Source organism: Triturus cristatus, chromosome 4_1, assembly GCF_964204655.1.
Source record: "Triturus cristatus chromosome 4_1, aTriCri1.1, whole genome shotgun sequence".
NCBI lineage: Eukaryota > Metazoa > Chordata > Amphibia > Caudata > Salamandridae > Triturus > Triturus cristatus.
Window position 1 is genome coordinate 1,358,463,251 of NC_140585.1, and position 142,267 is coordinate 1,358,605,517.

Here is a 142,267-nt window from a genome sequence, read left to right on the forward strand (position 1 = left end):
AGACCTTAGCTATTAGGCCAGAGTAAGAGTTAAGACCTTAGATATTAGGCCAGAGTAAGAGTTAAGACCTTAACCAGTAGGCCAGAGTAAGAGTTAAGACCTTAACCATTAGGCCAGAGTACGAGTCTAAGACCTTAGCTATTAGGCCAGAGTAAGAGTTAAGACCTTAACCAGTAGGCCAGAGTAAGAGTTAAGACCTTAGCCTGTAGGCCAGAGTAAGAGTTAATACCTTAACCAGTAGGCCAGAGTAAGAGTTAAGACCTTAACCAGTAGGCCAGAGTAAGAGTTAAGACCTTAATCATTAGGCCAGAGTACGAGTCTAAGACCTTAGCTATTAGGCCAGAGTAAGAGTTAAGACATTAACCATTAGGCCAGAGTACGAGTCTAAGACCTTAGCTATTAGGCCAGAGTAAGAGTTAAGACCTTAGCTATTAGGCCAGAGTAAGAGTTAAGACCTTAACCAGTAGGCCAGAATACGAGTTAAGACCTTAGCTATTAGGCCAGAGTAAGAGTTAAGACCTTAGCTATTAGGCCAGAGTACGAGTCTAAGACCTTAGCTATTAGGCCAGAATAAGAGTTAAGACCTTAACCAGTAGGCCAGAGTAAGAGTTAAGACCTTAACCTGTAGGCCAAAGTACAAGTCTAAGACCTTAGCTATTAGCCCAGAGTAGGAGTTAAGACCTTAACCAGTAGGCCAGAGTAAGAGTTAAGACCTTAGCTATTAGGCAAGAGTGAGAGTTAAGACCTTAACCATTAGGCCAGAGTACAAGTCTAAGACCTTAGCTATTAGGCCAGAGTAAGAGTTAAGACATTAGCTATTAGGCCAGAGTAAGAGTAAAGACCATAACCTGTAGGCCATAGTAAGAGTTAAGACCTTAACCAGTAGGCCAGAGTACGAGTCTAAGGCTTTAGCTATTACGCCAGTTTGAGAGTTAAGACCTTAACCAGTAGGCCAAAAAAAGAGTTAAGACCTTAACCAGTAGGCCATAGTACGATTCTAAGACCTTAGCTATTATGCCAGAGTAAGTGTTAAGACCTTAACCAGTAGGCCAGAGTAAGAGTTAAGACCTTAACCAGTAGGCCATAGTACGATTCTAAGACCTTAGCTATTATGCCAGAGTAAGAGTTAAGACCTTAACCAGTAGGCCAGAGTAAGAGTTAAGACCTTAACCAGTAGGCCATAGTAAGAGTCTAAGACCTTAGCTATTAGGCCAGAGTAAGAGTTAAGACCTTAGCTATTAGGCCAGAGTAAGAGTTAAGACCTTAACCATTAGGCCAGAGTACGAGTCTAAGACCTTAGCTATTAGGCCAGAATAAGAGTTAAGACCTTAACCATTAGCTCAGAGTACGAGTCTAAGACCTTAGCTATTAGGCCAGAATAAGAGTTAAGACCTTAACCAGTAGGCCAGAGTAAGAGTTAAGACCTTAACCTGTAGGCCCGAGTAAGAGTTAATACCTTAATCAGTAGGCCAGAGTAAGAGTTAACACCTTAACCATTAGGCCAGAGTACGAGTCTAAGACCTTAGCTATTAGGCCAGAGTAAGAGTTAAGACTTTAACCAGTAGGCCAGAGTACGAGTCTAAGACCTTAGCTATTAGGTCAGAGTAAGTGTTAAGACATTAACCAGTAGGCCAGAGTAAGAGTTAAGACCTTAACCATTAGGCCAGAGGACGAGTCTAAGACCTTAGCTATTAGGCCAGAGTAAGAGTTAAGACCTTAACGAGTAGGCCAGAGTAAGAGTTAAGACCTTAATCAGTAGGCCAGAGTACGAGTCTAAGACCTTAGCTATTAGGCCAGAGTAAGCGTTAAGACCTTAGCTTTTAGGCCAGAGTAAGAGTTAAGACCTTAGCTATTAGGCCAGAGTAGGAGTTAAGACCTTAACCTGTAGGCCAGAGTAAGAGATAAGACCTTAACCATAAGGCCAGAGTACGAATCTAAGACCTTAGCTATTAGGCCAGAGTGAGAGTTAAGACCTTAACCATTAGGCCCGATTAAGAGTTAAGACCTTAACCAGTAGGCCAGAGTAAGAGATAAGACCTTAAACATTAGGCCAGAGTAAGAGTTAAGACCTTAACCATAAGGCCAGAGTACGAGTCTAAGACATTAGCTATTAGGCCAGAGTACGAATCTCAGACCTTAGCTATTAGGCCAGAGAAAGAGTTAAGACCTTAACCATTAGGCCAGAGTACGAGTCTAAGACCTTAGCATTTAGGCCAGAGTATTAGTTAATACCTTAACCAGTAGGCCAGAGTAAGAGTTAAGACCTTTACCATTAGGCCGGAATACGAGTCTAAGACCTTAGCTATTAGGCCAGAGTAAGAGTTAAGACCTTAGCTATTAGGCCAGAGTAAGAGTTAAGACCTTAACCAGTAGGCCAGAGTACGTGTCTAAGACCTTAGCTATTAGGCCAGAGTACGAATCTAAGACCTTAGCTATTAGGCCAGAGAAAGAGTTAAGACCTTAACCATTAGGCCAGAGTACGAGTCTAAGACCTTAGCTTTTAGGCCAGAGTCAGAGTTAAGACCTTAACCAGTAGGCCAGAGTAAGAGTCTAAGATCTTAGTTATTAGGCCAGAGTAGGAGTTAAGACCTTAGCTATTAGGCCAGAGTAAGAGTTAAGACCTTAGCTATTAGGCCAGAGTACGAGTCTAAGACCGTAGCTATTAGGCCAGAGTAAGAGTTAAGACCTTAGCTATTAGGCCAGAGTAAGAGTTAAGACCTTAACCATTAGGCCAGAGTAAGAGTTAAGACCTTAACCAGTAGGCCAGAGTACGAGTCTAAGACCTTATCTATTGGGCCAGAGTAAGAGTGAAGACCTTAACCACCAGTAGGCCAGAGTAAGAGTTAAGACCTTAACCATTAGGCCAGAGTAAGAGTTAAGACCTTAACCATTTGGCCAGAGTACGAGTCTAAGACTTTAGCTATTAGGCCAGAGTAAGAGTTAAGACCATAGCTATTAGGCCAGAGTAAGAGTTAAGACCTTAACCATTAGGCCAAAGTACGAGTCTAAGACCTTAGCTATTAGGCCAGAGTAAGAGTTAAAACCTTAGATATTAGGCCAGAGTAAGAGTTAAGACCTTAACCAGTAGGCCAGAGTAAGAGTTAAGACCTTAACCATTAGGCCAGAGTACGAGTCTAAGACCTTAGCTATTAGGCCAGAGTAAGAGTTAAGACCTTAACCAGTAGGCCAGAGTAAGAGTTAAGACCTTAGCCTGTAGGCCAGAGTAAGAGTTAATACCTTAACCAGTAGGCCAGAGTAAGAGTTAAGACCTTAACCAGTAGGCCAGAGTAAGAGTTAAGACCTTAATCATTAGGCCAGAGTACGAGTCTAAGACCTTAGCTATTAGGCCAGAGTAAGAGTTAAGACATTAACCAGTAGGCCAGAGTAAGAGTTAAGACCTTAACCATTAGGCCAGAGTACGAGTCTAAGACCTTAGCTATTAGGCCAGAGTAAGAGTTAAGACCTTAGCTATTAGGCCAGAGTAAGAGTTAAGACCCTAACCAGTAGGCCAGAATACGAGTTAAGACCTTAGCTATTAGGCCAGAGTAAGAGTTAAGACCTTAGCTATTAGGCCAGAGTACGAGTCTAAGACCTTAGCTATTAGGCCAGAATAAGAGTTAAGACCTTAACCAGTAGGCCAGAGTAAGAGTTAAGACCTTAACCTGTAGGCCAAAGTACAAGTCTAAGACCTTAGCTAATAGGCCAGAGTAGGAGTTAAGACCTTAACCAGTAGGCCAGAGTAAGAGTTAAGACCTTAGCTATTAGGCAAGAGTGAGAGTTAAGACCTTAACCATTAGGCCAGAGTACAAGTCTAAGACCTTAGCTATTAGGCCAGAGTAAGAGTTAAGACATTAGCTATTAGGCCAGAGTAAGAGTAAAGACCTTAACCAGTAGGCCAGAGTACGTGTCTAAGACCTTAGCTATTAGGCCAGAGTACGAATCTAAGACCTTAGCTATTAGGCCAGAGAAAGAGTTAAGACCTTAACCATTAGGCCAGAGTACGAGTCTAAGACCTTAGCTTTTAGGCCAGAGTCAGAGTTAAGACCTTAACCAGTAGGCCAGAGTAAGAGTCTAAGATCTTAGTTATTAGGCCAGAGTAGGAGTTAAGACCTTAGCTATTAGGCCAGAGTAAGAGTTAAGACCTTAGCTATTAGGCCAGAGTACGAGTCTAAGACCGTAGCTATTAGGCCAGAGTAAGAGTTAAGACCTTAGCTATTAGGCCAGAGTAAGAGTTAAGACCTTAACCATTAGGCCAGAGTAAGAGTTAAGACCTTAACCAGTAGGCCAGAGTACGAGTCTAAGACCTTATCTATTGGGCCAGAGTAAGAGTGAAGACCTTAACCACCAGTAGGCCAGAGTAAGAGTTAAGACCTTAACCATTAGGCCAGAGTAAGAGTTAAGACCTTAACCATTTGGCCAGAGTACGAGTCTAAGACTTTAGCTATTAGGCCAGAGTAAGAGTTAAGACCATAGCTATTAGGCCAGAGTAAGAGTTAAGACCTTAACCATTAGGCCAAAGTACGAGTCTAAGACCTTAGCTATTAGGCCAGAGTAAGAGTTAAGACCTTAGATATTAGGCCAGAGTAAGAGTTAAGACCTTAACCAGTAGGCCAGAGTAAGAGTTAAGACCTTAACCATTAGGCCAGAGTACGAGTCTAAGACCTTAGCTATTAGGCCAGAGTAAGAGTTAAGACCTTAACCAGTAGGCCAGAGTAAGAGTTAAGACCTTAGCCTGTAGGCCAGAGTAAGAGTTAATACCTTAACCAGTAGGCCAGAGTAAGAGTTAAGACCTTAACCAGTAGGCCAGAGTAAGAGTTAAGACCTTAATCATTAGGCCAGAGTACGAGTCTAAGACCTTAGCTATTAGGCCAGAGTAAGAGTTAAGACATTAACCAGTAGGCCAGAGTAAGAGTTAAGACCTTAACCATTAGGCCAGAGTACGAGTCTAAGACCTTAGCTATTAGGCCAGAGTAAGAGTTAAGACCTTAGCTATTAGGCCAGAGTAAGAGTTAAGACCCTAACCAGTAGGCCAGAATACGAGTTAAGACCTTAGCTATTAGACCAGAGTAAGAGTTAAGACCTTAGCTATTAGGCCAGAGTACGAGTCTAAGACCTTAGCTATTAGGCCAGAATAAGAGTTAAGACCTTAACCAGTAGGCCAGAGTAAGAGTTAAGACCTTAACCTGTAGGCCAAAGTACAAGTCTAAGACCTTAGCTAATAGGCCAGAGTAGGAGTTAAGACCTTAACCAGTAGGCCAGAGTAAGAGTTAAGACCTTAGCTATTAGGCAAGAGTGAGAGTTAAGACCTTAACCATTAGGCCAGAGTACAAGTCTAAGACCTTAGCTATTAGGCCAGAGTAAGAGTTAAGACATTAGCTATTAGGCCAGAGTAAGAGTAAAGACCATAACCTGTAGGCCATAGTAAGAGTTAAGACCTTAACCAGTAGGCCAGAGTACGAGTCTAAGGCTTTAGCTATTACGCCAGTTTAAGAGTTAAGACCTTAACCAGTAGGCCAAAAAAAGAGTTAAGACCTTAACCAGTAGGCCATAGTACGATTCTAAGACCTTAGCTATTATGCCAGAGTAAGTGTTAAGACCTTAACCAGTAGGCCAGAGTAAGAGTTAAGACCTTAACCAGTAGGCCATAGTACGATTCTAAGACCTTAGCTATTATGCCAGAGTAAGAGTTAAGACCTTAACCAGTAGGCCAGAGTAAGAGTTAAGACCTTAACCAGTAGGCCATAGTAAGAGTCTAAGACCTTAGCTATTAGGCCAGAGTAAGAGTTAAGACCTTAGCTATTAGGCCAGAGTAAGAGTTAAGACCTTAACCATTAGGCCAGAGTACGAGTCTAAGACCTTAGCTATTAGCCAGAATAAGAGTTAAGACCTTAACCATTAGCTCAGAGTACGAGTCTAAGACCTTAGCTATTAGGCCAGAATAAGAGTTAAGACCTTAACCAGTAGGCCAGAGTAAGAGTTAAGACCTTAACCTGTAGGCCCGAGTAAGAGTTAATACCTTAATCAGTAGGCCAGAGTAAGAGTTAACACCTTAACCATTAGGCCAGAGTACGAGTCTAAGACCTTAGCTATTAGGCCAGAGTAAGAGTTAAGACTTTAACCAGTAGGCCAGAGTACGAGTCTAAGACCTTAGCTATTAGGTCAGAGGAAGTGTTAAGACATTAACCAGTAGGCCAGAGTAAGAGTTAAGACCTTAACCATTAGGCCAGAGGACGAGTCTAAGACCTTAGCTATTAGGCCAGAGTAAGAGTTAAGACCTTAACGAGTAGGCCAGAGTAAGAGTTAAGACCTTAACCAGTAGGCCAGAGTACGTGTCTAAGACCTTAGCTATTAGGCCAGAGTAAGAGTTAAGACCTTAGCTATTAGGCCAGAGTAAGAGTTAAGACCTTAACCATTAGGCCAGCGTACGAGTCTAAGACGATAGCTATTAGGCCAGAGTAAGAGTTAAGACCTGAACCAGTAGGCTAGAGTAAGAGTTATTTTCTTAACCATTAGGCCAGAGTACGAGTCTAAGACCTTAACCATTAGGCCAGAGTAAGAGTTAAGACCTTAACCATTAGGCCAGAGTACGAGTCTATGACCTTAGCTATTAGGCCAGAGTAAGAGTTAAGACCTTAGCTATTAGGCCAGAGTAAGAGTTAATACCTTAACCAGTAGGCCAGAGTAAGAGTTAAGACCTTAACCAGTAGGCCAGAGTAAGAGTTAAGACCTTAATCATTAGGCCAGAGTACGAGTCTAAGACCTTAGCTATTAGGCCAGAGTACGAGTCTAAGACCTTAGCTATTAGGCCAGAGTAAGAGTTAAGACCTTAACCAGTAGGCCAGAGTACGAGTCTAAGACCTTAGCTATTGGGCCAGAGTAAGAGTTAAGACCTTAACCACCAGTAGGCAAGAGTAAGAGTTAAGACCTTAACCATAAGGCCAAAGTACGAGTCTAAGACCTTAGCTATTAGGCCAGAGTACGAGTCTAAGACCTTAGCTATTAGGCCAGAGAAAGAGTTAAGACCTTAACCATTAGGCCAGAGTACGAGTCTAAGACATTAGCTTTTAGGCCAGAGTAAGAGTTAAGACCTTAACCTATAGGCCAGAGTAAGAGTTAAGACCTTAGCTATTAGGCCAGAGTAAGAGTTAAGACCTTAACCAGTAGGCCAGAGTACGAGTCTAAGACCTTAGCTATTAGGCCAGAGTAAGAGTTACGACCTTAACCAGTAGGCCAGAGTAAGAGTTAAGACCTTAACCAGTCGGCCAGAGTAAGAGTTAAGACCTTAGCTATTAGGCCAGAGTAAGAGTTACGACCTTAACCAGTAGGCCAGAGTAAGAGACTAAGACCTTAGCTATGAGTCCAGAGTAAGAGTTAAGACCTTAACCAGTAGGCCAGAGTAAGAGTTGAGACCTTAACCAGTAGGCCAGAGTACAAGTCTAAGACCTTAGCTATTAGGCCAGAGTAAGAGTTAAGACCTTAACCAGTAGGCCAGAGTAAGAGTTAATACCTTAACCAGTAGGCCAGAGTAAGAGTTAAGACCTTAACCAGTAGGCCAGAGTAAGAGTTAAGACCTTAATCATTAGGCCAGAGTACGAGTCTAAGACCTTAGCTATTAGGCCAGAGTAAGAGTTAAGACATTAACCAGTAGGCCAGAGTAAGAGTTAAGACCTTAACCATTAGGCCAGAGTACGAGTCTAAGACCTTAGCTATTAGGCCAGAGTAAGAGTTAAGATCTTAGCTATTAGGCCAGAGTAAGAGTTAAGACCTTAACCAGTAGGCCAGAATACGAGTTAAGGCCTTAGCTATTAGGCCTGAGTAAGAGTTAAAACCTTAGATATTAGGCCAGAGTACGAGTCTAAGTCCTTAGCTATTAGGCCAGAATAAGAGTTAAGACCTTAACCAGTAGGCCAGAGTAAGAGTTAAGACCTTAACCTGTAGGCCAAAGTACAAGTCTAAGACCTTAGCTATTAGGCCAGAGTAAGAGTTAAGACCTTAACCATTAGGCCAGAGTACGAGTCTAAGACCTTAGCTATTAGGCCAGGGTAAGAGTTAAGACCTTAGCTATTAGGCCAGAGTAAGAGTTAAGACCTTAACCAGTAGGCCAGAATACGAGTTAAGACCTTAGCTATTAGGCCAGAGTAAGAGTTAAGACCTTAGCTATTAGGCCAGAGTACGAGTCTAAGACCTTAGCTATTAGGCCAGAATAAGAGTTAAGACCTTAACCAGTAGGCCAGAGTAAGAGTTAAGACCTTAACCTGTAGAACAAAGTACAAGTCTAAGACCTTAGCTATTAGGCCAGAGTAAGAGTTAAGACCTTAACCAGTAGGCCAGAGTAAGAGTTAAGACCTTAGCTATTAGGCCAGAGTGAGAGTTAAGACCTTAACCATTAGGCCAGAGTACAAGTCTAAGACCTTAGCTATTAGGCCAGAGTAAGAGTTAAGACATTAGCTATTAGGCCAGAGTAAGAGTAAAGACCATAACCTGTAGGCCATAGTAAGAGTTAAGACCTTAACCAGTAGGCCAGAGTACGAGTCTAAGACCTTAGCTATTACGCCAGTTTAAGAGTTAAGACCTTAACCAGTCGGCCAGAGTAAGAGTTAAGACCTTAACCAGTAGGCCATAGTACGATTCTAAGACCTTAGCTATTATGCCAGAGTAAGTGTTAAGACCTTAACCAGTAGGCCAGGGTAAGAGTTAAGACCTTAACCAGTAGGCCATAGTACGATTCTAAGACCTTAGCTATTATGCCAGAGTAAGAGTTAAGACCTTAACCAGTAGGCCAGAGTAAGAGTTAAGACCTTAACCAGTAGGCCACAGTAAGAGTTAAGACCTTAACCAGTAGGCCATAGTAAGAGTCTAAGACCTTAGCTATTAGGCCAGAGTAAGAGTTAAGACCTTAGGTATTAGGCCAGAGTAAGAGTTAAGACCTTAACCATTAGGCCAGAGTACGAGTCTAAGACCTTAGCTATTAGGCCAGAATAAGAGTTAAGACCTTAACCATTAGTTCAGAGTACGAGTCTAAGACCTTAGCTATTAGGCCAGAGTGAGAGTTAAGACCTTAACCAGTAGGCCAGAGTAAGAGTTAAGACCTTAACCTGTAGGCCAGAGTAAGAGTTAATACCTTAATCAGTAGGCCAGAGTAAGAGTTAACACCTTAACCATTAGGCCAGAGTACGAGTCTAAGACCTTAGCTATTAGGCCAGAGTAAGAGTTAAGACTTTAACCATTAGGCCAGAGTACGAGTCTAAGACCTTAGCTATTAGGTCAGAGTAAGTGTTAAGACATTAACCAGTAGGCCAGAGTAAGAGTTAAGACCTTAACCATTAGGCCAGAGGACGAGTCTAAGACCTTAGCTATTAGGCCAGAGTAAGAGTTAAGACCTTAACGAGTAGGCCAGAGTAAGAGTTAAGACCTTAACCAGTAGGCCAGAGTACGAGTCTAAGACCTTAGCTATTAGGCCAGAGTAAGAGTTAAGACCTTAGCTATTAGGCCAGAGTAAGAGTTAAGACCTTAACCATTAGGCCAGCGTACGAGTCTAAGACGATAGCTATTAGGCCAGAGTAAGAGTTAAGACCTTAACCAGTAGGCTAGAGTAAGAGTTATTTTCTTAACCATTAGGCCAGAGTACGAGTCTAAGACCTTAACCATTAGGCCAGAGTAAGAGTTAAGACCTTAACCATTAGGCCAGAGTACGAGTCTATGACCTTAGCTATTAGGCCAGAGTAAGAGTTACGACCTTAGCTATTAGGCCAGAGTAAGAGTTAAGACCTTAACCAGTAGGCCAGAGTAAGAGTCAAGACCTTAACCAGTAGGCCAGAGTAAGAGTTAAGACCTTAATCATTAGGCCAGAGTACGAGTCTAAGACCTTAGCTATTAGGCCAGAGTAAGAGTTAAGACCTTAACCAGTAGGCCAGAGTACGAGTCTAAGACCTTAGCTATTGGGCCAGAGTAAGAGTTAAGACCTTAACCACCAGTAGGCCAGAGTAAGAGTTAAGACCTTAACCATAAGGCCAAAGTACGAGTCTAAGACCTTAGCTATTAGGCCAGAGTACGAGTCTAAGACCTTAGCTATTAGGCCAGAGTAAGAGTTAAGACCTTAACCAATAGGCCAGAGTAAGAGTTAAGACCTTAGCTATTAGGCCAGAGTAAGAGTTAAGACCTTAACCAGTAGGCCAGAGTACGAGTCTAAGACCTTAGCTATTAGGCCAGAGTAAGAGTTACGACCTTAACCAGTAGGCCAGAATAAGAGTTAAGACCTTAACCAGTCGGCGAGAGTAAGAGTTAAGACCTTAGCTATTAGGCCAGAGTAAGAGTTACGACCTTAACCAGTAGGCCAGAGTAAGAGACTAAGACCTTAGCTATTAGTCCAGAGTAAGAGTTAAGACCTTAACCAGTAGGCCAGAGTAAGAGTTAAGACCTTAACCAGTAGGCCAGAGTACAAGTCTAAGACCTTAGCTATTAGGCCAGAGTAAGAGTTAAGACCTTAACCAGTCGGCCAGAGAAAGAGTTAAGACCTTAGCTATTAGGCCACAGTAAGAGTTACGACCTTAACCAGTAGGCCAGAGTAAGAGTTAAGACCTTAACCAGTAGGCCAGAGTACGAGTCTAAGACCTTAGCTATTAGGCCAGAGTAAGCGTTAAGACCTTAGCTATTAGGCCAGAATAAGAGTTAGGACCTTAACCAGTAGGCCAGAGTATGAGTCTAAGACCTTAGCTATTAGGCCAGATTAAGAGTTAAGACCTTTACCAGTAGGCCAGAGTACGTGTCTAAGACCTTAGCTATTAGGCCAGAGTACGAATCTAAGACCTTAGCTTTTAAGCCAGAGTCAGAGTTAAGACCTTAACCAGTAGGCCAGAGTAAGAGTCTAAGACCTTAGTTATTAGGCCAGAGTAGGAGTTAAGACCTTAGCTATTAGGCCAGAGTAAAAGTTAAGACCTTAGCTATTAGGCCAGAGTACGAGTCTAAGACCGTAGCTATTAGGCCAGAGTAAGAGTTAAGACCTTAGCTATTAGGCCAGAGTAAGAGTTAAGACCTTAACCATTAGGCCAGAGTAAGAGTTAAGACCTTAACCAGTAGGCCAGAGTACGAGTCTAAGACCTTAGCTATTGGGCCAGAGTAAGAGTTAAGACCTTAACCACCAGTAGGCCAGAGTAAGAGTTAAGACCTTAACCATTAGGCCAGAGTGAGAGTTAAGACCTTAACCATTAGGCCAGAGTATGAGTCTAAGACTTTAGCTATTAGGCCAGAGTAAGAGTTAAGACCATAGCTATTAGGCCAGAGTAAGAGTTAAGACCATAAACATTAGGCCAAAGTACGAGTCTAAGACCTTAGCTATTAGGCCAGTGTAAGAGTTAAGACCTTAGATATTAGGCCAGAGTAAGAGTTAAGACCTTAACCAGTAGGCCAGAGTAAGAGTTAAGACCTTAACCATTAGGCCAGAGTACGAGTCTAAGACCTTAGCTATTAGGCCAGAGTAAGAGTTAAGACCTTAATCAGTAGGCCAGAGTAAGAGTTAAGACCTTAACCTGTAGGCCAGAGTAAGAGTTAATACCTTAACCTGTAGGCCAGAGTAAGAGTTAAGACCTTAACCAGTAGGCCAGAGTAAGAGTTAAGACCTTAATCATTAGGCCAGAGTACGAGTCTAAGACCTTAGCTATTAGGCCAGAGTAAGAGTTAAGACATTAACCAGTAGGCCAGAGTAAGAGTTAAGACCTTAACCATTAGGCCAGAGTACGAGTCTAAGACCTTAGCTATTAGGCCAGAGTAAGAGTTAAGACCTTAACCAGTAGGCCAGAGTAAGAGTTAAGACCTTAACCATTAGGCCAGAGTACGAGTCTAAGACCTTAGCTATTAGGCCAGAGTAAGAGTTAAGACCTTAACCAGTAGGCCAGAGTGAGAGTTAAGATCTTAACCATTAGGCCAGAGTACAAGTCTAAGACCATAGCTATTAGGCCAGAGTAAGAGTTAAGACATTAGCTATTAGGCCAGAGTAAGAGTAAAGACCATAACCTGTAGGCCATAGTAAGAGTTAAGACCTTAACCAGTAGGCCAGAGTACGAGTCTAAGACCTTAGCTATTACGCCAGTTTAAGAGTTAAGACCTTAACCAGTAGGCCAGAGTAAGAGTTAAGACCTTAACCAGTAGGCCATAGTATGATTTTAAGACCTTAGCTATTATGCCAGAGTAAGAGTTAAGACCTTAACCAGTAGGCCAGAGTAAGAGTTAAGACCTTAACCAGTAGGCCATTGTACGATTCTAAGACCTTAGCTATTATGCCAGAGTAAGAGTTAAGACCTTAACCAGTAGGCCAGAGTAAGAGTTAAGACCTTAACCAGTAGGCCATAGTAAGAGTCTAAGACCTTAGCTATTAGGCCAGAGTAAGAGTTAAGTCCTTAGCTATTAGGCCAGACTAAGAGTTAAGACCTTAACCATTGGCCAGATTACGAGTCTAAGACCTTAGCTATTAGGCCAGAATAAGAGTTAAGACCTTAACCATTAGTTCAGAGTACGAGTCTAAGACCTTAGCTATTAGGCCAGAGTGAGAGTTAAGACCTTAACCAGTAGGCCAGAGTAAGAGTTAAGACCTTAACCATTAGGCCAGAGTACGAGTCTAAGACCTTAGCTATTAGGCCAGAGTAAGAGTTAAGACTTTAACCAGTAGGCCAGAGTACGAGTCTAAGACCTTAGCTATTAGGTCAGAGTAAGTGTTAAGACATTAACCAGTAGGCCAGAGTAAGAGTTAAGACCTTAACCATTAGGCCAGAGGACGAGTCTAAGACCTTAGCTATTAGGCCAGAGTAAGAGTTAAGACCTTAACGAGTAGGCCAGAGTAAGAGTTAAGACCTTAACCAGTAGGCCAGAGTACGAGTCTAAGACCTTAGCTATTAGGCCAGAGTAAGAGTTAAGATCTTAGCTATTAGGCCAGAGTAAGAGTTAAGACCTTAACCAGTAGGCCAGAATATGAGTTAAGACCTTAGCTATTAGGCCTGAGTAAGAGTTAAAACCTTAGATATTAGGCCAGAGTACGAGTCTAAGTCCTTAGCTATTAGGCCAGAATAAGAGTTAAGACCTTAACCAGTAGGCCAGAGTAAGAGTTAAGACCTTAACCTGTAGGCCAAAGTACAAGTCTAAGACCTTAGCTATTAGGCCAGAGTAAGAGTTAAGACCTTAACCATTAGGCCAGAGTACGAGTCTAAGACCTTAGCTATTAGGCCAGGGTAAGAGTTAAGACCTTAGCTATTAGGCCAGAGTAAGAGTTAAGACCTTAACCAGTAGGCCAGAATACGAGTTAAGACCTTAGCTATTAGGCCAGAGTAAGAGTTAAGACCTTAGCTATTAGGCCAGAGTACGAGTCTAAGACCTTAGCTATTAGGCCAGAATAAGAGTTAAGACCTTAACCAGTAGGCCAGAGTAAGAGTTAAGACCTTAACCTGTAGAACAAAGTACAAGTCTAAGACCTTAGCTATTAGGCCAGAGTAAGAGTTAAGACCTTAACCAGTAGGCCAGAGTAAGAGTTAAGACCTTAGCTATTAGGCCAGAGTGAGAGTTAAGACCTTAACCATTAGGCCAGAGTACAAGTCTAAGACCTTAGCTATTAGGCCAGAGTAAGAGTTAAGACATTAGCTATTAGGCCAGAGTAAGAGTAAAGACCATAACCTGTAGGCCATAGTAAGAGTTAAGACCTTAACCAGTAGGCCAGAGTACGAGTCTAAGACCTTAGCTATTACGCCAGTTTAAGAGTTAAGACCTTAACCAGTCGGCCAGAGTAAGAGTTAAGACCTTAACCAGTAGGCCATAGTACGATTCTAAGACCTTAGCTATTATGCCAGAGTAAGTGTTAAGACCTTAACCAGTAGGCCAGGGTAAGAGTTAAGACCTTAACCAGTAGGCCATAGTACGATTCTAAGACCTTAGCTATTATGCCAGAGTAAGAGTTAAGACCTTAACCAGTAGGCCAGAGTAAGAGTTAAGACCTTAACCAGTAGGCCACAGTAAGAGTTAAGACCTTAACCAGTAGGCCATAGTAAGAGTCTAAGACCTTAGCTATTAGGCCAGAGTAAGAGTTAAGACCTTAGCTATTAGGCCAGAGTAAGAGTTAAGACCTTAACCATTAGGCCAGAGTACGAGTCTAAGACCTTACCTATTAGGCCAGAATAAGAGTTAAGACCTTAACCATTAGTTCAGAGTACGAGTCTAAGACCTTAAATATTAGGCCAGAGTGAGAGTTAAGACCTTAACCAGTAGGCCAGAGTAAGAGTTAAGACCTTAACCTGTAGGCCAGAGTAAGAGTTAATACCTTAATCAGTAGGCCAGAGTAAGAGTTAACACCTTAACCATTAGGCCAGAGTACGAGTCTAAGACCTTAGCTATTAGGCCAGAGTAAGAGTTAAGACTTTAACCAGTAGGCCAGAGTACGAGTCTAAGACCTTAGCTATTAGGTCAGAGTAAGTGTTAAGACATTAACCAGTAGGCCAGAGTAAGAGTTAAGACCTTAACCATTAGGCCAGAGGACGAGTCTAAGACCTTAGCTATTAGGCCAGAGTAAGAGTTAAGACCTTAACGAGTAGGCCAGAGTAAGAGTTAAGACCTTAACCAGTAGGCCAGAGTACGAGTCTAAGACCTTAGCTATTAGGCCAGAGTAAGAGTTAAGACCTTAACCATTAGGCCAGCGTACGAGTCTAAGACGATAGCTATTAGGCCAGAGTAAGAGTTAAGACCTTAACCAGTAGGCTAGAGTAAGAGTTATTTTCTTAACCATTAGGCCAGAGTACGAGTCTAAGACCTTAACCATTAGGCCAGAGTAAGAGTTAAGACCTTAACCATTAGGCCAGAGTACGAGTCTATGACCTTAGCTATTAGGCCAGAGTAAGAGTTACGACCTTAGCTATTAGGCCAGAGTAAGAGTTAAGACCTTAACCAGTAGGCCAGAGTAAGAGTCAAGACCTTAACCAGTAGGCCAGAGTAAGAGTTAAGACCTTAATCATTAGGCCAGAGTACGAGTCTAAGACCTTAGCTATTAGGCCAGAGTACGAGTCTAAGACCTTAGCTATTAGGCCAGAGTAAGAGTTAAGACCTTAACCAGTAGGCCAGAGTACGAGTCTAAGACCTTAGCTATTGGGCCAGAGTAAGAGTTAAGACCTTAACCACCAGTAGGCCAGAGTAAGAGTTAAGACCTTAACCATAAGGCCAAAGTACGAGTCTAAGACCTTAGCTATTAGGCCAGAGTACGAGTCTAAGACCTTAGCTATTAGGCCAGAGTAAGAGTTAAGACCTTAACCAATAGGCCAGAGTAAGAGTTAAGACCTTAGCTATTAGGCCAGAGTAAGAGTTAAGACCTTAACCAGTAGGCCAGAGTACGAGTCTAAGACCTTAGCTATTAGGCCAGAGTAAGAGTTACGACCTTAACCAGTAGGCCAGAGTAAGAGTTAAGACCTTAACCAGTCGGCCAGAGTAAGAGTTAAGACCTTAGCTATTAGGCCAGAGTAAGAGTTACGACCTTAACCAGTAGGCCAGAGTAAGAGACTAAGACCTTAGCTATTAGTCCAGAGTAAGAGTTAAGACCTTAACCAGTAGGCCAGAGTAGGAGTTAAGACCTTAACCAGTAGGCCAGAGTACAAGTCTAAGACCTTAGCTATTAGGCCAGAGTAAGAGTTAAGACCTTAACCAGTCGGCCAGAGAAAGAGTTAAGACCTTAGCTATTAGGCCACAGTAAGAGTTACGACCTTAACCAGTAGGCCAGAGTAAGAGTTAAGACCTTAACCAGTAGGCCAGAGTACGAGTCTAAGACCTTAGCTATTAGGCCAGAGTAAGCGTTAAGACCTTAGCTATTAGGCCAGAATAAGAGTTAGGACCTTAACCAGTAGGCCAGAGTATGAGTCTAAGACCTTAGCTATTAGGCCAGAGTAAGAGTTAAGACCTTTACCAGTAGGCCAGAGTACGTATCTAAGACCTTAACCAGTAGGCCAGAGTAAGAGTTAAGACCTTAACCAGTCGGCCAGAGTAAGAGTTAAGACCTTAGCTATTAGGCCAGAGTAAGAGTTACGACCTTAACCAGTAGGCCAGAGTAAGAGACTAAGACCTTAGCTATTAGTCCAGAGTAAGAGTTAAGACCTTAACCAGTAGGCCAGAGTAAGAGTTAAGACCTTAACCAGTAGGCCAGAGTACGTATCTAAGACCTTAGCTATTAGGCCAGAGAAAGAGTTAAGACCTTAACCATTAGGCCAGAGTACGAGTCTAAGACCTTAGCTTTTAGGCCAGAGTCAGAGTTAAGACCTTAACCATTAGGCCAGAGTACGAGTCTAAGACCTTAGCTATTAGGCCAGAGTACGAGTCTAAGACCTTAACTATTAGGCCAGAGTAAGAGTTAAGACCTTAACCAGTAGGCCAGAGTAAGAGTTAAGACCTTAACCAGTAGGCCAGAGTACGAGTCTAAGACCTTAGCTATTGGGCCAGAGTAAGAGTTAAGACCTTAACCACCAGTAGGCCAGAGTAAGAGTTAAGACCTTAACCATTAGGCCAGAGTAAGAGTTAAGACCTTAACCATTAGGCCAGAGTACGAGTCTAAGACTTTAGCTATTAGGCCAGAGTAAGAGTTAAGACCATAGCTATTAGGCCAGAGTAAGAGTTAAGACCATAAACATTAGGCCAAAGTACGAGTCTAAGACCTTAGCTATTAGGCCAGTGTAAGAGTTAAGACCTTAGATATTAGGCCAGAGTAAGAGTTAAGACCTTAACCAGTAGGCCAGAGTAAGAGTTAAGACCTTAACCATTAGGCCAGAGTACGAGTCTAAGACCTTAGCTATTAGGCCAGAGTAAGAGTTAAGACCTTAATCAGTAGGCCAGAGTAAGAGTTAAGACCTTAACCTGTAGGCCAAAGTAAGAGTTAATACCTTAACCTGTAGGCCAGAGTAAGAGTTAAGACCTTAACCAGTAGGCCAGAGTAAGAGTTAAGACCTTAACCAGTAGGCCATAGTATGATTTTAAGACCTTAGCTATTATGCCAGAGTAAGAGTTAAGACCTTAACCAGTAGGCCAGAGTAAGAGTTAAGACCTTAACCAGTAGGCCATAGTACGATTCTAAGACCTTAGCTATTATGCCAGAGTAAGAGTTAAGACCTTAACCAGTAGGCCAGAGTAAGAGTTAAGACCTTAACAAGTAGGCCATAGTAAGAGTCTAAGACCTTAGCTATTAGGCCAGAGTAAGAGTTAAGACCTTAGCTATTAGGCCAGACTAAGAGTTAAGACCTTAACCATTAGGCCAGAGTACGAGTCTAAGACCTTAGCTATTAGGCCAGAATAAGAGTTAGGACCTTAACCATTAGTTCAGAGTACGAGTCTAAGACCTTAGCTATTAGGCCAGAGTGAGAGTTAAGACCTTAACCAGTAGGCCAGAGTAAGAGTTAAGACCTTAACCATTAGGCCAGAGTACGAGTCTAAGACCTTAGGTATTAGGCCAGAGTAAGAGTTAAGACTTTAACCAGTAGGCCAGAGTACGAGTCTAAGACCTTAGCTATTAGGTCAGAGTAAGTGTTAAGACATTAACCAGTAGGCCAGAGTAAGAGTTAAGACCTTAACCATTAGGCCAGAGGACGAGTCTAAGACCTTAGCTATTAGGCCAGAGTAAGAGTTAAGACCTTAACGAGTAGGCCAGAGTAAGAGTTAAGACCTTAACCAGTAGGCCAGAGTACGAGTCTAAGACCTTAGCTATTAGGCCAGAGTAAGAGTTAAGACCTTAACCATTAGGCCAGCATACGAGTCTAAGACGATAGCTATTAGGCCAGAGTAAGAGTTAAGACCTTAACCAGTAGGCTAGAGTAAGAGTTAGGATCTTAACCATTAGGCCAGAGTACAAATCTAAGACCTTCACCATTAGGCCAGAGTAAGAGTTAAGACCTTAACCATTATCCAGAGTACGAGTCTATGACCTTAGCTATTAGGCCAGAGTAAGAGTTAAGACTTTAGCTATTAGGCCAGAGTAAGAGTTAATACCTTAATCAGTAGGCCAGAGTATGAGTCTAAGACCTCAGCTATTGGGCCAGAGTAAGAGTTAAGACCTTAACCACCAGTAGGCCAGAGTAAGAGTTAAGACCTTAACCATTAGGCCAGAGTAAGAGTTAAGACCTTAACCATTAGGCCATAGTACGAGTCTAAGACTTTAGCTATTAGGCCAGAGTAAGAGTTAAGACCATAGCTATTAGGCCAGAGTAAGAGTTAAGACCATAAACATTAGGCCAAAGTACGAGTCTAAGACCTTAGCTATTAGGCCAGTGTAAGAGTTAAGACCTTAGATATTAGGCCAGAGTAAGAGTTAAGACCTTAACCAGTAGGCCAGAGTAAGAGTTAAGACCTTAACCATTAGGCCAGAGTACGACTCTAAGACCTTAGCTATTAGGCCAGAGTAAGAGTTAAGACCTTAATCAGTAGGCCAGAGTAAGAGTTAAGACCTTAACCTGTAGGCCAGAGTAAGAGTTAATACCTTAACCAGTAGGCCAGAGTAAGAGTTAAGACCTTAACCAGTAGGCCAGAGTAAGAGTTAAGACCTTAATCATTAGGCCAGAGTACGAGTCTAAGACCTTAGCTATTAGGCCAGAGTAAGAGTTAAGACATTAACCAGTAGGCCAGAGTAAGAGTTAAGACCTTAACCATTAGGCCAGAGTACGAGTCTAAGACCTTAGCTATTAGGCCAGAGTAAGAGTTAAGACCTTAACCAGTAGGCCAGAGTAAGAGTTAAGACCTTAACCATTAGGCCAGAGTACGAGTCTAAGACCTTAGCTATTAGGCCAGAGTAAGAGTTAAGACCTTAACCAGTAGGCCAGAGTGAGAGTTAAGATCTTAACCATTAGGCCAGAGTACAAGTCTAAGACCTTAGCTATTAGGCCAGAGTAAGAGTTAAGACATTAGCTATTAGGCCAGAGTAAAAGTAAAGACCATAACCTGTAGGCCATAGTAAGAGTTAAGACCTTAACCAGTAGGCCAGAGTACGAGTCTAAGACCTTAGCTATTACGCCAGTTTAAGAGTTAAGACCTTAACCAGTAGGCCAGAGTAAGAGTTAAGACCTTAACCAGTAGGCCATAGTATGATTTTAAGACCTTAGCTATTATGCCAGAGTAAGAGTTAAGACCTTAACCAGTAGGCCAGAGTAAGAGTTAAGACCTTAACCAGTAGGCCATAGTACGATTCTAAGACCTTAGCTATTATGCCAGAGTAAGAGTTAAGACCTTAACCAGTAGGCCAGAGTAAGAGTTAAGACCTTAACCAGTAGGCCATAGTAAGAGTCTAAGACCTTAGCTATTAGGCCAGAGTAAGAGTTAAGACCTTAGCTATTAGGCCAGAGTAAGAGTTAAGACCTTAACCATTAGGCCAGAGTACGAGTCTAAGACCTTAGCTATTAGGCCAGAATAAGAGTTAAGACCTTAACCATTAGTTCAGAGTACGAGTCTAAGACCTTAGCTATTAGGCCAGAGTGAGAGTTAAGACCTTAACCAGTAGGCCAGAGTAAGAGTTAAGACCTTAACCTGTAGGCCAGAGTAAGAATTAATACCTTAATCAGTAGGCCAGAGTAAGAGTTAACACCTTAACCATTAGGCCAGAGTACGAGTCTAAGACCTTAGCTATTAGGCCAGAGTAAGAGTTAAGACTTTAACCAGTAGGCCAGAGTACGAGTCTAAGACCTTAGCTATTAGGTCAGAGTAAGTGTTAAGACATTAACCAGTAGGCCAGAGTAAGAGTTAAGACCTTAACCATTAGGCCAGAGGACGAGTTTAAGACTTTAGCTATTAGGCAAGAGTAAGAGTTAAGACCTTAACGAGTAGGCCAGAGTAAGAGTTAAGACCTTAACCAGTAGGCCAGAGTACGAGTCTAAGACCTTAGCTATTAGGCCAGAGTAATAGTTAAGACCTTAGCTATTAGGCCAGAGTAAGAGTTAAGACCTTAACCATTAGGCCAGCGTACGAGTCTAAGACGATAGCTATTAGGCCAGAGTAAGAGTTAAGACCTTAACCAGTAGGCTAGAGTAAGAGTTAGGATCTTAACCATTAGGCCAGAGTACAAATCTAAGACCTTAACCATGAGGCCAGAGTAAGAGATAAGACCTTAACCATTATCCAGAGTACGAGTCTATGACCTTAGCTATTAGGCCAGAGTAAGAGTTAAGACCTTAGCTATTAGGCCAGAGTACGAGTCTATGACCTTAGCTATTAGGCCAGAGTAAGAGTTACGACCTTAGCTATTAGGCCAGAGTAAGAGTTAAGACCTTAACCAGTAGGCCAGAGTAAGAGTCAAGACCTTAACCAGTAGGCCAGAGTAAGAGTTAAGACCTTAATCATTAGGCCAGAGTACGAGTCTAAGACCTTAGCTATTAGGCCAGAGTACGAGTCTAAGACCTTAGCTATTAGGCCAGAGTAAGAGTTAAGACCTTAACCAGTAGGCCAGAGTACGAGTCTAAGACCTTAGCTATTGGGCCAGAGTAAGAGTTAAGACCTTAACCACCAGTAGGCCAGAGTAAGAGTTAAGACCTTAACCATAAGGCCAAAGTACGAGTCTAAGACCTTAGCTATTAGGCCAGAGTACGAGTCTAAGACCTTAGCTATTAGGCCAGAGTAAGAGTTAAGACCTTAACCAATAGGCCAGAGTAAGAGTTAAGACCTTAGCTATTAGGCCAGAGTAAGAGTTAAGACCTTAACCAGTAGGCCAGAGTACGAGTCTAAGACCTTAGCTATTAGGCCAGAGTAAGAGTTACGACCTTAACCAGTAGGCCAGAGTAAGAGTTAAGACCTTAACCAGTCGGCCAGAGTAAGAGTTAAGACCTTAGCTATTAGGCCAGAGTAAGAGTTACGACCTTAACCAGTAGGCCAGAGTAAGAGACTAAGACCTTAGCTATTAGTCCAGAGTAAGAGTTAAGACCTTAACCAGTAGGCCAGAGTAAGAGTTAAGACCTTAACCAGTAGGCCAGAGTACAAGTCTAAGACCTTAGCTATTAGGCCAGAGTAAGAGTTAAGACCTTAACCAGTCGGCCAGAGAAAGAGTTAAGACCTTAGCTATTAGGCCACAGTAAGAGTTACGACCTTAACCAGTAGGCCAGAGTAAGAGTTAAGACCTTAACCAGTAGGCCAGAGTACGAGTCTAAGACCTTAGCTATTAGGCCAGAGTAAGCGTTAAGACCTTAGCTATTAGGCCAGAATAAGAGTTAGGACCTTAACCAGTAGGCCAGAGTATGAGTCTAAGACCTTAGCTATTAGGCCAGAGTAAGAGTTAAGACCTTTACCAGTAGGCCAGAGTACGTGTCTAAGACCTTAGCTATTAGGCCAGAGTACGAATCTAAGACCTTAGCTATTAGGCCAGAGAAAGAGTTAAGACCTTAACCATTAGGCCAGAGTACGAGTCTAAGACCTTAGCTTTTAGGCCAGAGTCAGAGTTAAGACCTTAACCAGTAGGCCAGAGTAAGAGTCTAAGACCTTAGTTATTAGGCCAGAGTAGGAGTTAAGACCTTAGCTATTAGGCCAGAGAAAAAGTTAAGACCTTAGCTATTAGGCCAGAGTACGAGTCTAAGACCGTAGCTATTAGGCCAGAGTAAGAGTTAAGACCTTAGCTATTAGGCCAGAGTAAGAGTTAAGACCTTAACCATTAGGCCAGAGTAAGAGTTAAGACCTTAACCAGTAGGCCAGAGTACGAGTCTAAGACCTTAGCTATTGGGCCAGAGTAAGAGTTAAGACCTTAACCACGAGTAGGCCAGAGTAAGAGTTAAGACCTTAACCATTAGGCCAGAGTGAGAGTTAAGACCTTAACCATTAGGCCAGAGTACGAGTCTAAGACTTTAGCTATTAGGCCAGAGTAAGAGTTAAGACCATAGCTATTAGGCCAGAGTAAGAGTTAAGACCATAAACATTAGGCCAAAGTACGAGTCTAAGACCTTAGCTATTAGGCCAGTGTAAGAGTTAAAACCTTAGATATTAGGCCAGAGTAAGAGTTAAGACCTTAACCAGTAGGCCAGAGTAAGAGTTAAGACCTTAACCATTAGGCCAGAGTACGAGTCTAAGACCTTAGCTATTAGGCCAGAGTAAGAGTTAAGACCTTAATCAGTAGGCCAGAGTAAGAGTTAAGACCTTAACCTGTAGGCCAGAGTAAGAGTTAATACCTTAACCTGTAGGCCAGAGTAAGAGTTAAGACCTTAACCAGTAGGCCAGAGTAAGAGTTAAGACCTTAATCATTAGGCCAGAGTACGAGTCTAAGACCTTAGCTATTAGGCCAGAGTAAGAGTTAAGACATTAACCAGTAGGCCAGAGTAAGAGTTAAGACCTTAACCATTAGGCCAGAGTACGAGTCTAAGACCTTAGCTATTAGGCCAGAGTAAGAGTTAAGACCTTAACCAGTAGGCCAGAGTAAGAGTTAAGACCTTAACCATTAGGCCAGAGTATGAGTCTAAGACCTTAGCTATTAGGCCAGAGTAAGAGTTAAGACCTTAACCAGTAGGCCAGAGTGAGAGTTAAGATCTTAACCATTAGGCCAGAGTACAAGTCTAAGACCTTAGCTATTAGGCCAGAGTAAGAGTTAAGACATTAGCTATTAGGCCAGAGTAAGAGTAAAGACCATAACCTGTAGGCCATAGTAAGAGTTAAGACCTTAACCAGTAGGCCAGAGTACGAGTCTAAGACCTTAGCTATTACGCCAGTTTAAGAGTTAAGACCTTAACCAGTAGGCCAGAGTAAGAGTTAAGACCTTAACCAGTAGGCCATAGTATGATTTTAAGACCTTAGCTATTATGCCAGAGTAAGAGTTAAGACCTTAACCAGTAGGCCAGAGTAAGAGTTAAGACCTTAACCAGTAGGCCATAGTACGATTCTAAGACCTTAGCTATTATGCCAGAGTAAGAGTTAAGACCTTAACCAGTAGGCCAGAGTAAGAGTTAAGACCTTAACCAGTAGGCCATAGTAAGAGTCTAAGACCTTAGCTATTAGGCCAGAGTAAGAGTTAAGACCTTAGCTATTAGGCCAGACTAAGAGTTAAGACCTTAACCATTAGGCCAGAGTACGAGTCTAAGACCTTAGCTATTAGGCCAGAATAAGAGTTAAGACCTTAACCATTAGTTCAGAGTACGAGTCTAAGACCTTAGCTATTAGGCCAGAGTGAGAGTTAAGACCTTAACCAGTAGGCCAGAGTAAGAGTTAAGACCTTAACCATTAGGCCAGAGTACGAGTCTAAGACCTTAGCTATTAGGCCAGAGTAAGAGTTAAGACTTTAACCAGTAGGCCAGAGTACGAGTCTAAGACCTTAGCTATTAGGTCAGAGTAAGTGTTAAGACATTAACCAGTAGGCCAGAGGACGAGTCTAAGACCTTAGCTATTAGGCCAGAGTAAGAGTTAAGACCTTAACGAGTAGGCCAGAGTAAGAGTTAAGACCTTAACCAGTAGGCCAGAGTACGAGTCTAAGACCTTAGCTATTAGGCCAGAGTAAGAGTTAAGACCTTAGCTATTTGGCCAGAGTAAGAGTTCAGACCTTAACCATTAGGCCAGCATACGAGTCTAAGACGATAGCTATTAGGCCAGAGTAAGAGTTAAGACCTTAACCAGTAGGCTAGAGTAAGAGTTAGGATCTTAACCATTAGGCCAGAGTACAAATCTAAGACCTTCACCATTAGGCCAGAGTAAGAGTTAAGACCTTAACCATTATCCAGAGTACGAGTCTATGACCTTAGCTATTAGGCCAGAGTAAGAGTTAAGACATTAGCTATTAGGCCAGAGTAAGAGTTAATACCTTAATCAGTAGGCCAGAGTACGAGTCTAAGACCTCAGCTATTGGGCCAGAGTAAGAGTTAAGACCTTAACCACCAGTAGGCCAGAGTAAGAGTTAAGACCTTAACCATTAGGCCAGAGTAAGAGTTAAGACCTTAACCATTAGGCCAGAGTACGAGTCTAAGACTTTAGCTATTAGGCCAGAGTAAGAGTTAAGACCATAGCTATTAGGCCAGAGTAAGAGGTAAGACCATAAACATTAGGCCAAAGTACGAGTCTAAGACCTTAGCTATTAGGCCAGTGTAAGAGTTAAGACCTTAGATATTAGGCCAGAGTAAGAGTTAAGACCTTAACCAGTAGGCCAGAGTAAGAGTTAAGACCTTAACCATTAGGCCAGAGTACGAGTCTAAGACCTTAGCTATTAGGCCAGAGTAAGAGTTAAGACCTTAACCATTAGGCCAGCGTACGAGTCTAAGACGATAGCTATTAGGCCAGAGTAAGAGTTAAGACCTGAACCAGTAGGCTAGAGTAAGAGTTATTTTCTTAACCATTAGGCCAGAGTACGAGTCTAAGACCTTAACCATTAGGCCAGAGTAAGAGTTAAGACCTTAACCATTAGGCCAGAGTACGAGTCTATGACCTTAGCTATTAGGCCAGAGTAAGAGTTAAGACCTTAGCTATTAGGCCAGAGTAAGAGTTAATACCTTAACCAGTAGGCCAGAGTAAGAGTTAAGACCTTAACCAGTAGGCCCGAGTAAGAGTTAAGACCTTAATCATTAGGCCAGAGTACGAGTCTAAGACCTTAGCTATTAGGCCAGAGTACGAGTCTAAGACCTTAGCTATTAGGCCAGAGAAAGAGTTAAGACCTTAACCATTAGGCCAGAGTACGAGTCTAAGACATTAGCTTTTAGGCCAGAGTAAGAGTTAAGACCTTAACCTATAGGCCAGAGTAAGAGTTAAGACCTTAGCTATTAGGCCAGAGTAAGAGTTAAGACCTTAACCAGTAGGCCAGAGTACGAGTCTAAGACCTTAGCTATTAGGCCAGAGTAAGAGTTACGACCTTAACCAGTAGGCCAGAGTAAGAGTTAAGACCTTAACCAGTCGGCCAGAGTAAGAGTTAAGACCTTAGCTATTAGGCCAGAGTAAGAGTTACGACCTTAACCAGTAGGCCAGAGTAAGAGACTAAGACCTTAGCTATGAGTCCAGAGTAAGAGTTAAGACCTTAACCAGTAGGCCAGAGTAAGAGTTGAGACCTTAACCAGTAGGCCAGAGTACAAGTCTAAGACCTTAGCTATTAGGCCAGAGTAAGAGTTAAGACCTTAACCAGTAGGCCAGAGTAAGAGTTAAGACCTTAACCTGTAGGCCAGAGTAAGAGTTAATACCTTAACCAGTAGGCCAGAGTAAGAGTTAAGACCTTAACCAGTAGGCCAGAGTAAGAGTTAAGACCTTAATCATTAGGCCAGAGTACGAGTCTAAGACCTTAGCTATTAGGCCAGAGTAAGAGTTAAGACATTAACCAGTAGGCCAGAGTAAGAGTTAAGACCTTAACCATTAGGCCAGAGTACGAGTCTAAGACCTTAGCTATTAGGCCAGAGTAAGAGTTAAGATCTTAGCTATTAGGCCAGAGTAAGAGTTAAGACCTTAACCAGTAGGCCAGAATACGAGTTAAGACCTTAGCTATTAGGCCTGAGTAAGAGTTAAAACCTTAGATATTAGGCCAGAGTACGAGTCTAAGTCCTTAGCTATTAGGCCAGAATAAGAGTTAAGACCTTAACCAGTAGGCCAGAGTAAGAGTTAAGACCTTAACCTGTAGGCCAAAGTACAAGTCTAAGACCTTAGCTATTAGGCCAGAGTAAGAGTTAAGACCTTAACCATTAGGCCAGAGTACGAGTCTAAGACCTTAGCTATTAGGCCAGGGTAAGAGTTAAGACCTTAGCTATTAGGCCAGAGTAAGAGTTAAGACCTTAACCAGTAGGCCAGAATACGAGTTAAGACCTTAGCTATTAGGCCAGAGTAAGAGTTAAGACCTTAGCTATTAGGCCAGAGTACGAGTCTAAGACCTTAACTATTAGGCCAGAATAAGAGTTAAGACCTTAACCAGTAGGCCAGAGTAAGAGTTAAGACCTTAACCTGTAGAACAAAGTACAAGTCTAAGACCTTAGCTATTAGGCCAGAGTAAGTGTTAAGACCTTAACCAGTAGGCCAGAGTAAGAGTTAAGACCTTAGCTATTAGGCCAGAGTGAGAGTTAAGACCTTAACCATTAGGCCAGAGTACAAGTCTAAGACCTTAGCTATTAGGCCAGAGTAAGAGTTAAGACATTAGCTATTAGGCCAGAGTAAGAGTAAAGACCATAACCTGTAGGCCATAGTAAGAGTTAAGACCTTAACCAGTAGGCCAGAGTACGAGTCTAAGACCTTAGCTATTACGCCAGTTTAAGAGTTAAGACCTTAACCAGTCGGCCAGAGTAAGAGTTAAGACCTTAACCAGTAGGCCATAGTACGATTCTAAGACCTTAGCTATTATGCCAGAGTAAGTGTTAAGACCTTAACCAGTAGGCCAGGGTAAGAGTTAAGACCTTAACCAGTAGGCCATAGTACGATTCTAAGACCTTAGCTATTATGCCAGAGTAAGAGTTAAGACCTTAACCAGTAGGCCAGAGTAAGAGTTAAGACCTTAACCAGTAGGCCACAGTAAGAGTTAAGACCTTAACCAGTAGGCCATAGTAAGAGTCTAAGACCTTAGCTATTAGGCCAGAGTAAGAGTTAAGACCTTAGCTATTAGGCCAGAGTAAGAGTTAAGACCTTAACCATTAGGCCAGAGTACGAGTCTAAGACCTTAGCTATTAGGCCAGAATAAGAGTTAAGACCTTAACCATTAGTTCAGAGTACGAGTCTAAGACCTTAGCTATTAGGCCAGAGTGAGAGTTAAGACCTTAACCAGTAGGCCAGAGTAAGAGTTAAGACCTTAACCTGTAGGCCAGAGTAAGAGTTAATACCTTAATCAGTAGGCCAGAGTAAGAGTTAACACCTTAACCATTAGGCCAGAGTACGAGTCTAAGACCTTAGCTATTAGGCCAGAGTAAGAGTTAAGACTTTAACCAGTAGGCCAGAGTACGAGTCTAAGACCTTAGCTATTAGGTCAGAGTAAGTGTTAAGACATTAACCAGTAGGCCAGAGTAAGAGTTAAGACCTTAACCATTAGGCCAGAGGACGAGTCTAAGACCTTAGCTATTAGGCCAGAGTAAGAGTTAAGACCTTAACGAGTAGGCCAGAGTAAGAGTTAAGACCTTAACCAGTAGGCCAGAGTACGAGTCTAAGACCTTAGCTATTAGGCCAGAGTAAGAGTTAAGACCTTAGCTATTAGGCCAGAGTAAGAGTTAAGACCTTAACCATTAGGCCAGCGTACGAGTCTAAGACGATAGCTATTAGGCCACAGTAAGAGTTAAGACCTTAACCAGTAGGCTAGAGTAAGAGTTATTTTCTTAACCATTAGGCCAGAGTACGAGTCTAAGACCTTAACCATTAGGCCAGAGTAAGAGTTAAGACCTTAACCATTAGGCCAGAGTACGAGTCTATGACCTTAGCTATTAGGCCAGAGTAAGAGTTACGACCTTAGCTATTAGGCCAGAGTAAGAGTTAAGACCTTAACCAGTAGGCCAGAGTAAGAGTCAAGACCTTAACCAGTAGGCCAGAGTAAGAGTTAAGACCTTAATCATTAGGCCAGAGTACGAGTCTAAGACCTTAGCTATTAGGCCAGAGTACGAGTCTAAGACCTTAGCTATTAGGCCAGAGTAAGAGTTAAGACCTTAACCAGTAGGCCAGAGTACGAGTCTAAGACCTTAGCTATTGGGCCAGAGTAAGAGTTAAGACCTTAACCACCAGTAGGCCAGAGTAAGAGTTAAGACCTTAACCATAAGGCCAAAGTACGAGTCTAAGACCTTAGCTATTAGGCCAGAGTACGAGTCTAAGACCTTAGCTATTAGGCCAGAGTAAGAGTTAAGACCTTAACGAATAGGCCAGAGTAAGAGTTAAGACCTTAGCTATTAGGCCAGAGTAAGAGTTAAGACCTTAACCAGTAGGCCAGAGTACGAGTCTAAGACCTTAGCTATTAGGCCAGAGTAAGAGTTACGACCTTAACCAGTAGGCCAGAGTAAGAGTTAAGACCTTAACCAGTCGGCCAGAGTAAGAGTTAAGACCTTAGCTATTAGGCCAGAGTAAGAGTTACGACCTTAACCAGTAGGCCAGAGTAAGAGACTAAGACCTTAGCTATTAGTCCAGAGTAAGAGTTAAGACCTTAACCAGTAGGCCAGAGTAAGAGTTAAGACCTTAACCAGTAGGCCAGAGTACAAGTCTAAGACCTTAGCTATTAGGCCAGAGTAAGAGTTAAGACCTTAACCAGTCGGCCAGAGAAAGAGTTAAGACCTTAGCTATTAGGCCACAGTAAGAGTTACGACCTTAACCAGTAGGCCAGAGTAAGAGTTAAGACCTTAACCAGTAGGCCAGAGTACGAGTCTAAGACCTTAGCTATTAGGCCAGAGTTAGCGTTAAGACCTTAGCTATTAGGCCAGAATAAGAGTTAGGACCTTAACCAGTAGGCCAGAGTATGAGTCCAAGACCTTAGCTATTAGGCCAGAGTAAGAGTTAAGACCTTTACCAGTAGGCCAGAGTACGTGTCTAAGACCTTAGCTATTAGGCCAGAGTACGAATCTAAGACCTTAGCTATTAGGCCAGAGAAAGAGTTAAGACCTTAACCATTAGGCCAGAGTACGAGTCTAAGACCTTAGCTTTTAGGCCAGAGTCAGAGTTAAGACCTTAACCAGTAGGCCAGAGTAAGAGTCTAAGACCTTAGTTATTAGGCCAGAGTAGGAGTTAAGACCTTAGCTATTAGGCCAGAGTAAGAGTTAAGACCTTAGCTATTAGGCCAGAGTACGAGTCTAAGACCGTAGCTATTAGGCCAGAGTAAGAGTTAAGACCTTAGCTATTAGGCCAGAGTAAGAGTTAAGACCTTAACCATTAGGCCAGAGTAAGAGTTAAGACCTTAACCAGTAGGCCAGAGTACGAGTCTAAGACCTTAGCTATTGGGCCAGAGTAAGAGTTAAGACCTTAACCACCAGTAGGCCAGAGTAAGAGTTAAGACCTTAACCATTAGGCCAGAGTAAGAGTTAAGACCTTAACCATTAGGCCAGAGTACGAGTCTAAGACTTTAGCTATTAGGCCAGAGTAAGAGTTAAGACCATAGCTATTAGGCCAGAGTAAGAGTTAAGACCATAAACATTAGGCCAAAGTATGAGTCTAAGACCTTAGCTATTGGGCCAGTGTAAGAGTTAAGACCTTAGATATTAGGCCAGAGTAAGAGTTAAGACCTTAACCAGTAGGCCAGAGTAAGAGTTAAGACCTTAACCATTAGGCCAGAGTACGAGTCTAAGACCTTAGCTATTAGGCCAGAGTAAGAGTTAAGACCTTAATCAGTAGGCCAGAGTAAGAGTTAAGACCTTAACCTGTAGGCCAGAGTAAGAGTTAATACCTTAACCTGTAGGCCAGAGTAAGAGTTAAGACCTTAACCAGTAGGCCAGAGTAAGAGTTAAGACCTTAATCATTAGGCCAGAGTACGAGTCTAAGACCTTAGCTATTAGGCCAGAGTAAGAGTTAAGACATTAACCAGTAGGCCAGAGTAAGAGTTAAGACCTTAACCATTAGGCCAGAGTACGAGTCTAAGACCTTAGCTATTAGGCCAGAGTAAGAGTTAAGACCTTAACCAGTAGGCCAGAGTAAGTGTTAAGACCTTAACCATTAGGCCAGAGTACGAGTCTAAGACCTTAGCTATTAGGCCAGAGTAAGAGTTAAGACCTTAACCAGTAGGCCAGAGTGAGAGTTAAGATCTTAACCATTAGGCCAGAGTACAAGTCTAAGACCTTAGCTATTAGGCCAGAGTAAGAGTTAAGACATTAGCTATTAGGCCAGAGTAAGAGTAAAGACCATAACCTGTAGGCCATAGTAAGAGTTAAGACCTTAACCAGTAGGCCAGAGTACGAGTCTAAGACCTTAGCTATTACGCCAGTTTAAGAGTTAAGACCTTAACCAGTAGGCCAGAGTAAGAGTTAAGACCTTAACCAGTAGGCCATAGTATGATTTTAAGACCTTAGCTATTATGCCAGAGTAAGAGTTAAGACCTTAACCAGTAGGCCAGAGTAAGAGTTAAGACCTTAACCAGTAGGCCATAGTACGATTCTAAGACCTTAGCTATTATGCCAGAGTAAGAGTTAAGACCTTAACCAGTAGGCCAGAGTAAGAGTTAAGACCTTAACCAGTAGGCCATAGTAAGAGTCTAAGACCTTAGCTATTAGGCCAGAGTAAGAGTTAAGACCTTAGCTATTAGGCCAGACTAAGAGTTAAGACCTTAACCATTAGGCCAGAGTACGAGTCTAAGACCTTAGCTATTAGGCCAGAATAAGAGTTAAGACCTTAACCATTAGTTCAGAGTACGAGTCTAAGACCTTAGCTATTAGGCCAGAGAGAGAGTTAAGACCTTAACCAGTAGGCCAGAGTAAGAGTTAAGACCTTAACCATTAGGCCAGAGTACGAGTCTAAGACCTTAGCTATTAGGCCAGAGTAAGAGTTAAGACTTTAACCAGTAGGCCAGAGTACGAGTCTAAGACCTTAGCTATTAGGTCAGAGTAAGTGTTAAGACATTAACCAGTAGGCCAGAGTAAGAGTTAAGACCTTAACCATTAGGCCAGAGGACGAGTCTAAGACCTTAGCTATTAGGCCAGAGTAAGAGTTAAGACCTTAACGAGTAGGCCAGAGTAAGAGTTAAGACCTTAACCAGTAGGCCAGAGTACGAGTCTAAGACCTTAGCTATTAGGCCAGAGTAAGAGTTAAGACCTTAGCTATTTGGCCAGAGTAAGAGTTAAGACCTTAACCATTAGGCCAGCATACGAGTCTAAGACGATAGCTATTAGGCCAGAGTAAGAGTTAAGACCTTAACCAGTAGGCTAGAGTAAGAGTTAGGATCTTAACCATTAGGCCAGAGTACAAATCTAAGACCTTCACCATTAGGCCAGAGTAAGAGTTAAGACCATAACCATTATCCAGAGTACGAGTCTATGACCTTAGCTATTAGGCCAGAGTAAGAGTTAAGACTTTAGCTATTAGGCCACAGTAAGAGTTAAGACCTTAACCAGTAGGCCATAGTAAGAGTCTAAGACCTTAGCTATTAGGCCAGAGTAAGAGTTAAGACCTTAGCTATTAGGCCAGAGTAAGAGTTAAGACCTTAACCATTAGGCCAGAGTACGAGTCTAAGACCTTAGCTATTAGGCCAGAATAAGAGTTAAGACCTTAACCATTAGTTCAGAGTACGAGTCTAAGACCTTAGCTATTAGGCCAGAGTGAGAGTTAAGACCTTAACCAGTAGGCCAGAGTAAGAGTTAAGACCTTAACCTGTAGGCCAGAGTAAGAGTTAATACCTTAATCAGTAGGCCAGAGTAAGAGTTAACACCTTAACCATTAGGCCAGAGTACGAGTCTAAGACCTTAGCTATTAGGCCAGAGTAAGAGTTAAGACTTTAACCAGTAGGCCAGAGTACGAGTCTAAGACCTTAGCTATTAGGTCAGAGTAAGTGTTAAGACATTAACCAGTAGGCCAGAGTAAGAGTTAAGACCTTAACCATTAGGCCAGAGGACGAGTCTAAGACCTTAGCTATTAGGCCAGAGTAAGAGTTAAGACCTTAACGAGTAGGCCAGAGTAAGAGTTAAGACCTTAACCAGTAGGCCAGAGTACGAGTCTAAGACCTTAGCTATTAGGCCAGAGTAAGAGTTAAGACCTTAGCTATTAGGCCAGAGTAAGAGTTAAGACCTTAACCATTAGGCCAGCGTACGAGTCTAAGACGATAGCTATTAGGCCACAGTAAGAGTTAAGACCTTAACCAGTAGGCTAGAGTAAGAGTTATTTTCTTAACCATTAGGCCAGAGTACGAGTCTAAGACCTTAACCATTAGGCCAGAGTAAGAGTTAAGACCTTAACCATTAGGCCAGAGTACGAGTCTATGACCTTAGCTATTAGGCCAGAGTAAGAGTTACGACCTTAGCTATTAGGCCAGAGTAAGAGTTAAGACCTTAACCAGTAGGCCAGAGTAAGAGTCAAGACCTTAACCAGTAGGCCAGAGTAAGAGTTAAGACCTTAATCATTAGGCCAGAGTACGAGTCTAAGACCTTAGCTATTAGGCCAGAGTAAGAGTTAAGACCTTAACCAGTAGGCCAGAGTACGAGTCTAAGACCTTAGCTATTGGGCCAGAGTAAGAGTTAAGACCTTAACCACCAGTAGGCCAGAGTAAGAGTTAAGACCTTAACCATAAGGCCAAAGTACGAGTCTAAGACCTTAGCTATTAGGCCAGAGTACGAGTCTAAGACCTTAGCTATTAGGCCAGAGTAAGAGTTAAGACCTTAACGAATAGGCCAGAGTAAGAGTTAAGACCTTAGCTATTAGGCCAGAGTAAGAGTTAAGACCTTAACCAGTAGGCCAGAGTACGAGTCTAAGACCTTAGCTATTAGGCCAGAGTAAGAGTTACGACCTTAACCAGTAGGCCAGAGTAAGAGTTAAGACCTTAACCAGTCGGCCAGAGTAAGAGTTAAGACCTTAGCTATTAGGCCAGAGTAAGAGTTACGACCTTAACCAGTAGGCCAGAGTAAGAGACTAAGACCTTAGCTATTAGTCCAGAGTAAGAGTTAAGACCTTAACCAGTAGGCCAGAGTAAGAGTTAAGACCTTAACCAGTAGGCCAGAGTACAAGTCTAAGACCTTAGCTATTAGGCCAGAGTAAGAGTTAAGACCTTAACCAGTCGGCCAGAGAAAGAGTTAAGACCTTAGCTATTAGGCCACAGTAAGAGTTACGACCTTAACCAGTAGGCCAGAGTAAGAGTTAAGACCTTAACCAGTAGGCCAGAGTACGAGTCTAAGACCTTAGCTATTAGGCCAGAGTTAGCGTTAAGACCTTAGCTATTAGGCCAGAATAAGAGTTAGGACCTTAACCAGTAGGCCAGAGTATGAGTCCAAGACCTTAGCTATTAGGCCAGAGTAAGAGTTAAGACCTTTACCAGTAGGCCAGAGTACGTGTCTAAGACCTTAGCTATTAGGCCAGAGTACGAATCTAAGACCTTAGCTATTAGGCCAGAGAAAGAGTTAAGACCTTAACCATTAGGCCAGAGTACGAGTCTAAGACCTTAGCTTTTAGGCCAGAGTCAGAGTTAAGACCTTAACCAGTAGGCCAGAGTAAGAGTCTAAGACCTTAGTTATTAGGCCAGAGTAGGAGTTAAGACCTTAGCTATTAGGCCAGAGTAAGAGTTAAGACCTTAGCTATTAGGCCAGAGTACGAGTCTAAGACCGTAGCTATTAGGCCAGAGTAAGAGTTAAGACCTTAGCTATTAGGCCAGAGTAAGAGTTAAGACCTTAACCATTAGGCCAGAGTAAGAGTTAAGACCTTAACCAGTAGGCCAGAGTACGAGTCTAAGACCTTAGCTATTGGGCCAGAGTAAGAGTTAAGACCTTAACCACCAGTAGGCCAGAGTAAGAGTTAAGACCTTAACCATTAGGCCAGAGTAAGAGTTAAGACCTTAACCATTAGGCCAGAGTACGAGTCTAAGACTTTAGCTATTAGGACAGAGTAAGAGTTAAGACCATAGCTATTAGGCCAGAGTAAGAGTTAAGACCATAAACATTAGGCCAAAGTATGAGTCTAAGACCTTAGCTATTGGGCCAGTGTAAGAGTTAAGACCTTAGATATTAGGCCAGAGTAAGAGTTAAGACCTTAACCAGTAGGCCAGAGTAAGAGTTAAGACCTTAACCATTAGGCCAGAGTACGAGTCTAAGACCTTAGCTATTAGGCCAGAGTAAGAGTTAAGACCTTAATCAGTAGGCCAGAGTAAGAGTTAAGACCTTAACCTGTAGGCCAGAGTAAGAGTTAATACCTTAACCTGTAGGCCAGAGTAAGAGTTAAGACCTTAACCAGTAGGCCAGAGTAAGAGTTAAGACCTTAATCATTAGGCCAGAGTACGAGTCTAAGACCTTAGCTATTAGGCCAGAGTAAGAGTTAAGACATTAACCAGTAGGCCAGAGTAAGAGTTAAGACCTTAACCATTAGGCCAGAGTACGAGTCTAAGACCTTAGCTATTAGGCCAGAGTAAGAGTTAAGACCTTAACCAGTAGGCCAGAGTAAGTGTTAAGACCTTAACCATTAGGCCAGAGTACGAGTCTAAGACCTTAGCTATTAGGCCAGAGTAAGAGTTAAGACCTTAACCAGTAGGCCAGAGTGAGAGTTAAGATCTTAACCATTAGGCCAGAGTACAAGTCTAAGACCTTAGCTATTAGGCCAGAGTAAGAGTTAAGACATTAGCTATTAGGCCAGAGTAAGAGTAAAGACCATAACCTGTAGGCCATAGTAAGAGTTAAGACCTTAACCAGTAGGCCAGAGTACGAGTCTAAGACCTTAGCTATTACGCCAGTTTAAGAGTTAAGACCTTAACCAGTAGGCCAGAGTAAGAGTTAAGACCTTAACCAGTAGGCCATAGTATGATTTTAAGACCTTAGCTATTATGCCAGAGTAAGAGTTAAGACCTTAACCAGTAGGCCAGAGTAAGAGTTAAGACCTTAACCAGTAGGCCATAGTACGATTCTAAGACCTTAGCTATTATGCCAGAGTAAGAGTTAAGACCTTAACCAGTAGGCCAGAGTAAGAGTTAAGACCTTAACCAGTAGGCCATAGTAAGAGTCTAAGACCTTAGCTATTAGGCCAGAGTAAGAGTTAAGACCTTAGCTATTAGGCCAGACTAAGAGTTAAGACCTTAACCATTAGGCCAGAGTACGAGTCTAAGACCTTAGCTATTAGGCCAGAATAAGAGTTAAGACCTTAACCATTAGTTCAGAGTACGAGTCTAAGACCTTAGCTATTAGGCCAGAGAGAGAGTTAAGACCTTAACCAGTAGGCCAGAGTAAGAGTTAAGACCTTAACCATTAGGCCAGAGTACGAGTCTAAGACCTTAGCTATTAGGCCAGAGTAAGAGTTAAGACTTTAACCAGTAGGCCAGAGTACGAGTCTAAGACCTTAGCTATTAGGTCAGAGTAAGTGTTAAGACATTAACCAGTAGGCCAGAGTAAGAGTTAAGACCTTAACCATTAGGCCAGAGGACGAGTCTAAGACCTTAGCTATTAGGCCAGAGTAAGAGTTAAGACCTTAACGAGTAGGCCAGAGTAAGAGTTAAGACCTTAACCAGTAGGCCAGAGTACGAGTCTAAGACCTTAGCTATTAGGCCAGAGTAAGAGTTAAGACCTTAGCTATTTGGCCAGAGTAAGAGTTAAGACCTTAACCATTAGGCCAGCATACGAGTCTAAGACGATAGCTATTAGGCCAGAGTAAGAGTTAAGACCTTAACCAGTAGGCTAGAGTAAGAGTTAGGATCTTAACCATTAGGCCAGAGTACAAATCTAAGACCTTCACCATTAGGCCAGAGTAAGAGTTAAGACCATAACCATTATCCAGAGTACGAGTCTATGACCTTAGCTATTAGGCCAGAGTAAGAGTTAAGACTTTAGCTATTAGGCCAGAGTAAGAGTTAATACCTTAATCAGTAGGCCAGAGTACGAGTCTAAGACCTCAGCTATTGGGCCAGAGTAAGAGTTAAGACCTTAACCACCAGTAGGCCAGAGTAAGAGTTAAGACCTTAACCATTAGGCCAGAGTAAGAGTTAAGACCTTAACCATTAGGCCAGAGTACGAGTCTAAGACTTTAGCTATTAGGCCAGAGTAAGAGTTAAGACCATAGCTATTAGGCCAGAGTAAGAGTTAAGACCATAAACATTAGGCCAAAGTACGAGTCTAAGACCTTAGCTATTAGGCCAGTGTAAGAGTTAAGACCTTAGATATTAGGCCAGAGTAAGAGTTAAGACCTTAACCAGTAGGCCAGAGTAAGAGTTAAGACCTTAACCATTAGGCCAGAGTACGAGTCTAAGACCTTAGCTATTAGGCCAGAGTAAGAGTTAAGACCTTAATCAGTAGGCCAGAGTAAGAGTTAAGACCTTAACCTGTAGGCCAGAGTAAGAGTTAATACCTTAACCAGTAGGCCAGAGTAAGAGTTAAGACCTTAACCAGTAGGCCAGAGTAAGAGTTAAGACCTTAATCATTAGGCCAGAGTACGAGTCTAAGACCTTAGCTATTACGCCAGAGTAAGAGTTAAGACATTAACCAGTAGGCCAGAGTAAGAGTTAAGACCTTAACCATTAGGCCAGAGTACGAGTCTAAGACCTTAGCTATTAGGCCAGAGTAAGAGTTAAGACCTTAACCAGTAGGCCAGAGTAAGAGTTAAGACCTTAACCATTAGGCCAAACTACGAGTCTAAGACCTTAGCTATTAGGCCAGAGTAAGAGTTAAGACCTTAACCAGTAGGCCAGAGTGAGAGTTAAGATCTTAACCATTAGGCCAGAGTACAAGTCTAAGACCTTAGCTATTAGGCCAGAGTAAGAGTTAAGACATTAGCTATTAGGCCAGAGTAAGAGTAAAGACCATAACCTGTAGGCCATAGTAAGAGTTAAGACCTTAACCAGTAGGCCAGAGTACGAGTCTAAGACCTTAGCTATTACGCCAGTTTAAGAGTTAAGACCTTAACCAGTAGGCCAGAGTAAGAGTTAAGACCTTAACCAGTAGGCCATAGTATGATTTTAAGACCTTAGCTATTATCCCAGAGTAAGAGTTAAGACCTTAACCAGTAGGCCAGAGTAAGAGTTAAGACCTTAACCAGTAGGCCATAGTACGATTCTAAGACCTTAGCTATTATGCCAGAGTAAGAGTTAAGACCTTAACCAGTAGGCCAGAGTAAGAGTTAAGACCTTAACCAGTAGGCCATAGTAAGAGTCTAAGACCTTAGCTATTAGGCCAGAGTAAGAGTTAAGACCTTAGCTATTAGGCCAGAGTAAGAGTTAAGACCTTAACCATTAGGCCAGAGTACGAGTCTAAGACCTTAGCTATTAGGCCAGAATAAGAGTTAAGACCTTAACCATTAGTTCAGAGTACGAGTCTAAGACCTTAGCTATTAGGCCAGAGTGAGAGTTAAGACCTTAACCAGTAGGCCAGAGTAAGAGTTAAGACCTTAACCTGTAGGCCAGAGTAAGAATTAATACCTTAATCAGTAGGCCAGAGTAAGAGTTAACACCTTAACCATTAGGCCAGAGTACGAGTCTAAGACCTTAGCTATTAGGCCAGAGTAAGAGTTAAGACTTTAACCAGTAGGCCAGAGTACGAGTCTAAGACCTTAGCTATTAGGTCAGAGTAAGAGTTAAGACATTAACCAGTAGGCCAGAGTAAGAGTTAAGACCTTAACCATTAGGCCAGAGGACGAGTTTAAGACTTTAGCTATTAGGCCAGAGTAAGAGTTAAGACCTTAACGAGTAGGCCAGAGTACGAGTCTAAGACCTTAGCTATTAGGCCAGAGTAAGAGTTAAGACCTTAGCTATTAGGCCAGAGTAAGAGTTAAGACCTTAACCATTAGGCCAGCGTACGAGTCTAAGACGATAGCTATTAGGCCAGAGTAAGAGTTAAGACCTTAACCAGTAGGCTAGAGTAAGAGTTAGGATCTTAACCATTAGGCCAGAGTACAAATCTAAGACCTTAACCATGAGGCCAGAGTAAGAGATAAGACCTTAACCATTATCCAGAGTACGAGTCTATGACCTTAGCTATTAGGCCAGAGTAAGAGTTAAGACCTTAGCTATTAGGCCAGAGTAAGAGTTATTACCTTAATCAGTAGGCCAGAGTAAGAGTTAAGACCTTAACCAGTAGGCCAGAGTTAGAGTTAAGACCTTAATCATTAGGCCAGAGTACGAGTCTAAGACCTTAGCTATTAGGCCAGAGTACGAGTCTAAGACCTTAGCTATTAGGCCAGAGTAAGAGTTAAGACCTTAACCAGTAGGCCAGAGTACGAGTCTAAGACCTTAGCTATTGGGCCAGAGTAAGAGTTAAGACCTTAACCACCAGTAGGCCAGAGTAAGAGTTAAGACCTTAACCATAAGGCCAAAGTACGAGTCTAAGACCTTAGCTATTAGGCCAGAGTAAGAGTTAAGACCTTAGCTATTAGGCCAGAGTAAGAGTTAAGATCTTAACCAGTAGGCCAGAGTCCGAGTCTAAGACCTTAGTTATTAGGCCAGAGTAAGAGTTAAGACCTTAACCAGTAGGCCAGAGTACGAGTTAAGACCTTAACCTCTAGGCCATAGTACGAGTCTAAGACCTTAGCTATTAGGCCAGAGAAAGAGTTAAGACCTTAACCATTAGGCCAGAGCACGAGTCTAAGACCTTAGCTTTTAGGACAGAGTAAGAGTTAAGACCTTAACCAATAGGCCAGAGTAAGAGTTAAGACCTTAGCTATTAGGCCAGAGTAAGAGTTAAGACCTTAACCAGTAGGCCAGAGTACGAGTCTAAGACCTTAGCTATTAGGCCAGAGTAAGAGTTACGACCTTAACCAGTAGGCCAGAGTAAGAGTTAAGACCTTAACCAGTCGGCCAGAGTAAGAGTTAAGACCTTAGCTATTAGGCCAGAGTAAGAGTTACGACCTTAACCAGTAGGCCAGAGTAAAAGTTAAGACCTTAACCAGTAGGCCAGAGTAAGAGTCTAAGACCTTAGCTATTAGGCCAGAGTAAGAGTTAAGACCTTAACCAGTAGGCCAGAGTAAGAGTTAAGACCTTAACCATTAGGCCAGAGTAAGAGTTAAGACCTTAACCAGTAGGCCAGAGTAAGAGATAAGACCTTAAATATTAGGCCAGAGTAAGAGTTAAGACCTTAGCTATTAGGCCAGAGTACGAGTCTAAGACCTTAGCTATTAGGCCAGAGAAAGAGTTAAGACCTTAACCATTAGGCCAGAGTACGAGTCTAAGACCTTAGATTTTAGGCCAGAGTAAGAGTTAAGACCTTAACCAATAGGCCAGAGTAAGAGTTAAGACCTTAGCTATTAGGCCAGAGTAAGAGTTAAGACCTTAACCAGTAGGCCAGAGTAAGAGTTAAGACCTTAACCATTAGGCCAGAGTACGAGTCTAAGACCTTAGCTATTAGGCCAGAGTAAGAGTTACGACCTTAACCAGTATGCCAGAGTAAGAGTTAAAACCTTAACCAGTCGGCCAGAGTAAGAGTTAAGACCTTAGCTATTAGGCCAGAGTAAGAGTTACGACCTTAACCAGTAGGCCAGAGTAAGAGTTAAGACCTTAACCAGTAGGCCAGAGTATGAGTCTATGACCTTAGCTATTAGGCCAGAGTAAGTGTTAAGACCTTAGCTATTAGGCCAGAGTAAGAGTTAGGACCTTAACCAGTAGGCCAGAGTATGAGTCTAAGACCTTAGCTATTAGGCCAGAGTAAGAGTTAAAACCTTAACCAGTAGGCCAGAGTACGAGTCTAAGACCTTAGCTATTAGGCCAGAGTAAGAGTTAAGACCTTAACCATTAGGCCAGAGTAAGAGTTAAGACCTTAACCATTAGGCCAGAGTACGAGTCTAAGACCTTAGCTATTAGGCCAGAGTAAGCGTTAAGACCTTAGCTATTAGGCCAGAGTAAGAGTTAAGACCTTAGCTATTAGGCCAGAGTAGGAGTTAAGACCTTAACCTGTAGGCCAGAGTTAGAGATAAGACCTTAACCATAAGGCCAGAGTACGAGTCTAAGACCTTAGCTATTAGGCCAGAGTGAGAGTTAAGACCTTAACCATTAGGCCCGATTAAGAGTTATGACCTTAACCAGTAGGCCAGAGTAAGAGATAAGACCTTAAACATTAGGCCAGAGTAAGAGTTAAGACCTTAACCATAAGGCCAGAGTACGAGTCTAAGACCTTAGCTATTAGGCCAGAGTACGAATCTCAGACCTTAGCTATTAGGCCAGAGAAAGAGTTAAGACCTTAACCATTAGGCCAGAGTACGAGTCTAAGACCTTAGCATTTAGGCCAGAGTATTAGTTAATACCTTAACCAGTAGGCCAGAGTAAGAGTTAAGACCTTTACCATTAGGCCGGAAAACGAGTCTAAGACCTTAGCTATTAGGCCAGAGTAAGAGTTAAGACCTTAGCTATTAGGCCAGAGTAAGAGTTAAGACCTTAACCAGTAGGCCAGAGTAAGAGTTAAGACCTTAATCATTAGGCCAGAGTACGAGTCTAAGACCTTAGCTATTAGGCCAGAGTACGAGTCTAAGACCTTAGCTATTAGGCCAGAGTAAGAGTTAAGACCTTAACCAGTAGGCCAGAGTACGAGTCTAAGACCTTAGCTATTGGGCCAGAGTAAGAGTTAAGACCTTAACCACCAGTAGGCAAGAGTAAGAGTTAAGACCTTAACCATAAGGCCAAAGTACGAGTCTAAGACCTTAGCTATTAGGCCAGAGTACGAGTCTAAGACCTTAGCTATTAGGCCAGAGAAAGAGTTAAGACCTTAACCATTAGGCCAGAGTACGAGTCTAAGACATTAGCTTTTAGGCCAGAGTAAGAGTTAAGACCTTAACCTATAGGCCAGAGTAAGAGTTAAGACCTTAGCTATTAGGCCAGAGTAAGAGTTAAGACCTTAACCAGTAGGCCAGAGTACGAGTCTAAGACCTTAGCTATTAGGCCAGAGTAAGAGTTACGACCTTAACCAGTAGGCCAGAGTAAGAGTTAAGACCTTAACCAGTCAGCCAGAGTAAGAGTTAAGACCTTAGCTATTAGGCCAGAGTAAGAGTTACGACCTTAACCAGTAGGCCAGAGTAAGAGACTAAGACCTTAGCTATGAGTCCAGAGTAAGAGTTAAGACCTTAACCAGTAGGCCAGAGTAAGAGTTGAGACCTTAACCAGTAGGCCAGAGTACAAGTCTAAGACCTAAGCTATTAGGCCAGAGTAAGAGTTAAGACCTTAACCAGTAGGCCAGAGTAAGAGTTAAGACCTTAACCTGTAGGCCAGAGTAAGAGTTAATACCTTAACCAGTAGGCCAGAGTAAGAGTTAAGACCTTAACCAGTAGGCCAGAGTAAGAGTTAGGACCTTAATCATTAGGCCAGAGTACGAGTCTAAGACCTTAGCTATTAGGCCAGAGTAAGAGTTAAGACATTAACCAGTAGGCCAGAGTAAGAGTTAAGACCTTAACCATTAGGCCAGAGTACGAGTCTAAGACCTTAGCTATTAGGCCAGAGTAAGAGTTAAGATCTTAGCTATTAGGCCAGAGTAAGAGTTAAGACCTTAACCAGTAGGCCAGAATACGAGTTAAGACCTTAGCTATTAGGCCAGAGTAAGAGTTAAAACCTTAGCTATTAGGCCAGAGTACGAGTCTAAGTCCTTAGCTATTAGGCCAGAATAAGAGTTAAGACCTTAACCAGTAGGCCAGAGTAAGAGTTAAGACCTTAACCTGTAGGCCAAAGTACAAGTCTAAGACCTTAGCTATTAGGCCAGAGTAAGAGTTAAGACCTTAACCATTAGGCCAGAGTACGAGTCTCAGACCTTAGCTATTAGGCCAGGGTAAGAGTTAAGACCTTAGCTTTTAGGCCAGAGTAAGAGTTAAGACCTTAACCAGTAGGCCAGAATACGAGTTAAGACCTTAGCTATTAGGCCAGAGTAAGAGTTAAGACCTTAGCTATTAGGCCAGAGTACGAGTCTAAGACCTTAGCTATTAGGCCAGAATAAGAGTTAAGACCTTAACCAGTAGGCCAGAGTAAGAGTTAAGACCTTAACCTGTAGAACAAAGTACAAGTCTAAGACCTTAGCTATTAGGCCAGAGTAAGAGTTAAGACCTTAACCAGTAGGCCAGAGTAAGAGTTAAGACCTTAGCTATTAGGCCAGAGTGAGAGTTAAGACCTTAACCATTAGGCCAGAGTACAAGTCTAAGACCTTAGCTATTAGGCCAGAGTAAGAGTTAAGACATTAGCTATTAGGCCAGAGTAAAAGTAAAGACCATAACCTGTAGGCCATAGTAAGAGTTAAGACCTTAACCAGTAGGCCAGAGTACGAGTCTAAGACCTTAGCTATTACGCCAGTTTAAGAGTTAAGACCTTAACCAGTCGGCCAGAGTAAGAGTTAAGACCTTAACCAGTAGGCCATAGTACGATTCTAAGACCTTAGCTATTAAGCCAGAGTAAGTGTTAAGACCTTAACCAGTAGGCCAGGGTAAGAGTTAAGACCTTAACCAGTAGGCCATAGTACGATTCTAAGACCTTAGCTATTATGCCAGAGTAAGAGTTAAGACCTTAACCAGTAGGCCAGAGTAAGAGTTAAGACCTTAACCAGTAGGCCACAGTAAGAGTTAAGACCTTAACCAGTAGGCCATAGTAAGAGTCTAAGACCTTAGCTATTAGGCCAGAGTAAGAGTTAAGACCTTAGCTATTAGGCCAGAGTAAGAGTTAAGACCTTAACCATTAGGCCAGAGTACGAGTCTAAGACCTTAGCTATTAGGCCAGAATAAGAGTTAAGACCTTAACCATTAGTTCAGAGTACGAGTCTAAGACCTTAGCTATTAGGCCAGAGTGAGAGTTAAGACCTTAACCAGTAGGCCAGAGTAAGAGTTAAGACCTTAACCTGTAAGCCAGAGTAAGAGTTAATACCTTAATCAGTAGGCCAGAGTAAGAGTTAACACCTTAAACATTAGGCCAGAGTACGAGTCTAAGACCTTAGCTATTAGGCCAGAGTAAGAGTTAAGACTTTAACCAGTAGGCCAGAGTACGAGTCTAAGACCTTAGCTATTAGGTCAGAGTAAGTGTTAAGACATTAACCAGTAGGCCAGAGTAAGAGTTAAGACCTTAACCATTAGGCCAGAGGACGAGTCTAAGACCTTAGCTATTAGGCCAGAGTAAGAGTTAAGACCTTAACGAGTAGGCCAGAGTAAGAGTTAAGACCTTAACCAGTAGGCCAGAGTACGAGTCTAAGACCTTAGCTATTAGGCCAGAGTAAGAGTTAAGACCTTAGCTATTATGCCAGAGTAAGAGTTAAGACCTTAACCATTAGGCCAGCGTACGAGTCTAAGACGACAGCTATTAGGCCAGAGTAAGAGTTAAGACCTTAACCAGTAGGCTAGAGTAAGAGTTATTTTCTTAACCATTAGGCCAGAGTACGAGTCTAAGACCTTAACCATTAGGCCAGAGTAAGAGTTAATACCTTAACCAGTAGGCCAGAGTAAGAGTTAAGACCTTAACCAGTAGGCCAGAGTAAGAGTTAGGACCTTAATCATTAGGCCAGAGTACGAGTCTAAGACCTTAGCTATTAGGCCAGAGTAAGAGTTAAGACATTAACCAGTAGGCCAGAGTAAGAGTTAAGACCTTAACCATTAGGCCAGAGTACGAGTCTAAGACCTTAGCTATTAGGCCAGAGTAAGAGTTAAGATCTTAGCTATTAGGCCAGAGTAAGAGTTAAGACCTTAACCAGTAGGCCAGAATACGAGTTAAGACCTTAGCTATTAGGCCAGAGTAAGAGTTAAAACCTTAGCTATTAGGCCAGAGTACGAGTCTAAGTCCTTAGCTATTAGGCCAGAATAAGAGTTAAGACCTTAACCAGTAGGCCAGAGTAAGAGTTAAGACCTTAACCTGTAGGCCAAAGTACAAGTCTAAGACCTTAGCTATTAGGCCAGAGTAAGAGTTAAGACCTTAACCATTAGGCCAGATAACGAGTCTAAGACCTTAGCTATTAGGCCAGGGTAAGAGTTAAGACCTTAGCTTTTAGGCCAGAGTAAGAGTTAAGACCTTAACCAGTAGGCCAGAATACGAGTTAAGACCTTAGCTACTAGGCCAGAGTAAGAGTTAAGACCTTAGCTATTAGGCCAGAGTACGAGTCTAAGACCTTAGCTATTAGGCCAGAATAAGAGTTAAGACCTTAACCAGTAGGCCAGAGTAAGAGTTAAGACCTTAACCTGTAGAACAAAGTACAAGTCTAAGACCTTAGCTATTAGGCCAGAGTAAGAGTTGAGACCTTAACCAGTAGGCCAGAGTAAGAGTTAAGACCTTAGCTATTAGGCCAGAGTGAGAGTTAAGACCTTAACCATTAGGCCAGAGTACAAGTCTAAGACCTTAGCTATTAGGCCAGAGTAAGAGTTAAGACATTAGCTATTAGGCCAGAGTAAGAGTAAAGAAGACCATAACCTGTAGGCCATAGTAAGAGTTAAGACCTTAACCAGTAGGCCAGAGTACGAGTCTAAGACCTTAGCTATTACGCCAGTTTAAGAGTTAAGACCTTAACCAGTCGGCCAGAGTAAGAGTTAAGACCTTAACCAGTAGGCCATAGTACGATTCTAAGACCTTAGCTATTATGCCAGAGTAAGTGTTAAGACCTTAACCAGTAGGCCAGGGTAAGAGTTAAGACCTTAACCAGTAGGCCATAGTACGATTCTAAGACCTTAGCTATTATGCCAGAGTAATAGTTAAGACCTTAACCAGTAGGCCAGAGTAAGAGTTAAGACCTTAACCAGTAGGCCACAGTAAGAGTTAAGACCTTAACCAGTAGGCCATAGTAAGAGTCTAAGACCTTAGCTATTAGGCCAGAGTAAGAGTTAAGACCTTAGCTATTAGGCCAGAGTAAGAGTTAAGACCTTAACCATTAGGCCAGAGTACGAGTCTAAGACCTTAGCTATTAGGCCAGAATAAGAGTTAAGACCTTAACCATTAGTTCAGAGTACGAGTCTAAGACCTTAGCTATTAGGCCAGAGTGAGAGTTAAGACCTTAACCAGTAGGCCAGAGTAAGAGTTAAGACCTTAACCTGTAAGCCAGAGTAAGAGTTAATACCTTAATCAGTAGGCCAGAGTAAGAGTTAACACCTTAAACATTAGGCCAGAGTACGAGTCTAAGACCTTAGCTATTAGGCCAGAGTAAGAGTTAAGACTTTAACCAGTAGGCCAGAGTACGAGTCTAAGACCTTAGCTATTAGGTCAGAGTAAGTGTTAAGACATTAACCAGTAGGCCAGAGTAAGAGTTAAGACCTTAACCATTAGGCCAGAGGACGAGTCTAAGACCTTAGCTATTAGGCCAGAGTAAGAGTTAAGACCTTAACGAGTAGGCCAGAGTAAGAGTTAAGACCTTAACCAGTAGGCCAGAGTACGAGTCTAAGACCTTAGCTATTAGGCCAGAGTAAGAGTTAAGACCTTAGCTATTAGGCCAGAGTAAGAGTTAAGACCTTAACCATTAGGCCAGCGTACGAGTCTAAGACGATAGCTATTAGGCCAGAGTAAGAGTTAAGACCTTAACCAGTAGGCTAGAGTAAGAGTTATTTTCTTAACCATTAGGCCAGAGTACGAGTCTAAGACCTTAACCATTAGGCCAGAGTAAGAGTTAAGACCTTAATCATTAGGCCAGAGTACGAGTCTATGACCTTAGCTATTAGGCCAGAGTAAGAGTTACGACCTTAGCTATTAGGCCAGAGTAAGAGTTAAGACCTTAACCAGTAGGCCAGAGTAAGAGTCAAGACCTTAACCAGTAGGCCAGAGTAAGAGTTAAGACCTTAATCATTAGGCCAGAGTATGAGTCTAAGACCTTAGCTATTAGGCCAGAGTACGAGTCTAAGACCTTAGCTATTAGGCCAGAGTAAGAGTTAAGACCTTAACCAGTAGGCCAGAGTACGAGTCTAAGACCTTAGCTATTGGGCCAGAGGAAGAGTTAAGACCTTAACCACCAGTAGGCCAGAGTAAGAGTTAAGACCTTAACCATAAGGCCAAAGTACTGTGGTAAATAATTTAATTACCGGTACTTAATTTGATGCGGAAAATTAATAAGAATAGCTCAATAAAATAAGAGGCAGAATCCGTGGTATTAGAGGTTCAGAACGGGCTTTATTTCAAAACACAATTCGAATTTGTGGGCTTCATATTCCATCACCACGAAGGTTCAGGAAGTGAAGGACAATACTTTATTGACAGGTAATCATTTTTATAGAAGAGGCATTACAGTGAAACAGATGCAGGAGGCGTAACAGTTGATAACAGAGATAAAGGCATACATGCGTAACTAAAATGGGTGTAACTAGGCGTAACTAAAGAACGTCATTAGGTATGATATCACAAATGGGTGGTTTCATGAAAGAATTTCGCAATGTCAGCAAAATACTTGGCAGAGATGCGCGCGCAGCAGCATGACGTGTGATTGACGTGCAACTAGGGGGAGAATGGGACTTGACATTTAGCTCTACATGTGGAGACAGAAGTCTGGGGTTATGTCAACCTAATCCCAAATCATATCTAATATCCTATGTTTAAAGAACTGTGTTATCCAAAAAGAGAGGTCTCTTAGGATAGAATCTTATTCTATACTGACTATACTGACTGTTAGTGCGTGTACAAGCGTCTAAGTGTCTACACTAGATGCGAGGGCAGAAATCTTCCATAGTAACAGGGCTATGAATTACTTGCATAAAGACAGAGAAGCCGGGCCCATTTGCACGGTAGCTAGAGGAATGTTTACTTAAACTGCTAGACAGGAATGCATTGGATGAGGAGCGGAGCAGAGCAGATAATCTTGAAGGTGAAATACAGTTTTTGGCAGGCAGATAGGCCGACAGGCCGAGTCAGGCACCGTTAGCCGCGCAGGGAGTAGGACAAAGTTCATGGATACAGATGCGAGCTCAGACTGGAGCTTTCAGAGGCAGAAGGCAGGAAAAGGCTTAATGGCAGAATCAGGGCCTACTCGCCTGGACTGTAAAATGGGATAAATGAACCATATAAAGCCGGTGGCCTTTCATACTTAGGAATAGAATATCCGGCCCATTCATGGCGGGTCTGAAAGAGGACATGTTGACGGTGGACGCACATGTGTTTGCGTCTTCAAAACTGAAACTGGAGGGAACATACATGTACTTGTGATTTATACATGAAACCGTTGGGGTCCAAGATAGGGGACATAACTGATCATAAAAATCCATATTTCCACATTCCCTCCTTGTCCCCTACTTGCCCTTAAGAGATATCAATCTTCATCAATCCGTTGATCTGTTCATATAACATCATTTGTTCTTCTTTCTTCTTCCGGGATCTCGAACGAAAACTTGGATGTGGGATACACGAGGTGGCACACAGACCACAAATCGCTGGCCCACATTGTAGACATAAGCAGCAACTGAATAGTATGAGAAAGCCAATACCTAGGAAGGAGAGCATTCTCCATCCCCAGGCTGACAACACGCCCCAGAACCAACCGGACCAAGTCCAGGTGCCTGGACTCTGGTGTATCTGGCTTACAATCTTATGAAGGCGGGTTATGGCTTTATATACAGACGGCGAATTTTCTGGTATGAAAATGCAACAACTTGATCCGATGACCCTACAAGCTCCGCCCCTATCGGCCAGGATGACGTCAAGGACAAGACGATTTTGAAGCACAACAATCCGCATAGCAGACTGCTCTTCTGTTAAATTGCCTAAGGCGGAAATAGTTTCGTTCACTACTGCTTCAAGGGTTCTGGTTAATCTACGTATCAGCTTACTATTAGTGACTGTACCTATATAAGGAAAGAAACCTTTATTGAAATCTGTGTATTTTTCCCATGCTGTTTCAGTGTAATCGACGATTGGGAGATCTCTCTGCTGTCTATTGTGTACTAAATGAGTATTTCTATGATAATCAGGAGGAGCTAGGAAAACAGGTGGCAAAAGGAATCCGATGTAACAGGTACCATCCCAATCTAGAGGCAAACATATATATGCAGTCTGACCACATATAAAGTAGGAATGGCGAGAAGCTCTAAATGTAGACTTGCCTTGATCACTGAATTCTATTACAGTGGTGCACTTACTATGGCCCATATGTATGGAACCATTCTTTCTTACACACAATTCACCTTTAACTGGAAATACTGACATAGCAGGCAAAATTGGTGCAGCTTCGGATTCAACATTCAGGATCATGAGATTAAGCGTGAAATTACCTAATCCGTATACTTCATTTTCTAGATCAGTTCCTGTTCTTTTGGGAAGTCCCTCCTTGTTAGGGTAGCAGACTTTAAGCAAAACTAAGTTCAGATTTCCCCATACCCAGTTATCTTGATAAACTGCAGAATTCGAATCTAGGGAATTAATTAAACTAAACCATGCTCCACAGGAACCATTGTGTGTGAACGGATATGGAAAGAGAGGCAGAATTCCCTTATAGTTCTGATAGGGGGGGAGTCGGCCACATATCCAACAATTTGTAGCATTGCTAGTCTGATGGGAATGATGTAACATACTAATAAAAGTGTTATTGCGCAGCGCAAATCTATAGGACAACTCATGCGGGGGTAATTCACTAAAAGAATGTTCAGCAGTAACATTGTAAACATGTTTAGAAATAGGATAATATATGTGCAACAATATACTTGCAGCGATTATTAAAAGACTTAAGAAAAACAAAATTAATAACGTCACTGTGCAATGACTACGCAGTGATTTACAGTACGCATGCTTTTTCAACTGCATTTTTCCGTTTCTTTCTCTATTCAGGTCTAGGGGATACATGTCAGAGACAAATTCGACCGATTCACCTTGGAGAGGACTTAAACAATCAAATTGTCTGACTTATTAGACCGTAGTTTTAGTTTGTATAGTTCCTTATCGCTTAGTTCAACCAAAGGAAGCTTTGAGTCAATCGGTGAAGACACGCGAGGTGTATCATTTACATCAGACGGTAGTCCATGAAATTTCTTGATATGACTTGAATGTATCCAACCTTTGCGACCTTCGATCTTCACGGCTGTCCTCGTGGTGAGTAGTACAAGTTGAGGCGATTTCCACCTAGGATCCAGCTGAGTCTTCCGGTCGAAATTCCGCACTAACACCAGGTCCCCGGGAACTACGTCATGGGGTTTTCTCCTCGGTGTTGTCGAGAAAGGCTGCAGCTACCTGTGAACGACAAGATTGTAGTGCAGACATCAAGGAAGCCAGGTAATCTGTCAGCATATTACAGTCAACATCAGTTATTTTGCGTGGTATAGGCGTCCCCCACATATTTGGTGGTCTACCGAAGATCACCTCATAAGGGGATAGCCCTGTTCGAGAGTGTGCTACCATTCTCATGTAAAAGAGTGCAACTGGTAAGGCTACTACCCAATCGACACCTTTCTCCCTACATATTTTGGACAATCTAATTTTCAGAGTTTGATTATGTCGTTCCACGAGACCTGCTGCCTCGGGGTGTCGGACACAGTGAAAACTCCATTGATAGCCTAACAAAAGTGAAACGTGTTTCATTAGTTCGGATGAGAACGGCTGGCCGTTATCTGAGTAGACAACACGTGGTAAACCGTACCGTGGGAAGAATTCTCGAACCAACTGTTTGGCAGTAGTCGGGGCAGTGTAATCTGAGACCGGGTATGCTTCTGTCCAACGGGAAAGAGCACAGACAACTACAAGAACATATTTGAATCCTCGACATCGTTCCATCTGGATATAATCCATCTGGAGGACTTCAAAAGGGTGCTCAGGAGGCTGAAATCCACCCTGTTCTACGGGAATGCTTTTACCTGGGTTAAACTGACAACAGATCATACAGGTACGAACTTTTTGTTTAGATGCTGCTCGTAAATGTTTGTTAAACCAAATGTGTTGAATGCTGTCTAGCATAGCTTTTTCTCCTAGGTGTGCTGGACTATGTATTGTATTAATGATAACTTGAACCATAGAATCAGGAAGGAACCATACAGAGTTTTCCTTCGTCATCCATCCTTGATCCGTTTGGATCCCTCCTAATTCAGTCCATTTCTTTATTTCATCTGGTGTAGCATGTGTCTGTATGTCAATTACGTCAAGAGCGGGATCCTTAACCATCATGCAATGTGTTGGTGTTGGAACTATTGTCTTTGTCATGTCAGATGTGTGAGTTTGAGCAGTCTGTTTAGCTGTTCTGTCAGCTAGATCATTGCCTTGGGAAATGATATCAGTAACTTTCGTATGAGCTTTACATTTCATAATTGATATTGCAGTGGGTAGATGTATTGCATCTAATAAGGCATGAATGAGGGGTCCGTGCTGAATGTGAGCACCGTGAGAAGTTAAATAACCTCTCTCTCGCCACAGCACGCCGAAGTCATGTACAACTCCGAATGCATAACGTGAATCAGTGTATATGTTGACTTTCTTATTCGTAGCTTGAATACAGGCTTGTGTCAGAGCGATGAGCTCTGCTGCTTGAGCTGACAAGGTATTTATGCAATTTGTTTCAATGACTTCAGTGTCTGTTGTGACTGCATACGCGGCCACTAACTCTCCTGTACTTGTTCTCATACATGAACCATCTACATACAACGTCAGGTCTGGGTCTGACAATGGGACGTCTGTCAAGTCTTGTCTAGGTTTCGTCGTGATAGTAATAACTTCAATACAATCATGAGCTAGTGGGTCTGTTCCGTTTACTGGTAACAGTGTGGCAGGATTTAATGTACTACAACGTCTGATTTCTATGTGTGGCTGAAACAATGTTAATTCGTAACCGGTGAGTCTTGCTATAGTCAAGTGTTGTGTTTGCGTTCGGTTCAAGAGAACCTCTACTGCGTGTGGTACTTGTACTGTCAATGGATGTCCTAACACTATGGCATCGCTTTGTCTGATTGCTAAAGCTGTCGCTGCCACTGATTTCAGGCACGCAGGCAGAGCCTGAGCTACGGGATCTAATGTACTAGAAAAATAAGCACATGGTTTGTGTGATCCTGCTTGTTCCTGAGTGAGTACTGACAAGGCAGTACCTTCGCGTTCTGTAACAAAGAGTGTAAACTGTTTATTGTAACATGGTGTTGCTAAAACAGGTGCTTGACATAAAGCTTTCTTTAGGCTTTCAAAAGCTTGTGTATGTTCCTGAGTCCAAGGGAGGACAGTCGATGTGGCTGCCTCCTGTGTTGTCAACTGAATGAGTGGTTTTGCTAGAAATGCATACTGAGGGATCCACTGCCTACAATATGAAGTGAGGCCTATAAAAGCCCGCACCTCCTTTTGTGTCTTGGGTATTGGCATGTTAGCAATTAACTGGATGCGATCGGGTGTAAGCTGCCTTCCCTCCTTGGACAGCGAGTGACCAAGGTAAACAACTCGCTGAACACAGAATTGCAGCTTAGAAGGGGACACCTTGTGCCCCTTTTCGGCCAAAAATTGTAAAACCGTCAGTGAGGCTTTTTCACATTCAGGTTCGCTTCTAGCGGTGATCAGCAGATCATCGACATATTGAAGCAGGGCAGTGTTGACTGGCATGTGGATACTGTCAAGTTCTCGTTTCAGTGCTTGGCTATAGATGCTGGGGCTTTCTGTGAATCCTTGAGGTGCGCGTGTGAATTTAAAGCTTCGTCCATTTAAACTAAATCCGAACAAGTATTGGCTTTCCGGATCTATTGGGACGCTGAAAAAGGCATTCTTGAGATCAATTACAGTAAAGAATGTTGCTTCGGAATCAATGGCTGTCAGTAATGAAGAAATGTCTGGGACTACGGGGTATTGTGGTACAATACATTTATTTAATTCGCGCAGATCAATAACCAATCGATATACTGGCGGGGCCTTTGGATCAGTTCGTTTAAGAATCGGAATTATCGGGGAATTACATACATTGGAGTCGGTTTCCACAACCACTCCTTGGGTAATAAGCTCGTCAATGATTTGCAGTAAAGCCACTACAGCATCTGGGGGTAACTTGTATTGTCGCATTCGTGGTAGTACCACTCCTGTCTTTAGTGTGACTCGATATGGTGTAATGTTCATGCAACCAACATCTGTAGGGCCTTGTGCCCATAAATGTGTGGGTAAAGTCTGCAGTCGGTGATCCATGTCTCGGGACACGTAGTGCCCTTTGAAATCACGTAAAAACAATCTTACTCCTTTCGGAGAACAACATATTATAGCTCCTAGAGCTTTCAATGTTTTTATACCTAACAGGTTTTCTGGACATGATTTAGTAAGCAATAAATCTGTAGTTCGTGTCAAAGGACCAATCGTAAGGGGAAGAGGCTGTGATACTTCGTTAATGATAGGTTTTCCTGAAAAACCAAGGGAAATATTCTGTGAGCCTGAGAGGGGTGCCCCTGGAACTTCACTACGTTTTATGGTTGTTCGGCTTGCCCCTGTATCAAGTAAACATTTTCTATCTTGGCCTAATAATTCACTGTGTACATAAGGTCCTTCTTGATCTACAGGGACCTCGATAAGGGGTAAGCCAACTTCCCTCTCTAGGCTGTTTCATGAGTATCGTTGATAATCAGGATAGTCATACTGTGCGGTCTGGTACATCTGTTGTGTCGTTGTCTGTGTGGCAGCAAAAGGCTGCGGTGGTGGAGCTGGCATAGATTGTTGCGGAGCCGGCATGGACTGTGCATGCTGCGGGGCTCCTTGTTGGTTCTGATCCTGTCTAAGTGGCCGTGGTCTTTCTTTTGTATTACCTATGGCGATATTATGTTTTAAAACTGGACAATCGTGTACATAATGACCTGGCTGTTTACAATAGTTGCATGTCCCTTTTACAGGACCTGCTGAAACACTGGACTGTGTCATACCCTTTTTATGACCGTCAGCTGGAACTGTCTGGGAAACTAGCATTTTCATTTTCGTGTCTTTCATGCGTCTTTGTTCATGTTCTTGTTCCTCTCTAATTCTATTGTGATGGTACTGTAACATTTGTAACATTTGTGACGGAGTGTTACCTTGCCAGGTACTCTCGAATTTCAATACTCTATTCTTAACTTGGGGCAAGGCATTTTCAACTAATTTTGTCACAAACAGATGTGGATACGATTCGCTACTTGCTTTTATTCCACTATTTATACCAAAACATTTTTCGAATCGGGAATAGAAATCACTAGTGTCTTCATCTTGCTTTTGTTTACAGGCTGAGATTGCACCCCAGTCTTCCTTTTTCGTAGTTAATAAACGTGGCAGTACCTGTACTAATAAACCTGGTAGTATTCTGGTCTTTTCCCCGAGCCCTAAACCTGGACCTCGAGCTGTTTCTTCGTTTTCTAATGCTGTCCAATCTATTTTTTGGTCTCCCACCTCCCAATCCTTTTCTTTGAGTTTTTCGTAAATGCCCGCAGGCATTAATACCTTTAATATTTTCATAATGTCGGGATAGGTATACTCTCCCATGAGCAACATGTCTTTAATTTCACGGTGGAAACCCGCTGGGTCTTTGTCATGACTGGGTACCACTTTCTTCATTTCTAATAGTTCCATTTTAGATATGGGTGTGTATACAAACACACGTTTAAACTGATTGTCATCACCTTTTATCGGGTGGACTTCGCGTAAGGGATTCTGTCTATCCATATAATACGTCGTTCTTTCCTTGATGGGCAGTGAGACATGTTCGGGGCATACAAAAAGAATGTACTGCTTTCTGGATTCCAGTATTTCTCTATTTAACTCAGTACCTGAACCTCTCCATTTATTCGTGAGTAATTCAGTCAATATATCAGGTAAGGGACCAGGATCGGAGTGTTGGCTTTTATATAATATAAGGAGTTGTTGAATCATATAGATACCAGCTAAACGCTGTTCATCTGGGGTGAGGTTCAAAAACGTATGTGCTAGTGTATCATCACTATATTTTCCGGGACTGTCAACCCAGTGAACGGCTGACCTTGCTAATTCTTGTTCGTCTATAGAATCGAGTATATGATAACCCCTTCGTTCTCGGAGTAATTTGTCAGCGGCTTGGAACGAATGTTCGGGGGACCTTATATTTATTATAGGGGTTTGGAAATTTCTGTTATTATCTGGACGTATAGGACGTATCGGATCAGTAAAGCATCTAGTATTGTTACAAGATCTCCCTCTACCTACATAGGCCATGGTTTCTAACTGTCCTGTGGGCAGTTCTAATTCTTCCTCCTCCTCGTTTTGTTCAGGCTGGTCTACCGCTAATCTTTCTTCGTGTATGCGTTCTACTTCTTTGCGGATCTTTCGGCACATAGCTACTATACTTAATAGTTTATTATGTCTCCCCTCTGATATATTCCGACTCCATGTGGTAAGAATTCGCATTTCTTCTGGATTTACCCCTGGTCGGTCTTGATTTCTGATCACACAATTTATGAGGAAACGTAACAGTTCCCCCTGTATCTCCACTTTCTGGTACTCCATGGCTCTATTAATACTCTCAGAATCTCGCCCTGACTGGACAAAGTGATATATATTTTCTAAATGTGTAGTCATTCCTGGTAGCCTCCCTAAATATATTGCAGCTCGTCGGATACGTAATGATGCCAGCAGCATTTCGTCCTCCTTGCCGGGCACAGGATCATATCTACAATCTACTAGAAGTTCCTTAAGCATGTCGGGAGTTACTAGTTTGGGCGTACGTTGGTGGGCTAATTCTTGAAAGGAAAGTTTATTTACTCTGGGTGGCGTGGAAAAAATGTTTGCTGTACCTCCTGTAGCACCGCCTGGGGTGCTGGATGTGAAAGGATTCGTTGAACGTGATATAGCAACCATAGGTGTGGGTACAGCTGTAGAAACAGGTGTGCTTGCCGGAACTTGTGTCGGAGTTTGTTGTTGCGGAGGTACAGACGGAGGGTCTTGGCGTTGAACCCCCTCGGCAGGCGGTCTATGTGGTGCAGTATTAGCATACTCGGGAGCTGCGTCGTCTAAATAAGAGGAAAGGAAAACATCTTCTGCGGTTCTGGGATGCCCTTTGGGATGTGCTTTTATCGGAAACAATGGAGGTGGCAAGTCTTTTGGTATCTTCGGAGTAGCCTTAGGTAACCCTTCGGCCAGAAGAGGATACATACCATTCATAAGGGCATTTCTTTGTCTGTCTGCTTGTTCTGATTTTGCTCGGGTACCTTCTTCAATTAATAGATTTTCTCGGACTTTATTTGAATTCTCCTTACTTTTCTCTTCCTGTCTGAGTGCTTTTTCTGTACGTCTATATGATTCTTTACGCCATAATTCAATGGCATCTTTCTGTGATTGTCTAGCTTTCTTTTTCCATAATTCTTCCTCTACTTTCATGATGCAATCTGCATCCCAGGTCCCAGCTGCGGGCCACCTCTGACTTTCTGGTAATTCCTTGGTGTAGTCTACCCATAAATCAAGAAATAATATGGCGTCTAGGCCATGTTTATGATACATGAAGTACCCTGGAGTGTCCCTAGGAGGAATGGGAACAGCTTCTTCGAGTACCCCTTTTCTAGTTTTGATCTGTCTTAATCTCGAAAAGAGCGACATATTGAGAACTGATCTGATACCTAATTTTGAACACGTTTAATACAACAAAACACAATAATGAACAGTCATTCACACCACAATATGCAGAACGTATTTAAAACATTTTAACATTTAACATTTAATGAAGAACAATGATGGCCATTTAGGGAACTAGTCACTAAGCATAATACTCGGCACTAACTAGGTAATTCTGAATTATATACTAGACATACTTGATATACTGCTAAACAGTACAGATACACTGCTGAAACAGTGCAGACCGGATTTGTGTACCCAAACCCGTCTTGACCGGCACAACCTATGTGCACGTCAGAACGCCTCCCCGGCAATGGTACTCACCGGGTAGCTCGGAACGGAAGGCCTCGGATCTGAACTGAACTGGACTTGGACCAGACTGGACTCGACTCGAAACTTCGGAACTTCGGAACCTGGTGGGCCTCTGTATACCTCGGATCTTGCTCTCTCAGCTAGGCTCTGGTCGGGATACTTCGCACTTCTCACCGCCTCGTCTGGGTGTTGATCGCAGCCTCAGTTACCCCCGCTCGGCAGGAGGGAGATACAGGAAATCCTGTGGGTACGCGTTGTTGTCCGTCCAGCTGTGGCAGGAGACCGGGCCTGCAACGCACCTCCGGCGCGTGAGATGAGAAAGTGTCCCTATTCGGGCGCCATATATGTGGTAAATAATTTAAATACCGGTACTTAATTTGATGCGGAAAATGAATAAGAATAGCTCAATAAAATAAGAGGCAGAATCCGTGGTATTAGAGGTTCAGAACGGGCTTTATTCCAAAACACAATTCGAATTTGTGGGCTTCATATTCCATCACCACGAAGGTTCAGGAAGTGAAGGACAATACTTTATTGACAGGTAATCATTTTTATAGAAGAGGCATTACAGTGAAACAGATGCAGGAGGCGTAACAGTTGATAACAGAGATAAAGGCATACATGCGTAACTAAAATGGGTGTAACTAGGCGTAACTAAAGAACGTCATTAGGTATGATATCACAAATGGGTGGTTTCATGAAAGAATTTCGCAATGTCAGCAAAATACTTGGCAGAGATGCGCGCGCAGGAGCATGACGTGTGATTGACGTGCAACTAGGGGGAGAATGGGACTTGACATTTAGCTCTACATGTGGAGACAGAAGTCTGGGGTTATGTCAACCTAATCCCAAATCATATCTAATATCCTATGTTTAAAGAACTGTGTTATCCAAAAAGAGAGGTCTCTTAGGATAGAATCTTATTCTATACTGACTATACTGACTGTTAGTGCGTGTACAAGCGTCTAAGTGTCTACACTAGATGCGAGGGCAGAAATCTTCCATAGTAACAGGGCTATGAATTACTTGCATAAAGACAGAGAAGCCGGGCCCATTTGCACGGTAGCTAGAGGAATGTTTACTTAAACTGCTAGACAGGAATGCATTGGATGAGGAGCGGAGCAGAGCAGATAATCTTGAAGGTGAAATACAGTTTTTGGCAGGCAGATAGGCCGACAGGCCGAGTCAGGCACCGTTAGCCGCGCAGGGAGTAGGACAAAGTTCATGGATACAGATGCGAGCTCAGACTGGAGCTTTCAGAGGCAGAAGGCAGGAAAAGGCTTAATGGCAGAATCAGGGCCTACTCGCCTGGACTGTAAAATGGGATAAATGAACCATATAAAGCCGGTGGCCTTTCATACTTAGGAATAGAATATCCGGCCCATTCATGGCGGGTCTGAAAGAGGACATGTTGACGGTGGACGCACATGTGTTTGCGTCTTCAAAACTGAAACTGGAGGGAACATACATGTACTTGTGATTTATACATGAAACCGTTGGGGTCCAAGATAGGGGACATAACTGATCATAAAAATCCATATTTCCACAGTACGAGTCTAAGACCTTAGCTATTAGGCCAGAGTAAGAGTTACGACCTTAACCAGTAGGCCAGAGTACGAGTCTAAGACCTTAGCTATTAGGCCAGAGTAAGAGTTACGACCTTAACCAGTAGGCCAGAGTAAGAGTTAAGACCTTAACCAGTCGGCCAGAGTAAGAGTTAAGACCTTAGCTATTAGGCCAGAGTAAGAGTTACGACCTTAACCAGTAGGCCAGAGTAAGAGACTAAGACCTTAGCTATGAGTCCAGAGTAAGAGTTAAGACCTTAACCAGTAGGCCAGAGTAAGAGTTAAGACCTTAACCAGTAGGCCAGAGTACAAGTCTAAGACCTTAGCTATTAGGCCAGAGTAAGAGTTAAGACCTTAACCAGTCGGCCAGAGAAAGAGTTAAGACCTTAGCTATTAGGCCACAGTAAGAGTTACGACCTTAACCAGTAGGCCAGAGTAAGAGTTAAGACCTTAACCAGTAGGCCAGAGTACGAGTCCAAGACCTTAGCTATTAGGCCAGAGTAAGCGTTAAGACCTTAGCTATTAGGCCAGAATAAGAGTTAGGACCTTAACCAGTAGGCCAGAGTATGAGTCTAAGACCTTAGCTATTAGGCCAGAGTAAGAGTTAAGACCTTTACCAGTAGGCCAGAGTACGTGTCTAAGACCTTAGCTATTAGGCCAGAGTACGAATCTAAGACCTTAGCTATTAGGCCAGAGAAAGAGTTAAGACCTTAACCATTAGGCCAGAGTACGAGTCTAAGACCTTAGCTTTTAGGCCAGAGTCAGAGTTAAGACCTTAACCAGTAGGAAAGAGTAAGAGTCTAAGACCTTAGTTATTAGGCCAGAGTAGGAGTTAAGACCATAGCTATTAGGCCAGAGTAAGAGTTAAGACCTTAGCTATTAGGCCAGAGTACGAGTCTAAGACCGTAGCTATTAGGCCAGAGTAAGAGTTAAGACCTTAGCTATTAGGCCAGAGTAAGAGTTAAGACCTTAACCATTAGGCCAGAGTAAGAGTTAAGACCTTAACCAGTAGGCCAGAGTACGAGTCTAAGACCTTAGCTATTGGGCCAGAGTAAGAGTTAAGACCTTAACCACCAGTAGGCCAGAGTAAGAGTTAAGACCTTAACCATTAGGCCAGAGTAAGAGTTAAGACCTTAACCATTAGGCCAGAGTATGAGTCTAAGACTTTAGCTATTAGGCCAGAGTAAGAGTTAAGACCATAGCTATTAGGCCAGAGTAAGAGTTAAGACCATAAACATTAGGCCAAAGTACGAGTCTAAGACCTTAGCTATTAGGCCAGTGTAAGAGTTAAGACCTTAGATATTAGGCCAGAGTAAGAGTTAAGACCTTATCCAGTAGGCCAGAGTAAGAGTTAAGACCTTAACCATTAGGCCAGAGTACGAGTCTAAGACCTTAGCTATTAGGCCAGAGTAAGAGTTAAGACCTTAATCAGTAGGCCAGAGTAAGAGTTAAGACCTTAACCTGTAGGCCAGAGTAAGAGTTAATACCTTAACCTGTAGGCCAGAGTAAGAGTTAAGACCTTAACCAGTAGGCCAGAGTAAGAGTTAAGACCTTAATCATTAGGCCAGAGTACGAGTCTAAGACCTTAGCTATTAGGTCAGAGTAAGTGTCAAGACCTTAACCATTAGGCCAGATGACGAGTCTAAGACCTTAGCTATTAGGCCAGAGTAAGAGTTAAGACATTAACCAGTAGGCCAGAGTAAGAGTTAAGACCTTAATCATTAGGCCAGAGTACGAGTCTAAGACCTTAGCTATTAGGCCAGAATAAGAGTTACGACCTTAACCAGTAGGCCAGAGTAAGAGTTAAGACCTTAACCAGTAGGCCAGAGTACGAGTCTAAGACCTTATCTATTAGGCCAGAGTAAGAGTTAAGACATTAACCAGTAGGCCAGAGTAAGAGTTAAGACCTTAGCTATTAGGCCAGAGTAAGAGTTAATACCTTAATCAGTAGGCCAGAGTACGAGTCTAAGACCTTAGCTATTAGGCCAGAGTAAGAGTTAAGACCTTAACCAGTAGGCCAGAGTAAGAGTTAAGACCTTAACCATTAGGCCAGAGTACGAGTCTAAGACCTTAGCTATTAGGCCAGAGTAAGAGTTAAGACCTTAACCAGTAGGCCAGAGTGAGAGTTAAGATCTTAACCATTAGGCCAGAGTACAAGTCTAAGACCTTAGCTATTAGGCCAGAGTAAGAGTTAAGACATTAGCTATTAGGCCAGAGTAAGAGTAAAGACCATAACCTGTAGGCCATAGTAAGAGTTAAGACCTTAACCAGTAGGCCAGAGTACGAGTCTAAGACCTTAGCTATTACGCCAGTTTAAGAGTTAAGACCTTAACCAGTAGGCCAGAGTAAGAGTTAAGACCTTAACCAGTAGGCCATAGTATGATTTTAAGACCTTAGCTATTATGCCAGAGTAAGAGTTAAGACCTTAACCAGTAGGCCAGAGTAAGAGTTAAGACCTTAACCAGTAGGCCATAGTACGATTCTAAGACCTTAGCTATTATGCCAGAGTAAGAGTTAAGACCTTAACCAGTAGGCCAGAGTAAGAGTTAAGACCTTAACCAGTAGGCCATAGTAAGAGTCTAAGACCTTAGCTATTAGGCCAGAGTAAGAGTTAAGACCTTAGCTATTAGGCCACAGTAAGAGTTAAGACCTTAACCATTAGGCCAGAGTACGAGTCTAAGACCTTAGCTATTAGGCCAGAATAAGAGTTAAGACCTTAACCATTAGTTCAGAGTACGAGTCTAAGACATTAGCTATTAGGCCAGAGTGAGAGTTAAGACCTTAACCAGTAGGCCAGAGTAAGAGTTAAGACCTTAACCTGTAGGCCAGAGTAAGAATTAATACCTTAATCAGTAGGCCAGAGTAAGAGTTAACACCTTAACCATTAGGCCAGAGTATGAGTCTAAGACCTTAGCTATTAGGCCAGAGTAAGAGTTAAGACTTTAACCAGTAGGCCAGAGTACGAGTCTAAGACCTTAGCTATTAGGTCAGAGTAAGTGTTAAGACATTAACCAGTAGGCCAGAGTAAGAGTTAAGACCTTAACCATTAGGCCAGAGGACGAGTCTAAGACCTTAGCTATTAGGCCAGAGTAAGAGTTAAGACCTTAACGAGTAGGCCAGAGTAAGAGTTAAGACCTTAACCAGTAGGCCAGAGTACGAGTCTAAGACCTTAGCTATTAGGCCAGAGTAAGTGTTAAGACCTTAGCTATTTGGCCAGAGTAAGAGTTAAGACCTTAACTATTAGGCCAGCGTACGAGTCTAAGACGATAGCTATTAGGCCAGAGTAAGAGTTAAGACCTTAACCAGTAGGCTAGAGTAAGAGTTAGGATCTTAACCATTAGGCCAGAGTACAAATCTAAGACATTAACCATTAGGCCAGAGTAAGAGTTAAGACCTTAACCATTATCCAGAGTACGAGTCTATGACCTTAGCTATTAGGCCAGAGTAAGAGTTAAGACCTTAGCTATTAGGCCAGAGTAAGAGTTAATACCTTAATCAGTAGGCCAGAGTACGAGTCTAAGACCTTAGCTATTGGGCCAGAGTAAGAGTTAAGACCTTAACCACCAGTAGGCCAGAGTAAGAGTTAAGACCTTAACCATTAGGCCAGAGTAAGAGTTAAGACCTTAACCATTAGGCCAGAGTACGAGTCTAAGACTTTAGCTATTAGGCCAGAGTAAGAGTTAAGACCATAGCTATTAGGCCAGAGTAAGAGTTAAGACCATAAACATTAGGCCAAAGTACGAGTCTAAGACCTTAGCTATTAGGCCAGTGTAAGAGTTAAGACCTTAGATATTAGGCCAGAGTAAGAGTTAAGACCTTAACCAGTAGGCCAGAGTAAGAGTTAAGACCTTAACCATTAGGCCAGAGTACGAGTCTAAGACCTTAGCTATTAGGCCAGAGTAAGAGTTAAGACCTTAATCAGTAGGCCAGAGTAAGAGTTAAGACCTTAACCTGTAGGCCAGAGTAAGAGTTAATACCTTAACCAGTAGGCCAGAGTAAGAGTTAAGACCTTAACCAGTAGGCCAGAGTAAGAGTTAAGACCTTAATCATTAGGCCAGAGTACGAGTCTAAGACCTTAGCTATTAGGCCAGAGTAAGAGTTAAGACATTAACCAGTAGGCCAGAGTAAGAGTTAAGACCTTAACCATTAGGCCAGAGTACGAGTCTAAGACCTTAGCTATTAGGCCAGAGTAAGAGTTAAGACCTTAACCAGTAGGCCAGAGTAAGAGTTAAGACCTTAACCATTAGGCCAGAGTACGAGTCTAAGACCTTAGCTATTAGGCCAGAGTAAGAGTTAAGACCTTAACCAGTAGGCCAGAGTGAGAGTTAAGATCTTAACCATTAGGCCAGAGTACAAGTCTAAGACCTTAGCTATTAGGCCAGAGTAAGAGTTAAGACATTAGCTATTAGGCCAGAGTAAGAGTAAAGACCATAACCTGTAGGCCATAGTAAGAGTTAAGACCTTAACCAGTAGGCCAGAGTACGAGTCCAAGACCTTAGCTATTACGCCACTTTAAGAGTTAAGACCTTAACCAGTAGGCCAGAGTAAGAGTTAAGACCTTAACCAGTAGGCCATAGTATGATTTTAAGACCTTAGCTATTATGCCAGAGTAAGAGTTAAGACCTTAACCAGTAGGCCAGAGTAAGAGTTAAGACCTTAACCAGTAGGCCATAGTACGATTCTAAGACCTTAGCTATTATGCCAGAGTAAGAGTTAAGACCTTAACCAGTAGGCCAGAGTAAGAGTTAAGACCTTAACCAGTAGGCCATAGTAAGAGTCTAAGACCTTAGCTATTAGGCCAGAGTAAGAGTTAAGACCTTAGCTATTAGGCCAGAGTAAGAGTTAAGACCTTAACCATTAGGCCAGAGTACGAGTCTAAGACCTTAGCTATTAGGCCAGAATAAGAGTTAAGACCTTAACCATTAGTTCAGAGTACGAGTCTAAGACCTTAGCTATTAGGCCAGAGTGAGAGTTAAGACCTTAACCAGTAGGCCAGAGTAAGAGTTAAGACCTTAACCTGTAGGCCAGAGTAAGAATTAATACCTTAATCAGTAGGCCAGAGTAAGAGTTAACACCTTAACCATTAGGCCAGAGTATGAGTCTAAGACCTTAGCTATTAGGCCAGAGTAAGAGTTAAGACTTTAACCAGTAGGCCAGAGTACGAGTCTAAGACCTTAACCATTAGGCCAGAGGACGAGTCTAAGACTTTAGCTATTAGGCCAGAGTAAGAGTTAAGACCTTAACGAGTAGGCCAGAGTAAGAGTTAAGACCTTAACCAGTAGGCCAGAGTACGAGTCTAAGACCTTAGCTATTAGGCCAGAGTAAGAGTTAAAACCTTAGCTATTAGGCCAGAGTAAGAGTTAAGACCTTAACCATTAGGCCAGCGTACGAGTCTAAGACGATAGCTATTAGGCCAGAGTAAGAGTTAAGACCTTAACCAGTAGGCTAGAGTAAGAGTTAGGATCTTAACCATTAGGCCAGAGTACAAATCTAAGACCTTAACCATAAGGCCAGAGTAAGAGTTAAGACCTTAACCATTATCCAGAGTACGAGTCTATGACCTTAGCTATTAGGCCAGAGTAAGAGTTAAGACCTTAGCTATTAGGCCAGAGTAAGAGTTAATACCTTAATCAGTAGGCCAGAGTAAGAGTTAAGACCTTAACCAGTAGGCCAGAGTAAGAGTTAAGACCTTAATCATTAGGCCAGAGTACGAGTCTAAGACCTTAGCTATTAGGCCAGAGTACGAGTCTAAGACCTTAGCTATTAGGCCAGAGTAAGAGTTAAGACCTTAACCAGTAGGCCAGAGTACGAGTCTAAGACCTTAGCTATTAGGCCAGAGTAAGAGTTAAGACCTTAACCACCAGTAGGCCAGAGTAAGAGTTAAGACCTTAACCATAAGGCCAAAGTACGAGTCTAAGACCTTAGCTATTAGGCCAGAGTAAGTGTTAAGACCTTAGCTATTAGGCCAGAGTAAGAGTTAAGATCTTAACCAGTAGGCCAGAGTACGAGTCTAAGACCTTAGTTATTAGGCCAGAGTAAGAGTTAAGACCTTAACCAGTAGGCCAGAGTACGAGTTAAGACCTTAACCTCTAGGCCATAGTACGAGTCTAAGACCTTAGCTATTAGGCCAGAGAAAGAGTTAAGACCTTAACCATTAGGCCAGAGTACGAGTCTAAGACCTTAGCTTTTAGGACAGAGTAAGAGTTAAGACCTTAACCAATAGGCCAGAGTAAGAGTTAAGACCTTAGCTATTAGGCCAGAGTAAGAGTTAAGACCTTAACCAGTAGGCCAGAGTACGAGTCTAAGACCTTAGCTATTAGGCCAGAGTAAGAGTTACGACCTTAACCAGTAGGCCAGAGTAAGAGTTAAGACCTTAACCAGTCGGCCAGAGTAAGAGTTAAGACCTTAGCTATTAGGCCAGAGTAAGAGTTACGACCTTAACCAGTAGGCCAGAGTAAGAGTTAAGACCTTAACCAGTAGGCCAGAGTAAGAGTCTAAGACCTTAGCTATGAGTCCAGAGTAAGAGTTAAGACCTTAACCAGTAGGCCAGAGTAAGAGTTAAGACCTTAACCATTAGGCCAGAGTACAAGTCTAAGACCTTAGCTATTAGGCCAGAGTAAGAGTTAAGACCTTAACCAGTAGGCCAGAGTAAGAGTTAAGACCTTAACCATTAGGCCAGAGTAAGAGTTAAGACCTTAACCAGTAGGCCAGAGTAAGAGATAAGACCTTAAATATTAGGCCAGAGTAAGAGTTAAGACCTTAGCTATTAGGCCAGAGTACGAGTCTAAGACCTTAGCTATTAGGCCAGAGAAAGAGTTAAGACCTTAACCATTAGGCCAGAGTACAAGTCTAAGACCTTAGATTTTAGGCCAGAGTAAGAGTTAAGACCTTAACCAATAGGCCAGAGTAAGAGTTAAGACCATAGCTATTAGGCCAGAGTAAGAGTTAAGACCTTAACCAGTAGGCCAGAGTAAGAGTTAAGACCTTAACCATTAGGCCAGAGTACGAGTCTAAGACCTTAGCTATTAGGCCAGAGTAAGAGTTACGACCTTAACCAGTATGCCAGAGTAAGAGTTAAGACCTTAACCAGTCGGCCAGAGTAAAAGTTAAGACCTTAGCTATTAGGCCAGAGTAAGAGTTACGACCTTAACCAGTAGGCCAGAGTAAGAGTTAAGACCTTAACCAGTAGGCCAGAGTACGAGTCTAAGACCTTAGCTATTAGGCCAGAGTAAGTGTTAAGACCTTAGCTATTAGGCCAGAGTAAGAGTTAGGGCCTTAACCAGTAGGCCAGAGTATGAGTCTAAGACCTTAGCTATTAGGCCAGAGTAAGAGTTAAGACCTTAACCAGTAGGCCAGAGTACGAGTCTAAGACCTTAGCTATTAGGCCAGAGTAAGAGTTAAGACCTTAACCATTAGGCCAGAGTAAGAGTTAAGACCTTAACCATTAGGCCAGAGTACGAGTCTAAGACCTTAGCTATTAGGCCAGAGTAAGCGTTAAGACCTTAGCTATTAGGCCAGAGTAAGAGTTAAGACCTTAGCTATTAGGCCAGAGTAGGAGTTAAGACCTTAACCTGTAGGCCAGAGTAAGAGATAAGACCTTAACCATAAGGCCAGAGTACGAGTCTAAGACCTTAGCTATTAGGCCAGAGTGAGAGTTAAGACCTTAACCATTAGGCCCGATTAAGAGTTAAGACCTTAACCAGTAGGCCAGAGTAAGAGATAAGACCTTAAACATTAGGCCAGAGTAAGAGTTAAGACCTTAACCATAAGGCCAGAGTACGAGTCTAAGACCTTAGCTATTAGGCCAGAGTACGAATCTAAGACCTTAGCTATTAGGCCAGAGAAAGAGTTAAGACCTTAACCATTAGGCCAGAGTACGAGTCTAAGACCTTAGCATTTAGGCCAGAGTCAGAGTTAAGACCTTAACCAGTAGGCCAGAGTAAGAGTCTAAGACCTTAGCTATTAGGCCAGAGTAGGAGTTAAGACCTTAACCATTAGGCCAGAGTACAAGTCTAAGACCTTAGCTATTAGGCCAGAGTAAGAGTTAAGACCTTAACCAGTAGGCCAGAGTAAGAGTTAAGACCTTAACCATTAGGCCAGAGTAAGAGTTAAGACCTTAACCAGTAGGCCAGAGTAAGAGTTAAGACCTTAGCTATTAGGCCAGAGTACGAGTCTAAGACCTTAGCTATTAGGCCAGAGAAAGAGTTAAGACCTTAACCATTAGGCCAGAGTACGAGTCTAAGACCTTAGCTTTTAGGCCAGAGTAAGAGTTAAGACCTTAACCAATAGGCCAGAGTAAGAGTTAAGACCTTAGCTATTAGGCCAGAGTAAGAGTTAAGACCTTAACCAGTAGGCCAGAGTAAGAGTTAAGACCTTAACCATTAGGCCAGAGTACGAGTCTAAGACCTTAGCTATTAGGCCAGAGTAAGAGTTACGACCTTAACCAGTATGCCAGAGTAAGAGTTAAGACCTTAACCAGACAGCCAGAGTAAGAGTTAAGACCTTAGCTATTAGGCCAGAGTAAGAGTTACGACCTTCACCAGTAGGCCAGAGTAAGAGTTAAGACCTTAACCAGTAGGCCAGAGTACGAGTCTAAGACCTTAGCTATTTGGCCAGAGTAAGTGTTAAGACCTTAGCTATTAGGCCAGAGTAAGAGTTAGGACCTTAACCAGTAGGCCAGAGTATGAGTCTAAGACCTTAGCTATTAGGCCAGAGTAAGAGTTAAGACCTTAACCAGTAGGCCAGAGTACAAGTCTAAGACCTTAGCTATTAGGCCAGAGTAAGAGTTAAGACCTTAACCATTAGGCCAGAGTAAGAGTTAAGACCTTAACCATTAGGCCAGAGTAAGAGTTAAGACCTTAACCATTATCCAGAGTACGAGTCTATGACCTTAGCTATTAGGCCAGAGTAAGCGTTAAGACCTTAGCTATTAGGCCAGAGTAAGAGTTAAGACCTTAGCTATTAGGCCAGAGTAGGAGTTAAGACCTTAACCTGTAGGCCAGAGTAAGAGATAAGACCTTAACCATAAGGCCAGAGTGCGAGTCTAAGACCTTAGCTATTAGGCCAGAGTGAGAGTTAAGACCTTAACCATTAGGCCCGATTAAGAGTTAAGACCTTAACCAGTAGGCCAGAGTAAGAGATAAGACCTTAAACATTAGGCCAGAGTAAGAGTTAAGACCTTAACCATAAGGCCAGAGTACGAGTCTAAGACCTTAGCTATTAGGCCAGAGTACGAATCTAAGACCTTAGCTATTAGGCCAGAGAAAGAGTTAAGACCTTAACCATTAGGCCAGAGTATGAGTCTAAGACCTTAGCATTTAGGCCAGAGTCAGAGTTAAGACCTTAACCAGTAGGCCAGAGTAAGAGTCTAAGACCTTAGCTATTAGGCCAGAGTAGGAGTTAAGACCTTAGCTATTAGGCCAGAGTAAGAGTTAAGACCTTAGCTATTAGGCCAGAGTACGAGTCTAAGACCTTAGCTATTAGGCCAGAGTAAGAGTTAAGACCTTAGCTATTAGGCCAGAGTAAGAGTTGAGACCTTAACCAGTAGGCCAGAGTACAAGTCTAAGACCTTAGCTATTAGGCCAGAGTAAGAGTTAAGACCTTAACCAGTAGGCCAGAGTAAGAGTCTAAGACCTTAGCTATTAGGCCAGAGTAAGAGTTAAGACATTAACCAGTAGGCCAGAGTAAGAGTTAAGACCTTAACCAGTCGGCCAGAGTAAGAGTCTAAGACCTTAGCTATTAGGACAGAGTAAGAGTTAAGATCTTAGCTATTAGGCCAGAGTAAGAGTTAAGACCTTAACCAGTAGGCCAGAATACGAGTTAAGACCTTAGCTATTAGGCCAGAGTAAGAGTTAAAACCTTAGCTATTAGGCCAGAGTACGAGTCTAAGTCCTTAGCTATTAGGCCAGAATAAGAGTTAAGACCTTAACCAGTAGGCCAGAGTCAGAGTTAAGACCTTAACCTGTAGGCCAAAGTACAAGTCTAAGACCTTAGCTATTAGGCCAGAGTAAGAGTTAAGACCTTAACCATTAGGCCAGAGTACGAGTCTAAGACCTTAGCTATTAGGCCAGGGTAAGAGTTAAGACCTTAGCTTTTAGGCCAGAGTAAAAGTTAAGACCTTAACCAGTAGGCCAGAATACGAGTTAAGACCTTAGCTATTAGGCCAGAGTAAGAGTTAAGACCTTAGCTATTAGGCCAGAGTACGAGTCTAAGACCTTAGCTATTAGGCCAGAATAAGAGTTAAGACCTTAACCAGTAGGCCAGAGTAAGAGTTAAGACCTTAACCTGTAGAACAAAGTACAAGTCTAAGACCTTAGCTATTAGGCCAGAGTAAGAGTTAAGACCTTAACCAGTAGGCCAGAGTAAGAGTTAAGACCTTAGCTATTAGGCCAGAGTGAGAGTTAAGACCTTAACCATTAGGCCAGAGTACAAGTCTAAGACCTTAGCTATTAGGCCAGAGTAAGAGTTAAGACATTAGCTATTAGGCCAGAGTAAGAGTAAAGACCATAACCTGTAGGCCATAGTAAGAGTTAAGACCTTAACCAGTAGGCCAGAGTACGAGTCTAAGACCTTAGCTATTACGCCAGTTTAAGAGTTAAGACCTTAACCAGTCGGCCAGAGTAAGAGTTAAGACCTTAACCAGTAGGCCATAGTACGATTCTAAGACCTTAGCTATTATGCCAGAGTAAGTGTTAAGACCTTAACCAGTAGGCCAGGGTAAGAGTTAAGACCTTAACCAGTAGGCCATAGTACGATTCTAAGACCTTAGCTATTATGCCAGAGTAAGAGTTAAGACCTTAACCAGAAGGCCAGAGTAAGAGTTAAGACCTTAACCAGTATGCCACAGTAAGAGTTAAGACCTTAACCAGTAGGCCATAGTAAGAGTCTAAGACCTTAGCTATTAGGCCAGAGTAAGAGTTAAGACCTTAGCTATTAGGCCAGAGTAAGAGTCTAAGACCTTAGCTATTAAGCCAGAATAAGAGTTAAGACCTTAACCATTAGTTCAGAGTACGAGTCTAAGACCTTAGCTATTAGGCCAGAGTGAGAGTTAAGACCTTAACCAGTAGGCCAGAGTAAGAGTTAAGACCTTAACCTGTAGGCCAGAGTAAGAGTTAATACCTTAATCAGTAGGCCAGAGTAAGAGTTAACACCTTAACCATTAGGCCAGAGTACGAGTCTAAGACCTTAGCTATTAGGCCAGAGTAAGAGTTAAGACTTTAACCAGTAGGCCAGAGTACGAGTCTTAGACCTTAGCTATTAGGTCAGAGTAAGTGTTAAGACATTAACCAGTAGGCCAGAGTAAGAGTTAAGACCTTAACCATTAGGCCAGAGGACGAGTCTAAGACCTTAGCTATTAGGCCAGAGTAAGAGTTAAGACCTTAACGAGTAGGCCAGAGTAAGAGTTAAGACCTTAACCAGTAGGCCAGAGTACGAGTCTAGGACCTTAGCTATTAGGCCAGAGTAAGAGTTAAGACCTTAGCTATTAGGCCAGAGTAAGAGTTAAGACCTTAACCATTAGGCCAGCGTACGAGTCTAAGACGATAGCTATTAGGCCAGAGTAAGAGTTAAGACCTTAACCAGTATGCTAGAGTAAGAGATATTTTCTTAACCATTAGGCCAGAGTACGAGTCTAAGACCTTAACCATTAGGCCAGAGTAAGAGTTAAGACCTTAACCATTAGGCCAGAGTACGAGTCTATGACCTTAGCTATTAGGCCAGAGTAAGAGTTACGACCTTAGCTATTAGGCCAGAGTAAGATTTAAGACCTTAACCAGTAGGCCAGAGTAAGAGTCAAGACCTTAACCAGTAGGCCAGAGTAAGAGTTAAGACCTTAATCATTAGGCCAGAGTACGAGTCTAAGACCTTAGCTATTAGGCCAGAGTACGAGTCTAAGACCTTAGCTATTAGGCCAGAGTAAGAGTTAAGACCTTAACCAGTAGGCCAGAGTACGAGTCTAAGACCTTAGCTATTGGGCCAGAGTAAGAGTTAAGACCTTAACCACCAGTAGGCCAGAGTAAGAGTTAAGACCTTAACCATAAGGCCAAAGTACGAGTCTAAGACCTTAGCTATTAGGCCAGAGTACGAGTCTAAGACCTTAGCTATTAGGCCAGAGAAAGAGTTAAGACCTTAACCATTAGGCCAGAGTACGAGTCTAAGACCTTAGCTTTTAGGCCAGAGTTAGAGTTAAGACCTTAACCAATAGGCCAGAGTAAGAGTTAAGACCTTAGCTATTAGGCCAGAGTAAGAGTTAAGACCTTAACCAGTAGGCCAGAGTACGAGTCTAAGACCTTAGCTATTAGGCCAGAGTAAGAGTTACGACCTTAACCAGTAGGCCAGAGTAAGAGTTAAGACCTTAACCAGTCGGCCAGAGTAAGAGTTAAGACCTTAGCTATTAGGCCAGAGTAAGAGTTACGACCTTAACCAGTAGGCCAGAGTAAGAGACTAAGACCTTAGCTATGAGTCCAGAGTAAGAGTTAAGACCTTAACCAGTAGGCCAGAGTAAGAGTTAAGACCTTAACCAGTAGGCCAGAGTACAAGTCTAAGACCTTAGCTATTAGGCCAGAGTAAGAGTTAAGACCTTAACCAGTCGGCCAGAGAAAGAGTTAAGACCTTAGCTATTAGGCCACAGTAAGAGTTACGACCTTAACCAGTAGGCCAGAGTAAGAGTTAAGACCTTAACCAGTAGGCCAGAGTACGAGTCTAAGACCTTAGCTATTAGGCCAGAGTAAGCGTTAAGACCTTAGCTATTAGGCCAGAATAAGAGTTAGGACCTTAACCAGTAGGCCAGAGTATGAGTCTAAGACCTTAGCTATTAGGCCAGAGTAAGAGTTAAGACCTTTACCAGTAGGCCAGAGTACGTGTCTAAGACCTTAGCTATTAGGCCAGAGTACGAATCTAAGACCTTAGCTATTAGGCCAGAGAAAGAGTTAAGACCTTAACCATTAGGCCAGAGTATGAGTCTAAGACCTTAGCATTTAGGCCAGAGTCAGAGTTAAGACCTTAACCAGTAGGCCAGAGTAAGAGTCTAAGACCTTAGTTATTAGGCCAGAGTAGGAGTTAAGACCTTAGCTATTAGGCCAGAGTAAGAGTTAAGACCTTAGCTATTAGGCCAGAGTACGAGTCTAAGACCGTAGCTATTAGGCCAGAGTAAGAGTTAAGACCTTAGCTATTAGGCCAGAGTAAGAGTTAAGACCTTAACCATTAGGCCAGAGTAAGAGTTAAGACCTTAACCATTAGGCCAGAGTACGAGTCTAAGACTTTAGCTATTAGGCCAGAGTAAGAGTTAAGACCATAGCTACTAGGCCAGAGTAAGAGTTAAGACCATAAACATTAGGCCAAAGTACAAGTCTAAGACCTTAGCTATTAGGCCAGTGTAAGAGTTAGGACCTTAGATATTAGGCCAGAGTAAGAGTTAAGACCTTAACCAGTAGGCCAGAGTAAGAGTTAAGACCTTAACCATTAGGCCAGAGTACGAGTCTAAGACCTTAGCTATTAGGCCAGAGTAAGAGTTAAGACCTTAATCAGTAGGCCAGAGTAAGAGTTAAGACCTTAACCTGTAGGCCAGAGTAAGAGTTAATACCTTAACCTGTAGGCCAGAGTAAGAGTTAAGACCTTAACCAGTAGGCCAGAGTAAGAGTTAAGACCTTAATCATTAGGCCAGAGTATGAGTCTAAGACCTTAGCTATTAGGCCAGAGTAAGAGTTAAGACCTTAACCAGTAGGCCAGAGTAAGAGTTAAGACCTTAACCTTTAGGCCAGAGTACGAGTCTAAGACCTTAGCTATTAGGCCAGAGTAAGAGTTAAGACCTTAACCAGTAGGCCAGAGTGAGAGTTAAGATCTTAACCATTAGGCCAGAGTACAAGTCTAAGACCTTAGCTATTAGGCCAGAGTAAGAGTTAAGACATTAGCTATTAGGCCAGAGTAAGAGTAAAGACCATAACCTGTAGGCCATAGTAAGAGTTAAGACCTTAACCAGTAGGCCAGAGTACGAGTCTAAGACCTTAGCTATTACGCCAGTTTAAGAGTTAAGACCTTAACCAGTAGGCCAGAGTAAGAGTTAAGACCTTAACCAGTAGGCCATAGTATGATTTTAAGACCTTAGCTATTATGCCAGAGTAAGAGTTAAGACCTTAACCAGTAGGCCAGAGTAAGAGTTAAGACCTTAACCAGTAGGCCATAGTACGATTCTAAGACCTTAGCTATTATGCCAGAGTAAGAGTTAAGACCTTAACCAGTAGGCCAGAGTAAGAGTTAAGACCTTAACCAGTAGGCCATAGTAAGAGTCTAAGACCTTAGCTATTAGGCCAGAGTAAGAGTTAAGACCTTAGCTATTAGGCCAGAGTAAGAGTTAAGACCTTAACCATTAGGCCAGAGTACGAGTCTAAGACCTTAGCTATTAGGCCAGAATAAGAGTTAAGACCTTAACCATTAGTTCAGAGTACGAGTCTAAGACCTTAGCTATTAGGCCAGAGTGAGAGTTAAGACCTTAACCAGTAGGCCAGAGTAAGAGTTAAGACCTTAACCTGTAGGCCAGAGTAAGACTTAATACCTTAATCAGTAGGCCAGAGTAAGAGTAAACACCTTAACCATTAGGCCAGAGTACGAGTCTAAGACCTTAGCTATTAGGCCAGAGTAAGAGTTAAGACCTTAACCAGTAGGCCAGAGTGAGAGTTAAGATCTTAACCATTAGGCCAGAGTACAAGTCTAAGACCTTAGCTATTAGGCCAGAGTAAGAGTTAAGACATTAGCTATTAGGCCAGAGTAAGAGTAAAGACCATAACCTGTAGGCCATAGTAAGAGTTAAGACCTTAACCAGTAGGCCAGAGTACGAGTCTAAGACCTTAGCTATTACGCCAGTTTAAGAGTTAAGACCTTAACCAGTAGGCCAGAGTAAGAGTTAAGACCTTAACCAGTAGGCCATAGTATGATTTTAAGACCTTAGCTATTATGCCAGAGTAAGAGTTAAGACCTTAACCAGTAGGCCAGAGTAAGAGTTAAGACCTTAACCAGTAGGCCATAGTACGATTCTAAGACCTTAGCTATTATGCCAGAGTAAGAGTTAAGACCTTAACCAGTAGGCCAGAGTAAGAGTTAAGACCTTAACCAGTAGGCCATAGTAAGAGTCTAAGACCTTAGCTATTAGGCCAGAGTAAGAGTTAAGACCTTAGCTATTAGGCCACAGTAAGAGTTAAGACCTTAACCATTAGGCCAGAGTACGAGTCTAAGACCTTAGCTATTAGGCCAGAATAAGAGTTAAGACCTTAACCATTAGTTCAGAGTACGAGTCTAAGACATTAGCTATTAGGCCAGAGTGAGAGTTAAGACCTTAACCAGTAGGCCAGAGTAAGAGTTAAGACCTTAACCTGTAGGCCAGAGTAAGAATTAATACCTTAATCAGTAGGCCAGAGTAAGAGTTAACACCTTAACCATTAGGCCAGAGTATGAGTCTAAGACCTTAGCTATTAGGCCAGAGTAAGAGTTAAGACTTTAACCAGTAGGCCAGAGTACGAGTCTAAGACCTTAGCTATTAGGTCAGAGTAAGTGTTAAGACATTAACCAGTAGGCCAGAGTAAGAGTTAAGACCTTAACCATTAGGCCAGAGGACGAGTCTAAGACCTTAGCTATTAGGCCAGAGTAAGAGTTAAGACCTTAACGAGTAGGCCAGAGTAAGAGTTAAGACCTTAACCAGTAGGCCAGAGTACGAGTCTAAGACCTTAGCTATTAGGCCAGAGTAAGTGTTAAGACCTTAGCTATTTGGCCAGAGTAAGAGTTAAGACCTTAACTATTAGGCCAGCGTACGAGTCTAAGACGATAGCTATTAGGCCAGAGTAAGAGTTAAGACCTTAACCAGTAGGCTAGAGTAAGAGTTAGGATCTTAACCATTAGGCCAGAGTACAAATCTAAGACATTAACCATTAGGCCAGAGTAAGAGTTAAGACCTTAACCATTATCCAGAGTACGAGTCTATGACCTTAGCTATTAGGCCAGAGTAAGAGTTAAGACCTTAGCTATTAGGCCAGAGTAAGAGTTAATACCTTAATCAGTAGGCCAGAGTACGAGTCTAAGACCTTAGCTATTGGGCCAGAGTAAGAGTTAAGACCTTAACCACCAGTAGGCCAGAGTAAGAGTTAAGACCTTAACCATTAGGCCAGAGTAAGAGTTAAGACCTTAACCATTAGGCCAGAGTACGAGTCTAAGACTTTAGCTATTAGGCCAGAGTAAGAGTTAAGACCATAGCTATTAGGCCAGAGTAAGAGTTAAGACCATAAACATTAGGCCAAAGTACGAGTCTAAGACCTTAGCTATTAGGCCAGTGTAAGAGTTAAGACCTTAGATATTAGGCCAGAGTAAGAGTTAAGACCTTAACCAGTAGGCCAGAGTAAGAGTTAAGACCTTAACCATTAGGCCAGAGTACGAGTCTAAGACCTTAGCTATTAGGCCAGAGTAAGAGTTAAGACCTTAATCAGTAGGCCAGAGTAAGAGTTAAGACCTTAACCTGTAGGCCAGAGTAAGAGTTAATACCTTAACCAGTAGGCCAGAGTAAGAGTTAAGACCTTAACCAGTAGGCCAGAGTAAGAGTTAAGACCTTAATCATTAGGCCAGAGTACGAGTCTAAGACCTTAGCTATTAGGCCAGAGTAAGAGTTAAGACATTAACCAGTAGGCCAGAGTAAGAGTTAAGACCTTAACCATTAGGCCAGAGTACGAGTCTAAGACCTTAGCTATTAGGCCAGAGTAAGAGTTAAGACCTTAACCAGTAAGCCAGAGTAAGAGTTAAGACCTTAACCATTAGGCCAGAGTACGAGTCTAAGACCTTAGCTATTAGGCCAGAGTAAGAGTTAAGACCTTAACCAGTAGGCCAGAGTGAGAGTTAAGATCTTAACCATTAGGCCAGAGTACAAGTCTAAGACCTTAGCTATTAGGCCAGAGTAAGAGTTAAGACATTAGCTATTAGGCCAGAGTAAGAGTAAAGACCATAACCTGTAGGCCATAGTAAGAGTTAAGACCTTAACCAGTAGGCCAGAGTACGAGTCTAAGACCTTAGCTATTACGCCACTTTAAGAGTTAAGACCTTAACCAGTAGGCCAGAGTAAGAGTTAAGACCTTAACCAGTAGGCCATAGTATGATTTTAAGACCTTAGCTATTATGCCAGAGTAAGAGTTAAGACCTTAACCAGTAGGCCAGAGTAAGAGTTAAGACCTTAACCAGTAGGCCATAGTACGATTCTAAGACCTTAGCTATTATGCCAGAGTAAGAGTTAAGACCTTAACCAGTAGGCCAGAGTAAGAGTTAAGACCTTAACCAGTAGGCCATAGTAAGAGTCTAAGACCTTAGCTATTAGGCCAGAGTAAGAGTTAAGACCTTAGCTATTAGGCCAGAGTAAGAGTTAAGACCTTAACCATTAGGCCAGAGTACGAGTCTAAGACCTTAGCTATTAGGCCAGAATAAGAGTTAAGACCTTAACCATTAGTTCAGAGTACGAGTCTAAGACCTTAGCTATTAGGCCAGAGTGAGAGTTAAGACCTTAACCAGTAGGCCAGAGTAAGAGTTAAGACCTTAACCTGTAGGCCAGAGTAAGAATTAATACCTTAATCAGTAGGCCAGAGTAAGAGTTAACACCTTAACCATTAGGCCAGAGTATGAGTCTAAGACCTTAGCTATTAGGCCAGAGTAAGAGTTAAGACTTTAACCAGTAGGCCAGAGTACGAGTCTAAGACCTTAACCATTAGGCCAGAGGACGAGTCTAAGACTTTAGCTATTAGGCCAGAGTAAGAGTTAAGACCTTAACGAGTAGGCCAGAGTAAGAGTTAAGACCTTAACCAGTAGGCCAGAGTACGAGTCTAAGACCTTAGCTATTAGGCCAGAGTAAGAGTTAAAACCTTAGCTATTAGGCCAGAGTAAGAGTTAAGACCTTAACCATTAGGCCAGCGTACGAGTCTAAGACGATAGCTATTAGGCCAGAGTAAGAGTTAAGACCTTAACCAGTAGGCTAGAGTAAGAGTTAGGATCTTAACCATTAGGCCAGAGTACAAATCTAAGACCTTAACCATAAGGCCAGAGTAAGAGTTAAGACCTTAACCATTATCCAGAGTACGAGTCTATGACCTTAGCTATTAGGCCAGAGTAAGAGTTAAGACCTTAGCTATTAGGCCAGAGTAAGAGTTAATACCTTAATCAGTAGGCCACAGTAAGAGTTAAGACCTTAACCAGTAGGCCAGAGTAAGAGTTAAGACCTTAATCATTAGGCCAGAGTACGAGTCTAAGACCTTAGCTATTAGGCCAGAGTACGAGTCTAAGACCTTAGCTATTAGGCCAGAGTAAGAGTTAAGACCTTAACCAGTAGGCCAGAGTACGAGTCTAAGACCTTAGCTATTAGGCCAGAGTAAGAGTTAAGACCTTAACCACCAGTAGGCCAGAGTAAGAGTTAAGACCTTAACCATAAGGCCAAAGTACGAGTCTAAGACCTTAGCTATTAGGCCAGAGTAAGTGTTAAGACCTTAGCTATTAGGCCAGAGTAAGAGTTAAGATCTTAACCAGTAGGCCAGAGTACGAGTCTAAGACCTTAGTTATTAGGCCAGAGTAAGAGTTAAGACCTTAACCAGTAGGCCAGAGTACGAGTTAAGACCTTAACCTCTAGGCCATAGTACGAGTCTAAGACCTTAGCTATTAGGCCAGAGAAAGAGTTAAGACCTTAACCATTAGGCCAGAGTACGAGTCTAAGACCTTAGCTTTTAGGACAGAGTAAGAGTTAAGACCTTAACCAATAGGCCAGAGTAAGAGTTAAGACCTTAGCTATTAGGCCAGAGTAAGAGTTAAGACCTTAACCAGTAGGCCAGAGTACGAGTCTAAGACCTTAGCTATTAGGCCAGAGTAAGAGTTACGACCTTAACCAGTAGGCCAGAGTAAGAGTTAAGACCTTAACCAGTCGGCCAGAGTAAGAGTTAAGACCTTAGCTATTAGGCCAGAGTAAGAGTTACGACCTTAACCAGTAGGCCAGAGTAAGAGTTAAGACCTTAACCAGTAGGCCAGAGTAAGAGTCTAAGACCTTAGCTATGAGTCCAGAGTAAGAGTTAAGACCTTAACCAGTAGGCCAGAGTAAGAGTTAAGACCTTAACCATTAGGCCAGAGTACAAGTCTAAGACCTTAGCTATTAGGCCAGAGTAAGAGTTAAGACCTTAACCAGTAGGCCAGAGTAAGAGTTAAGACCTTAACCATTAGGCCAGAGTAAGAGTTAAGACCTTAACCAGTAGGCCAGAGTAAGAGATAAGACCTTAAATATTAGGCCAGAGTAAGAGTTAAGACCTTAGCTATTAGGCCAGAGTACGAGTCTAAGACCTTAGCTATTAGGCCAGAGAAAGAGTTAAGACCTTAACCATTAGGCCAGAGTACAAGTCTAAGACCTTAGATTTTAGGCCAGAGTAAGAGTTAAGACCTTAACCAATAGGCCAGAGTAAGAGTTAAGACCATAGCTATTAGGCCAGAGTAAGAGTTAAGACCTTAACCAGTAGGCCAGAGTAAGAGTTAAGACCTTAACCATTAGGCCAGAGTACGAGTCTAAGACCTTAGCTATTAGGCCAGAGTAAGAGTTACGACCTTAACCAGTATGCCAGAGTAAGAGTTAAGACCTTAACCAGTCGGCCAGAGTAAAAGTTAAGACCTTAGCTATTAGGCCAGAGTAAGAGTTACGACCTTAACCAGTAGGCCAGAGTAAGAGTTAAGACCTTAACCAGGAGGCCAGAGTACGAGTCTAAGACCTTAGCTATTAGGCCAGAGTAAGTGTTAAGACCTTAGCTATTAGGCCAGAGTAAGAGTTAGGGCCTTAACCAGTAGGCCAGAGTATGAGTCTAAGACCTTAGCTATTAGGCCAGAGTAAGAGTTAAGACCTTAACCAGTAGGCCAGAGTACGAGTCTAAGACCTTAGCTATTAGGCCAGAGTAAGAGTTAAGACCTTAACCATTAGGCCAGAGTAAGAGTTAAGACCTTAACCATTAGGCCAGAGTACGAGTCTAAGACCTTAGCTATTAGGCCAGAGTAAGCGTTAAGACCTTAGCTATTAGGCCAGAGTAAGAGTTAAGACCTTAGCTATTAGGCCAGAGTAGGAGTTAAGACCTTAACCTGTAGGCCAGAGTAAGAGATAAGACCTTAACCATAAGGCCAGAGTACGAGTCTAAGACCTTAGCTATTAGGCCAGAGTGAGAGTTAAGACCTTAACCATTAGGCCCGATTAAGAGTTAAGACCTTAACCAGTAGGCCAGAGTAAGAGATAAGACCTTAAACATTAGGCCAGAGTAAGAGTTAAGACCTTAACCATAAGGCCAGAGTACGAGTCTAAGACCTTAGCTATTAGGCCAGAGTACGAATCTAAGACCTTAGCTATTAGGCCAGAGAAAGAGTTAAGACCTTAACCATTAGGCCAGAGTACGAGTCTAAGACCTTAGCATTTAGGCCAGAGTCAGAGTTAAGACCTTAACCAGTAGGCCAGAGTAAGAGTCTAAGACCTTAGCTATTAGGCCAGAGTAGGAGTTAAGACCTTAACCATTAGGCCAGAGTACAAGTCTAAGACCTTAGCTATTAGGCCAGAGTAAGAGTTAAGACCTTAACCAGTAGGCCAGAGTAAGAGTTAAGACCTTAACCATTAGGCCAGAGTAAGAGTTAAGACCTTAACCAGTAGGCCAGAGTAAGAGTTAAGACCTTAGCTATTAGGCCAGAGTACGAGTCTAAGACCTTAGCTATTAGGCCAGAGAAAGAGTTAAGACCTTAACCATTAGGCCAGAGTACGAGTCTAAGACCTTAGCTTTTAGGCCAGAGTAAGAGTTAAGACCTTAACCAATAGGCCAGAGTAAGAGTTAAGACCTTAGCTATTAGGCCAGAGTAAGAGTTAAGACCTTAACCAGTAGGCCAGAGTAAGAGTTAAGACCTTAACCATTAGGCCAGAGTACGAGTCTAAGACCTTAGCTATTAGGCCAGAGTAAGAGTTACGACCTTAACCAGTATGCCAGAGTAAGAGTTAAGACCTTAACCAGACAGCCAGAGTAAGAGTTAAGACCTTAGCTATTAGGCCAGAGTAAGAGTTACGACCTTCACCAGTAGGCCAGAGTAAGAGTTAAGACCTTAACCAGTAGGCCAGAGTACGAGTCTAAGACCTTAGCTATTTGGCCAGAGTAAGTGTTAAGACCTTAGCTATTAGGCCAGAGTAAGAGTTAGGACCTTAACCAGTAGGCCAGAGTATGAGTCTAAGACCTTAGCTATTAGGCCAGAGTAAGAGTTAAGACCTTAACCAGTAGGCCAGAGTACAAGTCTAAGACCTTAGCTATTAGGCCAGAGTAAGAGTTAAGACCTTAACCATTAGGCCAGAGTAAGAGTTAAGACCTTAACCATTAGGCCAGAGTAAGAGTTAAGACCTTAACCATTATCCAGAGTACGAGTCTATGACCTTAGCTATTAGGCCAGAGTAAGCGTTAAGACCTTAGCTATTAGGCCAGAGTAAGAGTTAAGACCTTAGCTATTAGGCCAGAGTAGGAGTTAAGACCTTAACCTGTAGGCCAGAGTAAGAGATAAGACCTTAACCATAAGGCCAGAGTGCGAGTCTAAGACCTTAGCTATTAGGCCAGAGTGAGAGTTAAGACCTTAACCATTAGGCCCGATTAAGAGTTAAGACCTTAACCAGTAGGCCAGAGTAAGAGATAAGACCTTAAACATTAGGCCAGAGTAAGAGTTAAGACCTTAACCATAAGGCCAGAGTACGAGTCTAAGACCTTAGCTATTAGGCCAGAGTACGAATCTAAGACCTTAGCTATTAGGCCAGAGAAAGAGTTAAGACCTTAACCATTAGGCCAGAGTATGAGTCTAAGACCTTAGCATTTAGGCCAGAGTCAGAGTTAAGACCTTAACCAGTAGGCCAGAGTAAGAGTCTAAGACCTTAGCTATTAGGCCAGAGTAGGAGTTAAGACCTTAGCTATTAGGCCAGAGTAAGAGTTAAGACCTTAGATATTAGGCCAGAGTACGAGTCTAAGACCTTAGCTATTAGGCCAGAGTAAGAGTTAAGACCTTAGCTATTAGGCCAGAGTAAGAGTTGAGACCTTAACCAGTAGGCCAGAGTACAAGTCTAAGACCTTAGCTATTAGGCCAGAGTAAGAGTTAAGACCTTAACCAGTAGGCCAGAGTAAGAGTCTAAGACCTTAGCTATTAGGCCAGAGTAAGAGTTAAGACATTAACCAGTAGGCCAGAGTAAGAGTTAAGACCTTAACCAGTCGGCCAGAGTAAGAGTCTAAGACCTTAGCTATTAGGACAGAGTAAGAGTTAAGATCTTAGCTATTAGGCCAGAGTAAGAGTTAAGACCTTAACCAGTAGGCCAGAATACGAGTTAAGACCTTAGCTATTAGGCCAGAGTAAGAGTTAAAACCTTAGCTATTAGGCCAGAGTACGAGTCTAAGTCCTTAGCTATTAGGCCAGAATAAGAGTTAAGACCTTAACCAGTAGGCCAGAGTCAGAGTTAAGACCTTAACCTGTAGGCCAAAGTACAAGTCTAAGACATTAGCTATTAGGCCAGAGTAAGAGTTAAGACCTTAACCATTAGGCCAGAGTACGAGTCTAAGACCTTAGCTATTAGGCCAGGGTAAGAGTTAAGACCTTAGCTTTTAGGCCAGAGTAAAAGTTAAGACCTTAACCAGTAGGCCAGAATACGAGTTAAGACCTTAGCTATTAGGCCAGAGTAAGAGTTAAGACCTTAGCTATTAGGCCAGAGTACGAGTCTAAGACCTTAGCTATTAGGCCAGAATAAGAGTTAAGACCTTAACCAGTAGGCCAGAGTAAGAGTTAAGACCTTAACCTGTAGAACAAAGTACAAGTCTAAGACCTTAGCTATTAGGCCAGAGTAAGAGTTAAGACCTTAACCAGTAGGCCAGAGTAAGAGTTAAGACCTTAGCTATTAGGCCAGAGTGAGAGTTAAGACCTTAACCATTAGGCCAGAGTACAAGTCTAAGACCTTAGCTATTAGGCCAGAGTAAGAGTTAAGACATTAGCTATTAGGCCAGAGTAAGAGTAAAGACCATAACCTGTAGGCCATAGTAAGAGTTAAGACCTTAACCAGTAGGCCAGAGTACGAGTCTAAGACCTTAGCTATTACGCCAGTTTAAGAGTTAAGACCTTAACCAGTCGGCCAGAGTAAGAGTTAAGACCTTAACCAGTAGGCCATAGTACGATTCTAAGACCTTAGCTATTATGCCAGAGTAAGTGTTAAGACCTTAACCAGTAGGCCAGGGTAAGAGTTAAGACCTTAACCAGTAGGCCATAGTACGATTCTAAGACCTTAGCTATTATGCCAGAGTAAGAGTTAAGACCTTAACCAGAAGGCCAGAGTAAGAGTTAAGACCTTAACCAGTAGGCCACAGTAAGAGTTAAGACCTTAACCAGTAGGCCATAGTAAGAGTCTAAGACCTTAGCTATTAGGCCAGAGTAAGAGTTAAGACCTTAGCTATTAGGCCAGAGTAAGAGTCTAAGACCTTAGCTATTAAGCCAGAATAAGAGTTAAGACCTTAACCATTAGTTCAGAGTACGAGTCTAAGACCTTAGCTATTAGGCCAGAGTGAGAGTTAAGACCTTAACCAGTAGGCCAGAGTAAGAGTTAAGACCTTAACCTGTAGGCCAGAGTAAGAGTTAATACCTTAATCAGTAGGCCAGAGTAAGAGTTAACACCTTAACCATTAGGCCAGAGTACGAGTCTAAGACCTTAGCTATTAGGCCAGAGTAAGAGTTAAGACTTTAACCAGTAGGCCAGAGTACGAGTCTTAGACCTTAGCTATTAGGTCAGAGTAAGTGTTAAGACATTAACCAGTAGGCCAGAGTAAGAGTTAAGACCTTAACCATTAGGCCAGAGGACGAGTCTAAGACCTTAGCTATTAGGCCAGAGTAAGAGTTAAGACCTTAACGAGTAGGCCAGAGTAAGAGTTAAGACCTTAACCAGTAGGCCAGAGTACGAGTCTAGGACCTTAGCTATTAGGCCAGAGTAAGAGTTAAGACCTTAGCTATTAGGCCAGAGTAAGAGTTAAGACCTTAACCATTAGGCCAGCGTACGAGTCTAAGACGATAGCTATTAGGCCAGAGTAAGAGTTAAGACCTTAACCAGTAGGCTAGAGTAAGAGATATTTTCTTAACCATTAGGCCAGAGTACGAGTCTAAGACCTTAACCATTAGGCCAGAGTAAGAGTTAAGACCTTAACCATTAGGCCAGAGTACGAGTCTATGACCTTAGCTATTAGGCCAGAGTAAGAGTTACGACCTTAGCTATTAGGCCAGAGTAAGATTTAAGACCTTAACCAGTAGGCCAGAGTAAGAGTCAAGACCTTAACCAGTAGGCCAGAGTAAGAGTTAAGACCTTAATCATTAGGCCAGAGTACGAGTCTAAGACCTTAGCTATTAGGCCAGAGTACGAGTCTAAGACCTTAGCTATTAGGCCAGAGTAAGAGTTAAGACCTTAACCAGTAGGCCAGAGTACGAGTCTAAGACCTTAGCTATTGGGCCAGAGTAAGAGTTAAGACCTTAACCACCAGTAGACCAGAGTAAGAGTTAAGACCTTAACCATAAGGCCAAAGTACGAGTCTAAGACCTTAGCTATTAGGCCAGAGTACGAGTCTAAGACCTTAGCTATTAGGCCAGAGAAAGAGTTAAGACCTTAACCATTAGGCCAGAGTACGAGTCTAAGACCTTAGCTTTTAGGCCAGAGTTAGAGTTAAGACCTTAACCAATAGGCCAGAGTAAGAGTTAAGACCTTAGCTATTAGGCCAGAGTAAGAGTTAAGACCTTAACCAGTAGGCCAGAGTACGAGTCTAAGACCTTAGCTATTAGGCCAGAGTAAGAGTTACGACCTTAACCAGTAGGCCAGAGTAAGAGTTAAGACCTTAACCAGTCGGCCAGAGTAAGAGTTAAGACCTTAGCTATTAGGCCAGAGTAAGAGTTACGACCTTAACCAGTAGGCCAGAGTAAGAGACTAAGACCTTAGCTATGAGTCCAGAGTAAGAGTTAAGACCTTAACCAGTAGGCCAGAGTAAGAGTTAAGACCTTAACCAGTAGGCCAGAGTACAAGTCTAAGACCTTAGCTATTAGGCCAGAGTAAGAGTTAAGACCTTAACCAGTCGGCCAGAGAAAGAGTTAAGACCTTAGCTATTAGGCCACAGTAAGAGTTACGACCTTAACCAGTAGGCCAGAGTAAGAGTTAAGACCTTAACCAGTAGGCCAGAGTACGAGTCTAAGACCTTAGCTATTAGGCCAGAGTAAGCGTTAAGACCTTAGCTATTAGGCCAGAATAAGAGTTAGGACCTTAACCAGTAGGCCAGAGTATGAGTCTAAGACCTTAGCTATTAGGCCAGAGTAAGAGTTAAGACCTTTACCAGTAGGCCAGAGTACGTGTCTAAGACCTTAGCTATTAGGCCAGAGTACGAATCTAAGACCTTAGCTATTAGGCCAGAGAAAGAGTTAAGACCTTAACCATTAGGCCAGAGTATGAGTCTAAGACCTTAGCATTTAGGCCAGAGTCAGAGTTAAGACCTTAACCAGTAGGCCAGAGTAAGAGTCTAAGACCTTAGTTATTAGGCCAGAGTAGGAGTTAAGACCTTAGCTATTAGGCCAGAGTAAGAGTTAAGACCTTAGCTATTAGGCCAGAGTACGAGTCTAAGACCGTAGCTATTAGGCCAGAGTAAGAGTTAAGACCTTAGCTATTAGGCCAGAGTAAGAGTTAAGACCTTAACCATTAGGCCAGAGTAAGAGTTAAGACCTTAACCAGTAGGCCAGAGTACGAGTCTAAGACCTTAGCTATTGGGCCAGAGTAAGAGTTAAGACCTTAACCACCAGTAGGCCAGAGTAAGAGTTAAGACCTTAACCATTAGGCCAGAGTAAGAGTTAAGACCTTAACCATTAGGCCAGAGTACGAGTCTAAGACTTTAGCTATTAGGCCAGAGTAAGAGTTAAGACCATAGCTACTAGGCCAGAGTAAGAGTTAAGACCATAAACATTAGGCCAAAGTACAAGTCTAAGACCTTAGCTATTAGGCCAGTGTAAGAGTTAGGACCTTAGATATTAGGCCAGAGTAAGAGTTAAGACCTTAACCAGTAGGCCAGAGTAAGAGTTAAGACCTTAACCATTAGGCCAGAGTACGAGTCTAAGACCTTAGCTATTAGGCCAGAGTAAGAGTTAAGACCTTAATCAGTAGGCCAGAGTAAGAGTTAAGACCTTAACCTGTAGGCCAGAGTAAGAGTTAATACCTTAACCTGTAGGCCAGAGTAAGAGTTAAGACCTTAACCAGTAGGCCAGAGTAAGAGTTAAGACCTTAATCATTAGGCCAGAGTATGAGTCTAAGACCTTAGCTATTAGGCCAGAGTAAGAGTTAAGACCTTAACCAGTAGGCCAGAGTAAGAGTTAAGACCTTAACCTTTAGGCCAGAGTACGAGTCTAAGACCTTAGCTATTAGGCCATAGTAAGAGTTAAGACCTTAACCAGTAGGCCAGAGTGAGAGTTAAGATCTTAACCATTAGGCCAGAGTACAAGTCTAAGACCTTAGCTATTAGGCCAGAGTAAGAGTTAAGACATTAGCTATTAGGCCAGAGTAAGAGTAAAGACCATAACCTGTAGGCCATAGTAAGAGTTAAGACCTTAACCAGTAGGCCAGAGTACGAGTCTAAGACCTTAGCTATTACGCCAGTTTAAGAGTTAAGACCTTAACCAGTAGGCCAGAGTAAGAGTTAAGACCTTAACCAGTAGGCCATAGTATGATTTTAAGACCTTAGCTATTATGCCAGAGTAAGAGTTAAGACCTTAACCAGTAGGCCAGAGTAAGAGTTAAGACCTTAACCAGTAGGCCATAGTACGATTCTAAGACCTTAGCTATTATGCCAGAGTAAGAGTTAAGACCTTAACCAGTAGGCCAGAGTAAGAGTTAAGACCTTAACCAGTAGGCCATAGTAAGAGTCTAAGACCTTAGCTATTAGGCCAGAGTAAGAGTTAAGACCTTAGCTATTAGGCCAGAGTAAGAGTTAAGACCTTAACCATTAGGCCAGAGTACGAGTCTAAGACCTTAGCTATTAGGCCAGAATAAGAGTTAAGACCTTAACCATTAGTTCAGAGTACGAGTCTAAGACCTTAGCTATTAGGCCAGAGTGAGAGTTAAGACCTTAACCAGTAGGCCAGAGTAAGAGTTAAGACCTTAACCTGTAGGCCAGAGTAAGACTTAATACCTTAATCAGTAGGCCAGAGTAAGAGTAAACACCTTAACCATTAGGCCAGAGTACGAGTCTAAGACCTTAGCTATTAGGCCAGAGTAAGAGTTAAGACTTTAACCAGTAGGCCAGAGTACGAGTCTAAGACCTTAGCTATTAGGTCAGAGTAAGTGTTAAGACATTAACCAGTAGGCCAGAGTAAGAGTTAAGACCTTAACCATTAGGCCAGAGGACGAGTCTAAGACTTTAGCTATTAGGCCAGAGTAAGAGTTAAGACCTTAACGAGTAGGCCAGAGTAAGAGTTAAGACCTTAACCAGTAGGCCAGAGTACGAGTCTAAGACCTTAGCTATTAGGCCAGAGTAAGAGTTAAGACCTTAGCTATTAGGCCAGAGTAAGAGTTAAGACCTTAACCATTAGGCCAGCGTACGAGTCTAAGACGATAGCTATTAGGCCAGAGTAAGAGTTAAGACCTTAACCAGTAGGCTAGAGTAAGAGTTAGGATCTTAACCATTAGGCCAGAGTACAATTCTAAGACCTTAACCATAAGGCCAGAGTAAGAGTTAAGACCTTAACCATTATCCAGAGTACGAGTCTATGACCTTAGCTATTAGGCCAGAGTAAGAGTTAAGACCTTAGCTATTAGGCCAGAGTAAGAGTTAATACCTTAATCAGTAGGCCAGAGTAAGAGTTAGGACCTTAACCAGTAGGCCAGAGTAAGAGTTAAGACCTTAATCATTAGGCCAGAGTACGAGTCTAAGACCTTAGCTATTAGGCCAGAGTACGAGTCTAAGACCTTAGCTATTAGGCCAGAGTAAGAGTTAAGACCTTAACCAGTAGGCCAGAGTACGAGTCTAAGACCTTAGCTATTGGGCCAGAGTAAGAGTTAAGACCTTAACCACCAGTAGGCCAGAGTAAGAGTTAAGACCTTAACCATAAGGCCAAAGTACGAGTCTAAGACCTTAGCTATTAGGCCAGAGTAAGAGTTAAGACCTTAGCTATTAGGCCAGAGTAAGAGTTAAGATCTTAACCAGTAGGCCAGAGTACGAGTCTAAGACCTTAGTTATTAGGCCAGAGTAAGAGTTAAGACCTTAACCAGTAGGCCAGAGTACGAGTTAAGACCTTAACCTCTAGGCCATAGTACGAGTCTAAGACCTTAGCTATTAGGCCAGAGAAAGAGTTAAGACCTTAACCATTAGGCCAGAGTACGAGTCTAAGACCTTAGCTTTTAGGACAGAGTAAGAGTTAAGACCTTAACCAATAGGCCAGAGTAAGAGTTAAGACCTTAGCTATTAGGCCAGAGTAAGAGTTAAGACCTTAACCAGTAGGCCAGAGTACGAGTCTAAGACCTTAGCTATTAGGCCAGAGTAAGAGTTACGACCTTAACCAGTAGGCCAGAGTAAGAGTTAAGACCTTAACCAGTCGGCCAGAGTAAGAGTTAAGACCTTAGCTATTAGGCCAGAGTAAGAGTTACGACCTTAACCAGTAGGCCAGAGTAAGAGTTAAGACCTTAACCAGTAGGCCAGAGTAAGAGTCTAAGACCTTAGCTATGAGTCCAGAGTAAGAGTTAAGACCTTAACCAGTAGGCCAGAGTAAGAGTTAAGACCTTAACCATTAGCCCAGAGTACAAGTCTAAGACCTTAGCTATTAGGCCAGAGTAAGAGTTAAGACCTTAACCAGTAGGCCAGAGTAAGAGTTAAGACCTTAACCATTAGGCCAGAGTAAGAGTTAAGACCTTAACCAGTAGGCCAGAGTAAGAGATAAGACCTTAAATATTAGGCCAGAGTAAGAGTTAAGACCTTAGCTATTAGGCCAGAGTACGAGTCTAAGACCTTAGCTATTAGGCCAGAGAAAGAGTTAAGACCTTAACCATTAGGCCAGAGTACGAGTCTAAGACCTTAGATTTTAGGCCAGAGTAAGAGTTAAGACCTTAACCAATAGGCCAGAGTAAGAGTTAAGACCTTAGCTATTAGGCCAGAGTAAGAGTTAAGACCTTAACCAGTAGGCCAGAGTAAGAGTTAAGACCTTAACCATTAGGCCAGAGTACGAGTCTAAGACCTTAGCTATTAGGCCAGAGTAAGAGTTACGACCTTAACCAGTATGCCAGAGTAAGAGTTAAGACCTTAACCAGTCGGCCAGAGTAAGAGTTAAGACCTTAGCTATTAGGCCAGAGTAAGAGTTACGACCTTAACCAGTAGGCCAGAGTAAGAGTTAAGACCTTAACCAGTAGGCCAGAGTACGAGTCTAAGACCTTAGCTATTAGGCCAGAGTAAGTGTTAAGACCTTAGCTATTAGGCCAGAGTAAGAGTTAGGACCATAACCAGTAGGCCAGAGTATGAGTCTAAGACCTTAGCTATTAGGCCAGAGTAAGAGTTAAGACCTTAACCAGTAGGCCAGAGTACGAGTCTAAGACCTTAGCTATTAGGCCAGAGTAAGAGTTAAGACCTTAACCATTAGGCCAGAGTAAGAGTTAAGACCTTAACCATTAGGCCAGAGTACGAGTCTAAGACCTTAGCTATTAGGCCAGAGTAAGCGTTAAGACCTTAGCTATTAGGCCAGAGTAAGAGTTAAGACCTTAGCTATTAGGCCAGAGTAGGAGTTAAGACCTTAACCTGTAGGCCAGAGTAAGAGATAAGACCTTAACCATAAGGCCAGAGTACGAGTCTAAGACCTTAGCTATTAGGCCAGAGTGAGAGTTAAGACCTTAACCATTAGGCCCGATTAAGAGTTAAGACCTTAACCAGTAGGCCAGAGTAAGAGATAAGACCTTAAACATTAGGCCAGAGTAAGAGTTAAGACCTTAACCATAAGGCCAGGGTACGAGTCTAGGACCTTAGCTATTAGGCCAGAGTACGAATCTAAGACCTTAGCTATTAGGCCAGAGAAAGAGTTAAGACCTTAACCATTAGGCCAGAGTACGAGTCTAAGACCTTAGCATTTAGGCCAGAGTCAGAGTTAAGACCTTAACCAGTAGGCCAGAGTAAGAGTCTAAGACCTTAGCTATTAGGCCAGAGTAGGAGTTAAGACCTTAACCATTAGGCCAGAGTACAAGTCTAAGACCTTAGCTATTAGGCCAGAGTAAGAGTTAAGACCTTAACCAGTAGGCCAGAGTAAGAGTTAAGACCTTAACCATTAGGCCAGAGTAAGAGTTAAGACCTTAACCAGTAGGCCAGAGTAAGAGATAAGACCTTAAATATTAGGCCAGAGTAAGAGTTAAGACCTTAGCTATTAGGCCAGAGTACGAGTCTAAGACCTTAGCTATTAGGCCAGAGAAAGAGTTAAGACCTTAACCATTAGGCCAGAGTACGAGTCTAAGACCTTAGCTTTTAGGCCAGAGTAAGAGTTAAGACCTTAACCAATAGGCCAGAGTAAGAGTTAAGACCTTAGCTATTAGGCCAGAGTAAGAGTTAAGACCTTAACCAGTAGGCCAGAGTAAGAGTTAAGACCTTAACCATTAGGCCAGAGTACGAGTCTAAGACCTTAGCTATTAGGCCAGAGTAAGAGTTACGACCTTAACCAGTATGCCAGAGTAAGAGTTAAGAACTTAACCAGACAGCCAGAGTAAGAGTTAAGACCTTAGCTATTAGGCCAGAGTAAGAGTTACGACCTTCACCAGTAGGCCAGAGTAAGAGTTAAGACCTTAACCAGTAGGCCAGAGTACGAGTCTAAGACCTTAGCTATTTGGCCAGAGTAAGTGTTAAGACCTTAGCTATTAGGCCAGAGTAAGAGTTAGGACCTTAACCAGTAGGCCAGAGTATGAGTCTAAGACCTTAGCTATTAGGCCAGAGTAAGAGTTAAGACCTTAACCAGTAGGCCAGAGTACAAGTCTAAGACCTTAGCTATTAGGCCAGAGTAAGAGTTAAGACCTTAACCATTAGGCCAGAGTAAGAGTTAAGACCTTAACCATTAGGCCAGAGTAAGAGTTAAGACCTTAACCATTATCCAGAGTACGAGTCTATGACCTTAGCTATTAGGCCAGAGTAAGCGTTAAGACCTTAGCTATTAGGCCAGAGTAAGAGTTAAGACCTTAGCTATTAGGCCAGAGTAGGAGTTAAGACCTTAACCTGTAGGCCAGAGTAAGAGATAAGACCTTAACCATAAGGCCAGAGTACGAGTCTAAGACCTCAGCTATTAGGCCAGAGTGAGAGTTAAGACCTTAACCATTAGGCCCGATTAAGAGTTAAGACCTTAACCAGTAGGCCAGAGTAAGAGATAAGACCTTAAACATTAGGCCAGAGTAAGAGTTAAGACCTTAACCATAAGGCCAGAGTACGAGTCTAAGACCTTAGCTATTAGGCCAGAGTACGAATCTAAGACCTTAGCTATTAGGCCAGAGAAAGAGTTAAGACCTTAACCATTAGGCCAGAGTACGAGTCTAAGACCTTAGCATTTAGGCCAGAGTCAGAGTTAAGACCTTAACCAGTAGGCCAGAGTAAGAGTCTAAGACCTTAGCTATTAGGCCAGAGTAGGAGTTAAGACCTTAGCTATTAGGCCAGAGTAAGAGTTAAGACCTTAGCTATTAGGCCAGAGTACGAGTCTAAGACCTTAGCTATTAGGCCAGAGTAAGAGTTAAGACCTTAGCTATTAGGCCAGAGTAAGAGTTAAGACCTTAACCATTAGGCCAGAGTAAGAGTTAAGACCGTAACAAGTAGGCCAGAGTAGGAGTCTAAGACCTTAGCTATTGGGCCAGAGTAAGAGTTAAGACCTTAGCTATTAGGCCAGAGTAAGAGTTAAGACCTTAACCATTAGGCCAGAGTACGAGTCTAAGACCTTAGCTATTAGGCCAGAGTACGAGTTAAGACCTTAGATATTAGGCCAGAGTAAGAGTTAAGACCTTAACCATTAGGCCAGAGTACGAGTCTAAGACCTTAACTATTAGGCCAGAGTAAGAGTTAAGACCTTAACCAGTAGGCCAGAGTAAGAGTTAAGACCTTAACCTGTAGGCCAGAGTAAGAGTTAATACCTTAACCAGTAGGCCAGAGTAAGAGTTAAGACCTTAACCAGTAAGCCAGAGTAAGAGTTAAGACCTTAATCATTAGGCCAGAGTACGAGTCTAAGACCTTAGCTATTAGGCCAGAGTAAGAGTTAAGACATTAACCAGTAGGCCAGAGTAAGAGTTAAGACCTTAACCAATAGGCCATTTTAAGAGTTAAGACCTTAACCATTAGGCCAGAGTACGAGTCCAAGACCTTAGCTATTAGGCCAGAGTAAGAGTTAAGACCTTAGCTATTAGGCCAGAGTAAGAGTTAAGACCTTAACCAGTAGGCCAGAATACGAGTTAAGACCTTGGCTATTAGGCCAGAGTAAGAGTTAAGACCTTAGCTATTAGGCCAGAGTACGAGTCTAAGACCTTAGCTATTAGGCCAGAATAAGAGTTAAGACCTTAACCAGTAGGCCAGAGTAAGAGTTAAGACCTTAACCTGTAGGCCAAAGTACAAGTCTACGACCTTAGTTATTAGGCCAGAGTAAGAGTTAAGACCTTAACCAGTAGGCCAGAGTAAGAGTTAAGACCTTAGCTATTAGGCCAGAGTGAGAGTTAAGACCTTAACCATTAGGCCAGAGTACAAGTCTAAGACCTAAGCTATTAGGCCAGAGTAAGAGTTAAGACATTAGCTATTAGGCCAGAGTAAGAGTACAGACCATAACCTGTAGGCCATAGTAAGAGTTAAGACCTTAACCAGTAGGCCAGAGTACGAGTCAAAGACCTTAGCTATTACGCCAGTTTAAGAGTTAAGACCTTAACCAGTAGGCCAGAGTAAGAGTTAAGACCTTAACCAGTAGGCCATAGTACGATTCTAAGACCTTAGCTATTATGCCAGAGTAAGAGTTAAGACCTTAACCAGTAGGCCAGAGTAAGAGTTAAGACCTTAACCAGTAGGCCAGAGTAAGAGTTAAGACCTTAAACAGTAGTCCAGAGTAAGAGTGAAGACCTTAACCAGTAGGCCAGAGTAAGAGTTAAGACCTTAGCTATAAGGCCAGAGTAAGAGTTAAGACTTGAACAAGTAGGCCAGAGTACGAGTCTAAGACCTTAGCTATTAGGTCAGAGTAAGTGTTAAGACATTAACCAGTAGGCCAGAGTAAGAGTTAAGACCTTAACCATTAGGCAAGAGTACGAGTCTAAGACCTTAGCCATTAGGCCAGAGTAAGAGTTAAGACCTTAACCAGTAGGCCAGAGTACGAGTCTAAGACCTTAGCTATTGGGCCAGAGTAAGAGTTAAGACCTTAACCACCAGTAGGCAAGAGTAAGAGTTAAGACCTTAACCATAAGGCCAAAGTACGAGTCTAAGACCTTAGCTATTAGGCCAGAGTACGAGTCTAAGGCCTTAGCTATTAGGCCAGAGTAAGAGTTAAGACCTTAGCTATTAGGCCAGAGTAAGAGTTAAGACCTTAACCATTAGGCCAGAGTACGAGTCTAAGACGATAGCTATTAGGCCAGAGTAAGAGTTAAGACCTTAACCAGTAGGCTAGAGTAAGAGTTATGATCTTAACCATTAGGCCAGAGTACGAGTCTAAGACCTTAACCATTAGGCCAGAGTAAGAGTTAAGACCTTAACCATTAGGCCAGAGTAAGAGTTAAGACGTTAACCATTAGGCCAGAGTACGAGTCTAAGACTTTAGCTATTAGGCCAGAGTAAGAGTTAAGACCATAGCTATTAGGCCAGAGTAAGAGTTAAGACCTTAACCAATAGGCCAGAGTAAGAGTTAAGACCTTAGCTATTAGGCCAGAGTAAGAGTTAAGACCTTAACCATTAGGCCAGAGTATGAGTCTAAGACCTTAGCTATTCGGCCAGAGTACGAGTTAAGACCTTAGATATTAGGCCAGAGTAAGAGTTAAGACCTTAACCAGTAGGCCAGAGGAAGAGTCTAAGACCTTAGCTATTAGGCCAGAGTAAGAGTTAAGACCTTAACCAGTAGGCCAGATTAAGAGTTAAGACCTTAACCATTAAGCCAGGGTACGAGTCTAAGACCTTAGCTATTAGGCCAGAGTAAGAGTTAAGACCTTAACCAGTAGGCCAGAGTAAGAGTTAAGACCTTATCTATTAGGCCAGAGTAAGAGTTAAGACCTTAACCAGTAGGCCAGAGTAAGAGTTAAGACCTTAACCAGTAGGGCATAGTAAGAGTCTAAGACCTTAGCTATTGGGCCAGAGTAAGAGTTAAGACCTTAGCTATTAGGCCAGAGTAAGAGTTAAGGCCTTAACCATTAGGCCAGAGTACGAGTCTAAGACCTTAGCTTTTAGGCCAGAATAAGAGTTAAGACCTTAACCATTAGGTCAGAGTACGAGTCTAAGACCTTAGCTATTAGGCCAGAGTGAGAGTTAAGACCTTAACCAGTAGGCCAGAGTAAGAGTTAAGACCTTAACCTGTAGGCCAGAGTAAGAGTAAATACCTTAATCAGTAGGCCAGAGTAAGAGTTAACACCTTAACCATTAGGCCAGAGTACGAGTCTAAGACCTTAGCTATTGGGCCAGAGTAAGAGTTAAGACTTTAACCAATAGGCCAGAGTACGAGTCTAAGACCTTAGCTATTAGGTCAGAGTAAGTGTCAAGACCTTAACCATTAGGCCAGATGACGAGTCTAAGACCTTAGCTATTAGGCCAGAGTAAGAGTTAAGACCTTAACGAGTAGGCCAGAGTAAGAGTTAAGACCTTAACCAGTAGGCCAGAGTACGAGTCTAAGACCTTAGCTATTAGGCCAGAGTAAGAGTTAAGACCTTAGGTATTAGGCCAGAGTAAGAGTTAAGACTTTAACCAGTAGGCCAGAGTAAGAGTTAAGACCTTAACCAGTAGGCTAGAGTAAGAGTTAAGACCTTAATCATTAGGCCAGAGTACGAGTCTAAGACCTTAGCTATTAGGCCAGAGTAAAAGTTAAGACATTAACCAGTAGGCCAGAGTAAGAGTTAAGACCTTAACCATTAGGCCAGAGTACGAGTCTAAGACCTTAGCTATTAGGCCAGAGTAAGAGTTAAGACCTTAGCTATTAGGCCAGAGTAAGAGTTAAGACCTTAACCAGTAGGCCAGAATACGAGTTAAGACCTTAATCATTAGGCCAGAGTACGAGTCTAAGACCTTAGCTATTAGGCCAGAGTAAGAGTTAAGACATTAACCAGTAGGCCAGAGTACGAGTCTAAGACCTTAGCTATTAGGCCAGAGAAAGAGTTAATACCTTAACCAGTAGGCCAGAGTAAGAGTTAAGACCTTAACCAGTAGGCCAGAGTAAGAGTTAAGACCTTAATCATTAGGCCAGAGTACGAGTCTAAGACCTTAGCTATTAGGCCAGAGTAAGAGTTAAGACATTAACCAGTAGGCCAGAGTAAGAGTTAAGACCTTAACCATTAGGCCAGAGTACGAGTCTAAGACCTTAGCTATTAGGCCAGAGTAAGAGTTAAGACCTTAGCTATTAGGCCAGAGTAAGAGTTAAGACCTTAACCAGTAGGCCAGAATACGAGTTAAGACCTTAGCTATTAGGCCAGAGTAAGAGTTAAAACCTTAGCTATTAGGCCAGAGTACGAGTCTAAGTCCTTAGCTATTAGGCCAGAATAAGAGTTAAGACCTTAACCAGTAGGCCAGAGTAAGAGTTAAGACCTTAACCTGTAGGCCAAAGTACAAGTCTAAGACCTTAGCTATTAGGCCAGAGTAAGAGTTAAGACCTTAACCATTAGGCCAGAGTATGAGTCTAAGACCTTAGCTATTAGGCCAGGGTAAGAGTTAAGACCTTAGCTTTTAGGCCAGAGTAAGAGTTAAGACCTTAACCAGTAGGCCAGAATACGAGTTAAGACCTTAGCTATTAGGCCAGAGTAAGAGTTAAGACCTTAGCTATTAGGCCAGAGTACGAGTCTAAGACCTTAGCTATTAGGCCAGAATAAGAGTTAAGACCTTAACCAGTAGGCCAGAGTAAGAGTTAAGACCTTAACCTGTAGAACAAAGTACAAGTCTAAGACCTTAGCTATTAGGCCAGAGTAAGAGTTAAGACCTTAACCAGTAGGCCAGAGTAAGAGTTAAGACCTTAGCTATTAGGCCAGAGTGAGAGTTAAGACCTTAACCATTAGGCCAGAGTACAAGTCTAAGACCTTAGCTATTAGGCCAGAGTAAGAGTTAAGACATTAGCTATTAGGCCAGAGTAAGAGTAAAGACCATAACCTGTAGGCCATAGTAAGAGTTAAGACCTTAACCAGTAGGCCAGAGTACGAGTCTAAGACCTTAGCTATTACGTCAGTTTAAGAGTTAAGACCTTAACCAGTAGGCCAGAGTAAGAGTTTAGACCTTAACCAGTAGGCCATAGTACGATTCTAAGACCTTAGCTATTATGCCAGAGTAAGAGTTAAGACCTTAACCAGTAGGCCAGAGTAAGAGTTAAGACCTTAACCAGTAGGCCAGAGTAAGAGTTAAGACCTTAATCAGTAGTCCAGAGTAAGAGTGAAGACCTTAACCAGTAGGCCAGAGTAAGAGTTAAGACCTTAACGAGTAGGCCAGAGTAAGAGTTAAGACCTTAACCAGTAGGCCAGAGTACGAGTCTAAGACCTTAGCTATTAGGCCAGAGTAAGAGTTAAGACCTTAGCTATTAGGCCAGAGTAAGAGTTAAGACCTTAACCATTAGGCCAGCGTACGAGTCTAAGACGATAGCTATTAGGCCAGAGTAAGAGTTAAGACCTTAACCAGTAGGCTAGAGTAAGAGTTATGATCTTAACCATTAGGCCAGAGTACGAGTCTAAGACCTTAACCATTAGGCCAGAGTAAGAGTTAAGAACTTAACCATTAGGCCAGAGTATGAGTCTAAGACCTTAGCTATTAGGCCAGAGTAAGAGTTAAGACCTTAACCAGTAGGCCAGAGTAAGAGTTAAGACCTTAGCTATTAGGCCAGAGTGAGAGTTAAGACCTTAACCATTAGGCCAGAGTACAAGTCTAAGACCTTAGCTATTAGGCCAGAGTAAGAGTTAAGACATTAGCTATTAGGCCAGAGTAAGAGTACAGACCATAACCTGTAGGCCATAGTAAGAGTTAAGACCTTAACCAGTAGGCCAGAGTACGAGTCTAAGACCTTAGCTATTACGCCAGTTTAAGAGTTAAGACCTTAACCAGTAGGCCAGAGTAAGAGTTAAGACCTTAACCAGTAGGCCATAGTACGATTCTAAGACCTTAACCATTAGGCCAGCGTACGAGTCTAAGACGATAGCTATTAGGCCAGAGTCAGAGTTAAGACCTTAACCAGTAGGCTAGAGTAAGAGTTATGATCTTAACCATTAGGCCAGAGTACGAATCTAAGACCTTAACCATTAGGCCAGAGTAAGAGTTAAGACCTTAACCATTAGGCCAGAGTACGAGTCTAAGACCTTAGCTATTAGGCCAGAGTAAGAGTTAAGACCTTAACCAGTAGGCCAGAGTAAGAGTTAAGACCTTAACCATTAGGCCAGAGTACGAGTCTAAGACTTTAGCTATTAGGCTAGAGTAAGAGTTAAGACCATAGCTATTAGGCCAGAGTAAGAGTTAAGACCTTAACCATTAGGCAATAGTACGAGTCTTAGACCTTAGCTATTAGGCCAGAGTAAGAGTTAAGACCTTAACCATTAGGCCAGAGAAAGAGTTAGGACCTTAACCATTAGGCCAGAGTACGAGTCTAAGACCTTAGCTATTAGGCCAGAGTAAGAGTTAAGACCTTAGCTATTAGGCCAGAGTAAGAGTTAAGACCTTAACCTGTAGGCCAGAGTAAGAGTTAAGACCTTAACCTGTAGGCCAAAGTAAGAGTAAAGACATTAACCTGTAGGCCAGAGTATGAGTTAAGACCTTAACCTGTAGGACATAGTACGAGTCTAAGACCTTAGCTATTAGGCCAGAGTAAGAGTTAAGACCTTAACCAGTAGGCCAGAGTAAGTGTTAAGACCTTAACCAGTAGGCCAGAGTACGACTCTAAGACCTTAACTATTAGGCCAGAGTAAGAGTTAAAACCTAAACCAGTAGGCCAGAGTAAGAGTTAAGACCTTAGCTATTAGGTCAGAGTAAGAGTTAAGACCTTAACCATTAGGCCAGAGTACAAGTCTAAGACCTTAGCTATTAGGCCAGAGTACGAGTTAAGACCTTAACCAGTAGTCCAGAGTAAGAGTTAAGACCTTAACCAGTAGGCCAGAGTAAGAGTTAAGACCTTAACAGTAAGGCCAGAGTACGAGTCTAAGACCTTAGCTATTAGGCCAGAGTACGAGTCTAAGACCTTAGCTATTAGGCCAGAGAAAGAGTTAAGACCTTAACCATTAGGCCAGAGTACGAGTCTAAGACCTTAGCTTTTAGGCCAGAGTAAGAGTTACGACCTTAACCAGTAGGCCAGAGTAAGAGTTAAGACCTTAACCAGTCGGCCAGAGTAAGAGTTAAGACCTTAGCTATTAGGCCAGAGTAAGAGTTACGACCTTAACCAGTAGGCCAGAGTAAGAGTTAAGACCTTAACCAGTAGGCCAGAGTAAGAGTCTAAGACCTTAGCTATGAGGCCAGAGTAAGAGTTAAGACCTTAAACAGTAGGCCAGAGTAAGAGTTAAGACCTTAACCATTAGGCCAGAGTACAAGTCTGAGACCTTAGCTATTAGGCCAGAGTAAGAGTTAAGACCTTAACCAGTAGGCCAGAGTAAGAGTTAAGACCTTAACCAATAGGCCAGAGTACGAGTCTAAGACCTTAGCTATTTGGCCAGAGTAAGAGTTACAACCTTAACCAGTAGGCCAGAGTACGAGTCTAAGACCTTAGCTATTAGGCCAGAGTAAGAGTTACGACCTTAACCAGTAGGCCAGAGTAAGAGTTAAGACCTTAACCAGTCGGCCAGAGTAAGAGTTACGACCTTAACCAGTAGGCCAGAGTAAGAGTTAAGACCTTAACCAGTAGGCCAGAGTAAGAGTCTAAGACCTTAGCTATGAGGCCAGAGTAAGAGTTAAGACCTTAAACAGTAGGCCAGGGTAAGAGTTAAGACCTTAACCATTAGGCCAGAGTACAAGTCTGAGACCTTAGCTATTAGGCCAGAGTAAGAGTTAAGACCTTAACCAGTAGGCCAGAGTAAGAGTTAAGACCTTAACCATTAGGCCAGAGTAAGAGTTAAGACCTTAACCAGTAGGCCAGAGTAAGAGATGAGACCTTAAACATTAGGCCAGAGTAAGAGTTAAGACCTTAGCTATTAGGCCAGAGTACGAGTCTAAGACCTTAGCTATTAGGCCAGAGAAAGAGTTAATACCTTAACCAGTAGGCCAGAGTAAGAGTTAAGACCTTAACCAGTAGGCCAGAGTAAGAGTTAAAACCTTAATCATTAGGCCAGAGTACGAGTCTAAGACCTTAGCTATTAGGCCAGAGTAAGAGTTAAGACATTAACCAGTAGGCCAGAGTAAGAGTTAAGACCTTAACCATTAGGCCAGAGTACGAGTCTAAGACCTTAGCTATTAGGCCAGAGTAAGAGTTAAGACTTTAGCTATTAGGCCAGAGTAAGAGTTAAGACCTTAACCAGTAGGCCAGAATACGAGTTAAGACCTTAGCTATTAGGCCAGAGTAAGAGTTAAAACCTTAGCTATTAGGCCAGAGTACGAGTTAAGACCTTAACCAGTAGGCCAGAGTAAGAGTTACGACCTTAACCTGTAGGCCAAAGTACAAGTCTAAGACCTTAGCTATTAGGCCAGAGTAAGAGTTAAGACCTTAACCATTAGGCCAGAGTACGAGTCTAAGACCTTAGCTATTAGGCCAGGGTAAGAGTTAAGACCTTAGCTATTAGGCCAGAGTAAGAGTTAAGACCTTAACCAGTAGGCCAGAATACGAGTTAAGACCTTAGCTATTAGGCCAGAGTAAGAGTTAAGACCTTAGCTATTAGGCCAGAGTACGAGTCTAAGACCTTAGCTATTAGGCCAGAATAAGAGTTAAGACCTTAACCAGTAGGCCAGAGTAAGAGTTAAGACCTTAACCTGTAGAACAAAGTACAAGTCTAAGACCTTACCTATTAGGCCAGAGTAAGAGTTAAGACCTTAACCAGTAGGCCAGAGTAAGAGTTAAGACCTTAGCTATTATGCCAGAGTGAGAGTTAAGACCTTAACCATTAGGCCAGAGTACAAGTCTAAGACCTTAGCTATTAGGCCAGAGTAAGAGTTAAGACATTAGCTATTAGGCCAGAGTAAGAGTAAAGACCATAACCTGTAGGCCATAGTAAGAGTTAAGACCTTAACCAGTAGGCCAGAGTACGAGTCTAAGACCTTAGCTATTACGCCAGTTTAAGAGTTAAGACCTTAACCAGTAGGCCAGAGTAAGAGTTAAGACCTTAACCAGTAGGCCATAGTACGATTCTAAGACCTTAGCTATTATGCCAGAGTAAGAGTTAAGACCTTAACCAGTAGGCCAGAGTAAGAGTTAAGACCTTAACCAGTAGGCCAGAGTAAGAGTTAAGACCTTAATCAGTAGTCCAGAGTAAGAGTGAAGACCTTAACCAGTAGGCCAGAGTAAGAGTTAAGACCTTAGCTATTAGGTCAGAGTAAGTGTTAAGACATTAACCAGTAGGCCAGAGTAAGAGTTAAGACCTTAACCATTAGGCCAGAGTACGAGTCTAAGACCTTAGCTATTAGGCCAGAGTAAGAGTTAAGACCTTAACGAGTAGGCCAGAGTAAGAGTTAAGACCTTAACCAGAAGGCCAGAGTACGAGTCTAAGACCTTAGCTATTAGGCCAGAGTAAGAGTTAAGACCTTAATCAGTAGTCCAGAGTAAGAGTGAAGACCTTAACCAGGAGGCCAGAGTAAGAGTTAAGACCTTAACGAGTAGGCCAGAGTAAGAGTTAAGACCTTAACCAGTAGGCCAGAGTACGAGTCTAAGACCTTAACCATTACGCCAGCGTACGAGTCTAAGACGATAGCTATTAGGCCAGAGTAAGAGTTAAGACCTTAACCAGTAGGCTAGAGTAAGAGTTATGATCTTAACCATTAGGCCAGAGTACGAGTCTAAGACCTTAACCATTAGGCCAGAGTAAGAGTTAAGACCTTAACCATTAGGCCAGAGTATGAGTCTAAGACCTTAGCTATTAGGCCAGAGTAAGAGTTAAGACCTTAACCAGTAGGCCAGAGTAAGAGTTAAGACCTTAGCTATTAGGCCAGAGTGAGAGTTAAGACCTTAACCATTAGGCCAGAGTACAAGTCTAAGACCTTAGCTATTAGGCCAGAGTAAGAGTTAAGACATTAGCTATTAGGCCAGAGTAAGAGTACAGACCATAACCTGTAGGCCATAGTAAGAGTTAAGACCTTAACCAGTAGGCCAGAGTACGAGTCTAAGACCTTAGCTATTACGCCAGTTTAAGAGTTAAGACCTTAACCAGTAGGCTAGCGTACGAGTCTAAGACGATAGCTATTAGGCCAGAGTCAGAGTTAAGACATTAACCAGTAGGCTAGAGTAAGAGTTATGATCTTAACCATTAGGCCAGAGTATGAATCTAAGACGTTAACCATTAGGCCAGAGTAAGAGTTAAGACCTTAACCATTAGGCCAGAGTACGAGTCTAAGACCTTAGCTATTAGGCCAGAGTAAGAGTTAAGACCTTAACCAGTAGGCCAGAGTAAGAGTTAAGACCTTAACCAGTAGGCCAGAGTAAGAGTTAAGACCTTAATCAGTAGTCCAGAGTAAGAGTGAAGACCTTAACCAGTAGGCCAGAGTAAGAGTTAAGACCTTAGCTATAAGGCCAGAGTAAGAGTTAAGACTTTAACCAGTAGGCCAGAGTACGAGTCTAAGACCTTAACCATTAGGCCAGAGTAAGAGTTAAGACCTTAACCATTAGGCCAGAGTACGAGTCTAAGACCTTAGCTATTAGGCCAGAGTAAGAGTTAAGACCTTAGCTATTAGGCCAGAGTAAGAGTTAAGACCTTAACCAGTAGGCCAGAGTTAGAGTTAAGACCTTAACCAGTAGGCCAGAGTAAGAGTTAAGACCTTAACCTGTAGGCCAGAGTAAGAGTTAAGACCTTAACCATTAGGCCAGAGTTCGAGTCTAAGACATTAGCTATTAGGCTGGAGTAGGAGTTAAGACCTTAGCTATTAGGCCAGAGGACGAGTCTAAGACCTTAGCCATTGGGCCAGAGTAAGAATTAAATCCTTAACCACCAGTAGGCCAGAGTAAGAGTTAAGACCTTAACCATTAGGCCAGAGTAAGAGTTAAGACCTTAACCATTAGGCCAGAGTACGAGTCTAAGACTTTAGCTATTAGGCTAGAGTAAGAGTTAAGACCATAGCTATTAGGCCAGAGTAAGAGTTAAGACCTTAACCATTAGGCAATAGTACGAGTCTAAGACCTTAGCTATTAAGCCAGAGTAAGAGTTAAGACCTTAACCATTAGGCCAGAGTAAGAGTTAGGACCTTAACCATCAGGCCAGAGTACGAGTCTAAGACCTTAGCTATTAGGCCAGAGTAAGAGTTAAGACCTTAGCTATTAGGCCAGAGTAAGAGTTAAGACCTTAACCTGTAGGCCAGAGTAAGAGTTAAGACCTTAACCTGTAGGCCAGAGTAAGAGTTAAGACCTTAACCTGTAGGCCAAAGTAAGAGTAAAGACATTAACCTGTAGGCCAGAGTATGAGTTAAGACCTTAACCTGTAGGACATAGTACGAGTCTAAGACCTTAGCTATTAGGCCAGAGTAAGAGTTAAGACCTTAACCAGTAGGCCAGAGTAAGTGTTAAGACCTTAACCAGTAGGCCAGAGTACGACTCTAAGACCTTAACTATTAGCTCAGAGTAAGAGTTAAAACCTTAACCAGTAGGCCAGAGTAAGAGTTAAGACCTTAGCTATTAGGCCAGAGTAAGAGTTAAGACCTTAACCATTAGGCCAGAGTAAGAGTTAAGACCTTAACCAGTAGGCCAGAGTAAGAGATAAGACCTTAAACATTAGGCCAGAGTAAGAGTTAAGACCTTAACAGTAAGGCCAGAGTACGAGTCTAAGACCTTAGCTATTAGGCCAGAGTACGAGTCTAAGACCTTAGCTATTAGGCCAGAGAAAGAGTTAAGACCTTAACCATTAGGCCAGAGTACGAGTCTAAGACCTTAGCTTTTAGGCCAGAGTAAGAGTTAAGACCTTAACCAATAGGCCAGGATACGAGTCTAAGACCTTAGCTATTTGGCCAGAGTAAGAGTTACAACCTTAACCAGTAGGCCAGAGTACGAGTCTAAGACCTTAGCTATTAGGCCAGAGTAAGAGTTACGACCTTAACCAGTAGGCGAAAGTAAGAGTTAAGACCTTAACCAGTCGGCCAGAGTAAGAGTTAAGACCTTAGCTATTAGGCCACAGTAAGAGTTACGACCTTAACCAGTAGGCCAGAGTAAGAGTTAAGACCTTAACCAGTAGGCCAGAGTAAGAGTCTAAGACCTTAGCTATGAGGCCAGAGTAAGAGTTAAGACCTTAAACAGTAGGCCAGAGTAAGAGTTAAGACCTTAACCATTAGGCCAGAGTACAAGTCTGAGACCTTAGCTATTAGGCCAGAGTAAGAGTTAAGACCTTAACCAGTAGGCCAGAGTAAGAGTTAAGACCTTAACCATTAGGCCAGAGTAAGAGTTAAGACCTTAACCAGTAGGCCAGAGTAAGAGATAAGACCTTAAACATTAGGCCAGAGTAAGAGTTAAGACCTTAGCTATTAGGCCAGAGTACGAGTCTAAGACCTTAGCTATTAGGCCAGAGAAAGAGTTAAGACCTTAACCATTAGGCCAGAGTGCGAGTCTAAGACCTTAGCTTTTAGGCCAGAGTAGGAGTTAAGACCTTAACCAATAGGCCAGAGTAAGAGTTAAGACCTTAGCTATTAGGCCAGAGTAAGAGTTAAGACCTTAACCAGTAGGCCAGAGTAAGAGTTAAGACCTTAACCAGTAGGCCAGAGTAAGAGTTAAGACCTTAATCATTAGGCCAGGGTAAGAGTTACGACCTTAACCAGTAGGCCAGAGTAAGAGTTAAGACCTTAACCAGTAGGCCAGAGTACGAGTCTAAGACCTTAGCTATTAGGCCAGAGTAAGAGTTAAGACCTTAACCAGTAGGCCAGAGTACGAGTTTAAGACCTTAGCTATTAGGCCAGAGTAAGCGTTAAGACCTTAGCTATTAGGCCAGAGTAAGAGTTAGGACCTTAACCAGTAGGCCAGAGTATGAGTCTAAGACCTTAGCTATTAGGCCAGAATAAGAGTTAAGACCTTAACCAGTAGGCCAGAGTAAGAGTTAAGACCTTAACCAGTAGGCCAAAGTACAAGTCTAAGACCTTAGCTATTAGGCCAGAGTAAGAGTTAAGACCTTAGCTATTAGGCCAGAATAAGAGTTAAGACCTTAACCATTAGGCCAGCGTACGAGTCTAAGACGATAGCTATTAGGCCAGAGTAAGAGTTAAGACCTTAACCAGTAGGCTAGAGTAAGAGTTATGATCTTAACCATTAGGCCAGAGTACGAGTCTAAGACCTTAACCATTAGGCCAGAGTAAGAGTTAAGACCTTAACCATTAGGCCAGAGTACGAGACTAAGACCTTAGCTATTAGGCCAGAGTAAGAGTTAAGACCTTAACCAGTAGGCCTGAGTAAGAGTTAAGACCTTAGCTATTAGGCCAGAGTGAGAGTTAAGACCTTAACCATTAGGCCAGAGTACAAGTCTAAGACCTTAGCTATTAGGCCAGAGTAAGAGTTAAGACCTTAGCTATGAGGCCAGAGTACGAGTCTAAGACCTTAGCTATTAGGCCAGAATAAGAGTTAAGACCTTAACCAGTAGGCCAGAGTAACAGTTAAGACCTTAACCTGTAGGCCAAAGTACAAGTCTAAGACCTTAACTCTTACTCTGGCCTAATAGCTAAGACCTTAACCAGTAGGCCAGAGTAAGAGTTAAGACCTTAGCTATTAGGCCAGAGTAAGAGTTAAGACATTAGCTATTAGGCCAGAGTAAGAGTAAAGACCATAACCTGTAGGCCATAGTAAGAGTTAAGACCTTAACCATCAGGCCAGAGTACGAGTCTAAGACCTTAGTTATTACGCCAGTTTAAGAGTTAAGACCTTAACCAGTAGGCCAGAGTAAGAGTTAAGACCTTAACCAGTAGGCCATAGTACAATTCTAAGACCTTAGCTATTATGCCAGAGTAAGAGTTAAGACCTTAACCAGTAGGCCAGAGTAAGAGTTAAGACCTTAACCAGTAGGCCAGAGTAAGAGTTAAGACCTTAACCAGTAGGCCATAGTAAAAATCTAAGGCCTTAGCTATTAGGCCAGAGTAAGAGTTAAGACCTTAGCTATTAGGCCAGAATAAGAGATAAGACCTTAACCAGTAGGCCAGAGGAAGAGTTAAGACCGTAACCAGTAGGCCAGAGTAAGAGTTAAGACCTTAACCTGTAGGCCAGAGTAAGAGTTAAGACCTTAACCATTAGGCCAGAGTTTGAGTCTAAGACCTTAGCTATTAGGCTGGAGTAGGAGTTAAGACCTTAGCTATTAGGCCAGAGGACGAGTCTAAGACCTTAGCTATTGGGCCAGAGTAAGAGTTAAGACCTTAACCACCAGTAGGCCAGAGTAAGAGTTAAGACCTTAACCATTAGGCCAGAGTAAGAGTTAAGACCTTAACCATTAGGCCAGAGCACGAGTCTAAGACTTTAGCTATTAGGCCAGAGTAAGAGTTAAGACCATAGCTATTACACCAGAGTAAGAGTTAAGACCTTAACCAGTAGGCCAGAGTAAGAGTTAAGACCTTAACCAGTAGGCCAGAGTAAGAGTTAAGACCTTAACCTGTAGGCCAGAGTAAGAGTTAAGACCTTAACCATTAGGCCAGAGTTCGAGTCTAAGACCTTAGCTATTAGGCTGGAGTAGGAGTTAAGACCTTAGCTGTTAGGCCAGAGGACGAGTCTAAGACCTTAGCTATTGGGCCAGAGTAAGAGTTAAGACCTTAACCACCAGTAGGCCAGAGTAAGAGTTAAGACCTTAACCATTAGGCCAGAGTAAGAGTTAAGACCTTAACCATTAGGCAAGAGTACGAGTCTAAGACCTTAGCTATTAGGCCAGAGTAAGAGTTAAGACCTTAGCTATTAGGCCAGAGTAAGAGTTAAGACCTTAACCAGTAGGCCAGAGTAAGAGTTAAGACCTTAACCATTAGGCCAGAGTACGAGTCTAAGACCTTAGCTATTAGGCCAGCGTGAGAGTTAAGACCTTAACCAGTAGGCCAGAGTAAGAGTTAAGACCTTAACCTGTAGGCCAGAGTAAGAGTTAATACCTTAACCAGTAGGCCAGAGTAAGAGTTAAGACCTCAACCAGTAGGCCAGAGTAAGAGTTAAGACCTTAATCATTAGGCCAGAGTACGAGTCTAAGGCCAGAGTACGAGTTACGACCTTAACCAGTAGGCCAGAGTAAGAGTTAAGACCTTAACCAGTCGGCCAGAGTAAGAGTTAAGACCTTAGCTATTGGGCCAGAGTAAGAGTTACGACCTTAATCAGTAGGCCAGAGTAAGAGTTAAGACCTTAACCAGTAGGCCAAAGTACGAGTCTAAGACCTTAGCTATTGGGCCAGAGTAAGAGTTAAGACCTTAACCACCAGTAGGCCAGAGTAAGAGTTAAAACCTTAACCATTAGGCCAGAGTAAGAGTTAAGGCCCTAACCATTAGGCCAGAGTACGAGTCTAAGACTTTAGCTATTAGGCCAGAGTAAGAGTTAAGACCATAGCTATTAGGCCAGAGTAAGAGTTAAGACCTTAACCATTAGGCCATAGTACGAGTCTAAGACCTTAGCTATTAGGCCAGAGTAAGAGTTAAGACCTTAACCATTAGGCCAGAGTAAGAGTTAAGACCTTAACCATTAGGCCAGAGTACGAGTCTAAGACCTTAGCTATTAGGCCAGAGTAAGAGTTAAGACCTTAGCTATTAGGCCAGAGTAAGAGTTAAGACCTTAACCTGTAGGCCAGAGTAAGAGTTAAGACCTTAACCTGTAGGCCAGAGTACGAGTTAAGACCTTAACCTGTAGGACATAGTACGAGTCTAAGACCTTAGCTATTAGGCCAGAGTAAGAGTTAAGACCTTAATCATTAGGCCATAGTACGAGTCTAAGACCTTAGCTATTAAACCAGAGTAAGAATTAAGACCTTAACCATTAGGCCAGAGCAAGAGTTAAGACCTTAACCATTAGGCCAGAGTATGAGTCTAAGACCTTAGCTATTAGGCCAGAGTAAGAGTTAAGACCTTAGCTATTATGCCAGAGTAAGAGTTAAGACCTTAACCAGTAGGCCAGAGTAAGAGTTAAGACCTTAACCAGTAGGCCATAGTAAAAATCTAAGGCCTTAGCTATTAGGCCAGAGTAAGAGTTAAGACCTTAGCTATTAGGCCAGAATAAGAGTTAAGACCTTAACCAGTAGGCCAGTGTAAGAGTTAAGACCTTAACCTGTAGGCCAGAGTAAGAGTTAATACCTTAATCAGTAGGCCAGAGTGAGAGTTAACACCTTAGCTATTAGGCCAGAGTAAGAGTTACGACCTTAACCAGTAGGCTAGAGTACGACTCTAAGACCTTAGCTATTAGGCCAGAGTAAGAGTTAAGACCTTAACCAGTAGGCCAGAGTGAGAGTTAAGACCTTAACCATTAGGCCAGAGTTTGAGTCTAAGACCTTAGCTATTAGGCCAGAGTAAGAGTTAAGACATTAACCAGTAGGCCAGAGTAAGAGTTAAGACCTTAACCATTAGGCCAGAGCACAAGTCTAAGACTTTAGCTATTAGGCCAGAGTAAGAGTTAAGACCATAGCTATTACACCAGAGTAAGAGTTAAGACCTTAACCAGTAGGCCAGAGTAAGAGTTAAGACCTTAACCAGTAGGCCAGAGTAAGAGTTAAGACCTTAACCTGTAGGCCAGAGTAAGAGTTAAGACCTTAACCATTAGGCCAGAGTTCGAGTCTAAGACCTTAGCTATTAGGCTGGAGTAGGAGTTAAGACCTTAGCTATTAGGCCAGAGGACGAGTCTAAGACCTTAGCTATTGGGCCAGAGTAAGAGTTAAGACCTTAACCACCAGTAGGCCAGAGTAAGAGTTAAGACCTTAACCATTAGGCCAGAGTAAGAGTTAAGACCTTAACCATTAGGCAAGAGTACGAGTCTAAGACCTTAGCTATTAGGCCAGAGTAAGAGTTAAGACCTTAGCTATTAGGCCAGAGTAAGAGTTAAGACCTTAACCAGTAGGCCAGAGTAAGAGTTAAGACCTTAACCATTAGGCCAGAGTACGAGTCTAAGACCTTAGCTATTAGGCCAGCGTGAGAGTTAAGACCTTAACCAGTAGGCCAGAGTAAGAGTTAAGACCTTAACCTGTAGGCCAGAGTAAGAGTTAATACCTTAACCAGTAGGCCAGAGTAAGAGTTAAGACCTCAACCAGTAGGCCAGAGTAAGAGTTAAGACCTTAATCATTAGGCCAGAGTACGAGTCTAAGGCCAGAGTACGAGTTACGACCTTAACCAGTAGGCCAGAGTAAGAGTTAAGACCTTAACCAGTCGGCCAGAGTAAGAGTTAAGACCTTAGCTATTGGGCCAGAGTAAGAGTTACGACCTTAATCAGTAGGCCAGAGTAAGAGTTAAGACCTTAACCAGTAGGCCAAAGTACGAGTCTAAGACCTTAGCTATTGGGCCAGAGTAAGAGTTAAGACCTTAACCACCAGTAGGCCAGAGTAAGAGTTAAAACCTTAACCATTAGGCCAGAGTAAGAGTTAAGACCCTAACCATTAGGCCAGAGTACGAGTCTAAGACTTTAGCTATTAGGCCAGAGTAAGAGTTAAGACCATAGCTATTAGGCCAGAGTAAGAGTTAAGACCTTAACCATTAGGCCATAGTACGAGTCTAAGACCTTAGCTATTAGGCCAGAGTAAGAGTTAAGACCTTAACCATTAGGCCAGAGTAAGAGTTAAGACCTTAACCATTAGGCCAGAGTACGAGTCTAAGACCTTAGCTATTAGGCCAGAGTAAGAGTTAAGACCTTAGCTATTAGGCCAGAGTAAGAGTTAAGACCTTAACCTGTAGGCCAGAGTAAGAGTTAAGACCTTAACCTGTAGGCCAGAGTACGAGTTAAGACCTTAACCTGTAGGACATAGTACGAGTCTAAGACCTTAGCTATTAGGCCAGAGTAAGAGTTAAGACCTTAATCATTAGGCCATAGTACGAGTCTAAGACCTTAGCTATTAAACCAGAGTAAGAATTAAGACCTTAACCATTAGGCCAGAGCAAGAGTTAAGACCTTAACCATTAGGCCAGAGTATGAGTCTAAGACCTTAGCTATTAGGCCAGAGTAAGAGTTAAGACCTTAGCTATTATGCCAGAGTAAGAGTTAAGACCTTAACCAGTAGGCCAGAGTAAGAGTTAAGACCTTAACCAGTAGGCCATAGTAAAAATCTAAGGCCTTAGCTATTAGGCCAGAGTAAGAGTTAAGACCTTAGCTATTAGGCCAGAATAATAGTTAAGACCTTAACCAGTAGGCCAGTGTAAGAGTTAAGACCTTAACCTGTAGGCCAGAGTAAGAGTTAATACCTTAATCAGTAGGCCAGAGTGAGAGTTAACACCTTAGCTATTAGGCCAGAGTAAGAGTTACGACCTTAACCAGTAGGCTAGAGTACGACTCTAAGACCTTAGCTATTAGGCCAGAGTAAGAGTTAAGACCTTAACCAGTAGGCCAGAGTAAGAGTTAAGACCTTAACCATTAGGCCAGAGTACGAGTCTATGACCTTAGCTATTAGGCCAGAGTAAGAGTTAAGACCTTAACCATTAGTCCAGAGTAAGAGTTAAGACCTTAACCATTAGGCCAGAGCACGAGTCTAAGACTTTAGCTATTAGGCCAGAGTAAGAGTTAAGACCATAGCTATTACACCAGAGTAAGAGTTAAGACCTTAACCAGTAGGCCAGAGTAAGAGTTAAGACCTTAACCAGTAGGCCAGAGTAAGAGTTAAGACCTTAACCTGTAGGCCAGAGTAAGAGTTAAGACCTTGACCATTAGGCCAGAGGACGAGTCTAAGACCTTAGCTATTAGGCTGGAGTAGGAGTTAAGACCTTAACCACCAGTAGGCCAGAGTAAGAGTTAAGACCTTAATCATTAGGCCATAGTACGAGTCTAAGACCTTAGCTATTAAACCAGAGTAAGAATTAAGACCTTAACCATTAGGCCAGAGTAAGAGTTAAGACCTTAACCATTAGGCCAGAGTATGAGTCTAAGACCTTAGCTATTAGGCCAGAGTAAGAGTTAAGACCTTAGCTATTAGGCCAGAGTAAGAGTTAAGACCTTAACCAGTAGGCCAGAGTAAGAGTTAAGACCTCAACCAGTAGGCCAGAGTAAGCGTTAATACCTTAACCAGTAGGCCAGAGTAAGAGTTAAGACCTCAACCAGTAGGCCAGAGTAAGAGTTAAGACCTTAATCATTAGGCCAGAGTACGAGTCTAAGGCCAGAGTACGAGTTACGACCTTAACCAGTAGGCCAGAGTAAGAGTTAAGACCTTAACCAGTCGGCCAGAGTAAGAGTTAAGACCTTAGCTATTAGGCCAGAGTAAGAGTTACGACCTTAACCAGTAGGCCAGAGTAAGAGTTAAGACCTTAACCAGTAGGCCAGAGTACGAGTCTAAGACCTTAGCTATTGGGCCAGAGTAAGAGTTAAGACCTTAACCACCAGTAGGCCAGAGTAAGAGTTAAGACCTTAACCATTAGGCCAGAGTAAGAGTTAAGACCTTAACCATTAGGCCAGAGTACGAGTCTAAGACTTTAGCTATTAGGCCAGAGTAAGAGTTAAGACCTTAACCTGTAGGCCAGAGTAAGAGTTACGACCTTAGCTATTAGGCCAGAGTACGAGTTAAGACCTTAACCTGTAGGACATAGTACGAGTCTAAGACCTTAGCTATTAGGCCAGAGTAAGAGTTAAGACCTTAACCATTAGGCCAGAGTAAGAGTTAAGACCTTAACCAGTAGGCCAGAGTAAGAGTTAAGACCTTAACCAGTAGGCCATAGTACGATTCTAAGACCTTAACCATTAGGCCAGCGTACGAGTCTAAGACGATAGCTATTAGGCCAGAGTAAGAGTTAAGACCATAGCTATTAGGCCAGAGTAAGAGTTAAGACCTTAACCAGTAGGCCAGAGCAAATCAAGCTTGTTGAGTGTTGATTCTTGCACCTGAGGCCTGCAAACTGCAGGAGCTTCAAAAACCACATGAGACTCTTAAGCTCACCATCACATCTAACAAGGCTCCCAGGCTCAAAAGTCAAACAAAAAAAACAAAAAAACCAAGCTTGTGAGGGGTCATGGTCTATTTTTGCCCATGAGGCCTGCAAACTGCTGGGAGCAAAAAAACCACATGAGAGTCCACATCTCACAGTGAAGACTCCTGGGCGTCGAAAAGTTGAAATTTAGCTTTTTAAAACGGAGACCAGAGTCACAGTTGATGGCAGGATTTCAAAAACGCTGGCAAAAGCTGTATTGGCAGCCCTAGAGCCTAGAAACGTGCTTACTGACCACGGGGTGTCTGAAAAACCGCATGAGACTCCGAAGCTCACCTTAACGTCTAAAAAGGTTCCCAAGCTCAAAAGTCAAATCAAGTTTGTTCAGGGTTGATTTTTGCATCCGAGAACTGCAAGGAGTCTCAAAAACCACATGAGACTCCTAAGCTCACCGTCACGTCTAGCAAGGCTCCCAGGCTCAAAAGTAAAAAAAAATTTTTTTAAAAAAACTAGCTTGTTGAGGGGTCATGGTCCAGTTTTGCTCTCGGGGCCTGCAAACTGCAGCAGCCAAAAAAACTACATGAGAGTCCACATCTCACAGTGAAGACTCCTGAGCGTCGACAGGATTTCAAAAACGCTGGGAAAAGCTGTATTGGCAGCCCTAGAACCTGGAAACGTGCTTACTGACCACGGGGAGTCTGAAAAACCGCATGAGACTCCCAAACTCACCTTAAAAAGGTTCCCAGGCTCAAAAGTCAAATCAAGCTGCAAACTGCATGAAGTCTAAAAAACCACATGAGACTCCTAAGCTCACCGTCACGTCTAGCAAGGCTCCCAGGCTCAAAAGTCAAAAAAAAAAAAAAAAAAAAAGCTTCTTGAGGGGTCATGGTCCATTTTTGCCCCCGGGTCCTGCAAACTGCAGCAGTCAAAAAAATCAGAATGTGAGTCCAAATCTCACAGTGAAGACTCCTGGGCGTTGAAAAGGTGAAATGAAGCTTTTTCATGGAGGCCAGAGTCACAGTTGGTGGCATGATTTCAAAAACGCGGGCAAAAGCTGTATTGGCAGCCCTAAGAGCCTGGAAACGCGTTTACTGACCACGGGGAGTCTGAAAAACCGCATGAGACTCCGAAGCTCACCTTAACGTCTAAAAAGGTTCCCAGGCTCAAAAGTTAACTCTAGCTTGTTCAGGGTTGATTTTTGCATCCGAGACCTGCAAACTGCAAGGAGTCTAAAACACCACATGAGACTCCTAAGCTCACCCTCACGTCTAGCAAGGCTCCCAGGCTCAAAAGAAAAAAAAAAACTAGCTTGTTGAGGGGTCATGGTCCATTTTTGCTCTCGGGACCTGCAAACTGCAGCAACAAAAAAAACCAAAATGAGATTCCAAATCTCACAGTGAAGACTCCTGGGCGTCGAAAAGGTGGAATGAAGCTTTTTCATGGAGGCCAGAGTCACAGTTGGTGGCAGGATTTCATAAGCGCTGGCAAAAGCTGTATTGGCAGCCCTAAGAGCCTGGAAACGCGTTTACTGACCACGGGGGGTCTGAAAAACCGCATGAGACTCCGAAGCTCACCTTAACGTCTTAAAAGGTTCCCAGGCTCAAAAGTTAACTCTAGCTTGTTCAGGGTTGATTTTTGCATCCGAGACCTGCAAACTGCAAGGAGTCTAAAAAACCACATGAGAATCCGAAGCTCACCTTAACGTCTAAAAAGGTTCCCAGGCTCAAAAGTCAAATCAAGCTGCAAACTGCAAGAAGTCTCAAAAACCACATGAGACTCCTAAGCCCACCGTCACGTCCAGCAAGGCTCCCAGGTTCAAAAGTAAAAAAAAAAAAAAAAAACTAGCTTTTTGAGCGGTCATGGTCCATTTTTGCTCTCGGGGCCTGCAAACTGCAGCAGCCAAAAAAATCACAATGAGAGTCCAAATCTCACAGTGAAGACTCCTGGGCGTCGAAAAGGTGAAATGAAGCTTTTTCATGGAGGCCAGAGTCACAGTTGGTGGCAGGATTTCATAAACGCTGGAAAAAGCTGTATTGGAAGCCCTAGAACCTGGAAACTTGCTTACTGACCAACGGGAGTCTGAAAAACCGGATGAGACTCCGAAGCTCACCTTAACGTCTCAAAAGGTTTCCAGGCTCAAAAGTCAAATCAAGCTGCAAACTGCAAGAAGTCTCAAAAACCACATGAGACTCCTAAGCCCACCGTCACGTCCAGCAAGGCTCCCAGGTTCAAAAGTAAAAAAAAAAAAAAAAACTAGCTTTTTGAGCGGTCATGGTCCATTTTTGCTCTCGGGGCCTGCAAACTGCAGCAGCCAAAAAAATCACAATGAGAGTCCAAATCTCACAGTGAAGACTCCTGGGCGTCGAAAAGGTGAAATGAAGCTTTTTCATGGAGGCCAGAGTCACAGTTGGTGGCAGGATTTCATAAACGCTGGCAAAAGCTGTATTGGAAGCCCTAGAACCTGGAAACTTGCTTACTGACCAACGGGAGTCTGAAAAACCGCATGAGACTCCCAAGCTCACCTTAACGTCTCAAAAGGTTCCCAGGCTCAAAAGTCAAATCAAGCTGCAAAGTGCAAGAAGTCTCAAAAACCACATGAGACTCCTAAGCTCACCCTCACGTCTAGCAAAGCTCCCAGGCTCAAAAGTTAACTAGCTTGTTCGGGGTTGATTTTTGCATCCGAGACCTGCAAACTGCAAGGAGTCTAAAAAACCACATGAGACTCCTAAGATCACCCTCACGTCTAGCAAAGCTCCCAGGCTTAAAAGTTAACTCTAGCTTGTTCAGGGTTGATTTTTGCATCCGAGACCTGCAAACTGCAAGGAGTCTAAAAAACCACATGAGACTCCTAAGCTCACCGTCACGTATAGCAAGGCTCCCAGGCTCAAAAGAAAAAAAAAAAAAAGAAAAAAAACTAGCTTGTTGAGGGGTCATGGTCCATTTTTGCTCTCGGGACCTGCAAACTGCAGCAACTAAAAAAACCAAAATGAGATTCCAAATCTCACAGTGAAGACTCCTGGGCGTCGAAAAGGTGGAATGAAGCTTTTTCATGGAGGCCAGAGTCACAGCTGGTGGCAGGATTTCATTAACGCTGGCAAAAGCTGTATTGGCAGCCCTTAGAGCCTGGAAACTTGCTTACTGACCACGGGGAGTCTGAAAAACCGCATGAGACTCCCAAGCTCACCTTAACGGCTAAAAAGGTTCCCAGGCTCAAAAGTCAAATCAAGCTTGTGAGTGTGTTGATTTTTGCACCGGAGGCCTGCAAACTGCACGGAGCCATGACAGTCAATTCTCTCAGTGAAGACTCCTGTGCGGCGAAAAGGTGAAATACTTGTTAATGTAGGCCAGAGTCACTATGTGGAAGTATTTCAAAAACGCTTGCAAACACTGAATTGGCAGGCCTAGAGCCTGGAAACGTGCTTACTGACTGCGGGGAGTCCGAAAAACCATTTGAGACTCCCAGCTCACCTTAACGTCTAAAAAGGTTCCCAGGCTCAAAAGTCAAATCAAGTTGCAAACTGCAAGAAGTATCAAAAACCACATGAGACTCCTAAGCCCACGTCACGTCCAGCAAGGCTCCCAGGTTCAAAAGTTAAAAAAAAATAAAAATAAAAAAAAATAAAAAACTAGCTTTTTGAGGGGTCATGGTCCATTTTTGCTCTCGGGGCCTGCAAACTGCAGCAGCCAAAAAAATCACAATGAGAGTCCAAATCTCACAGGGAAGACTGCTGGGCGTCGAAAAGGTGAAATGAAGCTTTTTCATGGAGGCCAGAGTCACAGTTGGTGGCAGGATTTCATGAACGCTGGCAAAAGCTGTATTCAGCCCTAGAGCCTGGAAACTTGCTTACTGACCACGGGGAGTCTCAAAAACTGCATGAGACTCCCAAGCTCACCTTAACGGCTAAAAAGGTCCCCAGGCTCAAAAGTCAAATCAAGCTTGTGAGTGTGTTGATTTTTGCACCGGAGGCCTGCAAACTGCACGGAGCCATGACAGTCAATTCTCTCAGTGAAGACTCCTGTGCGGCGAAAAGGTGAAATACTTGTTAATGTAGGCCAGAGTCACTATGTGGAAGTATTTCAAAAACGCTTGCAAACACTGAATTGGCAGGCCTAGAGCCTGGAAACGTGCTTACTGACTGCGGGGAGTCCGAAAAACCATTTGAGACTCCCAGCTCACCTTAACGTCTAAAAAGGTTCCCAGGCTCAAAAGTCAAATCAAGTTGCAAACTGCAAGAAGTATCAAAAACCACATGAGACTCCTAAGCCCACGTCACGTCCAGCAAGGCTCCCAGGTTCAAAAGTTAAAAAAAAATAAAAATAAAAAAAAATAAAAAACTAGCTTTTTGAGGGGTCATGGTCCATTTTTGCTCTCGGGGCCTGCAAACTGCAGCAGCCAAAAAAATCACAATGAGAGTCCAAATCTCACAGGGAAGACTGCTGGGCGTCGAAAAGGTGAAATGAAGCTTTTTCATGGAGGCCAGAGTCACAGTTGGTGGCAGGATTTCATGAACGCTGGCAAAAGCTGTATTCAGCCCTAGAGCCTGGAAACTTGCTTACTGACCACGGGGAGTCTGAAAAACCGCATGAGACTCCCAAGCTCACCTTAACGGCTAAAAAGGTTCCCAGGCTCAAAAGTCAAATCAAGCTTGTGAGTGTGTTGATTTTTGCACCCGAGGCCTGCAAACTGCACGGAGCCATGACAGTCAAATCTCTCAGAGAAGACTCCTGTGCGGCGAAAAGGTGAAATACTTGTTAATGTAGGCCAGAGTCACTATGTGGAAGTATTTCAAAAACGCTTGCAAACACTGAATTGGCAGGCCTAGAGCCTGGAAACGTGCTTACTGACTGCGGGGAGTCCGAAAAACCATTTGAGACTCCCAGCTCACCTTAACGTCTAAAAAGGTTCCCAGGCTCAAAAGTCAAATCAAGCTGCGAACTGCAAGAAGTCTCAAAAACCACATGAGACTCCTAAGCCCACCGTCACGTCCAGCAAGGCTCCCAGGTTCAAAAGTCAAAAAAAAACTAGCTTTTTGAGGGGTCATGGTACATTTTTGCTCTCGGGACCTGCAAACTGCAGCAACTAAAAAACCCAAAATGAGATTCCAAATCTCACAGTGAAGACTCCTGGGCGTCGAAAAGGTGAAATGAAGCTTTTTCATGGAGGCCAGAGTCACAGCTGGTGGCAGGATTTCATAAACGCTGGCAAAAGCTGTATTGGCAGCCCTAGAGCCTGGAAACTTGCTTACTGACCACGGGGAGTCTGAAAAACCGCATGAGATTCCCAAGCTCACCTTAACGGCTAAAAAGGTTCCCAGGCTCAAAAGTCAAATCAAGCTTGTGAGTGTGTTGATTTTTGCACCCGAGGCCTGCAAACTGCACGGAGCCATGACAGTCAAATCTCTCAGTGAAGACTCCTGTGCGGCGAAAAGGTGAAATACTTGTTAATGTAGGCCAGAGTCACTATGTGGAAGTATTTCAAAAACGCTTGCAAACACTGAATTGGCAGGCCTAGAGCCTGGAAACGTGCTTACTGACTGCGGGGAGTCGGAAAAACCATTTGAGACTCCCAGCTCACCTTAACGTCTAAAAAGGTTCCCAGGCTCAAAAGTCAAATCAAGCTGCAAACTGCAAGAAGTCTCAAAAACCACATGAGACTCCTAAGCCCACCGTCACGTCCAGCAAGGCTCCCAGGTTCAAAAGTAAAAAAAAAAAAAAAAACTAGCTTTTTGAGCGGTCATGGTCCATTTTTGCTCTCGGGACCTGCAAACTGCAGCAACTAAAAAACCCAAAATGAAATTCCAAATCTCACAGTGAAGACTCCTGGGCGTCGAAAAGGTGAAATGAAGCTTTTTCATGGAGGCCAGAGTCACAGCTGGTGGCAGGATTTCATAAACGCTGGCAAAAGCTGTATTGGCAGCCCTAGAGCCTGGAAACTTGCTTACTGACCACGGGGAGTCTGAAAAACCGCATGAGACTCCCAAGCTCACCTTAATGGCTAAAAAGGTTCCCAGGCTCAAAAGTCAAATCAAGCTTGTGAGTGTGTTGATTTTTGCACCCGAGGCCTGCAAACTGCACGGAGCCATGACAGTCAAATCTCTCAGTGAAGACTCCTGTGCGGCGAAAAGGTGAAATACTTGTTAATGTAGGCCAGAGTCACTATGTGGAAGTATTTCAAAAACGCTTGCAAACACTGAATTGGCAGGCCTAGAGCCTGGAAACGTGCTTACTGACTGCGGGGAGTCCGAAAAACCATTTGAGACTCCCAGCTCACCTTAACGTCTAAAAAGGTTCCCAGGCTCAAAAGTCAAATCAAGCTGCAAACTGCAAGAAGCCTCAAAAACCACATGAGACTCTAAGCCCACCGTCACGTCCAGCAAGGTTCCCAGGTTCAAAAGTCAAAAAAAAAACTAGCTTTTTGAGGGGTCATGGTCCATTTTTGCTCACGGGGCCTGCAAACTGCAGCAGCCCAAAAAATCACAATGAGAGTCCAAATCTCACAGTGAAGACTCCTGGGCGTCGAAAAGGTGAAATGAAGCTTTTTCATGGAGGCCAGAGTCACAGTTGGTGGCAGGATTTCATAAACCCTGGCAAAAGCTGTATTGGAAGCCCTAGAACCTGGAAACTTGCTTACTGACCAACGGGAGTCTGAAAAACCGCATGAGACTCCGAAGCTCACCTTAACGTCTGAAAAGTTTCCCAGGCTCAAAAGTCAAATCAAGCTTGTTCAGGTTGAGTTTTTGCATCCGAGACCTGCAAACTGCAAGGGGCCTCAAAACACACATGAGACTACTAAAGCTCACCGTCACGTAAAACAAGCTTGTGAGAGGTCATGGTTTATTTTTGCCCGTGATGCCTGCAAACTGCAGGGAGGAAAAAAAAAACACATGAGAGTGCAAATCTCACAGTGAAGAATCCTGAGCGTCGAAAAGGTGAAATGAAGCCTAGGCTAGAGTCACTGTTGGCAGGATTTCAAAAACGCTGGGAAAAGCTGTATTGGCAGCCCTAGAACCTGGAAACGTGCTTACTGACCACGGGGAGTCTGAAAAACCGCATGAGACTCCCAAACTCACCTTAAAAAGGTTCACAGGCTCAAAAGTCAAATCAAGCTGCAAACTGCATGAAGTCTAAAAAACCACATGAGACTCCTAAGCTCACCCTCACGTCTAGCAAAGCTCCCAGGCTCAAAAGTTAACTCTAGCTTGTTCAGGGTTGATTTTTGCATCCGAGACCTGAAACTGCAAGGAGTCTAAAAAACCACATGAGACTCCTAACATCACCCTCACGTCTAGCAAAGCTCCCAGGCTCAAAAGTTAACTCTAGCTTGTTCAGGGTTGATTTTTGCATCCGAGACCTGCAAACTGCAAGAAGTCTCAAAAACCACATGAGACTCCTAAGCCCACCGTCACGTCTAGCAAGGCTCCCAGGTTCAAAAGTCAAAAAAAAAAAAAAAAAAAAACTAGCTTTTTGAGGGGTCATGGTCCATTTTTGCTCTCGGGGCCTGCAAACTGCAGCAGCCAAAAAAATCACAATGAGAGTCCAAATCTCACAGTGAAGACTCCTGAGCGTCGAAAAGGTGAAATGAAGCTTTTTCATGGAGGCCAGAGTCACAGTTGGTGGCAGGATTTCATAAACGCTGGCAAAAGCTGTATTGGAAGCCCTAGAACCTGGAAACTTGCTTACGACTAACGAGAGTCTGAAAAACCGCATGAGACTCCGAAGCTCACCTTAACGTCTAAAAAGGTTCCCAGGCTCAAAAGTCAAATCAAGTTGCAAACTGCAAGAAGTCTCAAAAACCACATGAGACTCCTAAGCCCACCGTCACGTCCAGCAAGGCTCCCAGGTTCAAAAGTAAAAAAAAAAAAAAAAAAAAAACTAGCTTTTTGAGGGGTCATGGTCCATTTTTGCTCTCGGGGCCTGCAAACTGCAGCAGCCAAAAAAATCGCAATGAGAGTCCAAATCTCACAGTGAAGACTGCTGGGCGTCAAAAAGGTGAAATGAAGCTTTTTCATGGAGGCCAGAGTCACAGTTGGTGGCAGGATTTCATAAACGCTGGCAAAAGCTGTATTGGAAGCTCTAGAACCTGGAAACTTGCTTACTGACCAACGGGAGTCTGAAAATCGCATGAGACTCCGAAGCTCACCTTACGTCTAAAAAGGTTCCCAGGCTCAAAAAAGTCAAATCAAGCTGCAAACTGCAAGAAGTCTCAAAAACCACATGAGACTCCTAAGCCCACCGTCACGTCCAGCAAGGCTCCCAGGTTCAAAAGTCAAAAAAAAAAAAAAAAAAAACTAGCTTTTTGAGGGGTCATGGTCCATTTTTGCTCTCGGGACCTGCAAACTGCAGCAACTAAAAAACCCAAAATGAGATTCCAAATCTCACAGTGAAGACTCCTGGGCGTCGAAAAGGTGAAATGAAGCTTTTATATGGAGGCCAGAGTCACAGCTGGTGGCAGGATTTCATAAACGCTGGCAAAAGCTGTATTGGCAGCCCTAGAACCTGGAAACTTGCTTACTGACCAACGGGAGACTGAAAAACCGCATGAGACTCCGCTCACCTTAACGTCTCAAAAGGTTCCCAGGCTCAAAAGTCAAATCAAGCTGCAAAGTGCAAGAAGTCTCAAAAACCACATGAGACTCCTAAGCTCACCCTCACGTCTAGCAAAGCTCCCAGGCTCAAAAGTTAACTCTAGCTTGTTCAGGGTTGATTTTTGCATCCGAGACCTGCAAACTGCAAGGAGTCTAAAAAACCACATGAGACTCCTAAGCTCACCGTCACATCTAGCAAGGCTCCCAGGCTCAAAAGAAAAAAAAAAAAAAGAAAAAGAACTAGCTTGTTGAGGGGTCATGGTCCATTTTTGCTCTCGGGACCTGCAAACTGCAGCAACTAAAAAGCCCAAAATGAGATTCCAAATCTCACAGTGAAGACTCCTGGGCGTCGAAAAGGTGAAATGAAGCTTTTTCATGGAGGCCAGAGTCACTGCTGGTGGCAGGATTTCATAAACGCTGGCAAAAGCTGTATTGGCAGCTCTAGAACCTGGAAACTTGTTTACTGACCAACGGGAGTCTGAAAAACCGCATGAGACTCCGAAGCTCACCTTACGTCTAAAAAGTTTCCCAGGCTCAAAAGTCAAATCAAGCTTGTTCAGGTTGAGTTTTTGCATCCGAGACCTGCAAACTGCAAGGGGGCCTCAAAACACACATGAGACTACTAAAGCCCACCGTCACGTCCAGCAAGGCTCCCAGGTTCAAAAGTCAAAAAAAAAAAAAAAAACTAGCTTTTTGAGGGGTCATGGTCCATTTTTGCTCTCGGGCCTGCAAAGTGCAGCAGCCAAAAAACCCAAAATGAGATTCCAAATCTCACAGTGAAGACTCCTGGGCGTCGAAAAGGTGAAATGGAACTTTTTCATGGAGGCCAGAGTCACAGTTGGTGGCAGGATTTCATAAACGCTGGCAAAAGCTGTATTGGAAACTTGCTTACTGACCAACGGGAGTCTGAAAAACCGCATGAGACTCCGAAGCTCACCTTAACGTCTAAAAAGGTTTCCAGGCTCAAAAGTCAAATCAAGTTGCAAACTGCAAGAAGTCTCAAAAACCACATGAGACTCCTAAGCCCACCGTCACGTCCAGCAAGGCTCCCAGGTTCAAAAGTAAAAAAAAAAAAAAAAAAAAAAACTAGCTTTTTGAGGGGTCATGGTCCATTTTTGCTCTCGGGGCCTGCAAACTGCAGCAGCCAAAAAAATCACAATGAGAGTCCAAATCTCACAGTGAAGACTGCTGGGCGTCGAAAAGGTGAAATGAAGCTTTTTCATGGAGGCCAGAGTCACAGTTGGTGGCAGGATTTCATAAACGCTGGCAAAAGCTGTATTGGAAGCTCTAGAACCTGGAAACTTGCTTACTGACCAACGGGAGTCTGAAAAACCGCATGAGACTCCGAAGCTCACCTTAACGTCTAAAAAGGTTTCCACGCTCAAAAGTCAAATCAAGTTGCAAACTGCAAGAAGTCTCAAAAACCACATGAGACTCCTAAGCCCACCGTCACGTCCAGCAAGGCTCCCAGGTTCAAAAGTAAAAAAAAAAAAAAAAAAAAAAACTAGCTTTTTGAGGGGTCATGGTCCATTTTTGCTCTCGGGGCCTGCAAACTGCAGCAGCCAAAAAAATCACAATGAGAGTCCAAATCTCACAGTGAAGACTGCTGGGCGTCGAAAAGGTGAAATGAAGCTTTTTCATGGAGGCCAGAGTCACAGTTGGTGGCAGGATTTCATAAACGCTGGCAAAAGCTGTATTGGAAGCTCTAGAACCTGGAAACTTGCTTACTGACCAACGGGAGTCTGAAAAACCGCATGAGACTCCGAAGCTCACCTTACGTCTAAAAAGGTTCCCAGGCTCAAAAGTCAAATCAAGCTGCAAACTGCAAGAAGTCTCAAAAACCACATGAGACTCCTAAGCCCACCGTCACGTCCAGCAAGGCTCCCAGGTTCAAAAGTCAAAAAAAAAAAAAAAAAACTAGCTTTTTGAGGGGTCATGGTCCATTTTTGCTCTCGGGACCTGCAAACTGCAGCAACTAAAAAACCCAAAATGAGATTCCAAATCTCACAGTGAAGACTCCTGGGCGTCGAAAAGGTGAAATGGAACTTTTTCATGGAGGCCAGAGTCACAGTTGGTGGCAGGATTTCAAAAACGCTGGCAAAAGCTGTATTGGAAGCCCTAGAACCTGGAAACTTGCTTACTGACCAACGGGAGTCTGAAAAACCGCATGAGACTCCGAAGCTCACCTTAACGTCTAAAAAGGGTCCCAGGCTCAAAAGTCAAATCAAGTTGCAAACTGCAAGAAGTCTCAAAAACCACATGAGACTCCTAAGCCCACCGTCACGTCCAGCAAGGCTCCCAGGTTCAAAAGTCAAAAAAAAAAAAAAAAAAACTAGCTTTTTGAGGGGTCATGGTACATTTTTGCTCTCGGGACCTGCAAACTGCAGCAACTAAAAAACCCAAAATGAGATTCCAAATCTCACAGTGAAGACTCCTGGGCGTCGAAAAGGTGAAATGAAGCTTTTTCATGGAGGCCAGAGTCACAGCTGGTGGCAGGATTTCATAAACGCTGGCAAAAGCTGTATTGGCAGCCCTAGAGCCTGGAAACTTGCTTACTGACCACGGGGAGTCTGAAAAACCGCATGAGATTCCTAAGCTCACCTTAACGGCTAAAAAGGTTCCCAGGCTCAAAAGTCAAATCAAGCTTGTGAGTGTGTTGATTTTTGCACCCGAGGCCTGCAAACTGCACGGAGCCATGACAGTCAAATCTCTCAGTGAAGACTCCTGTGCGGCGAAAAGGTGAAATACTTGTTAATGTAGGCCAGAGTCACTATGTGGAAGTATTTCAAAAACGCTTGCAAACACTGAATTGGCAGGCCTAGAGCCTGGAAACGTGCTTACTGACTGCGGGGAGTCCGAAAAAGCATTTGAGACTCCCAGCTCACCTTAACGTCTAAAAAGGTTCCCAGGCTCAAAAGTCAAATCAAGCTGCAAACTGCAAGAAGTCTCAAAAACCACATGAGACTCCTAAGCCCACCGTCACGTCCAGCAAGGCTCCCAGGTTCAAAAGTAAAAAAAAAAAAAAAAACTAGCTTTTTGAGCGGTCATGGTCCATTTTTGCTCTCGGGGCCTGCAAACTGCAGCAGCCAAAAAAATCACAATGAGAGTCCAAATCTCACAGTGAAGACTCCTGGGCGTCGAAAAGGTGAAATGAAGCTTTTTCATGGAGGCCACATTCACAGTTGGTGGCAGGATTTCATAAACGCTGGCAAAAGCTGTATTGGAAGCCCTAGAACCTGGAAACTTGCTTACTGACCAACGGGAGTCTGAAAAACCACATGAGACTCCGAAGCTCACCTTAACGTCTCAAAAGGTTCCCAGGCTCAAAAGTCAAATCAAGCTGCAAACTGCAAGAAGTCTCAAAAACCACATGAGACTCCTGAGCTCACCGTCACGTCTAGCAAGGCTCCCAGGCTCAAAAGTAAAAAAAAATAGCTTTTTGAGGGGTCATGGTCCATTTTTGCTCTCGGGGCCTGCAAACTGCAGCAACTAAAAAACCAAAAATGAGATTCCAAATCTCACCGTGAAGACTCCTGGGCGTCGAAAAGGTGAAATGAAGCTTTTTCATGGAGGCCAGAGTCACAGCTGGTGGCAGGATTTCATAAACGCAGGCAAAAGCTGTATTGGCAGCCCTAGAGCCTGGAAACTTGCTTACTGACCACGGGGAGTCTGAAAAACCGCATGAGACTCCCAAGCTCACCTTAACGGCTCAAAAGGTTCCCAGGCTCAAAAGTCACATCAAGCTTGTGTGAGTGTGTTGATTTTTGCACCCGAGGCCTGCAAACTGCACGGAGCCATGACAGTCAAATCTCTCAGTGAAGACTCCTGTGCGGCGAAAAGGTGAAATACTTGTTAATGTAGGCCAGAGTCACTATGTGGAAGTATTTCAAAAACGCTTGCAAACACTGAATTGGCAGGCCTAGAGCCTGGAAACGTGCTTACTGACTGCGGGGAGTCCGAAAAACCATTTGAGACTCCCAGCTCACCTTAACGTCTAAAAAGGTTCCCAGGCTCAAAAGTCAAATCAAGCTGCAAACTGCAAGAAGTCTCAAAAACCACATGAGACTCCTAAGCCCACCGTCACGTCCAGCAAGGCTCCCAGGTTCAAAAGTAAAAAAAAAAAAAAAAAAAAAAAACTAGCTTTTTGAGGGGTCATGGTCCATTTTTGCTCTCGGGGCCTGCAAACTGCAGCAACTAAAAAACCAAAAATGAGATTCCAAATCTCACAATGAAGATTCCTGGGCGTCGAAAAGGTGAAATGAAGCTTTTTCATGGAGGCCAGAGTCACAGCTGGTGGCAGGATTTCATAAACGCTGGCAAAAGCTGTATTGGCAGCCCTAGAGCCTGGAAACTTGCTTACTGACCACGGGGAGTCTGAAAAACCGCATGAGACTCCCAAGCTCACCTTAACGGCTCAAGGTTCCCAGGCTCAAAAGTCACATCAAGCTTGTGTGAGTGTGTTGATTTTTGCACCCGAGGCCTGCAAACTGCACGGAGCCATGACAGTCAAATCTCTCAGTGAAGACTCCTGTGCGGCGAAAAGGTGAAATACTTGTTAATGTAGGCCAGAGTCACTATGTGGAAGTATTTCAAAAACGCTTGCAAACACTGAATTGGCAGGCCTAGAGCCTGGAAACGTGCTTACTGACTGCGGGGAGTCGGAAAAACCATTTGAGACTCCCAGCTCACCTTAACGTCTAAAAAGGTTCCCAGGCTCAAAAGTCAAATCAAGCTGCAAACTGCAAGAAGTCTCAAAAACCACATGAGACTCCTAAGCCCACCGTCACGTCCAGCAAGGCTCCCAGGTTCAAAAGTCAAAAAAAAAAAAAAAAAAACGAGCTTTTTGAGGGGTCATGGTCCATTTTTGCTTTCGGGGCCTGCAAACTGCAGCAACTAAAAAACCCAAAATGAGATTCCAAATCTCACAGTGAAGACTCCTGGGCGTCGAAAAGGTGAAATGAAGCTTTTTCATGGAGGCCAGAGTCACAGCTGGTGGCAGGATTTCATAAACGCAGGCAAAAGCTGTATTGGCAGCCCTAGAGCCTGGAAACTTGCTTACTGACCACGGGGAGTCTGAAAAACCGCATGAGACTCCCAAGCTCACCTTAACGGCTCAAAAGGTTCCCAGGCTCAAAAGTCACATCAAGCTTGTGTGAGTGTGTTGATTTTTGCACCCGAGGCCTGCAAACTGCACGGAGCCATGACAGTCAAATCTCTCAGTGAAGACTCCTGTGCGGCGAAAAGGTGAAATACTTGTTAATGTAGGCCAGAGTCACTATGTGGAAGTATTTCAAAAACGCTTGCAAACACTGAATTGGCAGGCCTAGAGCCTGGAAACGTGCTTACTGACTGCGGGGAGTCGGAAAAACCATTTGAGACTCCCAGCTCACCTTAACGTCTAAAAAGGTTCCCAGGCTCCAAAGTCAAATCAAGCTGCAAACTGCAAGAAGTCTCAAAAACCACATGAGACTCCTAACCCACCGTCACGTCCAGCAAGGCTCCCAGGTTCAAAAGTCAAAAAAAAAAAAACTAGCTTTTTGAGGGGTCATGGTCCATTTTTGCTCTCGGGGCCTGCAAACTGCAGCAACTAAAAAACCCAAAATGTGATTCCAAATCTCACAGTGAAGACTCCTGGGCGTCGAAACGGTGAAATGAAGCATTTTCATGGAGGCCAGAGTCACAGCTGGTGGCAGGATTTCATAAACGCTGGCAAAAGCTGTATTGGAAGCCCTAGAACCTGGAAACTTGCTTACTGACCAACGGGAGTCTGAAAAACCGCATGAGACTCCGAAGCTCACCTTAACGTCTAAAAAGGGTCCCAGGCTCAAAAGTCAAATCAAGTTGCAAACTGCAAGAAGTCTCAAAAACCACATGAGACTCCTAAGCCCACCGTCACGTCCAGCAAGGCTCCCAGGTTCAAAAGTCAAAAAAAAAAAAAAAAAAACTAGCTTTTTGAGGGGTCATGGTACATTTTTGCTCTCGGGACCTGCAAACTGCAGCAACTAAAAAACCCAAAATGAGATTCCAAATCTCACAGTGAAGACTCCTGGGCGTCGAAAAGGTGAAATGAAGCTTTTTCATGGAGGCCAGAGTCACAGCTGGTGGCAGGATTTCATAAACGCTGGCAAAAGCTGTATTGGCAGCCCTAGAGCCTGGAAACTTGCTTACTGACCACGGGGAGTCTGAAAAACCGCATGAGATTCCCAAGCTCACCTTAACGGCTAAAAAGGTTCCCAGGCTCAAAAGTCAAATCAAGCTTGTGAGTGTGTTGATTTTTGCACCCGAGGCCTGCAAACTGCACGGAGCCATGACAGTCAAATCTCTCAGTGAAGACTCCTGTGCGGCGAAAAGGTGAAATACTTGTTAATGTAGGCCAGAGTCACTATGTGGAAGTATTTCAAAAACGCTTGCAAACACTGAATTGGCAGGCCTAGAGCCTGGAAACGTGCTTACTGACTGCGGGGAGTCCGAAAAACCATTTGAGACTCCCAGCTCACCTTAACGTCTAAAAAGGTTCCCAGGCTCAAAAGTCAAATCAAGCTGCAAACTGCAAGAAGTCTCAAAAACCACATGAGACTCCTAAGCCCACCGTCACGTCCAGCAAGGCTCCCAGGTTCAAAAGTAAAAAAAAAAAAAAAAACTAGCTTTTTGAGCGGTCATGGTCCATTTTTGCTCTCGGGGCCTGCAAACTGCAGCAGCCAAAAAAATCACAATGAGAGTCCAAATCTCACAGTGAAGACTCCTGGGCGTCGAAAAGGTGAAATGAAGCTTTTTCATGGAGGCCACAGTCACAGTTGGTGGCAGGATTTCATAAACGCTGGCAAAAGCTGTATTGGAAGCCCTAGAACCTGGAAACTTGCTTACTGACCAACGGGAGTCTGAAAAACCGCATGAGACTCCGAAGCTCACCTTAACGTCTCAAAAGGTTCCCAGGCTCAAAAGTCAAATCAAGCTGCAAACTGCAAGAAGTCTCAAAAACCACATGAGACTCCTGAGCTCACCGTCACGTCTAGCAAGGCTCCCAGGCTCAAAAGTAAAAAAAAATAGCTTTTTGAGGGGTCATGGTCCATTTTTGCTCACGGGGCCTGCAAACTGCAGCAGCCCAAAAAATCACAATGAGAGTCCAAATCTCACAGTGAAGACTGCTGGGCGTCGAAAAGGTGAAATGAAGCTTTTTCATGGAGGCCACAGTCACAGTTGGTGGCAGGATTTCATAAACGCTGGCAAAAGCTGTATTGAAGCTCTAGAACCTGGAAACATGCTTACTGACCAACGGGAGTCTGAAAAACCGCATGAGACTCCGAAGCTCACCTTACGTCTAAAAAGTTTCCCAGGCTCAAAAGTCAAATCAAGCTTGTTCAGGTTGAGTTTTTGCATCCGAGACCTGCAAACTGCAAGGGGCCTCAAAACACACATGAGACTACTAAAGCTCACCGTCACGTAACACAAGCTTGTGAGAGGTCATGGTTTATTTTTGCCCGTGATGCCTGCATACTGCAGGGAGGAAAAAAAAAACACATGAGAGTGCAAATCTCACAGTGAAGAATCCTGAGCGTCGAAAAGGTGATATGAAGCCTAGGCCTAGAGTCACTGTTGGCAGGATTTCAAAAACGCTGGGAAAAGCTGTGTTGGCAGCCCTAGAACCTGGAAACGTGCTTACTGACCACGGGGAGTCTGAAAAACCGCATGAGACTCCCAAACTCACCTTAAAAAGGTTCCCAGGCTCAAAAGTCAAATCAAGCTGCAAACTGCATGAAGTCTAAAAAACCACATGAGACTCCTAAGCTCACCCTCACGTCTAGCAAAGCTCCCAGGCTCAAAAGTTAACTCTAGCTTGTTCAGGGTTGATTTTTGCATCCGAGACCTGAAACTGCAAGGAGTCTAAAAAACCACATGAGACTCCTAACATCACCCTCACGTCTAGCAAAGCTCCCAGGCTCAAAAGTTAACTCTAGCTTGTTCAGGGTTGATTTTTGCATCCGAGACCTGCAAACTGCAAGGAGTCTAAAAAACCACATGAGACTCCTAAGCTCACCGTCACGTCTAGCAAGGCTCCCAGGCTCAAAAGAAAAAAAAAAAAAAAAAAAAAAAACTAGCTTGTTGAGGGGTCATGGTCCATTTTTGCTCTCGGGACCTGCAAACTGCAGCAACTAAAAAACCCAAAATGAGATTACAAATCTCACAGTGAAGACTCCTGGGCGTCGAAAAGGTGAAATGAAGCTTTTTCATGGAGGCCAGAGTCACAGCTGGTGGCAGGATTTCATAAACGCTGGCAAAAGCTGTATTGGCAGCCCTAGAGCCTGGAAACTTGCTTACTGACCACGGGGAGTCTGAAAAACCGCATGAGACTCCCAAGCTCACCTTAACGGCTAAAAAGGTTCCCAGGCTCAAAAGTCAAATCAAGCTTGTGAGTGTGTTGATTTTTGCACCCGAGGCCTGCAAACTGCACGGAGCCATGACAGTCAAATCTCTCAGAGAAGACTCCTGTGCGGCGAAAAGGTGAAATACTTGTTAATGTAGGCCAGAGTCACTATGTGGAAGTATTTCAAAAACGCTTGCAAACACTGAATTGGCAGGCCTAGAGCCTGGAAACGTGCTTACTGACTGCGGGGAGTCCGAAAAACCATTTGAGACTCCCAGCTCACCTTAACGTCTAAAAAGGTTCCCAGGCTCAAAAGTCAAATCAAGCTGCGAACTGCAAGAAGTCTCAAAAACCACATGAGACTCCTAAGCCCACCATCACGTCCAGCAAGGCTCCCAGGTTCAAAAGTAAAAAAAAAAAAAAAAAAACTAGCTTTTTGAGGGGTCATGGTACATTTTTGCTCTCGGGACCTGCAAACTGCAGCAACTAAAAAACCCAAAATGAGATTCCAAATCTCACAGTGAAGACTCCTGGGCGTCGAAAAGGTGAAATGAAGCTTTTTCATGGAGGCCAGAGTCACAGCTGGTGGCAGGATTTCATAAACGCTGGCAAAAGCTGTATTGGCAGCCCTAGAGCCTGGAAACTTGCTTACTGACCACGGGGAGTCTGAAAAACCGCATGAGATTCCCAAGCTCACCTTAACGGCTAAAAAGGTTCCCAGGCTCAAAAGTCAAATCAAGCTTGTGAGTGTGTTGATTTTTGCACCCGAGGCCTGCAAACTGCACGGAGCCATGACAGTCAAATCTCTCAGTGAAGACTCCTGTGCGGCGAAAAGGTGAAATACTTGTTAATGTAGGCCAGAGTCACTATGTGGAAGTATTTCAAAAACGCTTGCAAACACTGAATTGGCAGGCCTAGAGCCTGGAAACGTGCTTACTGACTGCGGGGAGTCCGAAAAACCATTTGAGACTCCCAGCTCACCTTAACGTCTAAAAAGGTTCCCAGGCTCAAAAGTCAAATCAAGCTGCAAACTGCAAGAAGTCTCAAAAACCACATGAGACTCCTAAGCCCACCGTCACGTCCAGCAAGGCTCCCAGGTTCAAAAGTAAAAAAAAAAAAAAAAAAAAAAAACTAGCTTTTTGAGGGGTCATGGTCCATTTTTGCTCTCGGGGCCTGCAAACTGCAGCAACTAAAAAACCAAAAATGAGATTCCAAATCTCACAATGAAGACTCCTGGGCGTCGAAAAGGTGAAATGAAGCTTTTTCATGGAGGCCAGAGTCACAGCTGGTGGCAGGATTTCATAAACGCTGGCAAAAGCTGTATTGGCAGCCCTAGAGCCTGGAAACTTGCTTACTGACCACGGGGAGTCTGAAAAACCGCATGAGACTCCCAAGCTCACCTTAACGGCTAAAAAGGTTCCCAGGCTCAAAAGTCAAATCAAGCTTGTGAGTGTGTTGATTTTTGCACCCGAGGCCTGCAAACTGCACGGAGCCATGACAGTCAAATCTCTCAGAGAAGACTCCTGTGCGGCGAAAAGGTGAAATACTTGTTAATGTAGGCCAGAGTCACTATGTGGAAGTATTTCAAAAACGCTTGCAAACACTGAATTGGCAGGCCTAGAGCCTGGAAACGTGCTTACTGACTGCGGGGAGTCCGAAAAACCATTTGAGACTCCCAGCTCACCTTAACGTCTAAAAAGGTTCCCAGGCTCAAAAGTCAAATCAAGCTGCGAACTGCAAGAAGTCTCAAAAACCACATGAGACTCCTAAGCCCACCATCACGTCCAGCAAGGCTCCCAGGTTCAAAAGTCAAAAAAAAAAAAAAAAAACTAGCTTTTTGAGGGGTCATGGTACATTTTTGCTCTCGGGACCTGCAAACTGCAGCAACTAAAAAACCCAAAATGAGATTCCAAATCTCACAGTGAAGACTCCTGGGCGTCGAAAAGGTGAAATGAAGCTTTTTCATGGAGGCCAGAGTCACAGCTGGTGGCAGGATTTCATAAACGCTGGCAAAAGCTGTATTGGCAGCCCTAGAGCCTGGAAACTTGCTTACTGACCACGGGGAGTCTGAAAAACCGCATGAGATTCCCAAGCTCACCTTAACGGCTAAAAAGGTTCCCAGGCTCAAAAGTCAAATCAAGCTTGTGAGTGTGTTGATTTTTGCACCCGAGGCCTGCAAACTGCACGGAGCCATGACAGTCAAATCTCTCAGTGAAGACTCCTGTGCGGCGAAAAGGTGAAATACTTGTTAATGTAGGCCAGAGTCACTATGTGGAAGTATTTCAAAAACGCTTGCAAACACTGAATTGGCAGGCCTAGAGCCTGGAAACGTGCTTACTGACTGCGGGGAGTCCGAAAAACCATTTGAGACTCCCAGCTCACCTTAACGTCTAAAAAGGTTCCCAGGCTCAAAAGTCAAATCAAGCTGCAAACTGCAAGAAGTCTCAAAAACCACATGAGACTCCTAAGCCCACCGTCACGTCCAGCAAGGCTCCCAGGTTCAAAAGTAAAAAAAAAAAAAAAAAAAAAAAACTAGCTTTTTGAGGGGTCATGGTCCATTTTTGCTCTCGGGGCCTGCAAACTGCAGCAACTAAAAAACCAAAAATGAGATTCCAAATCTCACAATGAAGACTCCTGGGCGTCGAAAAGGTGAAATGAAGCTTTTTCATGGAGGCCAGAGTCACAGCTGGTGGCAGGATTTCATAAACGCTGGCAAAAGCTGTATTGGCAGCCCTAGAGCCTGGAAACTTGCTTACTGACCACGGGGAGTCTGAAAAACCGCATGAGACTCCCAAGCTCACCTTAACGGCTCAAGGTTCCCAGGCTCAAAAGTCACATCAAGCTTGTGTGAGTGTGTTGATTTTTGCACCCGAGGCCTGCAAACTGCACGGAGCCATGACAGTCAAATCTCTCAGTGAAGACTCCTGTGCGGCGAAAAGGTGAAATACTTGTTAATGTAGGCCAGAGTCACTATGTGGAAGTATTTCAAAAACGCTTGCAAACACTGAATTGGCAGGCCTAGAGCCTGGAAACGTGCTTACTGACTGCGGGGAGTCGGAAAAACCATTTGAGACTCCCAGCTCACCTTAACGTCTAAAAAGGTTCCCAGGCTCAAAAGTCAAATCAAGCTGCAAACTGCAAGAAGTCTCAAAAACCACATGAGACTCCTAAGCCCACCGTCACGTCCAGCAAGGCTCCCAGGTTCAAAAGTCAAAAAAAAAACAAAAAAAAAAAACGAGCTTTTTGAGGGGTCATGGTCCATTTTTGCTTTCGGGGCCTGCAAACTGCAGCAACTAAAAAACCCAAAATGAGATTCCAAATCTCACAGTGAAGACTCCTGGGCGTCGAAAAGGTGAAATGAAGCTTTTTCATGGAGGCCAGAGTCACAGCTGGTGGCAGGATTTCATAAACGCAGGCAAAAGCTGTATTGGCAGCCCTAGAGCCTGGAAACTTGCTTACTGACCACGGGGAGTCTGAAAAACCGCATGAGACTCCCAAGCTCACCTTAACGGCTCAAAAGGTTCCCAGGCTCAAAAGTCACATCAAGCTTGTGTGAGTGTGTTGATTTTTGCACCCGAGGCCTGCAAACTGCACGGAGCCATGACAGTCAAATCTCTCAGTGAAGACTCCTGTGCGGCGAAAAGGTGAAATACTTGTTAATGTAGGCCAGAGTCACTATGTGGAAGTATTTCAAAAACGCTTGCAAACACTGAATTGGCAGGCCTAGAGCCTGGAAACGTGCTTACTGACTGCAGGGAGTCGGAAAAACCATTTGAGACTCCCAGCTCACCTTAACGTCTAAAAAGGTTCCCAGGCTCCAAAGTCAAATCAAGCTGCAAACTGCAAGAAGTCTCAAAAACCACATGAGACTCCTAACCCACCGTCACGTCCAGCAAGGCTCCCAGGTTCAAAAGTAAAAAAAAAAAAACTAGCTTTTTGAGGGGTCATGGTCCATTTTTGCTCTCGGGGCCTGCAAACTGCAGCAACTAAAAAACCCAAAATGTGATTCCAAATCTCACAGTGAAGACTCCTGGGCGTCGAAACGGTGAAATGAAGCATTTTCATGGAGGCCAGAGTCACAGCTGGTGGCAGGATTTCATAAACGCTGGCAAAAGCTGTATTGGAAGCCCTAGAACCTGGAAACTTGCTTACTGACCAACGGGAGTCTGAAAAACCGCATGAGACTCCGAAGCTCACCTTAACGTCTAAAAAGGGTCCCAGGCTCAAAAGTCAAATCAAGTTGCAAACTGCAAGAAGTCTCAAAAACCACATGAGACTCCTAAGCCCACCGTCACGTCCAGCAAGGCTCCCAGGTTCAAAAGTCAAAAAAAAAAAAAAAAAAACTAGCTTTTTGAGGGGTCATGGTACATTTTTGCTCTCGGGGCCTGCAAACTGCAGCAACTAAAAAACCCAAAATGTGATTCCAAATCTCACAGTGAAGACTCCTGGGCGTCGAAACGGTGAAATGAAGCATTTTCATGGAGGCCAGAGTCACAGCTGGTGGCAGGATTTCATAAACGCTGGCAAAAGCTGTATTGGAAGCCCTAGAACCTGGAAACTTGCTTACTGACCAACGGGAGTCTGAAAAACCGCATGAGACTCCGAAGCTCACCTTAACGTCTAAAAAGGGTCCCAGGCTCAAAAGTCAAATCAAGTTGCAAACTGCAAGAAGTCTCAAAAACCACATGAGACTCCTAAGCCCACCGTCACGTCCAGCAAGGCTCCCAGGTTCAAAAGTCAAAAAAAAAAAAAAAAAAACTAGCTTTTTGAGGGGTCATGGTACATTTTTGCTCTCGGGACCTGCAAACTGCAGCAACTAAAAAACCCAAAATGAGATTCCAAATCTCACAGTGAAGACTCCTGGGCGTCGAAAAGGTGAAATGAAGCTTTTTCATGGAGGCCAGAGTCACAGCTGGTGGCAGGATTTCATAAACGCTGGCAAAAGCTGTATTGGCAGCCCTAGAGCCTGGAAACTTGCTTACTGACCACGGGGAGTCTGAAAAACCGCATGAGATTCCCAAGCTCACCTTAACGGCTAAAAAGGTTCCCAGGCTCAAAAGTCAAATCAAGCTTGTGAGTGTGTTGATTTTTGCACCCGAGGCCTGCAAACTGCACGGAGCCATGACAGTCAAATCTCTCAGTGAAGACTCCTGTGCGGCGAAAAGGTGAAATACTTGTTAATGTAGGCCAGAGTCACTATGTGGAAGTATTTCAAAAACGCTTGCAAACACTGAATTGGCAGGCCTAGAGCCTGGAAACGTGCTTACTGACTGCGGGGAGTCCGAAAAAGCATTTGAGACTCCCAGCTCACCTTAACGTCTAAAAAGGTTCCCAGGCTCAAAAGTCAAATCAAGCTGCAAACTGCAAGAAGTCTCAAAAACCACATGAGACTCCTAAGCCCACCGTCACGTCCAGCAAGGCTCCCAGGTTCAAAAGTAAAAAAAAAAAAAAAAACTAGCTTTTTGAGCGGTCATGGTCCATTTTTGCTCTCGGGGCCTGCAAACTGCAGCAGCCAAAAAAATCACAATGAGAGTCCAAATCTCACAGTGAAGACTCCTGGGCGTCGAAAAGGTGAAATGAAGCTTTTTCATGGAGGCCACAGTCACAGTTGGTGGCAGGATTTCATAAACGCTGGCAAAAGCTGTATTGGAAGCCCTAGAACCTGGAAACTTGCTTACTGACCAACGGGAGTCTGAAAAACCGCATGAGACTCCGAAGCTCACCTTAACGTCTCAAAAGGTTCCCAGGCTCAAAAGTCAAATCAAGCTGCAAACTGCAAGAAGTCTCAAAAACCACATGAGACTCCTGAGCTCACCGTCACGTCTAGCAAGGCTCCCAGGCTCAAAAGTAAAAAAAAATAGCTTTTTGAGGGGTCATGGTCCATTTTTGCTCACGGGGCCTGCAAACTGCAGCAGCCCAAAAAATCACAATGAGAGTCCAAATCTCACAGTGAAGACTGCTGGGCGTCGAAAAGGTGAAATGAAGCTTTTTCATGGAGGCCACAGTCACAGTTGGTGGCAGGATTTCATAAACGCTGGCAAAAGCTGTATTGAAGCTCTAGAACCTGGAAACATGCTTACTGACCAACGGGAGTCTGAAAAACCGCATGAGACTCCGAAGCTCACCTTACGTCTAAAAAGTTTCCCAGGCTCAAAAGTCAAATCAAGCTTGTTCAGGTTGAGTTTTTGCATCCGAGACCTGCAAACTGCAAGGGGCCTCAAAACACACATGAGACTACTAAAGCTCACCGTCACGTAACACAAGCTTGTGAGAGGTCATGGTTTATTTTTGCCCGTGATGCCTGCATACTGCAGGGAGGAAAAAAAAACACATGAGAGTGCAAATCTCACAGTGAAGAATCCTGAGCGTCGAAAAGGTGATATGAAGCCTAGGCCTAGAGTCACTGTTGGCAGGATTTCAAAAACGCTGGGAAAAGCTGTGTTGGCAGCCCTAGAACCTGGAAACGTGCTTACTGACCACGGGGAGTCTGAAAAACCGCATGAGACTCCCAAACTCACCTTAAAAAGGTTCCCAGGCTCAAAAGTCAAATCAAGCTGCAAACTGCATGAAGTCTAAAAAACCACATGAGACTCCTAAGCTCACCCTCACGTCTAGCAAAGCTCCCAGGCTCAAAAGTTAACTCTAGCTTGTTCAGGGTTGATTTTTGCATCCGAGACCTGAAACTGCAAGGAGTCTAAAAAACCACATGAGACTCCTAACATCACCCTCACGTCTAGCAAAGCTCCCAGGCTCAAAAGTTAACTCTAGCTTGTTCAGGGTTGATTTTTGCATCCGAGACCTGCAAACTGCAAGGAGTCTAAAAAACCACATGAGACTCCTAAGCTCACCGTCACGTCTAGCAAGGCTCCCAGGCTCAAAAGAAAAAAAAAAAAAAACTAGCTTGTTGAGGGGTCATGGTCCATTTTTGCTCTCGGGACCTGCAAACTGCAGCAACTAAAAAACCCAAAATGAGATTCCAAATCTCACAGTGAAGACTCCTGGGCGTCGAAAAGGTGAAATGAAGCTTTTTCATGGAGGCCAGAGTCACAGCTGGTGGCAGGATTTCATAAACGCTGGCAAAAGCTGTATTGGCAGCCCTAGAGCCTGGAAACTTGCTTACTGACCACGGGGAGTCTGAAAAACCGCATGAGACTCCCAAGCTCACCTTAACGGCTAAAAAGGTTCCCAGGCTCAAAAGTCAAATCAAGCTTGTGAGTGTGTTGATTTTTGCACCCGAGGCCTGCAAACTGCACGGAGCCATGACAGTCAAATCTCTCAGTGAAGACTCCTGTGCGGCGAAAAGGTGAAATACTTGTTAATGTAGGCCAGAGTCACTATGTGGAAGTATTTCAAAAACGCTTGCAAACACTGAATTGGCAGGCCTAGAGCCTGGAAACGTGCTTACTGACTGCGGGGAGTCCGAAAAACCATTTGAGACTCCCAGCTCACCTTAACGTCTAAAAAGGTTCCCAGGCTCAAAAGTCAAATCAAGCTGCGAACTGCAAGAAGTCTCAAAAACCACATGAGACTCCTAAGCCCACCGTCACGTCCAGCAAGGCTCCCAGGTTCAAAAGTCAAAAAAAAAAAAAAAAAAAACTAGCTTTTTGAGGGGTCATGGTCCATTTTTGCTCTCGGGGCCTGCAAACTGCAGCAGCCAAAAAAATCACAATGAGAGTCCAAATCTCACAGTGAAGACTCCTGGGCGTCGAAAAGGTGAAATGAAGCTTTTTCATGGAGGCCAGAGTCACAGTTGGTGGCAGGATTTCATAAACGCTGGCAAAAGCTGTATTGGAAGCCCTAGAACCTGGAAACTTGCTTACGACTAACGGGAGTCTGAAAAACCGCATGAGACTCCGAAGCTCACCTTAACGTCTAAAAAGGTTCCCAGGCTCAAAAGTCAAATCAAGTTGCAAACTTCAAGAAGTCTCAAAAACCACATGAGACTCCTAAGCCCACCGTCACGTCCAGCAAGGCTCCCAGGTTCAAAAGTAAAAAAAAAAAAAAAAAAACTAGCTTTTTGAGGGGTCATGGTCCATTTTTGCTCTCGGGGCCTGCAAACTGCAGCAGCCAAAAAAATCACAATGAGAGTCCAAATCTCACAGTGAAGACTGCTGGGCGTCGAAAAGGTGAAATGAAGCTTTTTCATGGAGGCCAGAGTCACAGTTGGTGGCAGGATTTCATAAACGCTGGCAAAAGCTGTATTGGAAGCTCTAGAACCTGGAAACTTGCTTACTGACCAACGGGAGTCTGAAAAACCGCATGAGACTCCGAAGCTCACCTTACGTCTAAAAAGGTTCCCAGGCTCAAAAGTCAAATCAAGCTGCAAACTGCAAGAAGTCTCAAAAACCACATGAGACTCCTAAGCCCACCGTCACGTCCAGCAAGGCTCCCAGGTTCAAAAGTCAAAAAAAAAAAAAAAAAAAAAAAAACGAGCTTTTTGAGGGGTCATGGTCCATTTTTGCTCTCGGGACCTGCAAACTGCAGCAACTAAAAAACCCAAAATGAGATTCCAAATCTCACAGTGAAGACTCCTGGGCGTCGAAAAGGTGAAATGAAGCTTTTTCATGGAGGCCAGGATTTCATAAACGCAGGCAAAAGCTGTATTGGCAGCCCTAGAGCCTGGAAACTTGCTTACTGACCACGGGGAGTCTGAAAAACCGCATGAGACTCCCAAGCTCACCTTAACGGCTCAAAAGGTTCCCAGGCTCAAAAGTCACATCAAGCTGTGTGAGTGTGTTGATTTTTGCACCCGAGGCCTGCAAACTGCACGGAGCCATGACAGTCAAATCTCTCAGTGAAGACTCCTGTGCGGCGAAAAGGTGAAATACTTTAATGTAGGCCAGAGTCACTATGTGGAAGTATTTCAAAAACGCTTGCAAACACTGAATTGGCAGGCCTAGAGCCTGGAAACGTGCTTACTGACTGCGGGGAGTCCGAAAAACCATTTGAGACTCCCAGCTCACCTTAACGTCTAAAAAGGTTCCCAGGCTCAAAAGTCAAATCAAGCTGCAAACTGCAAGAAGTCTCAAAAACCACATGAGACTCCTAAGCCCACCGTCACGTCCAGCAAGGCTCCCAGGTTCAAAAGTCAAAAAAAAAAAAAAAAAAAAAAACTAGCTTTTTGAGGGGTCCTGGTCCATTTTTGCTCTCGGGGCCTGCAAACTGCAGCAGCCCAAAAAATCACAATGAGAGTCCAAATCTCACAGTGAAGACTCCTGGGCGTCGAAAAGGTGAAATGAAGCTTTTTCATGGAGGCCAGAGTCACAGCTGGTGGCAGGATTTCATAAACGCTGGCAAAAGCTGTATTGGCAGCCCTAGAGCCTGGAAACTTGCTTACTGACCACGGGGAGTCTGAAAAACCGCATGAGACTCCCAAGCTCACCTTAACGGATCAAAAGGTTCCCAGGCTCAAAAGTCAAATCAAGCTTGTGAGTGTGTTGATTTATGCACCCGAGGCCTGCAAACTGCACGGAGCCATGACAGTCAAATCTCTCAGTGAAGACTCCTGTGCGGCGAAAAGGTGAAATACTTGTTAATGTAGGCCAGAGTCACTATGTGGAAGTATTTCAAAAACGCTTGCAAACACTGAATTGGCAGGCCTAGAGCCTGGAAACGTGCTTACTGACTGCGGGGAGTCCGAAAAACCATTTGAGACTCCCAGCTCACCTTAACGTCTAAAAAGGTTCCCAGGCTCAAAAGTCAAATCAAGCTGCAAACTGCAAGAAGTCTCAAAAACCACATGAGACTCCTAAGCCCACCGTCACGTCCAGCAAGGCTCCCAGGTTCAAAAGTAAAAAAAAAAAAAAAAACTAGCTTTTTGAGCGGTCATGGTCCATTTTTGCTCTCGGGGCCTGCAAACTGCAGCAGCCAAAAAAATCACAATGAGAGTCCAAATCTCACAGTGAAGACTCCTGGGCGTCGAAAAGGTGAAATGAAGCTTTTTCATGGAGGCCAGAGTCACAGTTGGTGGCAGGATTTCATAAACGCTGGCAAAAGCTGTATTGGAAGCCCTAGAACCTGGAAACTTGCTTACTGACCAACGGGAGTCTGAAAAACCGCATGAGACTCCGAAGCTCACCTTAACGTCTCAAAAGGTTCCCAGGCTCAAAAGTCAAATCAATCTGCAAACTGCAAGAAGTCTCAAAAACCACATGAGACTCCTAAGCCCACCGTCACGTCCAGCAAGGCTCCCAGGTTCAAAAGTCAAAAAAAAAAAAAAAAAACTAGCTTTTTGAGGGGTCATGGTCCATTTTTGCTCTCGGGGCCTGCAAACTGCAGCAGCCAAAAAACCCAAAATGAGATTCCAAATCTCACAGTGAAGACTACTGGGCGTCGAAAAGGTGAAATGCAGCTTTTTCATGGAGGCCAGAGTCACAGTTGGTGGCAGGATTTCATAAACGCTGGCAAAAGCTGTATTGGAAGCCCTAGAACCTGGAAACTTGCTTACTGACCAACGGGAGACTGAAAAACCTAATGAGACTCCGCTCACCTTAACGTCTCAAAAGGTTCCCAGGCTCAAAAGTCAAATCAAGCTGCAAAGTGCAAGAAGTCTCAAAAACCACATGAGACTCCTAAGCTCACCCTCACGTCTAGCAAAGCTCCCAGGCTCAAAAGTTAACTCTAGCTTGTTCAGGGTTGATTTTTGCATCCGAGACCTGCAAACTGCAAGGAGTCTAAAAAAACCACATGAGACTCCTAAGCTCACCGTCACATCTAGCAAGGCTCCCAGGCTAAAAAGAAAAAAAAAAAAAAAGAAAAAGAACTAGCTTGTTGAGGGGTCATGGTCCATTTTTGCTCTCGGGACCTGCAAACTGCAGCAACTAAAAAGCCCAAAATGAGATTCCAAATCTCACAGTGAAGACTCCTGGGCGTCGAAAAGGTGAAATGAAGCTTTTTCATGGAGGCCAGAGTCACAGCTGGTGGCAGGATTTCATAAACGCTGGCAAAAGCTGTATTGGCAGCTCTAGAACCTGGAAACTTGTTTACTGACCAACGGGAGTCTGAAAAACCGCATGAGACTCCGAAGCTCACCTTACGTCTAAAAAGTTTCCCAGGCTCAAAAGTCAAATCAAGCTTGTTCAGGTTGAGGTTTTGCATCCGAGACCTGCAAACTGCAAGGGGGCCTCAAAACACACATGAGACTACTAAAGCCCACCGTCACGTCCAGCAAGGCTCCCAGGTTCAAAAGTAAAAAAAAAACAAAAAAAACTAGCTTTTTGAGGGGTCATGGTCCATTTTTGCTCTCGGGGCCTGCAAAGTGCAGCAGCCAAAAAACCCAAAATGAGATTCCAAATCTCACAGTGAAGACTCCTGGGCGTCGAAAAGGTGAAATTGAACTTTTTCATGGAGGCCAGAGTCACAGTTGGTGGCAGGATTTCATAAACGCTGGCAAAAGCTGTATTGGAAGCCCTAGAACCTGGAAACTTGCTTACTGACCAACGGGAGTCTGAAAAACCGCATGAGACTCCGCTCACCTTAACGTCTCAAAAGGTTCCCAGGCTCAAAAGTCAAATCAAGCTGCAAAGTGCAAGAAGTCTCAAAAACCACATGAGACTCCTAAGCTCACCGTCACGTCTAGCAAGGCTCCCAGGCTCAAAAGAAAAAAAAAAAAAGAAGAAAAAAAACTAGCTTGTTGAGGGGTCATGGTCCATTTTTGCTCTCGGGACCTGCAAACTGCAGCAACTAAAAAACCCAAAATGAGATTCCAAATCTCACAGTGAAGACTCCTGGGCGTCGAAAAGGTGAAATGAAGCTTTTTCATGGAGGCCAGAGTCACAGCTGGTGGCAGGATTTCATAAACGCTGGCAAAAGCTGTATTGGCAGCCCTAGAGCCTGGAAACTTGCTTACTGACCACGGGGAGTCTGAAAAACCGCATGAGACTCCAAAGCTCACCTTAACGTCTAAAAAGGTTCCCAGGCTCAAAAGTCAAATCAAGCTGCAAACTGCAAGAAGTCTCAAAAACCACATGAGACTCCTGAGCTCACCGTCACGTCTAGCAAGGCTCCCAGGCTCAAAAGTAAAAAAAAATAGCTTTTTGAGGGGTCATGGTCCATTTTTGCTCTCGGGGCCTGCAAACTGCAGCAGCCCAAAAAATCACAATGAGAGTCCAAATCTCACAGTGAAGACTGCTGGGCGTCGAAAAGGTGAAATGAAGCTTTTTCATGGAGGCCACAGTCACAGTTGGTGGCAGGATTTCATAAACGCTGGCAAAAGCTGTATTCAAGCTCTAGAACCTGGAAACATGCTTACTGACCAACGGGAGTCTGAAAAACCGCATGAGACTCCGAAGCTCACCTTACGTCTAAAAAGTTTCCCAGGCTCAAAAGTCAAATCAAGCTTGTTCAGGTTGAGTTTTTGCATCCGAGACCTGCAAACTGCAAGGGGCCTCAAAACACACATGAGACTACTAAAGCTCACCGTCACGTAAAACAAGCTTGTGAGAGGTCATGGTTTATTTTTGCCCGTGATGCCTGCAAACTGCAGGGAGGAAAAAAAAACACATGAGAGTGCAAATCTCACAGTGAAGAATCCTGAGCGTCGAAAAGGTGATATGAAGCCTAGGCTAGAGTCACTGTTGGCAGGATTTCAAAAACGCTGGGAAAAGCTGTATTGGCAGCCCTAGAACCTGGAAACGTGCTTACTGACCACGGGGAGTCTGAAAAACCGCATGAGACTCCCAAACTCACCTTAAAAAGGTTCCCAGGCTCAAAAGTCAAATCAAGCTGCAAACTGCATGAAGTCTAAAAAACCACATGAGACTCCTAAGCTCACCCTCACGTCTAGCAAAGCTCCCAGGCTCAAAAGTTAACTTCTAGCTTGTTCAGGGTTGATTTTTGCATCCGAGACCTGAAACTGCAAGGAGTCTAAAAAACCACATGAGACTCCTAACATCACCCTCACGTCTAGCAAAGCTCCCAGGCTCAAAAGTTAACTCTAGCTTGTTCAGGGTTGATTTTTGCATCCGAGACCTGCAAACTGCAAGGAGTCTAAAAAACCACATGAGACACCTAAGCTCACCGTCACGTCTAGCAAGGCTCCCAGGCTCAAAAGAAAAAAAACTAGTTCGCTGAGGGGTCATGGTCCATTTTTGCTCTCGGGACCTGCAAACTGCAGCAACTAAAAAACCCAAAATTAGATTCCAATCTCACAGTGAAGACTCCTGGGCGTCGAAAAGGTGAAATGAAGCTTTTTCATGGAGGCCAGAGTCACAGCTGGTGGCAGGATTTCATAAACGCTGGCAAAAGCTGTATTGGCAGCCCTAGAGCCTGGAAACTTGCTTACTGACCACGGGGAGTCTGAAAAACTGCATGAGACTCCCAAGCTCACCTTAACGGCTAAAAAGGTTCCCAGGCGCAAAAGTCAAATCAAGCTTGTGAGTGTGTTGATTTTTGCACCCGAGGCCTGCAAACTGCACGGAGCCATGACAGTCAAATCTCTCAGTGAAGACTCCTGTGCGGCGAAAAGGTGAAATACTTGTTAATGTAGGCCAGAGTCACTATGTGGAAGTATTTCAAAAACGCTTGCAAACACTGAATTGGCAGGCCTAGAGCCTGGAAACGTGCTTACTGACTGCGGGGAGTCCGAAAAACCATTTGAGACTCCCAGCTCACCTTAACGTCTAAAAAGGTTCCCAGGCTCAAAAGTCAAATCAAGCTGCAAACTGCAAGAAGTCTCAAAAACCACATGAGACTCCTAAGCCCACCGTCACGTCCAGCAAGGCTCCCAGGTTCAAAAGTCAAAAAAAAAAAAAAAAAACCTAGCTTTTTGAGGGGTCCTGGTCCATTTTTGCTCTCGGGGCCTGCAAACTGCAGCAGCCCAAAAAATCACAATGAGAGTCCAAATCTCACAGTGAAGACTCCTGGGCGTCGAAAAGGTGAAATGAAGCTTTTTCATGGAGGCCAGAGTCACAGCTGGTGGCAGGATTTCATAAACGCTGGCAAAAGCTGTATTGGCAGCCCTAGAGCCTGGAAACTTGCTTACTGACCACGGGGAGTCTGAAAAACCGCATGAGACTCCCAAGCTCACCTTAACGGATCAAAAGGTTCCCAGGCTCAAAAGTCAAATCAAGCTTGTGAGTGTGTTGATTTATGCACCCGAGGCCTGCAAACTGCACGGAGCCATGACAGTCAAATCTCTCAGTGAAGACTCCTGTGCGGCGAAAAGGTGAAATACTTGTTAATGTAGGCCAGAGTCACTATGTGGAAGTATTTCAAAAACACTTGCAAACACTGAATTGGCAGGCCTAGAGCCTGGAAACGTGCTTACTGACTGCGGGGAGTCCGAAAAACCATTTGAGACTCCCAGCTCACCTTAACGTCTAAAAAGGTTCCCAGGCTCAAAAGTCAAATCAAGCTGCAAACTGCAAGAAGTCTCAAAAACCACATGAGACTCCTAAGCCCACCGTCACGTCCAGCAAGGCTCCCAGGTTCAAAAGTCAAAAAGAAAAAAAAAAAAAACTAGCTTTTTGAGGGGTCATGGTCCATTTTTGCTCTCGGGGCCTGCAAACTGCAGCAGCCCAAAAAATCACAATGAGAGTCCAAATCTCACAGTGAAGACTCCTGGGCGTCGAAAAGGTGAAATGAAGCTTTTTCATGGAGGCCAGAGTCACAGTTGGTGGCAGGATTTCATAAACGCTGGCAAAAGCTGTATTGGAAGCCCTAGAACCTGGAAACTTGCTTACTGACCAACGGGAGTCTGAAAAACCGCATGAGACTCCGCTCACCTTAACGTCTCAAAAGGTTCCCAGGCTCAAAAGTCAAATCAAGCTGCAAAGTGCAAGAAGTCTCAAAAACCACATGAGACTCCTAAGCTCACCCTCACGTCTAGCAAGGCTCCCAGGTTCAAAAGTCAAAAAAACAAACAAAAAAAAACTAGCTTTTTGAGGGGTCATGGTCCATTTTTGCTCTCGGGGCCTGCAAACTGCAGCAGCCAAAAAACCCAAAATGAGATTCCAAATCTCACAGTGAAGACTCCTGGGCGTCGAAAAGGTGAAATGAAGCTTTTTCATGGAGGCCAGAGTCACAGCTGGTGGCAGGATTTCATAACAGGCAAAAGCTGTATTGGCAGCCCTAGAGCCTGGAAACTTGCTTACTGACCACGGGGAGTCTGAAAAACCGCATGAGACTCCCAAGCTCACCTTAACGGCTCAAAAGGTTCCCAGGCTCAAAAGTCACATCAAGCTTGTGTGAGTGTGTTGATTTTTGCACCCGAGGCCTGCAAACTGCACGGAGCCATGACAGTCAAATCTCTCAGTGAAGACTCCTGTGCGGCGAAAAGGTGAAATACTTGTTAATGTAGGCCAGAGTCACTATGTGGAAGTATTTCAAAAACGCTTGCAAACACTGAATTGGCAGGCCTAGAGCCTGGAAACGTGCTTACTGACTGCGGGGAGTCCGAAAAACCATTTGAGACTCCCAGCTCACCTTAACGTCTAAATAGGTTCCCAGGCTCAAAAGTCAAATCAAGCTGCAAACTGCAAGAAGTCTCAAAAACCACATGAGACTCCTAAGCCCACCGTCACGTCCAGCAAGGCTCCCAGGTTCAAAAGAACAAAAAAAAAAAAAAACTAGCTTTTTGAGCGGTCATGGTCCATTTTTGCTCTCGGGACCTGCAAACTGCAGCAACTAAAAAACCCAAAATGAGATTCCAAATCTCACAGTGAAGACTCCTGGGCGTCGAAAAGGTGAAATGAAGCTTTTTCATCGAGGCCAGAGTCACAGCTGGTGGCAGGATTTCATAAACGCTGGCAAAAGCTGTATTGGAAGCCCTAGAACCTGGAAACTTGCTTACTGACCAACGGGAGTCTGAAAAACCGCATGAGACTCCCAAGCTCACCTTAACGTCTCAAAAGGTTCCCAGGCTCAAAAGTCAAATCAAGCTGCAAACTGCAAGAAGTCTCAAAAACCACATGAGACTCCTAAGTCCACCGTCACGTCCAGCAAGGCTCCCAGGTTCAAAAGTCAAAAAAAAAAAAAAAAAAAACTAGCTTTTTGAGGGGTCATGGTCCATTTTTGCTCTCGGGGCCTGCAAACTGCAGCAGCAAAAAAACCCAAAATGAGATTCCAAATCTCACAGTGAAGACTCCTGGGCGTCGAAAAGGTGAAATGCAGCTTTTTCATGGAGGCCAGAGTCACAGTTGGTGGCAGGATTTCATAAACGCTGGCAAAAGCTGTATTGGAAGCCCTAGAACCTGGAAACTTGCTTACTGACCAACGGGAGACTGAAAAACCGCATGAGACTCCGCTCACCTTAACGTCTCAAAAGGTTCCCAGGCTCAAAAGTCAAATCAAGCTGCAAAGTGCAAGAAGTCTCAAAAACCACATGAGACTCCTAAGCTCACCCTCACGTCTAGCAAAGCTCCCAGGCTCAAAAGTTAACTCTAGCTTGTTCAGGGTTGATTTTTGCATCCGAGACCTGCAAACTGCAAGAAATCTAAAAAACCACATGAGACTCCTAAGCTCACCGTCACATCTAGCAAGGCTCCCAGGCTCAAAAGAAAAAAAAAAAAAAGAAAAAGAACTAGCTTGTTGAGGGGTCATGGTCCATTTTTGCTCTCGGGACCTGCAAACTGCAGCAACTAAAAAGCCCAAAATGAGATTCCAAATCTCACAGTGAAGACTCCTGGGCGTCGAAAAGGTGAAATGAAGCTTTTTCATGGAGGCCAGAGTCACAGCTGGTGGCAGGATTTCATAAACGCTGGCAAAAGCTGTATTGGCAGCCCTAGAGCCTGGAAACTTGCTTACTGACCACGGGGAGTCTGAAAAACCGCATGAGACTACCAAGCTCACCTTAACGGATCAAAAGGTTCCCAGGCTCAAAAGTCAAATCAAGCTTGTGAGTGTGTTGATTTATGCACCCGAGGCCTGCAAACTGCACGGAGCCATGACAGTCAATTCTCTCAGTGAAGACTCCTGTGCGGCGAAAAGGTGAAATACTTGTTAATGTAGGCCAGAGTCACTATGTGGAAGTATTTCAAAAACACTTGCAAACACTGAATTGGCAGGCCTAGAGCCTGGAAACGTGCTTACTGACTGCGGGGAGTCCGAAAAACCATTTGAGACTCCCAGCTCACCTTAACGTCTAAAAAGGTTCCCAGGCTCAAAAGTCAAATCAAGCTGCAAACTGCAAGAAGTCTCAAAAACCACATGAGACTCCTAAGCCCACCGTCACGTCCAGCAAGGCTCCCAGGTTCAAAAGTCAAAAAGAAAAAAAAAAAAAAACTAGCTTTTTGAGGGGTCATGGTCCATTTTTGCTCTCGGGGCCTGCAAACTGCAGC